At 40.0% G+C, this 114,200-nt stretch overlaps 1 protein-coding gene across 6 annotated transcripts; it reads right to left on the minus strand.

Annotated features, from left to right (window-relative positions):
* Positions 1 to 4,240: 4,240 nt before the first annotated feature.
* ARNT2 (aryl hydrocarbon receptor nuclear translocator 2) lies at positions 4,241 to 111,158 on the minus strand. Of its 6 annotated transcripts, none has more exons than XM_042476909.1 (20): positions 110,895 to 111,158; positions 91,607 to 91,718; positions 84,236 to 84,283; positions 82,777 to 82,818; positions 77,910 to 78,123; positions 75,767 to 75,980; positions 63,070 to 63,172; positions 59,412 to 59,477; positions 57,072 to 57,157; positions 41,890 to 41,966; positions 36,658 to 36,792; positions 33,867 to 33,941; positions 28,342 to 28,493; positions 21,383 to 21,455; positions 20,784 to 20,907; positions 15,530 to 15,629; positions 11,476 to 11,614; positions 10,011 to 10,176; positions 5,009 to 5,145; positions 4,241 to 4,598 (listed from the first exon to the last, which is right to left on the minus strand). In XM_042476909.1, exons 1-20 carry the CDS (start codon positions 110,944 to 110,946, stop codon positions 4,500 to 4,502), a joined length of 2,214 nt encoding a protein of 737 aa, XP_042332843.1. In that variant the 5' UTR covers positions 110,947 to 111,158; the 3' UTR covers positions 4,241 to 4,499. The 6 variants fall into 6 exon arrangements, with proteins under 6 accessions (XP_042332843.1, XP_042332842.1, XP_042332844.1 ...); XM_042476908.1 differs by having other exon boundaries at positions 57,063 to 57,157; XM_042476910.1 differs by lacking the exon at positions 110,895 to 111,158 and adding an exon at positions 104,915 to 104,972 and having other exon boundaries at positions 57,063 to 57,157.
* Positions 111,159 to 114,200: the final 3,042 nt, after the last annotated feature.

The raw sequence follows: 114,200 nt of genomic DNA on the forward strand, positions 1-114,200 counted from the left end.
AACATTCTTCTTAACATTACATTGTACCAGAAATCCAAAATCAGGACTTTTCAAAATGTAGATGCTGCTTTTACAATTCCATATTGTTCTAGTCTTGAGTAAGGAATGACAACTAAAACTAGATACTGACCATGACGACAGAAACAGGAGGTGGGACTACATGTTACACTTAACTGGGCACCCCTGGTGAAACTGGCATCCCTGCATCAGTATTGTCTCTTCTTGCCCATAATGTGTAGGAATAGTTTATCCCTTGACCCACGTTGTTTCTCTACCAATCACAGACTGCTTCTGGCTGGGATAGGCTTTTAGGGTAAGTGAGTATTAGTTAGAGGGGAGTAAGGGGAATTTAACTTGGTTCTGGCACCCCCCCCCCCTTTGGCTGAAGAGCAGGGTATAAATAAATAAATAAATATTATTATGATTAGTCACTGAAACAGACTAGTCTCTAAAATTACACAAGAAGGTTTCTCCTCTTGGAAATTGACATGAGATTGGTCTAAAGCTGGCACCACAAAGTTGTTTGCGTATTTCTTGCTTGGCTTATTTAAAAACAGAGGCTGGAATTCAGTTGGGGACTTACATTTTTGTAAATGGATTTACGTCTGCAGGAGAAACAGAGCAGTTTTACAACAGCCATATTCAGCAAGGAGCTGCTGTGACATTACTATGTAAGGGAGTCAGTGAAGTAACCATTGCTCATTAGGACCACTGAGCATTGGGACTGATGCACATTGGAACAAATGTACAACAGGACTGATGTACAGCTTCTAGGAGACTCGTTTTCATGTTTTAGAGACTAGCCTGTTTCAGTGTCTAGTTAAAAAGGCAGTGTGGCCTGCGGACTGCATGCGACCCCCCCAGGACCATTTGTAAATTAGTAAGTCCCACGATGCCCTCCAGGGGACATGGGGGCATTTTCACCAAACTTTTGCCCCTGGGGCCACTTTATGTCCAAGAGAGGCCTTTCTAAAAAAACCTCAACTCATTTGTTGTTGTTAAGGACTCACTTGGCACTAAAATGGTCTGGGGTGGCCTAAAATACATGACAAATATGCCTCCATGTCCACTAGAGGCCAGGTTATACTTCTTTTTATTTTTGTGCATTTGGGGGGATGCAGTAGGAGACAACGTGATTTATTTATTTATTATTTATTTAATTTCTATCCTGCCTCTTTCCCCAAAGGGACCCAAGGTGGCTCACAAGTAAAAATTCTAAGACTTCAAAGTCTCCTGGGGGACTAATGTGGCCCTGGCCGACTTCCACAGTTACCCATCCCTGTGCTAGAGGGTCTATGTCCAATCTTTATAGAAGGGATAGGTTAAGGTTATATACTCTTACATTCAAACTGGTCCAAAATGACCATTAAAAACTGGCTTTTGAAGCAGGTGAAAACACACACACATTATGTTGGGTGCAGGAAGCAAGGATGGAATTTCAGTAAGGCTAAGGGTACTTCACACAGGAATATATACATGCTCCTTCCAAGGAAGTAAGCATGCCATGTCTCACAGTATACTGGCCAAATAGTGAGCCCTGCTATTAATGTTACATCCCACAAATGATGTCTTTCCCCTTGTGTTCATCATTCTCCCCAATAAGAAGTCTTTTTCAGTGAAGCAAAGAGTCTTGATAAAATTCAGCAAATGACAGCTTAACCAAGTAGAGACTGCAGTGTAGGTTGAGCTTTCCACATATGTTACAGTATGGCCACCTTATCGGTCTTCTGGGCATGTAGTCCACATGCTTGTGTCTTACTGCATGGCAGGGGGTTGCACTGGATGGCCTTTGTGGTCTCTTCCAGCTCTATGATGCTATACCCAGACCTCTCAGGTTGTTGATATATGTCAATCTCAGGCTTTGCACCAGGGCTCTCGCAAAATAAATCACCCTTTTACAGTGGGGTCTCACCACCTGTGGGCTTGCCATCCATGGATCTGAGCATCCATGGAAGGCAAGTCTTGTTGTTCTCAATGGTGGCACTTGCACGCAGCTGCATTAGTAGCCATGCGCATATTGCACCATTATTGGGGACAAAGGGACTTGAGGTCCTGCATTATTTCTTATCTGTGGAGGGGTCCGTGGATACAAAGGGCTGACTGTACTTGTTTTAGGGGGTTGCAGCCCACAGTTCATTACATTATATATATCCTGGCAGCTCTGAGTAATTTGTTTGTGTGGTGGGCCTTATCTATTATTTTAACTGAAGTCAGAAGTGAGGATCATGCAATCTTTCAGTTGTTGTTGGGCTGCATTCCCCAGCATTCCTCACTGTTGGTTTTGCTGTCTAGGTCTGCTGGGAGTTTCAGCTGAACAACATCTGGAGGAGACTCACGTTAAAAACAAGGCTCCTATACTACAAGATCATGTATTTCCCCTCCACAGTTTAATGGCATACACCAGTAGGATTGCAATGCAAGGATGGAACAAGACATAAGATGATTCGGGAAGACTGTCAGTAGTAACACTTCCTGGAAGACTGGCTCAGTGCAATGCTTAGCCAGTCCTCCCAGAAAAGATGCTGTCACATTTTTGGCACCCTCACTTTGCTGTCCTGAGGAGCAAAAAAGGAGGATCTGTGGTGTGTGACACTCATTTAGAAAGGTGGGAAAAATTAGATTAAACCTGCCTCCATGGCCACCTCATATATATAAGGGAAGTGAACAAGATGTAAGAGATTTTTACTAAGCAGCAACACTTCTCACCTGTGCAAAATAGTGAGTATTTCTTAGGGATTCCTTAAAAAAGAATGTCAAGACATTGTTATGCTCATTTTTAACCGGAATGGCACCATGGCGTCATCAGCACCAAAAGTAACTACTTGCAAATAAAAAAATTAACAGTAACTAGTTATGCCTATGATTTTCAAGTTCAGCTTTCAAACTCCCAAGTCATCTCACAATGCATCATATTATATGCTAATTTGGAAAGAATGATCCAGTCAAAAGAGATTACTATCCCAGTGAAAGTCAATCTCTTATTCAACTGGCCCTACAGGGAGACCTGCAAAATTTTAACTGAGCTGTTAAAAACTGTCCATGGCTTCCGCTTATAAAGAAAAGGAAACCCTTTTAAAAGTTGTACGAGAGCTACCCTGCTTATCTTTGCCATTTTTCTGAACAGGAAACTGTGCTGATTTCAAAGCGTAACTGCTTAGTAACTTTGAAGATGTTAGTTCTGGATCCCTATCCAGATGGTCTGTGATCTACTTGGTGTAAATAAGAGGAACGTAAGCAGCAGTCTGAAGAAAAGAGCCTTTATATAGGGAAGACACCCCTTTTTGGAAGGCTCTCCACATGTCGAAAGATTCTTCTCCTTTTATTTAGAGCAGATTACCAAACTAAAGGTAGTACTGATAATTGTGACTTCTAGACAATCATGATAGGATCAGGTCATGTGGCAAAGTCCCATTTTAGACCACTGAGATTTCTGTCTGGAAGACAGAACTTCCTCAAATAAAGAAGGTGGCGATTCCTTGCTTGAGGAGGTAGTCTCTTGTGATCCAGATTGGCCATTTGTGCTAATGTTACTGTTGAATTTATGTTAGGTTTACACAGAAGCAAATCTCCATGATAAGTGAAATGCAAATGAACATTCATTTGAAACATGTTATAATGCAATCTGAGACCTGGTTACTGCACATGACTAAGGGAAGTCATACAACTTCTGCTGTACATGGTCAACATAATTAAATATTGAACTGAGCATGTAAATAGTATGTCTCCAGCCACTGTTTGTGTTATTTTTTTTAAAGCCAGTACTGCCTCACATCAGATTTTCCAGGAATAGCACCATGGCTTCATCAGCACTGAGACACACAACTTTCCCAGCTCTGTTAGCTGGGTTTGTTTCCAGTGGAAATGCCAAAGGAACTGAATGCAAGACTTCATGCATGCAAATCATTAGCTCTAGTCATTGAACTCAGCGCCTTCCCCGGTAAAGCAGACTACAGGAACTGAACTTGATTCCCTTTTAGTCCATTCTAACCAAAAGCACTATGCTCAACCCTCTGAGCTATCCTTGCTCTAAGTTCTGATGAAATCTAAAGAGTGTATTTTCAAGTAGTGTGCAAAAAAACCTGGAGTGCTTGTTATTTCATTATCTATTTACAACAAACAACTTTCTCTAAAAGGGAAAGTAAGAAGTGGTTCACATTCAAATGTTAAGAGCTTAGAGAAAGTTCACAATCAAAGTGCCTTCCCCTCTACCCACCCCACCCCACCCCACCCCAAACCCCAACCTCTACTGTAAATGGGAATGAGATACAAAATGAATCCTTACATGAACCCCAACCAGGTAGTATTAATTATTTCATTAGAACTTGCATGGTCAGCATTTGGAAGGACAGCAGGTTATTCTCTAAAAGATGAGAATGGATACGTCTTGTTTAATACTTCTATGATAAGTTAACACAGAGAAAACAGAGCCAAACCTACACCAGTGTGGGTTCTCCTCATTCCCCAGAACATTCTTTTAGAGGTTATCTAGCTAGATGAATTTATTCAGAAAATGGAGGAAACATGCCCAGATCAGCAAAATCTTCAATGTTGTAATTGCCAGTCCCCTGCGTTGGATCGCCTGGAATAGGTAACATATCCTGGAAGATAAAAACAAAGAGAAGGATATGTAATTTTCCTTGTTTTTCTGTCTTAGGCAAAGCTGCCTTTGCCATTTTCCCTGTAAAACAAAACTATGTTTCTTGCACAGATGTACAGCAACTAACAGCAAAACAGTAGAACAAACTGGAAAAGAAAGCTTACAGTACAAGAAAACAAGAAAACTTACTTCGTACCAAGTATCCTAATAGGTGCCAACACAGGGCAGACAGATGCTTACTAGTATTTGATATATGCCATGGGTCCCTAAAGTTAATTTTTGGATCATGGTTCTCAGAACTCCATGGTGGCTATAGGACTTTTAGGGAGTTCAGGGAATTTTAGATCAAAAAAATAAAATTTTCCTAAAAGATTGGGAAGCATAAATTATTGTAATAGTGCTTGGACTCACCTGGAATACTTCTGTCTGGCTTGTTTGCTGATGTGGGTGCTGCTCACTGTTCTGCTGGTTATGATGCTGGCTTTGCCACTGGGACCACACCTCTGAAGGCCTCCCTTGAAACTGTCCACTGCTTTGGCTACTCTCAGCTGGAGGAATAAAAGCTCCAAAGTTAAAAGAGTATCATTTTTTATTTCTTTTAAACCCCTTCCCTCATTGCATTATTATTCCAAATAAAATATTCATTCCTATCTCTCCTGAGTTGAAAGAGACCTTAAGGGCCATCAAGTCCATGACTGGTTCAAGTCATTTTGTTGGCTGAAGCTGACAAAAGGGCTTCCCCACCACAGTAAATCTGTCTTTGTGGCTGAATCTGCCACACCTGAGGCACCAAATTAGTTGAAAGTTTGTTTAACTCATGGCTGCCTGGAAGGTTGTGTGGCATAGTAGCCGTGGCCTCCAACAAAGAAGAACACTGAACAGCTCCTAAGGAACACCTGGGAGATGGACTTTGCTGCACAGCATCTGCAACCTGAGGCTGTAATCATCTGAATATTACTTTACCGATTTACAAAATATTTGTTAAATATCTTGTCACATCTAATTTATTTGAGCACTGGCTCAAATAACAAGGCTCAGTTTAAAATATTATAAAATCACAACAGAACTGCAATAAAACAATAAAAAGACACATAGATGAACCCTGGGTGATTCACAAGGCTAAGGCATTGTACCTCACTGTGAGGTCATGCCTGGTAAGGGATATGAACACAAGTCTTAGCATGCCTTTTCTGTCACCAGTCATAGCAATGCTTCATACAATGAGGTTTTTTTAACAAAAAATTATATATAAATGATATTTTCTTTGTTTTTTTGGAATTCTTAAATTTAAATGCTGCTTTAAGCACTGAAAAACCACTGAAAGAGAGGACCTAAATGTTATAAACAGCTAAATACAACTGAAATACGATACTCCTGTTAGTCTGAAATTAAAGACAGGGTGTAGACTATATAGATTTTTTTAAACATGGAATAAGTAGGAGCAACCTTAGTCCTACATTTCTGTGTAGAGGCTCAATAGATCATAATCTGTAACCCCGCTTTGATCCACTGGGAGAGGCGGGAAAACTTTAATAATAATAATAATAATAATAATAATAATACAATAACAAGACAGCCTTTAAATGAGAGCCAGCATGGCATAGCGCTTTGAGTGCTGGACTGGGATTCTGGAGACCAGGCTTTGATTCCTTTGCTTGGCCATGAAACCCACTGGGTGACTCTGGGCAAGTCACATGCTCTCAGCCTCAGGCGAAGTCAATGGCAACCTGCTCTGAACAAATCTTACCAAGAAAACACCATGATAGATTCGCTTTAGGGATGTCATAAGTTGGAAACGCCTTGAAGGCACACAACAGCAACCAACTTTACACACAGCATACACACAGGGCAGCTGTTTATGCTCTCCCATGAGCATTTGAAGGCCCCGGGGAGTACAATTTGTCTTGTCCAATCCCAATAGTTTATTACCCTCCCCACACACATTACCCTATTTATACATGTAAACTCCCTCCCCTGCATCCCTGCATCCTACAGTTAAGTTGAATATGAACATCTTCTAGACAATGCACAGGCTTGGTCTTTGGCAAGTCTCCACTGCAAAGGAAAAGAATTCCAAAGCTTAGAGGTATCCATCAAGAAGATGGAACTAGAGTACTGGACTTGGAAAATCCAGGCTCAAGTTCTCAATAAGCCATGAAACGCTTTTGGGTAGTCATAGGCCACTCAATCTCTCTCAGCCTAGCCTACCTCACAGTTTGTTGTGAAGATAAAATAGAAAGGACCACAGCCACATACTATAACCTAAGGTAATTGGAAAAAAGGAGAGATATAAACTTTACTAATAAGCTGCAGTGCATCTCTGTGTACACTTGCAAATCCTGGCGCTGCACACAAACAATAAGCTTAAAAAAGCACTGTTTTTGTTGTCGGTGGTGTGTGTGCTTTCAAGTTATTTCCATTTTATGGCAACTCTAAGACAATCCTGTTATGGGGTTTTCTTGGCATGATTTATTTCGAAGATAATTGCTTCTGCCTTCCTTTGAGACTGAGAGAGTATAATTTGCTCAAGATTGAATGGTTTTTACTTCTACAATGTTTTAAACAAAACTGTTTTTAACTTCTTTTAATATTAGTATATTTATTTATTTTTTTACTTTTGTACTTGATGTTTTAATTTTATCTTTTTAAACTTATTGTAAATTGACTTGAATCCCATTTTTGAGAAAGCTGGGATATAAATCCCATAAATAAAAATCTGGCCCTTTGAAATCTTAGCCCAATTCACAAACCACTGAACCTCACTAATTCTCTAAGAAAGCACTACTGTTTATCATTCTTTTAAGGATCAATTTATCATCATTAATTAGGAGATTGATTGAAAGTGTCGTGAAGTCAAAGAAAAAGTCTTGTCCTCATGGAAATAATCTCAGTTGATACTTGAACTCTTCCTTGTGTAACTAAAAAATAAATAAAATAAAAACTCAAACCTTTCGCTTACTGTGCATTTTGGAATTTAAGTGATCCCTCTTCACCTTTTGTTCCTGGCACTTACATTCAAACTTCTAGAGTTGATTCATGGTCTGTCCTGAATTATCAGTTGGACTTGCTGGGCTCAAGATACTGCTTTTCAAGTTTGTTGACGTGAAAATACATCAATTGAAGTTTCCCCTCCCTCTCAACAGTGTCTCCTCCAACTGCAGACAACAGCAGTTTTTGAACTAATTCCCCCCATTCTGTTGAAATTTTGCACCGCCAGCTATGTGTTCCCCACAGCTCTAGGAAACATCCTTATTTCCTAGAGTTATTTCCTGTGGGACTGCCTGTCTACACATGTGAGCACAGGCAAATCAAGTCAATCTATTTTGGAATTTGGACACGCTGCATTCCTCCCCCAACCCCAACCAAAGTCATTCCAGAACCATCTCATGTACAAGGCCTGATGCTAAAGGTATCTGCTTTCTTCTATCAAAGAACTAACAGTAAATGTCATGAAATATTTTGAGACCACTGGCCTTTGACAATTTGCAGAGCCAAGATACAATGTTAAGCCCCCCAAAAGCTGCAGATGGCTCGACTATCAGCTAGCACCACCTGTATTCATTTTTGCCTCCTTCTCTCTTCAGGATAACCAGGAACAGAACAGAACTTTTTACAGAAGACAGAATTTTGAGAGGGCTAGCTTTCTGCACCCCTGCATGATAATCTACACTTGTCAATTACCCCTTCTTGACAGTTTTATAGACTGGTGCTTTGGATCCAGTCATTCTGTGTTTTATTTCCTTAACTGCTCCCTGCCACCTTTATTGTCTTAAAAAACAGAGATGGCTATATAAAATAGTGGGGTTGCCATTTATGCAGCCAAACTTAGCCAGACTACAGCTACAATTAAGCAAAGTAAAGTGACTGCCTGAAATAGCAGATTTTGGATGCCCTAGAAAGGTATTTAATTTAGCATACTTTTAAAAAAATATTCAGAGAGCTGGGAGATGCACTTATGGCCCTGTGCAGATCGGCCATTAAGGACAGCCTGGCGGTGGAGTCGGAGTGTCGCGTCCACATGATACATGCCCTGACTCTGCCCCCAGGGTGCCATGATGCTGCACGCTGCTCCACACGGCGCTCCTCTGGTGCTGCATCCACACAACACAATGCCAAAGGCATCGCCGTGGCTATCATGCCCTTTCCAGGGCGCAAAAAGGAGCCACTTTTTGCAGCTCCTTTTTGTGCCCTAAAAAGGCTGGATTGGGGCAAAGGCATGCAGTTGCCACGGCTCCAATCCAGTGCACCGTAAGGCGGCTTCAGGCTAGGTAGGTGCTATTTGCTGCTCCATCTCTAGCAGCAAAATTCCTTGAACTGGTCCTGAGCCTTAGGCTCAGATGCACTTGTGGGGCCAGATGTAATAGCTGATCTAGAATTCTTGTAAGCTGCCAGGAACCATGAACTTCAGATTCTGCAATTATAGTTGGGCACTTTAACTCCTAGGCATCCTCTCAGTGTAGCATAAAGATCCACATGCAGACCTTATACTATGTTGATCTATATACCTTCCCCCTGACCTATTTTAAAGACCCTAAGCAATCCTATATAGGCATTCTGTACTTCAAGATGAGCAGGCAGGAACAGAGAAGGTCTGGATACCCATCCTTCCCATTGTTGGATGCACAACAATGGCATGAAATCTGTAAGGGTCCTAAGGGAGGTCTGAGTGCTTCCATAATCACTGTCTGGCTTGGGGAGAGATTGGGCACTGTACAGAGAGGATAGAAATACCAACCCCTGCAGCACCTGAAAAATCACTTCCACAATTGTAAGGGATGAGTATGGAGGTCTTAATGTCAACTCCAGCCCTAGCAGAAGATGGTACTGCAGCTACATGCTGGACTGACCCTTCACTTTGGGCAATCTTTGCATCAGTACAGATCATGTTGCTCTCAGTTGGTCTACATATCCTGGTTGCCAGCTAACTACTTCAGCTCATGGGAAAAGTGTGACCCTCCGCAGGCTGATTTTGTGGACAACAATTCCTCCTGCAGTTCCTCTTCTTGGTGAACTGTTTTTAAACCTTTTCTGTTCCTGGAAGCATGCAGAAATGGTTTTGTTCTAAAATGGAGTGCAAGGCCATATATTTAGCATTTCTGGGCAGGGTGAGACCTACAGTGGGTTTTGGGAAACATAATTGGGCTCACTCTTGTTTTAGGCTTCTGGTTGACTGATCTGCTTGGCTATTTAAAGCTTGTTGTGCTTTTAGTGCCACCAAACCTGAATATTCCAAAGAATAATAATAGTAGAAGAAGAGGAAGATGAAAATGAGAGAATAATAGTAGTATTCTTGTAAACTGTTAGGAACTGAGGATTCTGGCAATTATAGTTGGGGACTTTCACAGTAACAGTAGTAGTAGCAGCAACATTTCCATTTGTACTTCCACGAGTTTATATCAAGTTTCATACCTACCAAATCCCGTGGTTCTGTTAGCTAGGCTGGAATAGGCATTCCCACTTGGAGAAGATGTGGCAGGACTAGACAGGGGGCTGTAGGATGCTGGATCAGCGGGATAAGTATGGCTGGTTCCAATCGCAAAGGGAGAAGACTGAGCCTTGCCAGATTGTGAAGGAATTTGCTGAAGAGGAATGGGGGGGGGGGGGTTTATGGGTAAGCATAAAGACATGATTATTTTTCTGGATTTTTGACACAGGAAGTAAGTGGTGCAATAGAACTGTAGTTTCATCAAAGGCAACACTGTGAAACAAGCAACTTTGTGAGGCAGGTTATTTCCACCTTTAGTTATGTTGTAGCAATGTGTACTCAAGGCCAATTCAGTTCAAGGACCGCAAAGGGATGTGTGCAACTGTTCCCTGAGATGACCCATTAAATCTCTCCTACAAATAGGTTATTCGTGGCCAGATCTAGGTTTGGGCAAAATGCCCTGAGCAGACCTCTTATCCTTGATGCTATCCTCACATTATTCATCTGTTCTCTCCCTCTGAGTCTACAGCCCAGGAGGAAAGAGCAGGAAGTGTGATGACAGCTGACCCATTTACTTGACAATATCATTTTTCATAGGCTTGGAGAAGAAACATTTCAAGTGGAGACAACAAAAAGATGTGGGCCACAAGGTTCGAACCCCTTGCTGGGCTTTAGGTCTCAGAAAGTGCTCAACCTTTTTAAAAAATATACATTTAGGGTGGCTTATGAAACTGAATGTGGTGGCTTTTGTGACAAGGTACTCAGCACAGAATACCAACACTGAAGACTGCTGGTGATTACTTCTTATGATGGCTGTATATTGCTTCTAACAGTGGAGCCAGCATGTCTCTAAATGCAAGTTTTGGGGAACAGGAACAGGAAGATGCTATTATGTCTTATCTTGCACATGGGCTTCCTATATGTTTCTGGTTGGCTACCATGTGAACAGGCCTTTGGTGTGAGTCAACAGAGTTCTTCTTAGTTTTTCCTTCACTCAAACCTCAATTTTCTGGTCATCACCCATACCTCAGCCTCTGGCAATTCAGCTTGTCAGATGTAGCCATTTACTAGCTAGAGGGAGAAATCAGTCTGAGGTGTTTTAGGTGCTGTATTTCCTGGAATTAATTAATTAAGTATCTAATGGAAATTAAACTCTGGGCTAGGTTGAAACATTACAAATGAAATTCAGGGTGCTCTCTTTCTTCCCATTTAATAGACTTTTGTGTTCTAAGGAAATGTTCTTCTGCCTCATCATGTAATGAATGAACTGAAAAGAAATACAGAAGTTCACTGATAGCTTTCATATGCCCTGAAGTGTGAAGCAAAGGCATTCACATGGAAGTTCCTTCCTATTTGCTTTGGTGACTGTATCAGAAAGTGATATATACCATCAAAATATGAAATATTCTCTCTCAACAAGCAGATTAAAAAATGGCCCCTTTAACTTTCATACCTGTCCGGGGAATGGAGGTCGACTCCCTGTCCAGGCCACTTGGCTCTGATTTAGCTGTCGCGATATCTGTGTCAAGTTTTGGCTTGTTGATGATGAAGACTGAATGTCGTTGACTCCAGGCACATGGACCACAGATGAGCTTTTAAGAGGAAGAATAGAAATGGACTTGAAGGCTCGTGGAGGCTCACTATATCTTTGCAGCAAAGGATGTATGGAACATTTTCTATGTAGAGGAAGGTATTTCTCCCTGGCTAGTCTTCCAGGGGCTATATGTTGTTGAGGAATGCAGCCAAAACTTTATTATTATTATTATTATTATTATTATTTCTATCACACCTTTTCCCCAGAGTGGGACTCAAACAGGTTTACAAAGATTAAAAAACTTGTTAAAAATCTACAAGAGACAAAAGCTGAAACACAATCAGAAAAAATTAAAACCAAGTTAAAATATACAGATTAAAACACATGTACACCAGTGCAACAATTATTAATATCCAGCATGTTGTGCAAGATGGGCCTTATATCATCACTCATCAAATGCCTGTTGGAATAGAAAAGTCTCTGCATGTCTGCAAAAGGAAGGTAGGGAGGATGCCAGTCTAGCTTGGCTGAGAAGGGAGAAGTTAGACTGGGGGCAGTCTAGAAGTTAGACTAGGGGCAACCACTGAGATGTACCTGTGGTGGAACAGAGACAATGGCTTCCCCAGATGATCTCAAAGCAAGGGCTGATTCATAAGGGGGGATACCATCCTTCAAATAACTGGGGCCTGAGCCATGTAGGGCTTTAATTCACATAACCAGCACTTTGAATTGTGCCCAGAAATGGACCAGCAACCAATGAAGAATTGCAACAAGGGAATTGTGCTCCACTTCACAACCTGGCTGCAGCTTTTTGGACCAACTGAAGTTTCTAAGCAATTTTGATGACAGCCCCATGTAGAGTGCATCATAGTAATCCAGCTAGCATATGTAACTAAGGCATGTGTCACCATGGCCAGATCTGACATATCAAGAAACAGGTGCAGCTGGCACTCCTAGCCACCACTGAAACCTGTGCTTCCAGACCCAGGAGTACACCCAAGCTGCAAACCTGCATCTTCAGGGGGAGTGTAACTTAATTTAGCACAGGTTGTATCCCTGATATCCTTTTTGACTAACCAAGAGCATTTCCATCTTGTCTGGATTAAGTTTCAATTTGTTTATTCTCATCTAGTCCATTACTGATGACATGCACCAGTTTAAGCCCAAAATAGCTTCCTTGGCTTTTGGTGGAAAGAAGTAACAGAGTTGGGTGTCATCTGCATATTGATGGCACTGAACTCCAAAACTCCAGACAACCTCTCTCAGTGGTTTTGTGTGTGTGTGAAATAGCATGGGGGATATGTCTGAGGATAAGAGTTTGAAAAGTGGTATATCACAGTGAGATACTACGGTCAGTCTCCTCTGCAGTCAGGTAATTTGGGCTTGCTGGGAACTATCATTATTTTATTGATTTATTTAACAATGCATGCTCCTGTACTCTGGCAGGTCATTTCGAGAATGCTAACAGATTCCAAAGGATCCAAAGGAAGGTCTCAAGGCTTGGCAGCACTCAAGGAAGGATGAGATCAAAACAACTCCCCTCCTCTCTGCCCAGCATGAGCCTTGCAGGCATTTTCAAACTCTGCGGTGTCCTGGCCTCTTTTCACATATACAGTGAATAACATTCCTCTCCGTCAGATCCGTGTAATCCCTGTTCCTTCACTTTGCAGAGTTCAGTCCAGATATAACTGACATGATTAATATATTTGGTATGCATCATGTTTTCTCCCTACATTGGTTTCGAAAGGAAGCTATTCATAAGAACTTGCTACACTTAATGCTTGCAAAAATATGTGCTATGTAACCTAAAGGACATACTGTATCTCCTTTCTGCTTCCCCTTTAACGTAGCTTCCATCCTTCCATTACTCTTCTCAGTAACAGTAAACTTGGAATATTTGTTAACAAATCTCACGTATTCAAAGCAGATTGTTTATAGGCATTCTCTCAATTAACTGGGGTGGGGTGAAGTGAGGTGAGGAATAGACTTGCTGGGAGAATGCATGCTTTGCACCCAGAAGGTCCCAGGATCAATGCAAAGTATCTCCAGGCAGGGCTGGGAAAAAGTCCTGTCTGAAAACCTAGAAATCATTGCCAATCACTGTATATCAAGATAAGCAAATATTAGATTGAGATCTATTGTTCGATATTTAGATCAACTGCCATAGATCAGCAAAGGTTTCTCACTTCCAACAGTTTAACAGGAGTGACAATACAAAAGACTTCTTTTTCTCTGCTAAACTAGACTGCTGCAATCAAGAAGAGTTGAATAAAAATATGAGTAGATCTGTATGTGAAATGAGTCATGTGCAAGCACCACGTCTGGCAATCAAAATAAAATCCTGTGTTGAACATGTGTGCAGAGTCACCTTGTTTCTCAGTTTCTCCTTCCTCCTCTGCCACTTTGTGGACCTCAAGATTTTAGTGAATAACATCATAAATCCTGAAAGCTGAAGGCTTGCCTGTCCCTAGTATATACAGTACTGAGCAACATTGATCAGCAGTTTGCCCCAGCATAAAGTGGCTACTATATTACTGTCTAGGGCTGGTCCAAGACATTTTGGTGCCTGAAGCAGAACAACAAATGATTCCCTCCAAATTTCAATATTTTAAATATGTTTTGAGGATAATTTTAAGAGTACTTTGAGGTAACCAAGATTAGGAGCATATTTCCAGCTGACTTTTCATATGAAGCATGGGGAGTCCCGCGGGAAACCTGCATTATCACCAATATGTTTCATACTCTTCTTGCTGATCAGAATTCCTATCTTACTGAGCTACCAAGCTGGGGCTTGTGTGACTTCTAGTAGCTTATAAAAGGGAAGAAAGCCAAAATGTGTACCCCTTTCAATCACAGAAAACAATAATGAGAAACAACAACAAGCACCCAAATCTAATGGTTAGTTCCACCAAATCAAAAGGACCCGAATCAATGAAAATATACACAATCAGTGGAGATTTGAAATCAATGGAAATGTTGTAAGGGATGATGGGAGTTGTGGCTCTTCACCTGGCCTGGAACTCACCACCTGGTTGTGCACCACGCTGACCAGTTTTGGCCAGTTGTTATATCTTTGCAAGAGTTGCAGAGAACAGGCTGAAGACCCCGACAAACTCTCCAAGCCTTCTCACTCTTGCTTCCACAGAAGTCTTCACCCTTCTTCACCAGGGTCCTGCTGGTTCTTGTAGCTTCACCCAAGACACCAGACAACTCAGTAGTCTTATAAAAGATCTACTTTATTCTACTATATACACAGCTCCAAACAATACTCAACTCCTCACTCTACAATCCACTACTACTATCCACTCTACTACCCACAAAATACAATGGAATCCATAGTCATTATTATAGCCAAAGCATGGCACCACCCACTGTGGTCTGTTTCCACCCAGTAGGCATGTACATCATTCCCATTGGTTCTCTTTGTTCATCCTACAATTAATGATTTCATCATCTCAGCCTTGACCACTTTACAATTGTCAGGTGTGTCCAATTATTCACTATGCATTTCTTGTCCTTGGCACTCAGTACTTGTTAATTGTATTACCATTCACACCTGTGTGGTTCTCCATTGGCTTCTGCTGAGTCACTCTGACTCTCACATACATCTTTTATTTCTCTTACTGTATAACCCATGTGGCTTTTTCCTTAACAAATGTATCTAAGTTTTGACTTACCAAATTCCCACTGATTCAAGTCTCCTTCCCTAGATGGGATGAAGAATTGGATTTAGACTAATAACAATAATATAGTATTATCTATATGGATGGCACTTAGGGTTGCCTGGTGAAAAACAGAGCAGAGCCCCTGTACCTTTTAATAATTGTGTAGAAGAGGGAATTTTAGCAGGTGGAGCTTGTGTGATAAGCAATACAAGCACTATTCCTTCTGTTGCTATTACATTGTTAAGAAAAAAGAGACAGGCATTATTTCTCACTCCATTGATCGTTTTCTCTGCAGTGATGTACAATACCTGAAAGATTTTCCAGAATGTCCTGGCTGGAAAGGGCTCCCTTGAGAGTAAATCTGTTGGTTTCCTCCAGTTGATGCTGAAGGCATCATCTTTTTATCTGCTGCAAGAACAACCACAAGAAAATTTCAGGATAACCCTTGATGAAACAATGAATGAATGCACAGTACAGGGATGCTGCTTGGTACCAGAAATTGGTCCCTTCCTAGACAAAAATATGGCCATTCACTAGACAAACAAAAAGGTGAGAGCGCTCCCTTGGATGACGAAGGTAGATGCTAATAGGTTTTCTTCAGGTTTAGTAGGAAAACATGATTATGCCAGTATGATTGCTACTAAATCAGTACTATAATTTAAAGCAGGGTGGGCAACTCAGGGTGCAGAGATCAGTTTTCTTCCCTGTGTCCCCTGGTGAGATACATACACCAGAACATTTTGTCACTGCCAGATGCCAGTTTGGTCAAATTCTGTTCAATTTTCCCCCACTTCCCCTTTGGATTTTTTGGGGGGAGAGATTTGGAAGGTTATGGGGAGCAAACCACTGTATTTTTAGGCAGTTTTAGAAGATTCTGTCTGGTTTGGGGGGGGGGGGAACACTACCACATGAAAACCAAAAAGTTGAATTTGGGAGAAGGCTTCGTAGGTTTCCGGAGGGGGGTCCAAGGACTGCACTTTGCTGGCCCTTGATTTATCTGACCAAGATCCAATAGGACTTTGAGTGGAGCAGAACTTTCTACCCAAGCAGCTACACTGGTGCTCAAAGGTTCAAGGCTTTTTCCTCTATGGCTGCACAAGGCAGCTCCACCCCTGGGCACTGACTGGCTAAGGGGTTGGGTTCAGGCACCATCTTGATGCCATGTTGCACCTGGAAAAGCAGTGGCTTTCCGTTTGGCTAGGAACTGCACTCCAAAAAGTAATTTTTCTCAAGTTGTGGGTAGCAGATGGTGGAAAAAACTGGCAGAGACCCCAGAGAGCTGTTGCCAGTTTCAATATCAAACTAGATGACACGTAGGACAGCTAAATGAATAAGGAAATGGACAAATAATGTGACCAAAGTTCCTCTGATCCTGATTGACCTGGGGTGCTCTTTATCCTTGTCCTAGGAAGTTCAAAATATGTGTTTTCAGGGGAGAACTATGATGCAAGCAAACCAGAGTCTGCAGCGTCTGCTGCTGATTTCACCAGTAGTGTTACATGTGTTAAGTGCTACACTGCCCTGTTTCCTGTGGGAATGAGTCATGGATAGAATCAATTCAGTGAATGGTTGCTGAGCGAGGAAGCATACAATTCAGTTTAGCCTTATTTGTCTTGGTCTTAAGCCATATAATAAATTTCAGGGTTATAAAACACACTAAAAGCAACCACAACATTATACAAAGCTGCAAATTCACAGAAGATATTGCAGAGCTCTTGCAAACCATTTTCTCTGAAACATATCTTCTGAATTCAGCTATCCAATTTGCAGTCAAGCATGTGGGTAGGTAACAAATAAATGGCTGGCAAAGCAAAACTGGCTACATTTTAGAGTCACTGTAATGCAGGCACAAGCAACTTGTATGATGTTGTGGAACTACATCCCCCATTAGGCCTAGCCAGCCTATCCAATGAGGAGGGATGGGCAAAGTTGCAGAGCGACAATGTTTGAGGGGTCATACACTACCCTTCCTTGTGTAGTGCAATTGTTAGAAAGACAGAGTGGGGATGCATCAGATGGGTGAGAACTTTATGCTATGAATCCAAAGCTACTGTGGATCAGTTCCCTCTTTTCTGCCTTAATAGATTTCTGCTGGAGAAAGAAAAAAAATGGATGAAAAATATGGGGGATGTTACAAGTAGAAAATATTGATCGATCACCTTCTAAAATTTTGAGGATCAGCCAGGGCAGTTGCATGATCACATATCATCTGGAAGCACCCTGAGACTAGACTCTTGTCACTGGAGATATCCAGGTTTGAATCCCCACACAGACATGAAGCACATACACTTAGCCCAGGGGCTAAGCTATGCCACAGGGCTAATGTGAATAAAGCAGAATGCAGGAAAGCATGTACACTGGTGCTACTCAAAGCAGTGGCCCCTGGACCAGTGCTGGTTCCCAAGCCATTGGCTGCCAGTCAAGAAAGAAACAGTGGTAGTCAAGGGGCAGAAATACATTGCCAGTCCCTGGCATACTGGAAAAAGATTCACTACCAGTTGTCCAGATCAGCCTGAGAAGAACTGATGTACACTACCTTAAGGCTGCAGGAGAAAAGGTAGGAATAGGACCTGAAATGGAACAAATATATTCAAAACCTACAGTTAGCACATCTGTTTCATTTTTCCTTGTCTAAGACTATTCCAAAGTTTATGTAACCGATCAATAAATGTCATCAGAAATTCTTGGATTCTCTAAAAGTGGAACATATTCTCTAAAATGTGGAAGACTACATATCAGTATTTGGAGGGAGAGAGAAAAGAACCCATAAAATATAAGTAGTTTTTATACTATCTAGAAGTTATTCCCCATCACATTTACCTAAAATTGAATCTGGTAAAGATGGTCCTTAATGCAGACTTTCCAGCAGTGGTAAATAATATATGTCTATATTTAAAGCAGACATTCCACCATGATATGGAAAAGTAAGGATCAGGTAAGACTGAACAAATACATCTGATCCTTGTTTTCAATTCTCTCTTTGCAGTATCAAGTCAGTAACTCATTCTGTACATCAAGGAAAAGCCACCTAGCCAGGTTTCCCTAGCAAATCTTATTTGTTTCCACATGGGCAAAGGACAGAGGATAAGTTCCATATTTTTGAGTCTGGAGAGTTTGTGAGTACAGGAAAACATGCATGCACATGCACGCATAGACACACATCTAATTTCTATCTTTTAAGACCTGCTGCTTATAAACATTTAGCTGTGGCAATAAGAGATATTTTTCCTGCTAAAATACGTGCTTGACGGCTGCAGAGTGAATGTCCCCACCATGATTGGCTTCTCTGTGTGAGTTCCAACTGTTTACACAAACGGAACTAGAGAAACCCAGTCCAAAATCAACATAATAGAGTAATATGAAGCTTTGCCTGTACATCCGGGTTGGGAGACCCCTGGCCCTCTGGATAGCTGTTCAGCCTGGCTGCTGGTGAGGGATTATGGGAGGTATAGTTCCCATAATCCATAATTCCCATCATTCTGTAGTGGGCTTAGCATTGGACTACAGCTCTGGAGACCTGGGTTCGAATCCCTCCTCAGCCATGTGAACCCACTGGGTTGCCTTGGGACAGTCTCTCAGCCTCAGAGGAAGGCAAGGGCAAACCTCCTCTGAACAAATTTTGCCAGGAAAACCCTGTGACAGGTTCCCTTAGGGTTGCCACAAGTCAGAAACAACTTGAAAGCACATAACAACAAAGTTTAGTAATATATGACAGAGCAAAGGTTCTCTGCTCCCACTATATATTTTTTATGGATGTATGAAGGGAAACTAGCACTGTTATCATTTGAAAGGGAAAGTGTCACCAAATTCTTTTCATAAAATCAAAAGATAGACAATCTTTGGGGTTCCAGGGGTCAATTTCAGCCCCTTGGGATCCACTGAAGGCAGCACCACCAGGAAAAACGATAGTGTAAGTTGCTGGAAGTCCACTTCCAGTTACATTAAAGTTCCTATCTGCAGCTGAAACAAGCCAGGCTATCTGAAGGAACTATCCTCTCCTTGACATTAACTTCTAGGTGTCTCCATTTAACTGGGTTCTGTACCAGGAGAAGACAGGATATTAAATAATTAAATGAATAAATAAGTAAATACAATAAGTAATGAGTAGATACTAGTCTTTTTCAGTGATAGTGGAGCTCATACTCCAGTGACGCAATCTTCTTCCTGCCAGATTCTAATGGCCTCTTCCTATACCATTGTGTGCTCATTTTTGCTATGGGAGTGTAGGCAGGAGATACCCAACCTCAGGGAGATCTAGCTGATGAAATAATGTTCTCCCTGTTGGAAACAAGATCACTGTGTACCTAAAAAGGAGCCTCAGCAGGGGAACTATCTCACTGTGTCTTGTGAGTTACAAACAGTTGGATGTTTCTGCCTTAGCTGAGAGCTGCTTGCAAGATGATTAATTCATAATGAATGTAAAAACTTCATCCACAGCTAGGGAGGTTAAGAACAATAAACAGAGAAGAATGTCACGTTAAAAATGATCTTTAAAAATAACTAGAAAAGACAACACTCCTTTTCTTCCCTTTCCTTACAAAAATGAGGGTTGTTTACTGATGAAAGCTTATTTGTACGAGACAAAAGTAGCAACCTTTGGGTAATGTTTGCTAAAAATAGCACAAAATATGTTTTGATGGAAGATTTCCATGGAGGATAAGGATATCAATACACATCAAAGGTACTACAGGATGTTATTCAAGCCTTACTCCCGTGAGGGACCATTCAGTTGTGGACTTCATTGACCAGCTCCATCAGGGCCTACAAAAGGAAGATGTGGGACTAGGTCTTCAGTCTGAGCAACCTGTCCTGGTGTGAAAGGATCCTCCTTTTGGGGTCAGGCCAGGGCTGCATCAGCACTGCAGAAACAATCCAGTTTGATACCACTTTAACTGCCATGTTTCAATACTATGGAATTCTGGGAATTGTAGTTTTGTGAGACACTTAATCTTCTCTGCGAGATAGCTCTGGTGCCATAACAAACTACAGCTCCCAGGATTCCATAACATTGAGTCATGGTAGTTAAAGTGGTGTCAAACTGGATTACTTCTGCTGCATGGATGCACCTAAGCCTACTTCTTTCTCCACAACACTAGCCCCTCCAGAACCTGACCTCCTGCCTGCCTCAAACCATGCGGCTTGACTTTTGGATGCTGCTTATGACCTCAACCTTACAACCTGCCTCTGGTTCTATTGAACTGAGAACTGTTCTCTCAGCTCAAAATAGAAACCTGACTGTTTAAAGTCTGGCACCAAAATTCTGACAGCTTATGCCATCACTTTTCTGGCTTGTGGGTTACAGCAGTCAGCCTGCTTTGGGGGGAAAAGGAGAGGAAATACCAAATACCTGCTTGTTATGTGTGTTTGTTATGCAATGCCACACTTAAATTGATAAGGAGAGTTAAGATTTCAAATGGATAATAGATATCTCCTCTATCATGTGAATTTGCCTTTGGAAGGACGTGTTTGGTTAAGCATCTTTTCACAATGTAATAGACAGTTAACATCAGAATAAAGGAGAATAACAATAACAACAAAACAGAGCAGAGATCTTTTACGTACCAGTAGTTATGCCAGCAAACATCTCAGCAAATCTTGGATCCCTCTCTTGGGTGAAGATGGCATCAGGCTTCTCTACTGGCTTCCCACCCTCATGAACATTTGATTGTATACTTGGAACGGGCACCTATTTGAGAGAGAGTGTGCGTCACATTTCCCTTTATGGCTACATTTCCACCTGCCTATGTAAACAGCATCTGTCTTCCAGGTTTGCTTCTACAATGAACATTTCCCAGTTTGGGACCCTCCTGATATGATGGACTAGAGCTCTCATTATCCAGTACCACCAAAAGGATACAGCAGGGATGGGCAATGTCCAGAGGTCCATCCCACTCAGTGGGGTACCCCTCTAAGTCCTCCATAAGCCTCCCATTTTCTTCCCCCCAAAAAACCAATCATATCCTCTAGGTTCTAGAAACAAAGAGTCAGTCATTTCACCTCATTCCCTTCCACCTGTTCATCTCATAAAGGAAGGGATCAGGGCTTGTAACTTGCTTCTGTACAAAATACACTACTTTTAACAGTCAGCAGTTGTCTTCTTATTTCCTTTCTGATTTTTTTTAAGGATCCAGACAAAAAATAGCCAGTCAGCTATGCCTCACCTGAGATAAGTCATAGGATGACAGTCCATCTCTCTGGTGTACTTCAAGTTCAGCCTGTTGCTGCTGAAGTTGCCTGGAAATACAAATGAGAAACTATGACTGCAGGTTCCTTTGAGACTGCAGAGCTATATTTAAAGGACAGGAAGAGTGTTTAGCTAGACCAGCTACTGCCATATTCCCTCCCTCATCATTGATCATATTCTCCACTGGTTAAAGCAAGAAAATAAATATTAATTTTATTTATTTATAGCATTTGTATCCTCCTCTATAACTGGAAAAGCTCTTGGAGTGGCATGACAGTAAAAAAACAAACAAACAGATTCTGCCTTCTGCTTACAATCTAAAAAGACGCAATATAAAAGGAAAAAGGGATGGGGAAGGAAACAAGGAGGCTAAGACACAAGTTGTTAGTCTTACTGGGTCCAGATGAAAATGCTTTGCTGGATGATAGGTTAAAAAGAAGTAAATTTATTTATTTATCTGACTTATATCCTGCTTCTCAACCAGGACTAGAACTCAACAAGATTAAAACTATATAGAGATTACATCAGGTACACACAAAAAGGCAAAAGGTTAACACAATTAAACAAATAATACTGATGATTCAAATACAAAGGCATTTAGGATAGTCAAGACAAGGCAACGATAGTTTGCCATGGGAACAAACCAAGTCTTGCTAGACCATTATTCATTGGAACCTGGCTCAAATCCTCAGTAATCAAATGGATAGCTAGGCTGCTATAAACTCTAGTCCTAACTAGTATTTTCTCATATCCATTATGTAAGACCTAAATACCTTAAAAGGCACCAGATCCTGTCTGATCTTGGAAGTTAAGCAGGGCCAGCTCTGAATAGTACTTGGAAGAGAGACTGCCAATGAATGTCAGCTGCTATAGCTATGTTTCAGAGGCAGGAACTGGCACAACCACCTCTGGGTATTCCTTGCCTAAGAAAACCCTACAAAATTAATGGAGTCATCATAAGCTGACTGGGGACTTGAAGGCGTATATGTGCAGATTCATTATACTATAGTGCAACTATATACCCATGAACTGTGTCCGGGTAAATCTAAAATAAGAGTGGGGTTTATGTGTTCTGTGCTAAAATGAGTTTAAAAGAAAATTTAAAACACTTGTAAAAATACTGATTAAAAGCCCTTTTCTCAGCAGCCGATTAACTGATTGTCAAAACACTGCTTGTATAAAAAGGTTGTTTGTCTGCTAATAGACAGCCAGTGTGATGTAGTGGTTTTTGTATTGGACTAGGACTCCGGAAACCAGGGTTGGTATTCCCACTCTGTCACGGAAAACCCTCTAGGTGAACAATGACAGGTCGCACTCTCTCAGCCTGAGAGGAAGGCAAAGACAACTGCCCCTCTGAGCAAATCTTGCCCAGAAAATGCTGTGAAAGGTTTGACTTAGGGTGATCATAAGTTGGAAACGACTTGAAGGCATGCAACAACTGCTAATGGAAAGACACCAGGAAGGAAGCTGCTCTAATCTCATTAAATAGGGAGATGGCAGCAACTACGAAAATAGGTTCTCTTGATGGAGAAAGCCAAGTGGAATTGGCTTTTCAAGACGGATAATACTGTAAGGCCTTTCTTTTCCTTTCTTCGTCTACAGGTTGGTAGCAGGGCTGCTCAATGGGTTAAATAATTCTCTGAAGCAAGTGTTTTATTGACGGCTCTGTGAAACTGAGCAAGGGAACTGACTTTCAAGGATCATTTTCATTGGCACTTAACTGCTATCAGTATAAAAGATGATCTTCAAAATAGTTTCAAATGAATTATTACAAATATTGGCAGGATTGCGACACATGTGGAGGTTATGTCCTCTGGTAGATTCATTTTGGGACAAATGCTTCAAAGAAATTAGCAATATGTATGACCAAAGAAAACCTCACCAAGATTTCAGTACTGGCAATTTTGTATTCCCCCCCCCAAAGAATTTACAGATTATACTGCAGAAGATATTATTTTACATTTCTTATGAACCACTGGGAAGGTTCAGTGGATATCTCTGAAAGCTTCATTTCAGAGGTTTTGGAATGATTTATTAATGGGTAAATTCACCTCCGCTAGTGTTGCTCAAAGTGGCGGTCCCTGGACTAGCGCTGGTTCCTAAACCACTGGCCAGTCCCTGGCAAGTTTCCAGGAAAGAAAGATATAATTGTTCCTAAGGGGCAAAAATTTAGTAACGGTCCCTGAAACGCTGTGAAAAAAGTGCTGGTCCCTCACATCCAATAGCCTGAGAAGCACTGACCAACAACATGTGAAGGTTGTAAAAAGTCATGCAAGCCTGGAGACACTTTATGTAACTATCCCATTTTGCAGTATGTCAACCATACATCCCCAAACCCCTCTAGATCATTGTAAGATTTTGCTGGCCTAACAGAAAATTATCTCGGCTCCAAGGTTTTCCACTTTGGTGTACTGAATAATAACTGAAGTTATGTTTTACTGTTTTCTTTTTTTCACCAGGCTATGTTTGGCTCATATTCACTGTATGGAACAAAATAGACATAAAAATAAGTTCCAAAAAAGTAGGAAAGACTGCACAGCAGATGGGTGTGTGTGTGATCAATATGCCAGGAAAGTCCAGAGTGGCGCTACAACCTTGGGAGACAGGTTTTTGTAATCAAAGGGCCAATGGTTCCTATTTTCTCCCCTTCAAAATCATGGCAAGAAATTTCAGCAATAAATTCCCTTTTCAATTTAAAGGGAAGCACATTAGAGAAAAATGCTTCAGCACACTGAAGAAGCAGCTTCTAGGAGATTTCTCAAATCTCATTTGAAGCCCATCAAGAAGGAGAGGAAATACAGCCATTTGAATGCATAGAGGTACCTTCCAGGCAATAGCCTTAATCCAATTATGAGAACTTTGGACATAAATTAAAATATGCAGCAGCAATGGAGCCAACTTCAAAAGAAATATTCACATGCAGTATAGGGGGTGAGGAGATTAAATGAATTGGAATGGAGACAATTCAAAATCACCTATAAATTGTCCCAATTGCAGATATAATCTGCATCTAGTGTCAGGCACTGTTAGGGAAATGTCAGAAAAGAGCTGATTTGAAACCTGTACTGCAGGCTCATATACATTTCTTCCGGACAAGTAACTATTTCCAATCACCATGCAGAGCTTGAAAACCTTAATTTGGATTTGGATCCCAGAATCTACAATCAGAAATGTCACGAACCATGCTGGATAAAAGATTTGGGAAGTTGTAGCACAAAAAGTATCCACATCAGACCCTGGGTTGTTGTTAGGTGTGTCACTGATAAAAGAAATCTCAGTCCATTATTAACTTGCATTTCAATTTACCAAATGAAGCTTAAAAAAACTTTGAAGATGACGTACTTTATTTTTAGATATGTACATGCAATTGCACTAATTTCCCATACAAGCAAAGTCATGCTCAAAATTCTGCAGCAAAGACTCCTACTTTATTGATTTAACCAGTTGATTGACCATACAGTGGACCCTTGGTATTGACTGGGCTTTGGTTCCAGGACACCCCATGGATACCAAAATCCATGGATGTTCAAGTCCCATTAAATACAATGGCATAGTAGAATGGTGTTCCTTATATAAAATGACAAAATCAAGGTTTGCTTTATAAAATTTGTAAGTTTTTAAAAATATTTTCAAGCTGTGGATGCTTGAATCCATGGATAAAGAATCCATGGATACGGAGCACTGACTATATATTGTAATCCCAGTATGCATCCACATGGATATATGTAGGGGATTAGTTATCTGAAGAGCTTGGAGAAGTTTGTTCGGACCAAAGCTTCCGAAACAGCTTCTCGAGGCCATGCTGGCTGGAGAATGTTAGCATTTATAATCCAAAAAATAACTTTTACAAATTATGATTATTCTGAGGTTGGATTATTATGGCATGCTCTATATGAGAATGTCTCTAAAATCTGTATAAGCTCAGAAACTTCAGCAGGTTCAAAATAGGAGGGCAAACGGGTTATATAACATCAGAGTACTTCAAAACAGAGCATACCATGTTAAGCCATTGCACTGGCCATGTTTTCTTCCGTTAAAAGTCACACAAAGTTAATAGAGAAAAGGAGAAGGCTGGGATTGTACATTGAACTTTGCTTTGGAGCAAAAAGTAACACAAAATGCTAAACACTAAATGCTTTGCCTCTCCAGGAAGTTCAGTTTGGATATCTGTGCCCAAGATAAACTACTTTTGCTTTTTCTTTTTTCTTTTTTGCAGGAAAATAAGTGAACATTTGAACTTCACGGTGAGTTGTCTTTCCACACAAAAATCCAATTTGGAAAGCTGATGGCTTGCAAGCAGAAGGAAATATCAAATAAACATAATGGCCTGTCGTAATCAGCAGCGACCCCTACAGCTCTCTGGTTTTGTTTTTCAAAACTATTTTTTTTCCCATTTTGATAGTTTTGGAGAGTTTTTAAACATTTCATTCTATACAGAATAGTACAATAACATTCACAATGCACAAAAGAGTGATACCTTCATTGGACCAATCAAAATGCATAAAATATATGCTGCAAGCTTTTGAAGCTCCACTGACTACTTCATCAGGCAAAGATGTTAAAAATCATACAGGAGGGGGAAATGAGGATGTTAGTCACAGGCCTGCATGTTGTGAAGGTAATACAGATAACTCTTCCTTTTTCTCTACTGCCTTCTGCTTCACCAAGCATAATTGTCTTTTTTTTAGTGAGTCCTGTCTTTTCATTATGTATCCAACAGTACAACAGTCTCAGTTTAGTCATCTTGGCTTCTAGGGATAGTTCAGACTTGGTTTGCTCTAAGACCCACTTGTTTTTGTCTTTTTTAGCAGTCTATGGTAGCTGTAGAAGTTTTCTCTAGCATTGCAAATGAGTTGATTTTCTTCCTTTCTTCATTGTCCAGACTTCACAGGCATACATAGTAATGGGGAATACTAGAGCATGAACCATCCTGACTTTGGTATTCAGTGATATATTTTTACATTTCAGGATCTTGTCTAGTTCCTTCACAACTGCCCTTCTCTGATTTCTTGACTGCAGTTTCCACTCTGATTAACCAAGGTATGGAAAATCTTGAACTACGTCAATGTCATCATCTTCTACTTTAAAATTATGTTTATTGTCTGCGGTCATTATTTTTGTTTTCTTCATTGATAAATCCTTCAATGAACTGCCTTAAACAGTCCACCTTCCCTATAGGGAGATTATGTCAGTATATTCTCAAGAAAGGAGCCCAGGGCAAGCCTCAGCAATGTGCTCTGCTGGGGTGCAAGGAATCAAACCATTCGTCCATGTGGCATCCATTATCACACAGCAATTGAGCCAATGGTAAAATAGCCACCTGTAGGATCAGAACCATTGTATACAAATACCAACCATAATAGCCTTTATGTATTTACAGATAACGCTCTCAAAAAGATGGAACACGATATAGAAATGATCACTATATGGCCATTCTAGCTCCTTCTGATATTTATATTTCTGCAGCTGCACTGCCAGCATCTCTCTAAAAAAGGAGGAATGTCACATCCCCTTTAATTGATTTCTTAGAAGAGAGCATTGACCTGGAGATGTGGCAGCAGCCAACCTCCATATTTGGATAATGTGACTGGATGTTTTGCTAGATAGCCTCATTGAGAGTGAATACAACAAGATCCAAGGAAGGCTATACCCTTTCAGTTCTCTCAGAGAGCACTGCAAGGCCTCTACTCACAGCCTTGAAAGGAAAACACTGGGGGGAACAGAGAGCACTAGCTAATTTAAACACCAGGCATTTGAAGACCTCTGGATAATACAGAAACAGAAGATTATTTGCTTCTACATTTTGCCCATGTGGAACAGATATTTATCTATTGTCAGATTTATAACCCTTCGTTGGAATCTATTCAAACTCTGAAGATGGCTTCCAGACTACCATAACAAAACGTTAAAGCAGCATTAAGAAACACACACAAACATTCACACACACAGGCCTAAAAACAGTGAAACAACAGTGAAAGATTAAAAACACCCCCCCCCCCAAACAACTTAGCAAAAGAAAATTATCCCTTCAGCTTGATAGCTCTATTAAACGTATCTCAACCAGGTTTTTAAAAGTTCAGACAAGGTTTCCTTAGGACAAAGTTCAGTTATGAAGGCACCACCACTGATAAATCCCTGATCATTTTGTATCTTCAGTTTGGCCTCAGCTGACAAGGAGAATGGAAGCAGGGCATTAGAGCGAAACAGAGGAGTTTAACAATAGTATCTGAAAAATTGTTTTTAGCAAAAGTAAATGGTATTTTGTGTCCCTCTTCTGTGTTTGAGCGTGTTCTAAAATATGTATTCTTCTGGCTGCAGTCCATGAAAGTTAATGCATCTAAGTTTAAGCCTTTAAAGTGCTGGAGAACATGTATGTACACCTCTGTATTACAATCATATCCTGGAAAACTTAGTAACTGTTCTCCAATTTCTGATTATAATAATTTAATGTTGCTAACCTTCTACAGCCAAAGAGTATGCACTTTGGCAGATGACTATGTGGCATTTGGCTATTTGTCTTCCTTCCTGATGCAAGGCCTGAGTTAGGGAACCTGGCAGTAGGGTACAGCTATCTTAGTCTTTGTGACTTCTGGAAAGTTTACAAATGGAAAGACTGATTAGCTTGAACTCTGATTGTTCCACAGTTCCCCTCCAACAGGAGCAGGAAGGGATACTGCAGTTAACCAGCCCAGAAGGACTCTAGTCATCCAAGCAGAAAACCAGGAATCATAGGATTTCCTCTCAAGTGTACACTCAGTAATGTGCTGGGATTTAATTTCATGCAACATGGAAAATGGCTTGAAATACATCAACTGATGCCTACTGCAGATAGTGTACGTTTGTTTAAAAAAAAAACAGAATGCAAAAGGAAACAAGGATATATTAAACAGAGATGTCTTATTGAGGAAGGCACTTGGGAAGTTTCAAAACACGTACTTTACATTCGTGTTGGTGCATATGATGTACTCAATCTCATCTGAATAAGGATTCTGAAAAGTGAAGCTGCTCGTCCTGATTAACATCCATTCCCGGTTCTTGATACGGAAACGATACATCACAGACAGCACCTGGCCTTTCAGTTTCACAACCTGTAGAAGCCATTGGAAAAGTCAAGGTGAGAAAACTGCGCGTTCTGATGATGAATTCGGTATATCTCAGCGGTGGATGTTCCACTTATAGGGTATTATCCAAAAGTGGTTACAGGGGGATCTAAAATACAAGCAAGACAACAAACAGTTCTACAGGACCAAAAAAAGGGGGCTAGAGCATTTACTATACAGCAGTCCCTCACTTATTCTACAGACTAGAACAAGAACTGGAAAAAAATGGATATAATTGAAATGCAGAACTCATATTATTGTATATTATATTATTGTATAAGCACAAATATAAGAATGAATACCTGCACAGTACTATATTATAAGCACACAACAACACTATGAACAACTTCTACAGCCTGAGCCAGACTAGCTGGTAATGTGATATGATGGGCATCATCAAAAAAGCATCCACCCCTGCTTTGTTTTAAAAAAGCATTCCAAGTGCATGTTACAGTTTAGGAACTGTAAGAAGGCAAGAATGCAGAAGGTAGGTTGCATTCCTACCTTCTGAGTCTGTGAGAGTGTGACCTGCTCAAAGTCACCTAGTGGGTTTCCATGCCTGAGCGATGATCCCAACCCTGGACCCAAGAGTCATAGTCCAACACTCAAACCACTACGCTACAAAATGAACTATAAAATAGTTATGCAACAAAAAGAACTCAGTGGCCCTCCCTAAGTTATAATAGCAACAATTTAGTTATACCTTGGTTATTGGGAAATGGAATTAATGATTAGTAGCTTTTTTTTGTCTCCCTGCCACCATAATGAGTTGCTTCCAGGCTCTGCAACTAGTGAATTGGAATCTGAAGTGCCACCAGGAGAAGCAAAAGATTTTACAGTTCTAAGAAATCCAGAGTCATGATGAAAAAAGAACCAAGAGGGAATGTTTTATTTGAGATAAAGCCCTGACTTCAGTCAGATGAGACACATCCTTTCAACAACAACTTTCTATTGCCACACCCCAAAAAGGGATCATAAATGAAACAGAACTTGTGTGTAAATGACCAGCTGAAGAGTTTCCTAATGGATATTAGACAGCCAGCCATTCCAACCTTGATATAAAAATCTGTTTGTTGTTCTTGGCCTCCAAGTGTTTTGTCCAAACCTAATTTTTCCCACCCCAATGAACGACTTTATCTCCTCCAGGAAGTGAAAACTTTGTAACAGATGCTGGCAATTGGCCAAACACTGCAAAACCCTTCCCTGGAAGGGTTTGCCTTACAAGGTTAGCAATTCAAAAATGGTCTATCACACACCCATCACTCTCGGAATAATGCATCAATTAGCAGGTTTTTTGATGACAGAATCTCAATTTTATCTTACACGGCTGCTGGAATAATAAATCACAGATATTACAGCCATGACAACAGCCAGGGGAAAAAGCAGTGCTTATGATGAAGAATAGGGAGCCACTGGATCCCTGCCACTTATTTTGGGAAGCAAAAAAGTCAGATTTATTACAGACAAGTATCTCCAGTACAACAAAAGAGTTCAGGAATCTGCAGGATGGGGGATTTTAAAAAGAGTGCAGTGTATAGATTTGCTTTTACTATGTATTTTATTGTATTAATTGTATTTCTGTAACCTGTCTCGATCTGTAGGGAGAGGCAGGATCATCATCATCATCATCATCATCATCATCTCACTGCCCAACACTAGACTGGGGCCCCACTGGCACTGCATAGTTATAGCACTATATTCCACTTTATCTACCATGACAGCATTTCATGGGATCCTAGGATTGGAAGTCTAGGGGAAGGGCTACATAGAATTCTCATCCAGAGGACTCTAGTGCACAACACAACTACAAACTTCAGGATTCCCCAGGATGTTGCTATGATAGTTAAAGTGGAAGACAACACTCTCTGCATGGTTGACACTGACATTCTCACACACCTAGGGCATATATAAGTCTGTCCTTGGCTTACCACTCTACTAGATGCATCTGAGAAAGTAGACTTAAGTCTACAAAAGCTCATGCTGTCAGCTTCTTTCTTTAGATAGTCTCAAAGGTGCTACAAGATCTCTCTCTATACTCTCTGCATGATGTATATAGGCCTCCCAGAAGCAACACAACAGTATGGGCAATACCCAGTACTGAGTAAAAGGGCAAACTGGTCAACAATCTGAAAAAGCCAATAATGATGAGCAATAGGAACAGTAGACGTTTCAATAATCAGACTGAGGACAATAATAGACTTGTTGTCGTCATCATGCACCTTCAAGTCATTTTCAACATATGGCAACCTTAAGATGAAGAAATCTATCATGGAGTTTCCTTGCCAATATTTTTTCAGAATGCCCTTCTCAAAGGCTGAGAGAGTGTGACCTGCCCAAGGCCACCCAGTAAGTTTCAGTGGCTGAGTGGGGATTTGAACCCTGGTCTCCCAAAATTCTAGTCCAACATTCAAACCACTATACCATGCTGACTGTCAAGATATAGGCTTGCACCCTGTGAAAAAGCCAACTGGTCAGCAACATGAACAAGGATGATGATAAGATCCAAAACACAATGCATAAGAAATCCAATTTGAGACTGCTTTAATTGCCTGGCTCAGTGCTAGGGAATCCAAGGAATTGTGGCACCAGAGCTCTCTGACAGAGAAGGCTAAATGTCTCACAAAGCTACAGTTCCCAAGATTCCCTAGCACTGAGCCAGGGCAGTTAAAGTGGTGTCAAACTGGATTATTTCAGCAGTGTGTTTTTGATCTAAGACTAAAGTACTTAGCTTGGATTTAAGTATGAAATAACTGTTTGGAAAATCCCACCTTCACGAAATTTATCATATCTCCTTTTTCCCAATACATATCCTTAATATGCAAGCAAAATATTTAAGGGAACAAACTCAGAAGATTTTTCAGATTTCATATATAACCTTAGCAAATTAGCTATCAGAATTTCTACTAGTAAATTAATCAGGTTTTAATTCCAGTCATGAGCAATATGACTCACTGCTAAATCTGGCAAGAAGGGCGCCTGGAAGGTGTTCTTGGTCACATGCAAAACTACTTGGCCAAACTGGAATTAATTTGTCCTGCAATGACAAGAATTCTGATGGTACTCTGGAAACCCAAAGCTAGAATTGGAATTGCTTCCATATGTTGGTCTGTTTCTGCTGTATGCTCTATGTTATATTTCAGTTATTTGCATCCAGAGCCAAAGCATGCAGGAATAATACATTTATTCTTGGTGATTTTAAGTAAACAATTTGGAAAATATTATTTTTAGTATGGGTGGTATTTTCCAAAGCAATTAACTGATAACATAAATATATATAGCCTGGCAGAAACGGGCAGGAAAAAACACCTTGAATTCATTGATGACAGTTAAGCCAACATTGTGTGTATCTGAAAATCTTGCTTTTGTTTTAACAGTCTGAAGAATAGTAAGTGTCAATATGGAACAAGATCTTCTCCATGGCAGCAAGAAAGTGATGCAACTATCTATAGCAGAAGTGGGAAGTGCACAGTGCTGTGGTAAAAAGTGCCACAGCACTTTTTACCACTGGCCATTCTGTAAGCTGTGCTGGGAGTTGCAATACTTCAACACAAAGAGGGACACAAAATTCCCACTCCTGTTCTAGAGGGACATCTACCTCCCTGTTGCCTCAAACCGCTTTAGCATATTCTGATTGATATCTCTGGCAAACCTTGATTTTTGTTTATTTTACTGTTGCACTCTAAGATTTTTATTTCAACTCTGTACAGCCTTACACTGTTGTTTTGTCTAATGACGGGGAATTTATAAAAGTGTATTTTACATAGAATGATGGGAATGAATGTGCAAGGTCTAGTGCTGTTGTATTTCTTGTGCTGTTCTTGCTGTTAAAGTAAAGAAGTGTGAAGCAACATTAGGATGTTATCTTCCAATGAATATTATTAATGTTAATGTTTGGTATATAATAGCTGACTGCTACATAACAACAAAAATAATCATTAAAATATAAAAGTCTTGGAGGTTGTATCCATATATTTATCAACATGTTATATGAGCGGGTGCTGAAAAGTTCTCGGCCTTACCAAGAAGGGAATGACCTGCAGTCATGAAACTTACATGCTATTCCATACACTCACTCCAAAGTTCGATACACTTGGCACATCCTTTCTCAAGTTTCTTTAACCCTCCCAAATAAAACTAAATAAATAAATTCTGATGTCTGGTCACTGCTCTGAATATCACATCAAATTATTTGAACATTTCCTTCTTTTTAAATTCTGTTTTAAGTGTGGAAACAAGAATTAGTCAAATGGAGCAAGATCTGGTGATTAGGTAGATGGTCTATGCATTCAAACCTCAAATTCTTCAGAACATCTACCACCTTGCAGCTCTGAGAGCAGGTGCATTGTCTTGCAAAACATCTTTCTGTTGCTTCCCTCACAATTTTTCCTTCAATGCTTCCTTTAGTCGGCACAGCAAGTTAGAGTAATATTCTGCATTAACTGTTTCGCCCTTCCAAAGATAGTCATCAAAATATCCTTATCCCCAAAACTGTGGCCATGACGTTTCTTGCTGACATCTGAGTCTTGAATTTCTGCAACAATGAAGAACCCAAGTGCCACCACTTAAAGGACCATTTTTTTGGTCTCCCAATCATAGTGATGGAACCATGTTTTATCAACAATAGTGACTTCCCCCCCCCCCCCCCCCAAAAAAAAATCACCAGATTACTCAAAAGGCTGCAAAATCACATTGGAAGTATCCACTCAATTTCGTTTCTGGCCAACATTCAATCATTTCAGCACCCACTTGGCTGACAGCTTCTCAAAGCCAACTGCTCATGAATTATATTCCTGGGATATCTCTAGTGTCTCAGCAATTATTTTAGTTGATATTCATCGATCTGTCCAAATCAAATAGTGAACATGTTCAAGAATTTCAGGAGTTGACTCTGTTGATGGCTTCCCAGACCCTACTACATTTTCATTCTCAAAATCTCTGTGCTGAAAGTTGACAAACTATTTCTTCAACGTTGCTTATGGTGGGCACTTGTTACTCAATGTTTGCATCATACTCATGGATTTTCTTTGGAGTTTTCTTCTGCAGGAACATGAACTTCATGACAGCCTGGAGTTCAGCAATTGAAAATTCCATACTTTTTGTTGGCATGGTTCTATCAATGAACTGAAAAAATTCAGAAATTAGAGCAACGATCCTGCAAATTGGCAGTTTACAATACAAAAGAACAAACTACAGTGACAAAATTATGCTCAGATTTTGAGAAGTGGGTTAGGCTAAAAACTTTTCAGCATCCCCTCATAGTTCAACTGCATAATTCAACAGCCATTACATTAAAATACATAAGAAGGGGCTGAAGGCAGAAGGGTGAATGCAATAAACCTGAATAAATAAGCAGAGCATTACCTGTTGGAAGCTCTCCCTCAAATGGCTTTGATCTTCTGGATGGCAGAATTCTAAAATGTCTTTCCCCAAAAGATCCTAATAAGTCATCCACAAAAAGAGAAGAAAGGTGGTGAAGAAGTACACAAAACACAACAAAACAAACCTAAAATAAAACACTTGCCAAATGCTGCAAGGCATCAGAGAACCAGTTTTGGTAAACTTCAATATGCGTACAACACTTTCGACAATATGGCGCTTTCTATAGAGATTGGAGACTATAATAATGGTTTATTTATATTTCCCGCCTCTCCTGAATGGATTGAGGTGGGATTTCAACCATCAGAATAAAATACATTTAAAATACATTTTAAGAATGCATCAATAAAATAGTACAGTTAATATAAAGCTAAGTCCATCGAGTGGTAATGCAACAATTTATCCAGTGATATAGTGATGATATTACAACAGGTCGGGTGGATAAGCTCGCCGGAAGAGATCTCTCTTAAGTGCCCTCTTAAAAGAGTCTAAGGAGGTAATAAGACAGATCTCTTCCAGGAGGTTATTCCATAGTTTTGGAGCAGACAATGTAAAAGCTCTTTGAGAAGTTGATATGAGCTTAGCTGGAACATGTTCTAATACAGTGCACATGCGCCATACACAGGCGCGCCATACGCGGCTTGAGCATACGCGCTCAAGCCGCACGGGGCGGAAGGGGTGGCGCATCCCATTCATTTGAATGGGCGCGTGAGCCCGTTGCGCCCTGCGCGCCGCCATGCACAAGCCCCATTGTTTCCAATGGGGCTCGAGCATAGGCAGAATTCGCCTCACACGGCGGGATCCAGAACGGATCCCCCGCGTAAGGCGAGGACCAACTGTACATTCTTTCCTGTTATTCTAAGAATGTGGGGCGGATTGTGTAGGGAGAGGCGTTCCCACAAGTAACCCGGGCCCAAGCCACGTAGGGCTTTAAAGGTAAAAACCAACACCTTGTACTACTTCATTATCAGCCATTAGCCATGTTGGTTGGGGCTGATGGGAGCTGTGGTCTTGGACATATGAAGGATAGCAGGTTGGGGAAGATTAGTGTACCATCTTACAATGTAGATACAGTTCCTGGGCCCACCAGAGGTTTATGTGTGGATAAAACACTGCACAGGGGCTGCATGGATCTAGTCCAATGATGCAGACCGAAACCAAATGTCCATTAACCATTGTAGACAATAACATTATGGTTCACAGCTGGAACAGCAGCTCTTTAGAGCAACCAGATTTATTTGATGTGAAAGAGTAGTAAAGGCTTACCTGGTAGTATAAAACAGTACAATCTATATTTCATATCTGAGCAACTCATTTGCCAGAGCAAAAGTAAAGGCAGCCTTGCTCCATGCTTCTGTCCCTTTGATTCTCAACTGCCCAAACTGGTCCCTACCAATGCTTTTTCAACAGGTCCTCTCTCTTATTTTCCTTAACAAACCTAATTATCACAGTTTCCAAATTGCTCTTGAAACTGGTATGGCCATTTTAAAAAATGACATATACAACACACACTCAGGCCAGGGTTTGTGTTTCTGTAGCTACTTCCAACCTCAAAAATACGATAGAGAATAACATCACAGAAGCAAATAAGCTGCACCGAAATCTGTTTCTCAGTAACCTGAATTAGGATCAGGACCTTAAACCTGGAAGCTAATATAGGCTTTCATCTTGTTAGTGCAGAGTTGCCAGAATGAAAGCCTGACAGGGCACCTGTACCTTTAGCAATTGCAAAGAAGAAGGAAGTTTGGCAGGTGATTGCTGATGATCCACATCTGCTGAAATGCCCTTTTTTACACAGCAACTAAAGGTACAGGAGCTTTCTCCAATTTTTACTCTGGCAACCCTATGATAGTGACTTACATGCCTGCAAATGTAAGTGGTTCACACATTCGTGAGCTGCCTTTTGGATGGAAAGCAGAAACCTATTACCTTACCCTTGGGCTCTGTCCAAAAAACTCCCAGCACAGCAGCTGTCAAACTGTGGAAAGGCCTCCTGCTGCTGTTGCTTACAGGCGGGGATGGTTATTCCAACCATGAAGATGTGGCTGCTCTGGGCTCCCAAGGGAAGGAAAAGGCAAGTGAGGTCAATCTGAGAGCACACTTTAATTTCTCCCTTCCCAGCCTGACTTAAGGCCCGAACAGACAGGCCAAAATAAAGCTGCTTTGGGTCACTTTGGAGGTATGCTGTTTAAATGATGTGTGTGTCCACAGAGGCCAGAAATCGCACCAAAGCCACGCTCCAGTTCTAAGGACTGGAGCACAGCTTTGACGCAGCTTCTGGCCTCTTCAGATGTGTGTGTCTTTTAAACAGCATACCTCCAAAGTGACCCGAAGCACCTTTATTTTGGCCTGCCTATTTGGGCCCTTAGCTAAGCCCAACTTCTCCATGGTCTGAATTGCCTCTGCCCTCCCTCCCATCTTTCCCCATTGGTAAAGGCCAGCAGAAGAGGTCTATCTTTGGGCATGACATCTGCAGGGCTGTGAGAGGATATAAAATTGTTATGTATGATTTCAGCCATTGCTTTAAACCTCTGGAGGTGCCCAAGTGGCCATAAGTATACACATATACTTGGAATCAGATGCCGTTTATCTTCACAGAAATTATTTCTGAGTAGATATGTAGCATAATTTAGTGGTAGAATTGTGTCCCCACCTCTCATTTTCCACTATGTATCTCTGGAATAATATTTTCTTGTTTCTGACCATGATCCTTCCTTAAAGAAAGAGATGGGAGATGAACTCCCAAACATTCCACCTTCTGTAAAAAAGAACAAACCTGAGGTTGGTAGCCAATAACACTGATGCATCTTGGGTCAACAAAGGTGATGATTCCATCTGAGTTGTGCCTAGATAAGAATTCTGTGGGGACCGACATGCCATTCATGTCCATGCACACTGGAGAACTGGTCACCTGAAAAAAAGAATTAGGGATGCTCAGCAATAAGAAATGGGGTGGAAAATCAACACATCAACACTGTCTTTATAATAGCAAAATCTATTGGGAAGTCTTCCACTTTCTAAAGAAAGAGTGGGCAATTGTACTGCTCCAGTTGGTTTTGCCCTGCACTATCATTCACCCAAGCAGCATGTAGAAGGATCTGTTTTAAACAAATATAAAACTATATCAATATGAATCAGCTTGGAATGCTAGGTTTGAAAATTAATGCATTAATGTGAAACATTAGAGATTGGGAGACTAATCTATTGCCATAAATGGAATCACTTGGTTATTGTAGTAGTAGTAGTAGTAGTAGTAGTAGTAGTAATTATCCTGCTCTTTTCCCAAAACTGACCCTAGAGCAGATCAAAATATTTTTAAAAATACAATTAAAAGAACAGTACTGTACAATATAAAATACTAAAAGAACAGTATAATTAAAAACAGATAAAAGCGATACATAGAATTTAAAATAGGATTAAATTATTAAAATATTAAAATAGATTGCTCATTAAAAGAATAAATTACAGTTTAAAAAGATAAAAGAATGGGCAGGGGTGTTGTATTGTTTTAAGGTTTAAAACACCTTAAAACAATACAACACCCCTGCCCATTCTTTTCAAACTTTCTGTTTTAAAAGCCTGCCTGCATAAGAACATTTTAACCTGCCAGCGGAACAAGCCATAGGATTCACAGAGAATGGCTGGGAGGTTGTCATTTTTAACCCCTAGGGACTCATGTTGTTATTGGATCCATCAAAAGTGCTCTTTTTGCCATTTTAAAGTTATTTCTCCCAAGGTAGCTACTTTTTTTCCATATGGCCTCAAACCTCAAAATACAAATTATCTTGGGATGGTGGGAGTCCATCATATCTAGAAACTATAAATTTGGGAAAGGCATGGGATCTCAATTGAGTTTTGTCACAGATTTGCATTGCTTTTCTCTTCTTTCCACCTCCCCCATTCACTTAACTCATCAAAACCCTTGTTTGTTAAAGGAGTGATGTTTCAGATTGCCATCCAAGGATTTAAGCATCGGCAGATGACAAACCTCCATTGTCCCCAATGGTGGCATGTACGCATGGCTGAGCCATTAGAAACAGTCCAGTGGCATGCGTGTTCCCAGTGGTGGCAAGTAATATGTAGCCGCACTGCTACTAAGGACAACAGGACGTCATCTGAAGTCCCATTGTCCCTAATGGCAGTGTAGGGACAATGGGACTTGAGGTCCTGCAGATTTTGGAATCCATGGGGCAGAGGGTCTGGAATGGATCCCCACAAATATCAAGGTCCCACTATAAGAAACAATTTGTTCGTTTCAGGTATTTAGCAAGCCTGCTATTTTGTACAAATCTTTACTATTAATTAATTAATTAATTTGTGTAATTTTGCATTGTAATATTAATGAAATAAAGTTATTCTTGCACTCATTCATTTTATCTTACATGTGTTTTACACATCAGAAATGGAAGTAGCAATCCTATAACTAGTGAGTTAAATTTCACAGAGTTCAGTGAAACTTACTTCTGAGAAGAAATGAGGGAGGGCATGGATTTAGCTACTTGAAACTTTTAGCTCCAAGCTAATAGCTCCAACCTTACCAAACCTTTCCACCTATGTGAGCTACTGAAGCAGGGGTGTGGTGGGGGTGGGAAGCAGAATGAGAAAGGGGGAGAAGAAGAAGCCAAGAGAGGAGGAAATGGTGGTGATGGTGAAGTAAACATTTAACTTAATTACTCAAGCGTCCAGCTCTACATTAACAATAAATGTATTAAAAGAGTACAAATGGGTTCATTGCATTTACTATATACCAATAAGTATATAAGAACAAGAAAATATAATTTGTACAAATTAAAGGAAAACTGAAGAAGTCACTACTCCTTACTCTACAAGACTCCAATGACTTCTACACATGCTAATAAAGGGATGGGGAAAGCCTCCTGCTTTAAATGGCCTGACATAATGAAAAGGCTATAATTACCTAAGGGATTCCTGCTGAGCACAGAATTCACCCCCAGCCACATTTCATCCATCCATCCTCTCACTATTTTTTTCTCTTCTGTGTTCTCATGCTTTAAAAATGCTAAGACAGCAGGCATCTTAGAACAACAAAACAGCACAAAGCTAAGTGATGCATTTCCTTCAGTTTTAATCCTTCGGCTGATGACTTCTGTCTTATTCTTTCTGGGAGTGAGAGAGCCACCCATCTTCTAAAAGAATTCCAAAAACCTAAAATAATTGTTTTGTTAAAGTGAAGGATTAACTTCTGTGTTAATCAGTCAATCTGTGAAGCTACTGGTTTTTTTTGGGGGGGGGATGGTGGGGAATCTGCGCAATAATTATTTTCCTAAACTATAGCATGACACTAGTATCAATACACCCGACTGACATTTCGGAGGCGATAAAAGTGAGCTCTATGGGCCCAAGCCCCATTTCCATGGATCCCATAGCCTTCTGCCAGTCTTCAGCTCCCCAAATTTATAATTGTTTTGCATGGACTTCCGGTGATTTTGCTAAAAACCTTGCTAAAACACCCCCAAATGGCTGCAAATTGCAACACCTTCATATTCAGAAATATATTGGAAGGTACCCTGTGTCACCCTTGAACATTATTTTGGGTGATATATGTACACATTGGGATGGAACAAGTAGGTGCAGCTTGTAATGGCATATGTGGGGGAAAAACCCCTTGCCCCAGTTGTCCATTCCTGTGCTATATGAATGAGCCAGGATGAGCTCTTATGTTCGATTCCCCCTTTGCACTCTTTTAAACATGCAAGAAGAATACTGAATACAGTATATCTGACAATAAGTCAACCTCATGTATAAATTGAGAGCAGGGTTTGGGGCCAAAATTATGGATTTTGATATGATCAGTGGATAATTCAAGGGTCATGTAACCATGGATGGAAAAGACAAAGCAAAGGAAAACGATGCCAAAGAAAAGACAAAATTCTCTTTTACCTGCAGTCAGCATAAGCTAGCCAGGATAAAATCATGGTTTCAGACAAGGTACAATGTCGAGTTTTGACATTGCTGAGAATCGTATTTCATTTAAAACTGCAGATGGATAGATGAATTTATCTCTTTCTGTGGCATCTCCAAAAGAAGAGGGAAAGAAAAAAATTTGCAGATTGTAAATGAAACAGAAAACTTCGGGGCTTTGTATACTTTACAGAAAATGAACAATGATTTTTGAGCAAAGTACTTAAACGATGCTGTATATTCTAATACTTTAAGACAGAACTCTGAAAAGTTTTTTTTTTTGGGGGGGGATATGACTCCCAGAATCCCCAGCCAGCATGCCCAGGGTTAACTTTCTGAGCTCTGATTTAAGATCAATGCACCTAACTCTTGGCTGCAGTGAGATGGATCCTGGCAAATGGAGGGAATAATGACAACAGTGGAGACTTTATGAGAAAATCTGTGAATTCTTGTCCAGGCTGCAAGCAAGATCTCTTTTCTATGACCTCTCCTCCACACCCCACAGTGCCAGATCAGTTTCTCAGGCACAAACAGCACGTATGATGTTTCTTTCTTTTCGTTAACATTGTCCCCTGAACAGCAAGAGTGTCAGGATGCCAATCTGAGGAGTAAGAAGGTCACTGGCTTCCAGCTGGATGATTTACTTCCTAGAAGGAAAAATAGCCCATAATATATGCTCTCCCCATCCCCTGGCAACTTCTTTATGATTAAATCGACCCATCTCCCAGTGTATGCTATGACCTCTTCAGTCACTCACAGCATTCCTTATGTAAGACATGTTTGATTGCTCCATATGCAACAAGACCTATTTCTAGATAATAGTTTATTTTGGCAGCTGTTGTCATCTGCAAAAGAAACTTCTTGGTCCACATCTCCACTCTCCTTGGGACTTTTTAAGCTTTGAATTTAATCAGGATTATGACTGCAATGCAAAGATGAACAAGGAAGTTGGCCTCCCCAAAATCATGGGGACTAAAACCTGAACCACACACTGTAGGTTTTAACATGTACATGTATTGTAAACATACACTTAAAACATTGAAAAGGGAACAGAGTCCCACACCACATTTAAGGATAGGAGATTAGCTGAGGGGGCAGCAGGACATGTTCAATGGAACACAGACAACATCTGAATCTGATAAAACCACAGCCATGATGGTGTAGTGGTTTTGAGTGTTGAACTAGGATGCTGGGAGACCAAGGTCTCACAGGTTTCATCCCTGTTCAGCCATGAAAACCTACTGGGTGAACTTGGGTAGATAATTCTCTCATCCTCAGAGGAAAGCAATGAAAAACAAATCTTGCAGTGAAAAAACTGATAGGTTCACTTTAATCAGAAACAACTTGAAGGCACACATCAACAAGAATATCCAGTAAATGTGTAGAAAGCTGCCCCCCCCAACCCCAAGAGCCACAACTGGCTGAAATTCCAAATTCCCCACAAACATTGGTAAACTTATGTTTGCTTTAATCAGAAACAACTTGAAGGCATATATCAACAACAACATCCAGTAAATGTGTAGAAAGCTGCCTCACACGACCCAAAGAGCCACTACTGGCCAAAATCCCCAATTTTCCACAATCATTGGTAAACTTATGTTGCTGCTATGCAATGTGTATCCCTCTCCCAAAAAATTTACCAACAAGATATTAGCCAGTTTGTACTGGGCATTGTTTGCTTTCTATAACAATCTTTATTTGTTTAGTGTATGTATAACCCCTTCTTCAGCCAGAAAACCTCCCAGCGTAGATTAGAAATTGCCTCAAGAATGCAATCTAAATTAAACATGACACAAAAGGAAAAGTGGATGGCAGTGGAGGAGAAGATTTAAGTCCAGCAGATACTGCTAGTTCTTCTCTCCCTCTGAAGCCAAAGCAGTGGCAGTTGGAGGTGAAAGAAGGACCTTTCATCAACTGCTGGGCCTTGGCATGATGGAGCAGCTGGGCCCATCTCTTCTTTCACTTGGGATGAAGGGATGGCATTTCATTAGCTTCTGATGCCTAATCATAATTGGGAATTTAAATGAAATTCAACAATTCACAGCATTAATTTACTGAAGCTTCAAAAATACAGTATTATCTTTACCTGGAGTCTTCCTATCGCCACCAGACAATATTTGCTGCCCTGTCCCACCTCAGCATCTTCTTCCGGTATAGTCATTCCTAAAAACACAAAAATGAAAAAGGAAGAGCTTTATATAAAAAATGTCATAGTTCCCTTGTATTCCTTTTAAGGAGCAATTTACACATTTATCTATGGGTTCCCACTGCTATTTTCTCTCACAACCACACTACTCTCATGTCCCCAGTAAATGGGATGAGGTGGCTTAATGGTTAAGACACCAATACTGATGATCGGAAGATCAGAGGGTTGGCAGTTTAGGCCTGAGTCCCAGCTTCTGCTAACCAAGCATTTCAAAAGCATGCATATGCAAGTGGGTTAACAAGTACCACTTCAGTGGGAAGGTAACAGTGTCCAGTGTAGTCATGCTGGCCACACGAACATCACAGTAGTCCTTGGACAATGTTGGCTCTTCAGCATGATAACGGAGATGAGCACTGCTCCCTACAGTCAGTTGTGATTAGACATTCATGTCAAGGGACTACCTTTACCTTTTACCCCCAGTAAACTTATACCTGAGAGGATATTTGAACTTAGATTCAGTGATGCTATCTGTTCAGGATTAGGAGGCAGGAGTCTAGGCAAGAGCAGTGTGGAAGACACAGGCAATTGGGCTGGCTTATTACATTTACAGATGAATGGAGTAATATATATTATTGCATAAAGAAGAGGACCACCTCTATGTCCACGGCCTAATTATTCAACTACACAAATATTTAATTTTCTTCATTCCAAGTTCACATCTGGACAGCCACTAGGAGTATGTCACATGTTTTTGTCCTGCAGCCCATTGCCAGGATCTCACAGACGTTCAGCCAGCATAACCAATGGTTAAGAGAGTTGCAGTATTTTATTTATTTGATTTGTATCCCACTTTTCTCCCAAATGGGACTCAAAGCAGAGAGCATCTCAAAACACCTAGTGGGTCAATAGTTCCTCAGCCTTGCTCTAAACATCAGGGTTTTGTCCCTGGTATCTCCAGGAAGGTGGACCCAAGACCTGAGAGAATTGCCATCAGTCAGACTAGACAATGCTGGGCTAAACAGAAAGCACTCTGGCAATTACAGGGTAGGAACTCCTGTTCTTACAAGCATAGGAAGTTGTGGTTGCAATACACTCACACAATATTTGAAAGACTACCTCCTCCAATATGAGACCATTCAAATGGATTATGAATGAGCTATAACCAATTCAAGAGAATAACACAACCCTTGAACAACTACACAGTAGCAACAGGATGCATAACATGGATACAGTACATACAATGACAAAACCCTGCCACAAACCCAGATGCCAACTTTGTCCCCATATCTTCTCTGGGAGAAATATTACTGGGGTCAATAATATCACCCACAATATCAGAGGTGCATTTAATTGCTTTTCCTCCAATGTGATATATCCAATCTTATGCCAGAAATGCCTCTCTACGCCCTACATTGGACAAAAAGGACAGCCTCTATACAAGAGGATTTATGGACACAAATCTGACATTAGAAATGGCAATACTCCAAAACCAGTTGCAGAACATTTCAACTTTCCTGAACAGAACCGCAGTCCTTGAACAAGTAAATTACAAAGGAAGACTAGGAAGAAAAAAACCCTCAACTGAAATATATTCACAAATTCCAATCCATTAGCAGATCTATGAACAAAGATAATGGCTTCATGGCAAGCTATTATATTAATGCAGGAATCCTCGCTACTGCATATATAACAAAAGGAATCTTCTGAAAGAGGGTTTTGAACCCTAGGAAGCTGACTTTCGGTAGTAGGGTTTTGTTTTTTTGCCCCCAAATGCCCCTAAGAAGTATCGGGGAAACTTTGGAGCACATTCTCCCCTTCACCCTGGTCCATTTTAGGCTCAGAAATGGCTGTTTTCTAACAGGAAAAGACTGAAAGTTAGCTTACCTGTCAATCTGGCAAAACTGCCAAAAATATAATGAAATTGTTCCCCATGCCCAATAGGGTGTTAGGGTGCATTTAACTTTTAAAAAGGCTTTTCCAGCCCCTTAATCCGTGACAGGTGCCCACCTCTTTCAGTGGGTATGGGGAGAGAGTAATTTTGCCATGTTCTCTTAGGAAATTGTTCACAGTGGCCTTGCTTCATTGCTTTCAACTGTAACATAAGTACTCTACATTTTCTCTTTAGAAAAAACACACAAACAAATCAGCAACATATTTTGTCATACTGGAAGGAAATAGCAGAGTGAAAAAACATGTGGGTGTTTCATTATGCTTTATATTTTTCAACGTTTTAGTGGGATTTAATGTCATAAACATGAAAAGATTACAGACATGTCAGAATACTATTTTTGGTGCCTTGGGGTTGCACAAACATCAGTTGTTTGGTACATCTGTCTATTGCTCTTCTAAGTGTTTTAAGTAATCAGATTTCCCAAACTGAATTTTGGAGCCATAAACTTCCTATAAACGCCTGAATGATTTTAAGCTTTTTAAAACTCTGTTTCCCCAGAGTATCTGGGATTGATGTCACACTACAGTGATGCATCACTGAAAAACACATTTTGGCAGATTAGTCAGTTTAAAAAGAAAGTAAACTAGTGCTCCCCCCCCCAACTGCTATTTAATTTAAAAGATGTTAACTTCTTCTATGTAGATAGGGATCTCTCTCTCTGTAGTCAGAAAACAGATCCCATGCATACTCAGGAGTTATCAACATTGAAGTCAATTAGATATTAATAAGACAGACAAGCAATTCTAGGAAAGTTCCAGCAAGGACCTGGAACTCTATTCCCAGTTTGCAGATTTGGGCCAAAATTTCCTGGGAACGTTTTGGGGTTGTATGAAGACCCAAAATGACTTTTGCCCCACTCTTGTGATAAAATATTGCATAGGGCAAAACTGCTAGTGACTACAGTTTTCAACAATTAATCATTATTTATAAAGCACCTAAGGTTTGCCAAAAGCACAGTCCCTACCTAGACTTCTAATCTAAAGGCAAGTCTACACTAGGGACAAAAGTCCACATGGACTCCTTGACCTGGTAGTTGGTTAGTTATCTACACATGTCAGGAGAGATGTTTCCCTTGTTGGTGCTGCTGCGGCTCATGCACAGTTGCTTGCTCAGACTTCAGAAACAAGGCAGCCGATCACAGCAGCTCCAAGGAGGGAAAATTCTTTCTGTAACCGGGATCTGATCTGGACTCTGGGGTAAATGGCAGTGGTTGCCAGGCAGTGAGCTGTCCTGCCTCCCCATCTCCACCTTGAATCCAGGGCAGATCCATTGCTCACACTACAGCGACATTGGAGTATCCTGCTAGTTCTGAGCCAGAGAAGACAGGCACAAAAGAGCGGCCTGAGTCCACTCTGGCTGGAAGCGGGTCAGGACCCCTCTGTCCACATATGCATTGGATTATCCTGGCTCCTTTCTGATCTAGTCCAAAGGACCAAAGCACAGCTTCCAGTCCAAAGGACAAGAGCACAGCTCTTAGCCCAAAGGACCAGAGCATAACTTCCGGCATGCATGATCGGCACGCCTCTAAAGCCACTTCAATTGGCCCATCTGTTTCACCAATCTTGAAAACTGAGGTTTTAAAACTCAGATTAAGGTGGTATAACCTGAGTTTGGTGCAGATAGGGCCACACATTGTATGGCCTTATCACACCAGATCCGGGGATAAGTCTGCACATCCTGTGGCTTTACAGCACCAGCTTCGTGGGGGCAGGCAGGTGGGTTTTCTCCCTTGTATAGACAAGCCCTAATTTTGGGGATAGGCAGACTTCAAGGTTATAAGATATACTGCACTTTTGAAAACTGAGAACCACTAACCAGAATGGGCTGTAAAAGACAAAGATGATGATCTGTACCCTGCTTTCTCCCCAAAATTGGGATTCAAAGTGGCTAAAAGATCTAGAATTAACCGAATTCAGAGTCCAGGGTGATGACGATTGTTTAAAAATGAATAAAGCTCAGAGTCTTCCCACGCAAAGCTACTTTGTCTAGCCCAGGCTTTCTTCATTTCAGCACTACAATTCAGGGCAAATTACTTTTCTGGGGGAGGCGGGGTTGTTATTATTAATATTTTTTTAAAATCTACAGCAATCATGGTTTTGAAAAGAAAGGACAACATAGCAAGAAAAAGTACTCATGACCAGGCTTGCATTTTTCATAGTCACATAAATGTTTCATGACAAAACGCAAAATCCACTGAGAGAGAGGCTTCTGGCAGCAGAAGCAGTATGTAGTGGTAAGTGGTGGTCCATTGGCCAGTATTGATCCATAAGCCACTGGCTGCTGGCCCACAGTGATTTTGTGGCATAGGATGAAACAGTTGTAACCAAAGGGCAGAAATATAGTTGGGGGGAAAGGGAGTGGGGATAACATGGCCTGTATGTCTTTTGAGTGACTTTGGGATACAGGCAATTAGGATCAGGCCCATATTGGGAGGTACTGGATGTTGTTCCAGATGGTGGGGAATCACACAGTGGTTCATCCCCAGAAGATTCCATGGCTCTTATTCCAAGTTGATCTCTGGTAGGCAGACCAATGGCGCTGTTGGGCAAAACCAAAACATCAGATTGCTATCCCTTCCTGGAAGACACAGAGCTGGGAGAAATCGTGTAATTCTGCCAGAAAGCTAAAACAAACACAAAGACACACACTGAGATAAAAGGAACCCCACCCTCCCAAGACACTGCACAGTAAGTAAGTCGGAAGCACAGACCATTTTTATTGCAGACAGGCATTTTTATAGCCAGGAAAAAGCTGACAGTAACTATTTTACCCATGCATGGCCTAAACTACACAATCACAATAAGGCTTTCAGCTTGGTTAAGCTTGCTACATTTTCAACACTTTTATTTTTGTCTACTGTCTTTTCAGTTAGCTTAGGAGCAGTATAACAATCGAATTTGAATGCAACATCAAGAAGTTCTTGGTTCTCATAGGCACCTGGCTACAATTTCCCTTCAGCCTGATTAGGGAATTTTCTCCTTTCACAGTTTAATGATTTCAGCAGTTAGCACATTCCAGGAGCTTGTGAATTAGCAGCATAGTTTCCTAAATGCAAATGTGGCTTGGCTTGGCTTTGGCTATGCTGCTGAATACAGATTTAAGGCTTAACACAGTCGATGCCATCAGGTGACTGGTTGATTATCCAACCACTAGATCCAGGCCTCATGCCTGGCCAAAGGTATACTGCTCTTGTGAATAAGGTTGTGGCCTTTTGATCTCCAAATAGATCATGATGTCTTGTCTTGGCTCCCTCCACTTTTACCAGCCACCAACCGCTCAACCTGCAAACAGGCAGCCTTGTTAAAAAGCCAGATCCATGTAAATCCAAAGCAATGTGAACCAGTATCCAGAATTAAATTTAGCTAAGAAATGAGATTCACGATAGGCTGAGTATTATGGCAAGAAAAAAGTGTAGGTCTGCTTTTCTTAAAAGAAACTGGTAACATTAAAACTATAACACTACACAATAGAAAATTTATTAGCTGTGTTATTCCATCAAATACATGAGTCATAAGAAACTGGCTCAGAATTAATCAACTCATGACTTAATAGACTTACTAATATGCCAAAATATGCTAAAATAGTCTCCTGTCACAGCTCAGGTGCTATTATTGGTAGGAATCCACTGTCTGTTTCTGGCCTGTATACAAAGGATTTTTTTCTTTATCTTGCCAACACTCACTAAGAATCGTTTTGTCTATTAACAAGTATTTTATGAGAATTATCACTTTTGTGATGTTACACATGCATGGATATATGGGCACAGTGGGAATAGTGAAACTGGTTGTAATTTTATGTGAACAAGAGTGAACCCAATGGGCTCCTGAATTTCACAGCCTCACATCATGATAGGAAAGTCTTTGCGGAGGGATGAGACTTATTATTAGCAATCTTTGTGCAAATTTGTGCTATCAGGGTTCAATTTCTTTGTCCAAAAGACTGCAGGCATCTTTTTTCTCTGGTGCTCCCCAGATGTGTAAGACAACAAGTTCCATCATCTTCATCATGCATGGTCATTGCTTATGTTGGCCAGGATGATGTCGAGTTGTTAACCAACTCATGTGAAAGGTACCAGCTTGGGAAGGCTGATCAAGACTGAGGGACAGAGCAGATAGGCCAAACCTATGCTTTTCTGGCCCCGGTGCTCAGCTAGTTTGGTTCCTGGGTCAGTGCAGGGACAGGTACCTGTTCAAACACCCATATACATGCTGACTCAGGGACCCGGGACTGGAGTGCCGCTCCATACCTGAATGGCCAACGATCTGTCAGACATGGAAACAGGGTGCCTGGCTGTACCCACATGGCCAGGCACCCTGTTTCCATGTCTAATGCAGTGACTGGGGGGGGGGAGGTCTTTTCAAATGGATTGCCAGCCATTAAGATAAGGAACACTGATAGAGGTGTAAAAAGCTCAGTTTGCAGTGGAGTTTCAAGGAAGCTCTGTGCAAAACCAGGTCTTTTTTTTATCCAAAGTAAAAAAAAAGCTATTTATCCTGGGATCAGGCTGGTTCCTCTACATTCATGTCGAAATAGGCAGGACTGGATGTGATCCTACCCCAATAATTAGCCCTGCATCATCTAAACTAGACAATGTGAGGCTGTATGGACAACCCCTGAGTGTTCCATTATGGGAATGGGTTAGGGGAATATTGGCCAGTAGAAAAACTAGCAGCTGAGCTGGCAAGTTGTTAAGCAACTGATGTTGCTAAGAGGGATCACCTCTTATAAGAGCTGTCTCTAGTACGACCTTAGTGACCCTTCCCATACGAAATTATGAGGATTTCCTGACCTACCCTTCAAGGTTGTTGTAAGGGTTGCAAAAATGTATACGACTAGTGTACAATGCAACCATATATATGTCTATTCAGAAGTTAAGCCCTTCTGAGTTCAAAGTACAAGAGGAAAACTTAGTTATTCCTGGGGGACAAATTTTTACCCCCAAGATGCACAGTGTGCAGGACTGAATCTGCCCCCCCCATCCTTTCCACCATGTTATTTTGATCTTTCAGGCGTGGGGGGGGGGGGTTAATACTGTGCTTGCCTACAAAAATCTCCATACAAAAAACACCATGCCTAGGGGTCTATGGTACCATGGGAAGTCATTCCTCTGTTGGTTTTTCCAGCGTAGGGAATATTTGGGATGGAGTGGGGTCATAGAACTCCCAAAATGGTCTTGGGGTCTGATGTGGTCCAGGGGCTGTACTTTTCTTTCTCCGGAGTCAAAAGAGTTTCTTCCAGATACATGTGTATAGGTTTGCAGTCTGTAACTGGAAATAAATATTTTCCCCCAGAGTGCTGGAAGAAGTTGAGTAGACTAATGAAAACCCTGCTGTGCTAGTTTTCCCTGAGAGGCATGTAGAATAGGGCTTGTAAGCATTAAAAACAGTAATAGGAAATGACCATTTTTCACTCACAGCCATATCCAACGAGTTCCTTCATTAGTTGAAGCTGGTAGGAATTGCAATCTAAACATGTGGAGGGCACAATATTATCTACATACAGTATGTAGTCCACTAGACTACAATTCCCAGTGGCAGTTTGGACTTCAAATTACATCAGCCAATGCTAGAGACAGATAATTATCATCAACTGGGTGACTAGAGTTTAAGAAAGTGAATTTTTCGAGTATAATCCATTCTAGTTTAGGAATTTTGGGAGTTGTGCTCTTAAAAAGACAACGTTTTCAACCTGTCTACAATGTGTAATCTAAAGAAAACCAACTTTTCTAACTTGCGTTACCTACAATCTACGCTTCAGCAGTTACAATAAGCAGAGTCTGGACAGCTAGAAATAAAACAAAAATGAAAGGGGAAATGAACACTAAGAATACAGTATGGATTTTTATTGTTACTCGTGTTTACTGAAGATCTTTCTAAGACGTGCACTAGGTTAGTTCTCTAGACCAGAAAACTTGTCATGTCTTCGATTCAACGGTTATAAAAATTCTTTAACACACACACTCTCTCTCTCCTCTCTCCATCCAAATATTTTCCATCAATTGTTATGTGATGAACCAAACTGATTAGGGGGGGAAATCATATGGACTGAATAAAAAACAATTTCCTTCACAGAAATATGAGATCATTTAATTGAAAGAGAGAAGTCAAGGGATACAAATATTTCTTTAAATTCAATTTAGAACTAAAATACTAAGGAGTGGGAAGAGTGCATTTTATTTGCCTACTTCGTGTGTTATGTTAATGCAAGTAACACTTTATATGCTATAAGACACACAGAGAGGCAGCAGACAACACAAGCGTGTTATCAAAGGTTTGGAGGCTTTTAAACAGAGGCTGGATGTCCATCTGTTGGGGGTGCTTTGACTATGTATTCCTGCATGGCAGAGGGTTGAACTGGATGGTCCTTGTGGTTTCTTCCAACTTTAGATCTATGATTTTAAGACCTGTTACAAACAGGGTGTCTCTTCTTCCTAATGTTATGGTATTGGCTCACTTAATTTATCATAATGTACATTATCTATATGAGAGCCAGCATGGTGTAGTGGTTTGAGTATTGGATTAGGAAACTGGGAAACCAGAGTTTGAATTCCTTCTTTGCCATAGAAACCTACTGGGTGACCTTAGACTCTCAGCCTCAGAGGAAGACAATAGCAAGCCCCCTCTGAACAAATTCTGCCAAGAAAACCCTAGCAAAGGTTTGCCGGGGGGGGGGGGGGGTGTCACCATAAATCAGAGATAGGCACAGAACAATAACATTATTACATCCTAATAATCTGGAAAAATGAATTTTCATAAAACAAGTTCCTGATTAACTTTTAGGGAACCCCAGGAGTTGGCTGGAAAACTGTTTTAGTAACCAGTGCCACAGTGCAATGAACCTTTGTTGTGTTTATATTGGGTTTAGTCTGGTACTAGCACTATGTGAACATGGTACTTACAGGGGCCAAGTATTAAATTTTGAAGGGCAGGAAAAGATATTCTACCTAAATATTCAGAAAAGTATCCTGACATAATACAATAAAATCCGAAATCCATAAAACAATGATACCGTTTTTGGATAAACTAAAGAGCACAAATAAAAGGTTTTTCAAAAAATCATACAGGAGAAGAAGAGCAATGATGTTAAGAGTCACAGGCCTACATCTTGTATCAGGTGTTGTTTATGTTGTATTTGTTCTGGAGGGATCACAGAGATAAAAGGCAGTACAATTTTAAAATGCCATTTCACAGATCCTTATGCCTCTCTCCAGCCTTGCAAATGCACTATGCTACTTAGATTAAAAAATCCAAAATGATCCAAAATCAAAGCCTCATAAAGCTTTAAATTGTGGAGCATTTCAAATTTTGGACAAGGGATAATCAACCTGTAATATTATATATTACTTCTTTGATTTGTTTGAGGTGGTTCAATTGTTTATTATGGTCTTGCTTGGTATGAATGGCCTACAATTAAGCTGTATGTGTCCACAACTTGATCTCCAAGTACTTTAAGACAGACTTTAAACATCTGCAACCTTTCTTAAAACTAAAAAAAATAGGAGGGCTGAAGTAATTGTGAGGCAGTTATGGAAAGAGTTGTCACTTTATAACTCCTTCCACTCATGGAGGAGGACTTCAAGACTGCCAACCTTTTCTCAAGAAGGATAGACTAAAAGGAAAAAAAAATCCTTCTTTGGAGGTAATGACCTCCAAACAAAGAGTGGTAAAAGACTGTGAAATGAGGTCATCTGTTTGCTCACTAGAACAAGCATCCTTGTGACTCTGACCTCAGGATGAAGGCAACAGTGGAAAAACTTTAAAAAAAAAGCCAAAACCAAATCATACTATAATCTTCCTGCAAAGTGTTATTTGCAGGAAGGAGAGCGTTCTCTTTTTTGATCCCACAAATTCTTATGAGCCGCTGTGGCATTGTTGAGCAGCTGAGTATGTAGCTGGATGAATTTAAGGCTACGAGGTCTGGTTTCATTTAGTTCAGAGACATCTGTTTGGTACTATATAAATAAATAGCATAGGATCTTGAGGAATGCTTGGCAGGCAAAAATGAAAAAAGCATAAAGAGGTAGAAGGGTAAGATTCTGAGAGGTCAACATAATGTTGGGTGGATCTGGACACCAATGAGCACCACAGTCATGAAAGGGTACTAGCAGTTCCACATTTGAGGAGTTCCTCAGCAACTCTGGTGGGCTTCCTTTCTATCAATGGTCCCTCCTCCATGAGTCCTAGCAGCTTACCTGGCAATAGGTGGAACAACAGCACACTGATAAACAACAACTTGTATGAGACTGCCAATGAATACCAAGTGCTGTAGGCTATATTTTAGACAAAGGAACTGGACAAAACCACATCTTAGTATTTCTTGCCTAAGAAAACCCTATGAAATGCATGAGGTTGCCACAAGTTGACAGGCGACTTGAAGGCACATGCATGCGTATTATATTTTAACAATATAATATATTATATTTTGTAATGTTAAATTGTTTTTATTATGATTGTTCTTTTAATTTTTTTTAAATTGCATTATCCATTGTTTTAACTGTATTTTAATTTACACTGTCAGCCACCCTGAGTGCCACATTAGGAGACACTGGGATAGAAATTAAACCAATAAATAAATCAACCAACAGTTGGCCCTGTCCGGGTACTAAAGGACCAACAGCTACCTGAGAATGCCAGGTGTCACAGCAGTGCTGAAACATATAGCAACTGAAGCAGAAAACAGTTGAAGTAGCAAAACTATATAATGCTTCAGACTGTAGACAGACATATCCATATTTCACCTACCTTAAACATGCAGCTGTCTAAAACAGAAAACTATCAGAATTGGCAAACAGATGGGATAGAAACATGTTTTCCTGTGGTGATAGCTGGCTGGTTGCAAGAAGGTTTTGTTTTTGTATGTAGCAGCATTCAAAAGTAGAATGCCACTTGCATTCTGCAGTGAAGCCTTCCTCCCCAATACATTTTCCACCATATACAACACCAAGTTTTGTATATGATAGAAAAATGTACTGGAGCAGGAAGTGAGTACAGGCAAAGCAAGAAAAGATGGGGAGAGGTTAGGAAAGCAGGACTCAGCAGGGAAAGGCAGTGGGTTGGCAGGAAGCACTTAAGACGTGTGGATTCACAAGCAGCAAAGTTAGCTAGATCCTTCTACCTAAAAGAGTCAGAAGCCTCTCTAGTACAAGTCTGAGAGGATACATGTCTGAGAGAGATTACTGTGGTCTCTCAGGATTTTTATGTATTGATCTGGAGGGACAAGGCTCTTAACCTTGGAGACATCTATACTGGACACAATATTCATTCCTGCAAAAGAAGATCTAAACATTATGTTCTACATAGTATTTTTGCTGAATAAGACATTTCCTAAATAAGAGAGAGTATTCTTAGATCCTTCCACCTGATCCATATATATATATAGCGCAAAGCATATGGGAAGAAAATGTTTTAACTTTATGACTTGCATTGAATACATTGAGATAATACTATATACAGCTTTTGCTTGCAATAACAGTAGCAGTTACAAGAAAGCTATTCAGATATGAGAGGTTTTATTTTGAATTCCTCAAAGTTCTGGTGCAAGTCCAAGAAAAGCATTGCTACGAAGCCTAGTTTCAAGATATTGGCCTCTGCACTCAAAACAGGTTGTCCTAAACTGTTCTTAAGGCTCACGCAAAGCAAGCAAAAGACAGAAGACTGCTTTTCCCCATACCTGATCTTAATAGGCATAATTTTATTATAGGGCAGAGGAATGTTAACAAATTCAATTTCCTTTGCACTCAACATTATATTTCATATACTTTTACTATTCACAGATGACACCATTGGCATATGCCCTGACTCTGGCTCAAAGCTACATAGCCAAAAGAATAAACCAAGTTTCCCACTCCTCTTGTGCAGTTTAAGGTAACGTCAAGGAGCTGTGTGACACTCTCTAGAACACAAATAAGGCAAAGCATGGTTAAACATGCAAAGTGTGGCTTAATAATCAAGAAATTACATGGTGTAACATAATGTTAGGGACAAAACTTTCTTCTTATACTAAGGTTGCCTAAGGCTAGCTACTGAAGATGCCAATCAGGCCTTCTCAGTCATTCATTTTGCAGCCTTTTGAGCAATCTAGTGATACTTTTTTGGAACAAGTCATCACTTTTTATGAAACAAGGCTCTATCACTATGATCCAGACAAACAACAGTCCTTGCAGTGGTGGCATCAGGTTCTCCACAGCTGAAGAAAGCCAAAATTCAAAGGTCAGCAGGAAAGATCATGGCCACAGTTTTTGGGATAAGGAAGGTATTTTGATGACTATCTTTGGAAGGTTCAAACAGTTCATACAGAATGCTACTCTGATGTACTGATTAAAGGAGGCACTGAAGGAAAAAGAGTGAGGGGGAAAGGCATCCTCCTTTTGCAAGACAATACACTTGCTCACAGGACTGGCAAGAAAATGGATGTTTTGACCATCCAACATGTTCACCAGATCTTGCTCCATGTGATCATTTGCCATTTCCAAACCTTATGAAGAGTTTGAAAGGAAGGAAATTTTGAATCCTTCAGAGGTGATAGCAGCAGAGCAGTATTTCAGTGACCATCAGAAAACTTTTTTGGAAGTGGCAAAGAAACTTGAGAAACAGTGTGCCAAGTACGATGAACTCTAGGGTGAATGTGTGGAATACCACTTACGTTCCATGGCTCCGGATCATTCCTTTCTTGGCCAGGGGGAGAACTTTTCAGCACTTACTCATAAAGGTCTACATGTTCCCCAAACCCAGATTTATTAGCTCTTGCTTCATTTTAGTAGAAGGCAGTAGGAAAAGAGGAAGACAGCATTTACAAGGAAACCATGGCCCTGAATTTGGCAGCAGGGCTGTTGATGAGTGACTTGGAAGTCCCTCATTAATAGGGTTGCTGTATGTCCAAGTCAACATTGTGACAGTTAACAAGAACAACTTTTCAGCTTTCTGGTAGATGCTATTCATGTGACAATTGCTGAAATGCTCTCTTCTCTGGGACTATTCACCTGAGAACTATAACAGCAAATAACAAACCCAAAACCAAAATTCTGATAAAAGTAGTATAGCCAGCCTGATAAATTTAAGGAAATGTCAGCACTCAGCTCCCAGCTTTGCTCTCCTACACCCAGGCTGGGAGGTTCCTTCTGATAAGGAAGCAGAGCTGCACCCTATCTGGATAGTTTCCAACTTCCCAGTAGCTCAGTTTAAGGAAACGGGATGAGGCCGTTGACAGAATGGTCAACACTTGTAGCTGATTGCTTACTAGCTAAGCATTATACTGTATCCCTTGATTTCTATTCCAATATTTCCTTGTGAGTAAAAGTAGGTGAGCTTGTTGCAGCCTGACAGCTGAATTCAATTTCAGAGAAATCCTCAGGGCCTCATTGCAGTGGTGGGCCAAAGGCAAAAATTAAAGAATACTGGCATATTAAAGTTGAAAGCTCTTGCTGACAGTAACAAAGCTTTAAATAAGGTATTTCTGCCTTTCAGAATGGGAAAAAGTACAGTGGGCTCTTGATATCCACTGGACCCCCCATAGATACCAAAATGCATGGATGCTCAAGTCTCTTTATATAGCTGGACGACACTCTATGCTGTTCCTGACTTCTATAGATCCTTGAACTTGCAAAACGCTTCAGCTAAGTGCAGTCGCTAACAGTGTTCTCTCTCTATTGATAAACGATACTCTCGATGCTGTTTAGCAAAAATGTATGTAACTTTTCAAATAAGGGATACTTAATTTGTAATTCATATTGGATTATGCTGATATCATGTCTTTCCTCCAAAGAGATCACAAAATCATATGGAGTCTCCCCCACTCCTTTATTTATTTATTTACGTTATTTATACCCCGCCCTTCAGCCCTAATGGCTCTCAAACTCTTAGAAGTACATTATATCCTCAAACTCTTAGAAATTGGGTCAGAATAATAGAAAGTGACAATCACCCAGCAAGTCCTATGGCCCAAGAGAAACTGGACATATTTTGCATTCTAGTTCAGCACTTTCATTATTATCTCACACTAGTTTTCAAAATGCCCATGTTTAGGTCCTGGCATCTCAAGTCAAGAGACTCAGCAAATGATTTAAACAAACAATCAAACAAACAGGGAGCCAGCGTGGCATAGTGGTTTAAGTGTTGGACTGTGACTCTGGAGACTAGGAGGCACACAACAAACAAAAACAACCAGGGATAATACCAGATCAGACAGACAAAGACTTATGCTAAGGATAGCTGCCTCCATTCCAATATTTTTCTGTTGATTCTTTCTTGAAAAATGAAAATGAAATGTTTTTGTTATTTACAGTAACTGAAATGCCTTGCTAGTGCCAACTGGATGTGCAATAGAAGAATTTTGGGCTAACTCCACCACCGCTCCCACATTTTCTCTTGCTTCCATGTGATATGAATTAGGCTAATTTTGTTTGCTTCCGAAGTGCCAGAAAAATACACATCATGTCCACATACGCACGCAAAACAAATGCATATATACCACAGAACTGTCAGCAAGACAGACAAGAGTATGCCATTGATCAGAAATATGTAGAGCCATGAACTAAATTCAGCTTAAAGAGGCATATGATTTTAGTATGATTGGATTCCTGGCACTGACAGCCCATGGGGGAGGAAAGAAAAAATACCACCATCATTTATTAATGTTTGTGGTTATGTTGCACTCAGACAACAAAAGGAGCAAGACAACTCATGTTCTGATTCATATCAGCAGGAGATGTCAGGGGCAAGAGAAGTTTTTCAGTCCATTAAATGGTTAGGTCAGCCAAACCATCCCTTAACAACCTTGGACAGGATCTTCTCTTCGTCTCCTGTTGTTTTCCACATTTTCCCAGATGTAAATATCCCCATCTGCAATATTGAGTTACTGGGGTGTTTTTAGAAGAGTGCAATTAGACCAAGAAATGAAAATGTCACTCCCAGCAGCCTTTGTTCAAAACAGGAAAAGCTTACTCAGGAGATGGAATATACAATGGATGTGATCCAACAACTTGAGTGTATGATGCAGGATTGCCTTTGAACAACAGTTACCACCATTACCCTGCCCCATTCTATTATTACAAACTGTTTTAAAAACTCCCTTCAGCTTCAACATTGGTTTACTGTTCAGGATAATGGCTGCTATCATAAAACAACAACAACAATAAAGATATGAAAGATTAAAAATTATGCCTTGCCTATTTTACCTGCCGGAGGCCAGGCCTTGATGTAACCAGTACAGTGGACTACTGCATACTGGGCTTCCCCTTCTTTCACTGGGCCAAGGCCATTCCTAAGAAGAAATAAGACAATTCATATATTAAATCAGCAAGGCTGTCAAACTCATTAACTATGGTGCTTTTAAAAATGTCCTGAGAATTAAATTGCTCTATGCTTGCATCCTTTGAATTACAATGGGCTCTTGCTGTCTGCTGAGGTTTGGTTCCAAGACCGCCCCCCCCCATACCAAAATCCATGGATGCAACAATCCTATCCAATACAATGGCATAGTAAAATGATGCCCCTTATATAAAATGGCCAAATCAAGGTTTGCTTTTTGGATTTAAAAAAAACAACATGTTTTCAAACTGTGGACAGTTGAATCCACTGATAAAGAATCTGTGGATAAGGAGAGCCAACTATATAACGACACAAATGATATTTAATCATATCAGTTGTATATTTTAATATAAATGAACATTATTATATAAAATGTTGTATTTTTTAATTCAAAGTGCCCTATACAGTATAAAAATATTTATTCCTATGCTTCAAAATTACACTTAAAATGCAATCCCACACATGTCATCTCAGAAGAAATTCCCACTGCATTCAATGGAATGGACTTCCAGGAAACTGGGCAGCTCTAAAAGAGGGTTATACAAATTCAAAAATACAAGTCTACTAATGGCCAGTAGTCACAATGGCCAGTATACCTATACAGGGGATAACTATGTTTCTGTATATCAGCTGCTCAATACTATAAGCAGGAGGTTTTATTGAATAAATGTCTTAGCCTTGCACATCTATCTGGCTGCTGTGCAATTATGCAACTAACTGGCTGCTGTGGGAACAAAATGCTGGACTAGACCAGACCCTGGAAAGCTATTTGTTAAATGTAGTTACTTACTGTTCCAAGCCACCCCCCAAATCACTGGTCATAAACAATTATAAAGTAACTCTTGCTCCTCAAATGTAAGTCCAATACTAATATTTATTATGTAAAAATACTTTAAATGCTTTGCAGACAAACAGGACTTCCAAACAAAGTAATATGTTTTAATTACTGTAAAAAAAGACCAGGGAAATCTACACACTGCTGGCTTATGGTACAAAACTCACTTAAACAGTGAAGCCACATACACTTGATCACTATGAAAGTAACTAAAAATGATCACTACAAAAGGAGAAAGTCATTCTTCATAACACTGCAATTAGATATAACTTATCGATGTTTATGTTTCTAGACAAATAATTTACTTACAAGTTAATAGTTTGTAATTAAATATTTCCAAGCTTTGGATTCAAACTTTGGTCTGATTAGTGGTAGCCAGTGGCTTCCACTGGGATGGTCAATCCACTTTGGGTTTGAGTTCAACCTTTATTAGGAGGTTCAGTACTTTGGATAGTTCCTTTAAAGTTTGGACTAAACCCAGAGTAGATTTACCACCTCACTGACTATAGAGCCAGCAGCCACCATTGGGGCTGATCCAGCAGTGAGCTCTTCTTTCTTCTTGTGCATATAACACTACAGGCTATTATGACAACTCAAATTTAAACCTGCATCCATGGACAAGAAGTAAGTCAAAATACACAAGAACAGAAAACAGATGAGACCATTTTAAACACACTTATAATCCTGTAATACACAAAAAACAAAAACACTCAGCCAACACTAAGGACAAATTGTGGTTTACTAAGTAAAAACATGAGTGGCTTTCGTTCTTCGCCATAATTCCATTCTTCTGCCAATTTCTTAATTCAAATGCTCTGTTAAAATTCAGCCTGCACCTTGGCACAGCTATAGCATTCTTTCACCTCTATACATCAAGTATTAATCCCAGCTTGGAAAAGTGGCTATTCTGTCTATGGGCTACTGTGAATTGTTGTCCAAAGAAGTGACCTTTTGACTCTCCAAGTCATTTCTGACTTATAGCAACCCTAAGGTTGCTATCACAAGGTTTTCTTGGCAAGATCTGTCCAGAGAGGGTTTTCCACTTCTTTCTTTTGAGGCTGAAAAAGTGTGACTTACCCAAGGATACCTATTGGATTTCCATAACCAAGTAGAGACTCTGTTCCAGAGTCTTAGTCCAACCCTCAGATCACTACACTCTGTTGGCTCTCTTTCTTTCTAGTGCTAACACCCTTCCCATTAGCATGTAAAGCTCATTTGTGGGCAGCCAAAATATGGAGATTCACTGGTCTACCAGTTCTAAGATTGTCTAGTCTGTAAAAGCACCTAAAAGGATTGCTTAATGTCTCTTGGGTCTCAGACCTAATGAGATGAATACTAAAAAGACCCATGTCAAAGTAGGAAAGACGCCTACCTGTATCTTTTTCGCATGGTAGTTATTCTGTTCAGAGGTAAGTGATCTAGTGGGGCATTTCCACACCTGGAATGGAAGCAGCACATCAACAAATTCAGTAACACCACCAGACTTCATATGAAGAAGAGGGGAAATAAGAACAGCAGGTGCAGCCAAGAAAAAATTCATAGATGGTTTTAAGTCATTGTAGTTAAGCTGAGAACAATATGTTTTTTTTAAATAAAAAACCCCACTCTCTTTCTATCTATTACATTTTTCTTGATCTCTTTTTTCATTACATTCCAGATATTCTTACTCCAATTCAGAAGGGTGAAGAAAAATGTGACAAGGATATGGCTTTTAAACTCAGGTCAAAGCCACAAATAGCCTTTTGCTTACATGCCATGTTCATGACTCATGGGAGGGGGCGGTATATATTATCATATGTAATAAATACATGTTATCTATTTTATAGTGCATTTGCAGAGCAAACTTACAAATGAACATCTTTGAAATTAACACATACTGGGAATAGAATGCTCCATCCATTCCTGCTACATAGGCAGAGTCCCTCTGGCTAACAGCCTGTTCTGTACGTAAAGTTCAGTACATCAACACTGAATATACTTTTAGAGGAAGAATGAACATAAGGGTTGAAGAATTCCAAGTATTTTTTTTTTAGGTCAAAGAAGAATTAAACCACAGCCCACAGGCCCTAAATAATCTTAGTTATTCCCATGTGATATGACTGAGAAAAAAAGTATTTTTAAAGACAGTCTCCACAAAAGTTTGAAAATTGCAAAAATGAAGATGTTCCTTCCCAAAATTTGCTCATGTGACTAAAGTTAATCAGTGATTAATTCTTTTCCTTTCAACATGCTTTTTAAAACAAAGAATATTGTTTTGTTGAGAAGCAAAAATAACCACAATTCCGTTTCATTGCGAAATGTTTGATTCCAGAAGTACTGTTTTAAATAATCACAAATTAAGATGACACAAAGGAGCACATTCCAGTGGTTAATGTGATGTAGGATTTTTCTGAGCAAGGACAGGGGAAAATTAAGCTCTGATAAACACAGTTGTGGAAAGGCTATGAGATGGTGATTTCTTCATTCATTGAAGGGGGGAAATCCAAATTTAAATTTAATGGCATGTTAATGAAAACAAGCACAACAGTTTTCTTTCTTTCTTTTTAAAGAACAAAGCTACTTTGGGGTTGGCAATCATCCATCTCTATAAATATTGTACATTTGTAGCACATCTTGGGATAAAAACAAGGATGAAGTATGTTTTCCATTATCTGCTGAAAAGCTTGGGTAGTGATATAAAAAGTGATGCTTGAACAAAGAAACCTGCCTTATAGTTAGTAAGCCCATTTAGAGTTAAGTTCAATACTGTAGTTGACCTACAGTGACAGCAGTCCTCTGGAATCAGCTAGCTTAACCATGGATTCATCAGACATCCTGTATCTTAAAACATGGTTAGGGCAACTATTGGTTAGGCACACGGAGGCAATAGTCAGAAATCTTTCTAGGAGCAACTGGTTTGATCACAGAAGATTGTACTGAAAAAATTACTGCCTACTGAGGTATGGAAAAAGGGAAAATTTAATTTTTCTGCACTCCAGATGTACATTTGTCTTAACAAATGAACACACACACACACACACACACACACACACACACACAATGTAGTCCTCCAAGACAATGATATATCTGCAGGACCAAATTCTAGTCATTCATGGACTACATTCCAAAAACAAACAAAAAAAACCCTAGGGCCACAAATATCCTTTCTTGTAAAGACCGGGTACATTTTAGATGCAGGCAATATAAAACATGTAACAACCAATGTGCCATTCCTCTTCTTTTTGGCCAAAATAAGATGTAATAATGGGAACCTTCCATGGAAATGACCACACCCCTCTTGGGATTCATTATAACGAAGAAAGGGAAAGTAGAGGGCAATCATATATGCATTCTGGTGTTTTAAGAAAGCTGGACTCAATAAGCTTAAGGATACACTGAGTGAGATTCCATGGTCAGAAATAGTAAAAGCAAAGGGAGTTTGTGATGGATGGGAGTTTCTTAAAGTTGAAGGCAATTCATAAACAATTATAGCAAGGAACAAAATTGGGAGGCATCCAAAGCACAACGGTTGCATAACGAGCTTTTGAATGAGTTGAGATTTAGCGAGACACATGTAGAAAATGGAAGCAAATCCTCAAGAGGAGTACCCAATATTTGGAAGGAGACGGTTAGGTCAGCTAAAGCTAAGAATCCGAGCTTGCAAGAGAGGTTAAAATAATTCAAAAGAGGGCTTGAGGCTATGTTTGGAGGAAGAGGAAGAACAAGGAATCATTGGATCTGATGCATGGAGAAGACAGAAAAAAATCCACTGGGCAAAAAGAGAAAATGGGTAACTACTCAACTCCTACTTTGCCTCCATCCTCTCCTGACAGACAGAAAAAAAGGTTTTTACTGTAAGAACTGTCCAACAATGGAATAGATTGCCTCAAAGGCTGGTGAACTGCTCATCTTTGGAGGTCTTCAAATAGCAGTGTAATGGCCACCTTTCAAGAGTGCTTTCATAGGATATACCTGCATGGCAGGAGGCTGGAGTATTTGGCCCTTGTGACCCCTTACAACTCTATGAATCTTGTCTCAGCCTTCAAAAAGGGAGGAAAAGGAGCAACATCTAATTGGTTGACTTGAAAGTGATAACCAGGAAAAGTTCTAGACCACAGCATTAAAGAATTGGACTGTCAGCACTTGGAAATGAATGTTATGATTACTGAGAGATAGTATTGGTTTCTCAATACCACATCATATAGAATAATTTTATCTCTTTTTCTGACAAAGTTAAAAGCTTGGCAGGCCAGAGAGTATTGTGATGGAGTGTCTCTGGATTTCAGCAAAGCTTCTGAAAAGTTCAGACTTCAACTTTACGATTATCATGAATAAAGTGAAAAGTGGGTTGCCATGTGTTATTCAGCATGTTTGTAAGTGACTTAGATCCAGGATAGGTTGCTCATTAAATCTGCAGATGCCATCAACTAGGGTGAGGTAGTTAATACTTCAGAAGACAATCAGGAATCAAGATGGCTTTAACAGACTATTGAACTAGCCAAATCAGCCAGAATGAATTTCAACAGATACATGTAAAACTTTACAATTTAAGTGACCAAGAAAGTAAAGAGTATGGAAACTAAGCCCTAAATTGAGTGGTTAATGGAACTATGTATATTTAACCTGCAGAAACTGAAGGCGTTACAGTCTTCAAATATGAAAGAGTGTTACATGGAAGATGGTGCAAACTTGTTTTCTACTGCTCCAGAAGATAAGATATACACTATCCTAGTGTATTCAAACTGCAAGAAAGGAGATTCTGACTAAACATGACAAAGAACCTTGAGACAAGTAAGAGCTGGTCAATGTTGAACAGAGTACTTTGGACTCCGTTTCACTTAAGGTTTTTAAACAGAAATTGGATGGTCATCTCTCAAGAATGCCTTAACTATAGATCACTGGAGTGACAGGGTTCAAACTGACCCCTTCCAATTGAACAGTTCTACAGATTGTGCAGATAGCATGAATAGCTTGTGCCATATTCTGGTTTGTAGATTACAGTAGTAACAAGAAATAAATAGTGCATCAAATGATTGCTTGAAACCATATACCTCATTCTACAGATGAATGAACGCCTTGATCCCATACACATTCTCATTGAGGACTGCTGGCCTTCTTTTTTTACTGTCCCCGTCTTCAAATCCAGAATCCTCCCTAAAAATATTCAGTGGGAGAGAAGAGAGAAAACAATGAAGAATGAATGAGTGAGCCTCAAATGCACGAATTTCACTCATTATGCCCATCATTTAAAAACAGGTGACTTTCTAATGGTAGCCATGTAAAATTCTATCTGCATGTGATAAAAGAGTGCAGACATATTTCGCAAAGCAAATGCCGCAGATTTGAATTGTATTTTTCTCCAGTGCAAAATACTGCACTTCATGTTCTTGCAGATTGTGACAAAAGAAAAGCACCACTTTAAAGGAAGGAAAGGAGCCAGTGAATGAGAAACACACAGAGGTCAAATGAAAAATAAGAAAGAAAGAAAGTGCAGAAAGGTAATCTTAGAGATTTAGATTTCACGTGCAATCCCTACTAGAAACCTGCAGTGGCCATATTTGTGCAAAATGAATGGAAATCCTGAAATTCCCATCCTCAGACAAGACATCACAAATCATTTTGCATGACTTCCTTTTTACTTTTGCACAGCATAATTGTATACATGCACAGACAAGTACAATGTTGCAACAATGAAAGTTTAAAACCTCATTTTAACTAAGGGTGCTTACTAAACACTGGATGTTGGAGTCTAAAGGATAGTTGGGAACTTTTCCATGTGATTCCTTGGCAAAGACCTCTCTGAAATACCATATATACTTGACTATATCAAGGGCAGTTTCTGGGGCCAAAATTATGGATTTTGATAAGACCCATGGATAAGTCAAGAGTAAAACTTAGAGGCATGCGAGGAAGGATGAAGCAAAGGAAAACCATGCTTAAGAACTTACAAATTTCTGGCAAACAAATGTTTTGCTCACCCTAAAGGCTGGATAGATGAGGGTCAGTGCTTCTTTTAGGTGCTCCTGGAATGGACTAAGCTCTCGCCTTTCACCTCAGTGAAAGGGTAGTTCCTTTTGGGGGGGGGGGGTAAGAATTAAAGTAACCTACTTAAATTGACCCATGGAGAAGTCAACCCAAGATTTTGGGATCAATTTTTTGACTAAAATTTCTAGACTTATACATGAATATATACAGTAAACCCCAATGTGCAATTGTCACTGGATTAGAAACTGGCCTCACGTCTGAACAAAAACAGTTCAGATCTCTGGAATGGTATGGATTCCTTGTCAATAAAATAATGCTACATGAGTTATTTATGTTAGTAGACTGCTGTTGAGAGTTCTTTGGAGAAACATACTGATATGTTTGCAGTGAGTAAGAAAATAAGCTGATAGCCATTCACACTAAGTAAAACAAAGATTCTCTAATTTTATTTAACAGAAAAATGTTCTAGCCCATTTTTCAAATTAGTGGCACAATGGTTTATAACATTTATTTAGAGCAATAGAGTGATCTGAAACAAACAGCTATTTCCTTGCATATGGAACTAAATGAAATGAACCAGTACAGATCAGCAATGGATACCTGCACAGTCATACTTATTCACATAAACAGAAGAAACAGAACCAAATCAAAACAAGTGTGTTTTGTACAGTCGTATGAAACCATGCATATTAGAAAAACAATTCCCAGTAATGAAAAAATGCCTTTCACACAAGCAAAAAAATATGCTTAATGCTATGATCAAATCACATTCTGGAAAATGTACATGGCTCCCTCCTGCTTTGCTCCCACTGCTAGACAGTTATGAAAGACATAATTGTCTCCATGTGACAGATATTTTGGCAGGCAACACCTTAATGCAGCATGCTACCCACTGCCATATTTTTGACCATTACATCTTCACTTTGGAATGTCTTTAGAAGACGTCTCAAAAGTATTAGTGCATGAGATAGGTCTTGCCCCCAAATTATACTCTATGTACCCCAGTGACCTACTTGAGGTGTGACTCAGAAGACTATTTATGGCCAGGGAAAGGATGACAGGGATCTCAAACAATTCTTAGTTGTTAATGTTTGTTGAAACACGAGACACAGAGGGCTGATTCTCATTATACTCAATGAAGACAGTAATAATCAAGCCATCATACCACAGAAGTCCCCAGAGTATAACAGTTAAGTAAAACAAGCTCAGGAGGATATGAAATCTACCATGACTCCTGCTCATAATCTTGCAGTCATCTTCCAAGCTTCATCTGCCTATGAATGCAGCTTGGTTCAAATGGAGAATATGCAGAGTGTACAATTCTACAGTACTTTAAACTTTGACAATATACTGCTTTCTTACTTTAGATCTTATCATTTCCTTAGTAGAGAAATCTGGCCAGATGGGTGCATCTTTTGTTATCTAATCAAGCAAGAAAGGATGTTGGGGAAAGAATGGAGTGGGAGACAGAATGGCAGAACAATTTTTCTGGCATATATGCCTCATTGGGTAATGCCTGTGGGTTGTAACCTAGCAATTCAATGGCTATTTCAAGCACTAATTCAGAACTGGATCTCTCTCTGTGTGTTCTCAGAAACTCTATTTTGTTGTCTCTATTTGACTGTGGCCTCTGAGAGGATTTCTTCTATCATCTTTCCAAGTCCAGGGGCCAGCCTATACCTCTGTTTGTTTTGTAGCATTGGCATTGGGAGGATAGGGAAGTAAGGAAGGAGAAAAACAGACTTTCAGTGTTGGGTTACACAGCTGTGTGTCTGCAGTAAAGAAAACAATAAAGCTTGACCTGGGGAAGAATGGGATTCTGCTCTAGGTGATCCTATTGTAGTTGTGTGTGCTTACATACAACAGGTAAGGTAAACTTCTACCTCCAGGCAGCTCCAGAATTACTGAGTATGTGTGTAGAGCAAAAAAGAAAGAAAAAGGAAAAGCAGATTAACCGGCCTCACCAGTTGCCCTAGTATGCTGTAAAAAAGCATAGATCCATAAGTTGCACCACCAAAATGGAAATCACAAGAAAATGATAGGCTATTGAAAGAAAGAAAAAATCATCCTGGCATGCATTTTGGAAGAAGCTTACAAGTGGTCTCTAGAAAATTAAATATGTTTTTGTTTACCATTTTCATATATTTTGCATACTGTTACTGTAGTTTTGCTCTTCTTTTTGTGAGTGTAGGAACCTATCCCTATTCTTCCCCAAAGTTAGCCAGTGGCTTCATGGCTCAGTGGGGATTCAAACCCTGGTCTCCAGAGTCATAGGTCAATGCTCAAACCAATGGATATTAATATGGGCCTAGTGCAAGGACAGCAGAATAATAGGTAACCTGATTTGTGATATTGCATTTCTATTTAAATTTATAAGCATTATTTTCAGATTTCAATCTATAGCTATAAATCAACACATACTAGAGGTATGGGTCTTCTATTTTGCTGATAGTCTTTCTTTTTCATTCTCCTTTTTTGTCTCTGTATAACTAGCTACCATACAATTTACTATATTATCAGATTTGATTCTCTTTCTTTCTTCCAGTGTTAGTCATGTATTTAGCGTAATATCTTTGGCCCAAATGATAGGTCTTTACATCAAGGTACCTAGTATGTTCATGCTGGAGTTGGGTCTGAATGCAGGCTCTCCTGGATTACAACTCACTTAGCCACAACTCCAAGCTTTATGGCTAAAACCAGCCAAATGACATTTAGGCAAGGACATCCAATTCATTCCAGTTAGTGTTCTATTGCTTTGCACTACTTGAAAAATAGAACCAGGTATGCTCAGTTTAGACCACTTTTGCTGGATTCTCTTTGCAGTAGTCAGGAATTTTTCTCAGTTTTTAACCTCTGGCTCATCTTGATACAATGGAAGGACATCTTAAAACAGCATGTTGAAGTTTATAGGTTGATAATCAAATACAGTCCAGGTTTTATTGGCTGTTTTCCCATTCTCTTTGACAATTCCCATTGGGCAACTAAAACTAGCTCCTAATTCAAAGCCAGGCTTCTCTCTTTACTTGTTTAGATTCCTAAATTCTATAGTGACTCTTCCAAGAGCCAATTTCCCCCCCAAAAAACACTGGAGAGAGAAAAATACAGAATATGCTTACTCTATGCCAATTTTCACTGGATTCTCAAAAATAGTACACAGTTAATTCCCTTATTACTTATATCCTTGTTCCTGAAAAAAAACATCTCACAATTTCAAGATGGCCTGTAGCTCCAGTGGTAGAATGAATGCTTTGCATGCAAAAGGTCCCATGCTGATTCCCTGGCATTTCCCGATACAGCTAAGACAGACCTCTCTGACGGCAATCTTGGAGAGCTGGTGCCTGTCCAGGTAGGCAGTACTGTAATGAGCTGGATGGACCAATGATCTGATTTAGATTAACTCACAATCCAGTTTAGAGCAAAAGGTACTGCAAAAATACTGTATATACCTTCCACTGAAGAGAGTGTGTGTGTGTGTGTGTGTGAGAGAGAGAGAGAGAGAGAGAGAGCGAGCATGCAAGTGCATGTAGGTAGAACACTCCTGATTCTACAATGGAAGCACATTGTATACATTGAGAAAATGAACATGATAATTTTTATGAAAAGAAACCTTGCACCTTTGAAACTAGCTGAACAATCTAAGTTGGTGGCATAAGCTGTCGTAGACTTGAGCCTACTTCTTCATGTCTACAAAACCTTCCTGAGGAAGTCGGCTCAAGTCTACAAAAGCTCACACTACCAACATCTATCTTTCAATTAGTCTCAGAGGTTCTACAAGATTCCTTTGCATACTGGTTTTTCAGACTAACATGGTAATTTCTGAGATCTCCGGTAATTTCTGAGTTGAACTTTGGAGAACTGGACCAGCACAGTTCCAAAGCTTTAAAAGAAGATGAAGACTATAGAAATATTCCTGTATAGTAAGGGGGAAAATGAAGTTACACATACAGAGCTCCGAAAGAACTTTTCTTACTGGAACAAGGACAACTGGCCAGCGTGGATGGAAACTGTTGGGGTTTTTTTCACAGCTTTTAAATTATGAAACACGCCAGAAAAGTTCACAGGGGCTCATAGCTCTGCTCAAAAATAGGTATCATGTGCTGATGTGGTAGTGTCAAAAAGAAAACCAAATCCCCATGTATCTCATGGCTATAAATGGGCCATGGCAGGCCACTTTTCTAGCCAAGAGACAAAGGGGGTGGGGGGAACAGAACAAAAAGAAGGAGAGAGAGGAACAGAAAACTGAATCCTTAAGCAGTGATAGGCAACTACCAAGGGTCATCTAGTTCTACCTGTGGACATCAGGGGGCCACACAATCCATCATGCTTTTAATTTTATAAACTATTGTTCTGGTTGTTCGAAATGCCTTATGGCTGCACTTTGGTTTTCTGTGTACCTTCAAGTCATCTCTGACTTAAGGCAACCCTAAGGTGACCCTGTCATTGGGTTTTCTGGGAAAGATTTATTCAGAGGGGGTTTGCCACTGAACCCTTCTGAGGATGAGAGACTGTGACTTGTCCAAGGTCACTCAATGGGTTTCCATGGCCAATTAGAAATTCAAATTTTGGTCTCCCAGATTCCTAGTCCAACACTGAAACCACTACGCTATGATGGCTGCATCAAGAACATCAATCTTAAAACAAAAAAGGCCCAACTGCTTGTGAGATCCAGTATTAACAACGCCCCAGTCATAGTTGCAAGCAAAGCAATTAAAACACACCATGATGTTGGTGCAAGGAAGAGAGCAAAGATAACTTGCCAGAAATCACAAGCAGGGTATTTCCAAATCCCAGAAGAGAGATGAGATTAAAGGGGTAAGGATTGGCACTACACCAATAATCCACAGGGAACACTGAGACCAGGGAATAAAATATATGATAAGAAATGGAAGAAGGGAAGAGACTCCTCCTTGCTAACATGGTGTGTGTGGAGGGGGGGGGGGTTGCAGTTGAGAAAGCTAAGAAGAATAGCAGGGATAGGAATATGAGGAGAAAACCTAAGCTTTTACTGCTATGCATTTTAGAAGCTTCTTTTTACAAGGACCTTTTATACCCAGCCAGTCCTCTTTCCTCCCTATCCTCTGTCTACCTGGATTATTTTTTTAGTCGCATTTGCATTGGGGATGATGATGAAGGATTGGAAAACACACTTGTGGGCTTGGGTTGCAGCAGTGTTTCTGCAGTAAACAATGCAAGAAATAAAGCCTAACCTGGGAAAACAGGTTTCAACTCTCACTGTAGCTGTGGGTGTTTGCCTACAACAGACAAATTAAACAGCAGCTGCCTCCAGAATCACTTGCTGAGCATGTGTGGATGGCAAAAAAGAGAAATAGCGAGACAGGAGACAAGGCTTCCTCATCAGCTACCTCCACCATACTATAAGAAAACAGATCTGTATGTTTGAACACCAAAATAAAATGATAATAAATACAGAGTTTGTTAAAGAAAAAGTCATCCCTGGATAGATTTTGCATCAAGTGTTTCCTAGAAAGTTCAGTATGTTTATGTTTACTGTTGCAAGGCTTCTCTGACCTGTTTGATCCAATTCACATGTGCCTATTTGTTTTGATAAAAAGTTGCTGAAACATGAACTTCTTCTGTGGTGTAGGAAACTATCCCCATTTTTTTTCTATCTTGTTTCTTCCTCTGGTACCAAATTTTCTGTTAAAAGTCTAAAGCCTCCAAACCCATCTTTTTTGTTAACAAAGGTACATCTAGACTCTGTAAGAGGGTCTGGCTGGCAGGCAGAATGAATAGGATACTGAAACATATTGTTACAACTTTCACATGTATTCCCTACTATTAAACTAACCATACATCTTTACTACAGAATATGAAGACCCTATTTTTGCTTGTCAACAAAACAGGGTTTTTAAAAAGTAACCTTCTAAGGAAGGCGTTTGAATGATTATTTTAAACACACACACACACACACACACATAACAATTCAGAGAAGCAAAAGTGTCAGGGTGGGAGAACAGGATGTCCATATTGGGAATGAGATTAAATGCTGTCACTGCCCATCAGGTCATTACACCGATACTTCACCAGCATGGAAAAGATACACAGTGACAAATGCTACATCTTATGATTTTTGCCAGTTGTCTTCTGCCTTCAATGGCAGTGTATTTATCAAAACGAAACACACACTTGCTATTCTGGAGGCACTTCCCGCTATGATTATGACACTTTGAAGCAGAACGAAATCCAGGAAAGATGCCAGATAATGCCCAACTCTGGAATAAATCCCAACTGTAGCAACAATGGTCCAAAGAGAGGATGCTTTTGATATATGCGAGGCCTTGTACTTCAAGCCACAAATGGTCATATGATAAAAGCAGTTTGTTGATATGGAAGACTGATCTTCTTGGAAGGGCGGGATAGAAATAAAGATTTTATTTATTTATTTATTTAGATCAAACCAGACCTTGGGTTGCCTATAGTTCCCGACAACAAGTCATAGTAGGGTGGAGCAGGGCAACACGGCTGTAACTAGCATCCGCACTGCAGAAATAATCCAGGTTGACACCACTTTAAGTGCCATGGTTCAGTGTTATGAAATTCTGGGATTGTAGTTTTGTGACACTGTAAAAAGGCCAATGTAATTTTAGGCTGCATGAATAGAAGTACAGTGTCTAGATAAAGAGAAGTAATAGTGCCACTCTATTCTGTTTTGGTCAGGCCTCACTTGGAATCCTGTGTTCAGTTCTGGGCACCACAATTCAAAAAGGATGTTGACAACTTGGAGCGTATCCAGAGGAGGGTGAGTAAAATGGTAACAGATCTGGAAAACATGCCCTATGAGGAGACTTAAGGAGATGAGTATGTTTAGCCTGGAGAAGAAAAGGTTAAGAGATGACATGACAGCCCTGTTTAAATATCTGAAGGGATGTCATATTGAGGCTGGAGCAAACTTGTTTTTTGTTGCTCCAGAGAATAGGACCTGGAGCAATGGATGCAAGCTACAGGAAAAGAAATTCCACTTGAACATTAGGACAGGTTTACTGACAGTAAGTGCTGTTAAACAGTGAAACACACTGTCTCAGAGTATGGTGGAATCTCCTTCTCTGGGGTTTTTTAAATAGAGGCTGGATGGCCATCTGTTCGGAATTCCTTGATTGTATGTTCCTGCATGGCAGGAGGTTGGACTTGAGAGCCATTGAGGTCTCTTCCATCCCTATGATTCTCAATATTTCTGGCTTATTGTTACATCCAAAGATAGTAAGTGTATGAAGTGGCAATTGGGAATAGGAATCTGGGCTACTATTTGCAGAGCACTAAACATTTAAGAGCAAAAAAAGAACAAAGAGAATGAAAGAGAGAGACCTTAAGGGACCTTATATGATCTTTCTAAAAAAGGAAATCAGTGCTATTTCTAAATTTTCAACTCTTCTGGTATTTATTAAGCAATGGCCAAAGATATTTCTGTGCCGCCTCTCCCACTGCATCTTCTTTCTGGCCTGATATCACACATTACTCCAAAGTGGTTTAACAGATTAATTAATCTTCCGTCGCACTCAGCCAGTCTGTTTCCAACAACAGCATCTGGATTCTCTCTGGGTGTGCAAATTTTGCTTGCTACCAGCATTCCTTGCAACTGGACATCAAACTGAACCCCTGCACAGCTGCTGAAGACATCAACATCTGCAGATCTTATGGCTTCCGAACGGCAGGTTCCCCCTCTTATCCTGATCCCTGAAATCCCCGTGGTTTTACAAGGCTCATATGCCAATATTACAGTAGACTGATTTTTCTGCAGTGTCACTGCAGAACTTATACTCTTTAATTCAATAAAAAGTCACCTAACCAAAACAATCCAGTCTTCTCTCTATCACTGTTTCCATCATCATCATCATCGTTGTTGTTGTTGTCGTTGTCATTTTAAAAACACATTATTTTCTGGTATGGCTCCTCACAAAATAATTGTGTAAATGGAGGAGGCAATCATGCTGATGCCAAGTGAAATAAAATCAGTTACATCTGCTTAGTCATGCTTTTCAGTTGCACAAGACAAAAAAGGGCATGGATAGTTTCTGCCTTTGATCATCTGTTTTTATGAAATGTAGACGTATCAAGATGTCTCAGAAGAGACAATACTTTCCCTAAATTGATTAGGGAAAAGTTCACCAAAAATACCATGTTGTTTTGCTCCAAAATGAACCCAGATGGCATAAATCATAGTCACATATACCAATTAGAATGAATGTTCTTTCCCAGTTCTTGAAAACCAGGAAATGGCATTAGCAAATTGTAAAGGAAGAATGAAAATTGTAAGCTCCTTTCCATCCTTCAGAATTACGCACGCAACAGGTGAAATCCAGCAGATGTGCAGCCAAGCAAGTTCAGAGTTATCACAACAGCAACAGTTATTAATGAGAATGAACATACAAGCAAGGACAAGATGCAGCAGTTTGCTTTGCCCAAATCTACTGAGCAAGACAAGATTCTACCTCTTTCGCTCAGTTAAACTGAGTGCAAACTATTTTTGCTCTACAAACTCAGTGAAGTGAGCTGAGGACAAAGGAAGAAAGTGGGAGGAAGAGGAGAGAGAAACTAGGACATGTTAAAAGCAGCTAAAAAAGTGGAATGACACGGGATTAATCTTCCCTCCCTTCCTTCCAGATTGGGGCACTTAGAGGGTATATGGCTATTCTCTTCTTTGCTGAGGATTGTTTTTAAATTGTATTTTTAAAATATTGTAAGCCATCTTATGAACACTTCTCAAATGACAGGCCATCTGTAAATGCAGTAGTTAGTAGTGGTAGTAATACTTCTAACCTCTGTCAGCACTTAAGGGTGTAATGGATAAAGTACAGTCTTCCAGATGCTGCTGAATTAGAGGAATGTTTTAGTACTCTCCACTGGCTGCGTTGGCTAAGGATGATGGGAGTCACTGGTCAACAACATTCAGAACGTTGCACTTTTTCACGCCTGAATTGGGGCATGTCATCCAGACATCCATGCCAAAGCTAGGGTGCAGGTCAAATGAACAACTTTTGCCATCCAAAGTCCCTTTCATTCCTTAAATGGTCCTGATATTGAGCAGCATTGTTAAGCACATTCAAATATCCAGCTAGCCGTGGAGAACTAGCCTTTTTTTAAAGGGGGAAAAAGCCCCAAACAAAGCAAAACAGCTGGCTACACCACAGCATGCTCCTCTTTCAATGCTTCCGCTGACCTTTCTTTTCCCTGCAAAAACTTGTTTCTCTGGAAAAGGTCTTGGGGCTGACCAAATGGCTTGCCAAGTTATGAGTTCTTCCCTCCCTCTACCAGCCCCGAAATAATTTTATTCAATACTGTAAACAGAGCCTGCTTCTCTTCACTAGTTTGCCAAGCCATGAAAGGAAGAATGTAAAACAGTATCATAAAAAACCAGAATGCTATCTATTAAAATGTTTTGGCAGTTTACTAGGACCAGAAAGCCCCAAATTGATGCTTCTAGCTCACAGAAGGCCTGCTGGAATAAAGAAGATATTTCTAAGCAGGTTTCATATATGAAAGAATTACAAAACTATGAGCCATAATCTAGAAAGCTGTTGCCCCAAATTTATTTCCTGAGATAAATAAATGTAATTTGTTGCAGCTCTGGTGCTGCAACAAATAACAATTCCTAGAATTCCATAGCACTGTGCTATGGCAGTTCATGTGGTGTCAAACCGGATTATTTCTGCAGTCTGGATGAAACCTAAATTATTCATTCTCCCTTCCAGGTATGAATAACTTAACATAGTATATTCCTTTCTTGTGGGCTTCCCAGAACACCTGGCTGTTCACTGTGGAAAGCAATAATCACATTTTGATTAATCTTTGGCATGATCCAGCATGATTCTTTTTATAGTATCCTGAACCCAAGAAATGTAAGGCAATTTTACCATGTCTCTTAATTCACCATTTTGCAGTCTAAAAATATCACATTCCATCAATATGGAAGATATCACTGAATGTGGTGTTCCATATGGCTCTGTGATCATTTTTAATGGGAAAAACAGGCAAATTCAGGGTCACTATCATGAGGCAAAGGAAGTTAAACCCAGAAACAGAATATGGAATCATTAGAGAAAAAACACACACAGAGAGAGGTCCAGAAAGGCAGCAGAAATACACAGGCAAAAACAACTTAAATGGAAATTGAGCAGCACAGCCAAGTTGAACAGTAAGCAGCAGCCAAAACAAAGTTGAGACAGTGGCTAAGACAAAAAAACACAATGATAAACTACCTAGATCAGCATTATACTACCAACAACCAAATGTCTTTTTCTTCAAAATAATAGTCAGTCTTTGAACTCTTTGTATTTGCCATCAAAGGCCAAAAAACATTATGAGTAGCGTGGACCTCAGACTGTCGTTTTAAGCATATGTTGTTCATGTTGTGTGGCTTCAATTAATTCCCTATTTACAGTAACACTAATGCAAACATATCACAATGTTTTCTTTGCAAGATTTGTTCAGAGGGGATTTGTCTGAGGCTGAAGATAGGAGGAAGGAATATCAACAATCTAAGATATGCTGACGACACCATACTTCTTGCAGAAAACATTGCAGACTTGGAACAATCACTAAAGAAAGTCAAAGAAAAAAGTGCAAAGGCAAGCCTAATGTTAAACTTACAGAAAACAAAAAATAATTTGTCGTGAGTTGAAATGACCACAGAGGATTTATATAAATTATATAAATTCAACCTAGATAACAAGTAAATCGAAATAGCTAAAAATCTCCCATACCTTGGAACAAACATTGATCAGTACAGACAGCAGTCAAGAAATCAGAAGAAAATTAGGAAATAGAAAGGCAGCTATAAAAGAACTGGACAGAATTCTAAATTGTAAAGATATACAGCTGAACACTAAAATTAGAATCATTCATGCTATGGAATCCTGGGGTTTATAGTTTGGTGAGGCACTCTCTGGCAGCATGGATCTGTGCATGTGCACCTTCAAGCTGATTGCTAATCTATGGTGTCATTTTCACTGGGTTTTCTTAGGCAAGGAATACTCAGAGGTTGTTTGTCATTACCTTCCTCTGAACCTGGCCTACAACACCTGATATTCCTTGGTGGTCTCCTGACTGTGCTTAGCTTCCAAGATCAAAGAGGACTGGGCACCTTCAAGGTATTTAGCCACTTACTCCTCTCTAAATTGCAAATTCCAAGGTTCCATAGGAAAGAACCATAGCAGTTAAAGTGGTATCAAAATGAGTAGTGTGAAAGGGCCCCTGGGTGAAATGAAGCAGGATTGCTTCTCCCAGCTATACCAAGGAAAGATTGGAAGGCTATGCTGATGAATCAAATATCCAACTTTACTGAAAGAAAAGCATTTCTGTCCTACATTTAGAAAGACCAGAGTCTGAACAGAACATGAGCCCTGAGCTCATATCTCATACACCCTAATACAGTATTCTAAAAGTTGCCAAGTCACTCATACATTGCACATGTGCTGAGGTAACTTTCTATCCAACTAACATTCATAATAAATGTTTTAGTTTCCTTTAAAAACGCCACTTTACGGCATTGCTACTCAAGAGTGGTGGTCTGCAGTACCGGTCCCTGAGCCATCTGCTGCAAGTCCCTGAAAAGCTTCCAAGAAAGAAACAATACTAACCAATGAGTATAAGGATGATCCTGGTGTCTGGCACACTGGAGTGGGGGGACTGCTGGTTGTTCACATCAAATAGCTTGAAAACATTGCATTAGGGCATTTTCATAATAGACATCAACACTATTACAGCCTTGTAATAACAAGGAGATTCACACCTACAAAAAACGCTGACCTGTCATTGAATTCTCAGAGGTGCAGAGCTGCTCCCTCAACTTCTCCACATCATCGGGATGAACCTGCTCATAGAGGGTGCTGCCAAACCACTCAGACTGTGGCTGGTTCAGAACAGGAGTAACAGAATCAGACACATAGATCACTCGGCCTGTTTCAGAAGCTACAACAAAGAGAAAACCATCTGCAGCTTCGAGGATGAGGTGTTTCAGCTCCTAGCCAAGAAAACAAGAAGGAAGTATTAGAGCCAGTCAAACGTGAAACAATTTTAACAGGGCTGTGAAACTTTTGCTGTTGTCACTATATAACTCAATGCATTTTATTAGTGAGACCAGATTTCACTTCCTAATATGTTAAAATATATATTTTTTAAAAGAAAAAAATATTTTACATTTCCAGTGGCACTTCTGGTTTTTAATTTCTCTTTCTTTCACTACTCTGCAGCTATTATTTTTTAAATGCATGGAGCACATATGTGCTGTCGTTACGGATAGCTGCCATTATCTCATTCTTCTGCAGAACACAACACCCTGGTTATTCTGGGAAAGTGAAATGAACACTGCCAAGAAAGGCTGCACAAATTAGCAGTCCTGCCCCCGCCCCAAAGGTAAAGTCCCCATTTGTTTCTCTGAGCATTTTAGAATGACCAAAAATTTACCCAAAAGATCCCATTCGGTTCCTTAATTCATTCATTCCATGAGTTGCTAGGGCTTTCAAAAAGAACCTTCTGTACCAGGCTTGACTTTTACTCATACAACTCACCCTTTGCTGTATTTGCCAGGCTCTTACACTGCCTACCTACTTACTAAGTTTCCTTCAGTCTTCATTCTCAGGGATCTATACTTCCTGTTTCACATGCATTTAACTCTGCAAGGATGAATATGGTAGGGAACGATAGGAGACATGACTTTCCCCTCCATCTGAGGTTTGCCAGCTGCCACTATTGTTTTCCTTTTGGCCCCAGCTAGAAAGCCTTCCCCCCCTCAGAACATTTAGGTCTTTCTAGTAGGATCAAGACAGGAATTTACTATGCTGCATAGCTGCATGCTATTTTATTGCAATTAGATTTTTATATTACAGTTTGACTGATCTTGTATGCTGCTTTGAAGCCTGAAAGTGAAGAATGGCTAATAAGCACTTGAAACAGTGCAGCCCTATACATGCTAGGAAGGAAGTGTGGAAATTCCATGGTCACACAAACAATCCTTTATGACATGCAGTGTTTTTAGGGTGTTGTAAGATGTTACTGTGCATTCCGCTTCCCCACCCCATAAATAAAGTATAACACTGGGGGCTACATATTGCTCAAAACACACAGGCAAAAAGACAAACATATCAAAGTCTCCCCTTTCTTTGATAATATTTAATGCAAGCAGCACCAGCCTGTGGCAGAGCAAAAAATTCTATCCCCATCCTCTGGTGAGGGGCATAATAGTTAAAGCCTGCCATTGGCACATGTGACCAAAGATATTACAAATACCTTTCCCTTTCCCTGGCATTAAAAACATAGTAGTGAAAAAGTTAACAATTTGCTTGCCTTTTCACAAGATCCAAATTTGCTGTCTGAGACTGTTACCACAGTCTTCCTAATGGCACTACTGGCCCTGAATACAAATGCGCCACACATTTTGACATCACAATGATGCGGACTTTATACATCATGCCCCACAACAGATTAAGTAGATGAAGTTGATGGCATGGGAATTTGACACACAAAGTAGGTTGCAGTGAATAATACAAAGAAGTAGGATGGAGGGAAAATGCAACATTCAGATGCTGTGTTTGGTTACAGAAGTCACACGTTTTGGTCAGAAGCCTTTAATAGGACTGTGGTATGTTTTAATTGTTTTTTATATTGTTTTAGTTTTGTGTTTTTAACTAAACTGTGGTTTAATTGTGTTTTAAACTTTTGTATAAATACTTTTTAGCTGTACCATGTTTTTAATTGCTTTGAACCTATCTTGAATCCTATATAAGGAGAAAGAGAGGATATAAATAAAATAAAATGCAGCTCCAAACAAGATAAAATTCAGCCTTGCTATAATACAACAAAGTTTACATTTTCACTACAGATTCTCAAATACAATGGGCAATGCAATGTGTGAAACTGCCTTCAGTACTTCCATACCCATGAAGCCACCCACCTGCTCAGTTAGGAAAGAAGGCTTATATGCTCCATCGGTAGATTTGTTCCCAGTGCCCCTCATAGACTTCATGTGTGACACTGCCATGCGGAGAATGGTCAGCTTGTCAGGTTTGCGCGCCAAAGCGCTGCAGGTGGGCACCATGTCAGAGAGCTCGGTGATGTACTGGGTCATCTTGTTCCTCCTGCGTCTCTCGATCTCACTATGGTTCTCCCTAAACACACATGAGAAGGAGCAAACCGAGAGAGAAAGCGAGATGCTGTCGGTAAAAGATGTGGTGCTTGGAAATCATTACAATTGTTCAGAGCGTAGTAAAAAGGGTTGCATCACATGCTACCATGGCCAAGAAATGGAACCCAGAGGACAAGCCTATGCAGAGAGGAGAAGGATCAATTCCCAGCAGCTCCCATTGTGTTATATGGGATTGCTACAATCTTAGCTATGACTAAGTGTTTTTTACTTTGGATGGACACATCGAGAATTGTACTGTAAGTCTACTGCAGCATAATGAATTGCTAGGTTAGTTAGGCAATTTTAGACACCTATCCCAAACAGAATGCGGGCATGTTTCTGTCTTGGACTGGAATTCCCAGAATCCCACAGCCAAACCATGTTCACTGGGGAAGTTTGAGCACTGTAGTATAAAACTGTTACTTTTCAATGGCCCTAAATTTCACATCCTCCGCATTTCACAGATGAAAACCAGAACATGAGTGACCAATCTGTGGTCAAAATGACAAAAGTTACAAATGAGGAAGAACAAACAAGCCAGGAGAGGCTGCAGCATTTTGGTTTTGGCTGAGCCAACAGAGAAGGGCAAGAGTCTGCCCCTTTTTATCTCCTACCTCCCTGCTGAATTAATGGAGTGCAACCTACTTTTGCATTTTGAGCAGTCTGCAGCAACTGAAGTCTATAGAAGACCAAGGGGAAAAGTGAGAGGAAGAGAAAGAAACTGGGGTGTTTTAAAAGCAGCTGAAAAAGTGGAACAGCAGAGTTAATCAGGATTGTTTCTGCCAAATCAGAACATTTAGAGGGTATGACATTGATGCCATTAGAGAGAGTAGGGAACCTCTGGCTGTACTGTTGGATTACAAGTCCCATCTTCCTCAATTATTTACCATGCTTATTTGGGTCTGATAGGATTTGAAGTCCAACAAACATAGAACTCCATCTGTACGTTATCCTTTCTCCTCAAGAAAAGAAGCGATAACCATGGAACAATGCTGCATTCACGGGAGGTAAGAGCTGCCCCAAATTTCCAAAAGTGGGTAATCAGATTATTATTATTATTATTATTATTATTATTATTATTATTAACCTTTATTTATAAAGCGCTGTAAATTTACACTATTGAGGGATCCTCCAGGATGGAGTGGATGATGTACAATTCATTACAATTCCTCTTCTCCCCCAACCAGGTTCGTGTCACAGGTTTCCCCCAATGCACAGCCTCTTCCTCGGCTTGTCACAGCCATGCCATTATGCTAGTGAATCCTTTGGGATTAGCCTGGCATTTCTAATGCACATTAAGGAATCAAACATTACTGCCTTCCATTTGTCAGCTTGGAAATCTATGGCAAGCAACCCCAATCCCAGTGATTTCTTACAGGCACAGAGCACACCTGGAGCTCCCCTGCCCACAAAGCCTTAAATTGCAATGGAGGAAATAGATCTGCTTTCACATTCCCTGGCACAGATCTTCCTCCTCCACTGAAATTAACAGGGTGGGTCTTTACAGGCCAGGGAGCTCCATGTATGCATTGGAGTACACAGGAGCTCTGCACGGAGGCAACAGATTGTTGAACACTTCTGTTATTTCCCACTTCCAAGTCCAATCTCATTCTTGACAGCAGGCAGGGGATGAGCAAAAGCATTTCAAAGAAAGCACTGCAGGATCCCAAAGCTGGGAAACAAAGCCTTAAGAAAGTCAACTGTCCCATCCATCACACAGCAAGTCTGGTTAATGTACTATAAGTGAAGTTATTCCCACAACTGAACCAATCTGCTCAGTCAATCTTACTTCAGAATCATACCTTACCTTATATACCCTACATTACCATATAGGATGAGTCTCCCTTATCCAGAGTTCCGAAATCTGAAATATTCTAAAATCCAAAACTTTTTTCATGGATGGCTGAAATATGGTTAATAGTTTTGATTTCTGATGGGTCAATGTTCACTAACTTTGTTTCATGCACCAAAGTGTTAAAAATATCGTACACAGTTACCTTTATGCTATGTGTATAAGGAGTATAGGAAACATAAATTCTGTGTTTAGACTTGGGTCACATCTCCAAGATATCTCATTATGTGCGTATATGCAAAGAACAGGTATTCCAAAACAAAAAACAATCCAAACTCCAAAACACCTCTGGTTCCAAGCATTTTGGATAAGGGAGGATCAACCTGATCTAAGCATACTAGCTAAGTCTGCTATTTTTAACAAATTAGTTTAAACCCAGGCAACACAAATTCTGCAATGAGAAAAGCTAGATTCTCAACATGCCTTATGGTAGTCATAAGGCATAAACAACTTAGAGGCACACAACAACAACAACAATGAACATAGCCTAAGACATGAGCCAATGAATTCAAATTAAAGAAAGGAGATTCTACCTCACCATTCTGATGGTACTTCCTAACAATAAGAACTATTCAACATTGGAATAGAGTGCCTTGGAGGTGATGGGTCATCCTTCTTTAAAGGTCTTTAAAAAGTTGCTGAACGCTCTTCTCTTGGGAGTGTTTTAGTTGTATGTTCCTGCATGGTGTGGGTAGGACTACATAGCCCTTGTAGTTCATTCAGACTAACTGGCATAGGGCCACTGCAGAAATAATCCAGTGTGAGAGTGCTTTAACTGTCCTGGCTCAGTGCTAGGGAATTCTGGGAATGGTACTTGCAGCACCAATGTTCTTTGTCCGAGAAAGCTAAATGTCCCACAAAACTAGTGCCCTTAATTCCCTAGTATAGAGCCGGGCCTGTTAAAGCAGTCTCAAACTGGATTATTTCTGCACTATGTTTTGAGCCTTAGAACTCTTTTTGACTAGAGTTCTCAACTGTGCTGGGAGCTACTGTATGTCGGACCTTTCCCACTCACATGGAAGATGAAAAGGATAGGTGATGGAGGTAAGAAGAGGCTCAGGGCCTGCAAGTGAACCCCATTCCCTCACTGAGATGAGAAGGGTAAATCCCTGTGTGGTGGTAGAGGTCAATACAAAATCATTAATTAATAGTTTTAACATGTTTCTAATGTGGGTGAGAGAGAGAGTAAAAGTGATTGCACCTCTCAGTAATGCTGAATATGTGAACATTCAGTGTACATGGTCTGGCCCATCTTTCTCACACACCCACCACCTGCAATTCATTTGCAGGAAAGTAAAGCTTGCAGTGATACCTTAAGGCTAAAAAGGTCTGCCAAAGCCCACTGCAAGCAAAGATGAGCTCAGCTGCTGCAGTGATTTCTCTGCTGCAAATATTAAAACACATCAGCCAGTTTGGTATGCTGTTTGTTACATTTTTTTGTCTCTGAAACACAGGAAATTGTGTGCTTCCAAGAAAATATTGAACCAAATTTAGACAGTGATTGCAGTGTAATTTAGAGGGTGTGACAATCCACCTGACCCCAGTTCATAGCTCCAGTGGCAATGAACAAGTACAGGTGACACAGCATGTGCATCAATAAAGACCTTTATCAGCAACCCAACTCCAGCTTTTGAGAGTTAGGTGGTTGACTATTGGTGACAATTCCAGTAATGGTGGTAGTTTAGCTTGATTGTACAGATTCATCTCTTAGCAAATTTGCAGAGTGCTGACCAGAGCTTGCAAAAATTATATTTTTGCACTATAAATACCAGAATCACCCACTGGTCATGCAAACTGAGTAATTCTGGGAGCTCTAATCCAAAAAGGTAACTGTTCCTATTTCTGGTGCAGACATTGCTATCTTTCAGAATTCTAGCCAAAGGCTTCCCCTGTTTAGCCCTGACCTTTTAACAGGAATTAATAATTTACCTGACATCCTATTTTTATTGAATATCTTCTCTTTAGCTGATCTTGGCCACTCAATTAGCTTTCAACTTGTGTTTATTTTAAACTTTTTTACTTGGAACTTAAGATACTGCCTTCTATCTAGCTATACCATTTCTACACCAAGCCCAGAATTATCTGTTCTAATTGGTCGGACCTTTCCAATATCTTGAGCAGAAGAATCTTTCCAATTTTTTTTTTGGGGGGGGTCTGTTTTAATCTGTTGGGTCCCATATTTGGAGAAAGGTTAAGACATATATTAAATAAATAAAAATAAATCAGTCCCTGAACCTTACAGAAGAGACAGAGATGCCACTGATTGTATCTGAGACCTTCTAAGTGCAGAGCTTGGGCTCTACTACTGACCTACAGCCTCCTCCCTTGAAAGTATAAGTCACCTTGAAGGTTTTTGTAGCAGAAGGAGAGGATGGAGATGTGTGCATGTTCAACCATGAGTTTGGATTGCAAACAACTGTTACCTCGCTCAAAACTGAGGTGTTCTAACATCCTGTGATGCACATGTTATTCACTTTCCAAGGAATCCTCCTAAAAGTCAGGGAGCTGAAACCATTGTTCACACTCTTCTCTGTAAACGCACCAAAACTGACTCTATTACAAACATGCTCTGTTTTCATTTTACAGAATAGATCCTTCCAAGTGTGTACCTTCCTGATATGATTCTTTTCTCCCATCTGGCCATTCTTTTTTGGATCATCCATCCTTTTGACCACTCAAACTGCAAACAAGAGGAACTAAATTTCTAAGCTAAAGAGCTAAAGCCTGAAACGTTCAGCTTCTCTTTTAGGTAGCATTATCCCTCACTGTTCTCTCAGCGCCTACCTTGCATATTTTTCCTTATCACCAGAGATTTGATCATCATACCTATAAGACAAAAGCAAGAGCACAGTAAATAGATGAGAAAACAGTATGGTCAGTACTCATGCTGGCTGGAAATTCTGGAAAATGTGGTTCAAAAATGTAACTTTGGGCCTGAACAGACAGGCCAAAATAGAGCTGCTTTGGGCCACTTTGGAAGTGTGCTGTTTAAATGACACATTCATCCTAAGAGGCCGGAAGCCACACCAAAGCCATGCTCCAGTCCTAAGGACTGAAGCACAACTTTGGTGCAGCATCTGGCCTCTGAAGATGCATGTGTCATTTAAACAGCATACCTCCAAACTGACCCGAAGCAGTTTTATTTTGGCCTGTCTTTTCAGACACTTACCTAAGCTCTGGCTTAAAGCAGAGGTGAGCCACAACATAGGGAGCAGGGACCATTTTCCTACTATGCACCAACAGCTCAGTCCAAAATTGGTATCTGGAGAAACAAAGGCCAACCCCTTCCCCCCGTAAAATGTTTGGGAGACATCACCTATCAAAGGACTTTGCCATAGTGCTGCAGTTAGAGTCAAGAAATAAACAGTGGCAAAAACTGAGCAGAAAACCAGCATATGAGAGGCTGTTTTCATGAAGTCTACTTTTAGGACTGCAGATATGTCAAACTGACACATATAGGTGACTGATAGAAGAGGACCAAGGAAGCTGTTCACATAAATACTGCTTTGCCATTAAATTCATTTCAAGAGAAAGTGCTGATCCAGGTTGTGGGAGGACTATGCAATAAAACCCGAGTGATAAATGCTTTCAGAGTTTGACATATTATAAGAGGCACCCTGGTTATTCTGTCTTACTCCCTAGAACAGCCCAATATACTGCAACACCATGCTTTGCCAACACAAGAGAAAAATTATTCTAGTGTACAATCAATCAACTGCCTTGACTTGTTCTATCTTGGTACTGGGAAGGAAGGGCATAAATTTCCTAGTAAAATCAACACTTCAAATAGGGCTGCAATGTTGGATTTTCATTTACTATTATAATAATAATAAACCATTTTGATGAACAAAAAGAGTTTCATTCATTCAGGAAGAAATTAATTCTGTAAAAAATATATAAAAATAAAAGCATTTATAAAAACTAGAAATGACAATACCATCTTAGAAGGAATGCCCTTAAGAAGATTTCTGCTATGAGACATGCATCCAGCATCAACAATTCTTTCACTTGTAAGCCTGGAGGCAGGACTCTTCCTTATTTTTACATTTTGTACAGTACCAAACAATATTATGTATAAGACTAATACTAGCAAATTATGTAAATACATGTCATTAAGACCAATTTGCATTTCATATGATTCATTGGCTAAGGTGCCTTAATCAGATGACAACCTTGCTATTAACTATAAGATGCTTCAGCACCATCTTGACAGTCAAATATAAATATCTGACCTTGATCTTACCTTGAAAATTTGCTGGGTCCTTCACCATCTTCATCATCAAAGTCCATTCTGAAAAACGTTAAGTGTTCTGAATGAGTCAATCTTACTTAAAGAAACAACATACTTTATTTCTGCTGAGTAGCTTTCCCTTCCTATTTTCTATACTGCTTCTACTTTCAATTGCTTTTTTGACTAACTGGATAAGATTTTATAAGTAGCTTTGTTCTTAATGAACTAAGAAGTGCCATATGATCGTATAAAGCAGTAGGTGCCATAAGATTGTATAACGCAGTAGTGTGGAACCATGGTTTTCCAGAAGTGGTAACCTAACCTCCCCAACTTATAGAATTCCCTTCTACATAAGGTTTAGTCATCAACTGTCTACTTTCCTATGGCTGGTAGGCAGAAACATTTTTATATAGGTAGGTCTTTGGTTTTTAAGTTAAGAGTGGCAAAACAATCTTTTTAATGAGGAGATTATGTTTTTATATATTTTTAAAAGTTTTAATGTAATAACACTGTCATAATTTAGGGATTTTTAAAATGCAACTATTTAGCCCTTTTGGAAATTTTGTCTCAATTAGGTTTTTAGTGTACAGTCGGCGCTCCAAATTTGTGGCTTTGACTTTTGCGCATTTGATTATTCACTGATTTGATTAATATGTTGTCTCTAGGAATCTCTTGTTCCTCCAATATGACTTTAGGGTCAACATCAGCCAGACGTCATGCTGGAAGGCTTAGAGATTCCTAGAGAGAACACTTCTCTACACATGTGTAGGCCCTGCAGCTCAATTCTATGGTCAACTTCTAGCAGATGCTGAACACAGAGTTGTGCTGGAGGACCTAGAGATTCCTAGGGGGGGGGGTTCTCTCAGGCTAAAAAAATAGTGCTTTTGTTATTTGCGTTTTTTCCACTTTAAGATATAAATCTTATAACCACTACCCAGTCTTTGCTACTTCCTTTGTGTTCTAAATAATGAAATAATATTCACATGCATTTGGCCAGATTCATCAGGACAAGGGCTACATATACACCTGTTGTTGTTGTTGCTATTAGCTGCCCTCAAGTCGGTTCAGACTCATGGCAACCATGTGGATGAGACATCGCCAAGAATCCCTACCCTCCATTGCCCTGCTCAGATCCTACAAGCCCTTGCTCACAACCCCCGATTGAGTCGATCCACCTGGTTTGTGGTCTTCCTCTCTTTCTTCTACCTTCTACCTTTCCTAGCATTATTGTTTTCTTTACTAGTGATCTGTGCCTTCTCATTATGTGGCCAAAGTATGATAGTCTCAACTTGATCATCTTTCCTTCCAAAAAGCTCTGGACTGATCTGTTCAAGAACCCATTTGTTTGTTTTCTTGGCTGTCCAGCATCACATTTCAAATGAGTTGATTTTCTTTCTGTCTGCTTCCTTCACTATCCAGCTCTCACAGCTGTACATGGTAACTGGGAAAACAATGGCCTGAACGATTCTGACTTTAGTGCTCAGTTGTATGACTTTGCTCTTCAGTATCTTTTCCAGTTCTTCATAACTTTCCTTCCCATTTCTAGTCTTCTTATTTCTTGACTGCACTCTCCATTCTGGTCAATGCTTGATCCTAGATATGGAAATTCTTTAACTATTTCAATTTCCTCATTGTCTAGATTGAATTTGTGTATTTCTTCTGCGGTCATAATTTTTGTTTTCTTTATGTTCAGCATCAGACCTTCCTTTGCACTTTCAACTTTGTGCTTCCTTATTAACTGTTCCAATTCCTGAATATCTTCCGCTAATATTATGGTGTCATCCATATATCTTAGGTTGTTAATGCTGCTTTCTCTTATCTTCACTCCTCCTTTTTCTGATTCTAATTCTGCTTTTCTTATGATGTTTTCAGTATATAAGTTAAACAAGTAAGGTGATAGGGTGCAGCCTTGCCTGACCCCTTTGCCTATTGGGAACCACTCTGTTTCCCCAAGTTCTGTTCTGACAGTAGCCCCTTGTCCTTGGTACAGATTCCTCATCAGGACTATCAGATGGAGTGGTACACTCTTAGAACTTGGGGTTCATCTTCATATGTCTCCTCATTCCAAATATCATTCATTCCCTCATCTCTTTTATACAACCTATACAGGCATCAAAATTCCTGACCCACTGCCACCAAGGCAAGACTTCTAATAGCGGACACACTTTAGCCAGAGTTGTAGCTCTCCAAATATTGTCAGACTGCAACTCCCATCAGCCCTAGCCACCATAGCCAGTGATGAAGGCTTGTGAGAACTGCAGCCCAACAAAAACAGGAGTGCTGCACATGGTCCTTTCTGTCTTGAGCAGTACTCTACATTCATTTAAAACATTGCCTTCACACTTCAGCTGAACTTTGCCAACTTACAGCCATTATTTCTTGAATGGAGAATGTCACATTATCCATCAAATTCAGAGTTATCTTCCCTTCATTTGTGTTGCTTCTTCTTATCATACATTGATGGAGAAACAGTGACCTCCAGTGGCTATTTTGGCTAGCTATAAAGTGAGCTCAGTTCACTCTTAATTTCTCTGCAGAACAGGATATTATTCAAAGGCTATTCTATCGACCCAAAGATTTCTGAAGTCAAACAAAGTCCTCTTCTTATAAACCTTCAATCACTGTCACACTGTGTCTACCAGGAAAAAAATAGATTGTTTTTCTGTAAGTACTTTCTTCAAAACAAGCCCTCTTTTACACAAATTAGTTTTCGCTGTCTCGCTTGTATGAAATGTACATCTATTTATATATTGATACATGTTTTCTCCAACAATTATTCTCATAGAAAAACATAAAAGAACAAAATTGTTATGTTAATATATTTTCTGATAGGTTAGGATATCTGTTTCTTCCTTCATATAAAGTAGCCCATGTGGATTCAGACACAGAGAGGTAGAAACCAGAGACCACCTTGGTTTAAAACAGTGATTCCCAAACTTTGGACCTCCAGATGTTTTGGACTTTAGCTCCCAGAATTCCTGACTGCTGGCCAAACTGGCTGGGGCTTCTGAGAGCTGAAGTCAAAACACCTGGAGGACCAAAGTTTGGAAACCACTGGTTTAAAGGCTATTATTTCAAGGCAACAGTTCAGACTGTTGGAACATTCAGGCACTGGTTCACACAAATCAAAAGTAGGAAGCAGGAGCTGAAAAAAACTATGACATAAACAATGTGTAAGACAATTGCCCCCACAAGCTGGGTACTCATTTTACTGACCTACAAAAGGATGGAAGGCTGAGTGGACTGTGGAGCCATCATCTAAGATCGAACTTATGATTTAATAACTAATTATTTGCTTTTAAAGTTGGCTCTCTGTATCTACAGATAATTTGTCCATGGATTCAACCATCCGCAGTTTAAAAATATTTTTAAAAATCTAAAAAATAAACCTTGATTTTGCCATTTTATATAAGGGACACCACTCTCCTGTGCCATTGTATAAAATGGGACTGAACATACACTGATTTTGGTATCAGTGGGGGTGGGGGGCCTTTCTGGACCCAAATCCCAGCAGATACCACATGCCTACTGTAATTCAGGACACTGATAAATGACTGTCTGAAGCAGCCACTTCATTCTGCCTAATCACAGGGTCAGCACAGTCCAGCAAGGCTCTTCTTATGCAGCATTTCTTCTGTATATGCACAGTTTGCACCTGCGTAGACCTGAAAGGAACCACTGCTGACTCATTGCCCACTCCAGGGATGCTTGCTGCTTTCAAGACCTGCTGGCTGAAAGGGCTTCCAACATACAGACTATTATTTATGCAGAGTATTTATATCCTTCCTTTTCAGTTCATAAATCAAACCATTCAAGGGAGTTAAATAAACCAAGGTTAAGAAAGCATAATCCTTGGGCGGGGGGCGGAGAACCATATTACTACATATAAGAAGCAGCAACCAGCATCCTTTTTTGAAAAGGACAAAATAAAGACATTAAAAGGAGCCATCAATGTCATCCAGTGTTCAGGTCCAAGATCTGCCTGGTAAGAAAAACACTTTCAAGGGGCAATGAAATGTCTTCAGGGACTTGGTTTATATGGATCTCCTAGTTCAGGGAGTTCAAAGGACCAAAACCAATGTTGTTTTACATGTTCTCATGAACCAGCCTCAGATAAGGCTGCATACACAATCTCTCATAACAATCTTAGTCACTCAGAGAGATACTAGAGGAGAAGGCTTAACTATCCTACTCTGCTTTTTATTGTCTCTGTGTACACCAGACTCCATCTTGTAGGATCAGGACAGTCCCATGTTTAATAATAATGAATGCTGTTATTCATTTTGTCTGCTGAAACTGGTCTTCCAGTAGCTTCACTCATTTGCCTAGAAATGAATAATGGCTGAGATATGACATCAGAGCATAGTTTCCTTTTCTGCCAGCAGAAGTCGTCTTGGGAAGAGATACTGGCCTGTTACAGACAGCCAAAATAAAGCTGCTTCGAGTCACTTTGGAGGTATGCTGTTTAAATGATACATGCGTCCTAAGAGTCCAGAAGCCGAACCAAAGCCACGCTCCAGTCCTAAGGACTGGAGTGCAGCTTTGGTGCAGCTTCCAGACTCTTAGGACGCATGCATCATTGAAACAGCATACCTCCAAAGTGACTCGAAGCAGCTTTATTTTGGCTGTCTGTATAGGGCCACTGCTTCTTAGTGAGGAGGGGAGGAAGGGCAGAAGCAATTCAGATCATGAAGTAGCAACTAGACTCAGCTGGGGTGGTGCGGGGGATAAATGGTTCAGCGGTACTACATGAGAAAAGGACTTTAGGGTTACTGTTGATCGTAAGTTGAACATGAAGCCAGCACTGCAAATGCTATATTAGCCTGCATTAATGGAACCACAGTTTCCAAGTCAAGGTAAGTAACAGTCCCACTATATTCTGTGCTGGGCATACCTCATCTGGAGTACTGTGTTCAGTTGAGGGTGTCTCATTTTAATAAAGATATGACCAAGTTGGAGCAGAGTCAGAGAAGGGCAAAAAGGATGATAAACGATATGGAGAACAGAACATATGAGGAAAGATTGAAGGAGCTGAGTGTGTTCAGTCTGGTGAAGAGAAGACAGAGGAGAGACATGAGTGCATTCTTTTAAAGACCTGACGGGTTGTCCAGAGGGTAGAGCCAGGTCTAATGGTTTGGAGTTAGAGAAAGGTAGATTATGTTTGAACATTAGAAGGAATATCTTCATAGTAAGAATGGTTTGGCAATGGAGCCAAATGCCTAGAGAAATGGTACTGTCTCCTTTTCTGAATATCTGTAAAGGGAGTCTGGATAGCTACCTACAGGGGAAGCTCCAGCAGAAGATTCTGCATTGAGCAGGAGGTTGGACACCATGGTCCGTGAGACCCCTTCCAACTCTATGAATCGATTGCTGTATGACTCTAGGTCACTTCCTTTTGGAAAAAGAATATGGCAAAATTGCCTCCACACCCTCTAGACAGGTGTGGGGGCAACAACATCTATATAAAAATAATATATTGTTGATGAAACAAAAGAAAATTAGGAAAAATCATATTGGAGCCTGGTAAAAAAAAGCACTATGTTGCCAGTATATTATGAGTTCAGAAGGGAAAGCTGAGCAAGGGGACATCTGGAAATTATTGCAGAGGGAGGAAAATGCAGGATTTTTATTTGGAGCTCAAAAACAGGTGATTCGGACCAATAACATCAATAACATTTTCAGAAATTAGCTACAGATAGTAAAAACCATCTATGTAAAGAAAAAGATGAAACTGCTGGTGTGTTCACGAAGCAAGACTGCATAGACTCAGATCTAATAAATACTGTGATAAATCACCAGCTGTGGTACTTTGGAATCTATGCACAATTTACCATCTGCAAATACGTGATGTGATCACGCATCTGAAAAGGGTTGCTAAAAACGAAGTAGGAATTTTACAGGATTTTAACATTCAAACTGATATACAATTACAGCATCTTCTGCTAGATATAACTGTGACTGCGAAAAAGCAAATTTCCCTGGGGATAGCAGAATCAAAGACCAAATGATGAGCATGCTTATGAAATATTGAAACCCACCAATTGTGATTCTGCACCTATGTGAAAAGAAACCAACCAGTGACTCTGGAACTGTTTTCGGGGAGGGAGCTCAACACTGGCAGACAGTTACTAATTTTGCTTACTTCCATGGGGAGGGCAAATTATTTTCCCTATTCGTTGGCATTAAAATATCCTCCAATATGAAGACTCTTGCAAGCCCACTGTATATTTAGAGGTCCCTTTCATGTTTATTCCCAGGTTTGTGTGCACAGGATAGAGCACAGGCAGCCTTTATTTTTCCTGGAAGGACTCAATGAGAATGGCTGTCCTTAATATTTCCTAGTGCCTGATCATTTAGTACACTTCTGACTGATAATTCCTGAGAAGGCTTAGCTACATAAGAGTCTTGGTCATTCAGTTCTGCCAAATCACTTCAGGGGACGGGGCTCAGTTCTTGTAGGCTAGCACTGGGGGCCTCAGGTCACCCTCACACCCATTCCAGGTCCATGAAGCCACCTCTGGTTTTTGCAGTGATAAGATTGCAATTCTACTGAGGGTAAGTCTAGACAGACTGACAAAACATCCAAAAGATATTGCTATATATAGGATCACAATAACACTGTCAAAAAAAAGCAAAGCGTTATTATCTGATGTCCAACATTCCAGTAACTAGGTGCTGTGGGCTATATTTCAGAGGAAAAAACTAGCAAAACCACCTTGGAGTATTCCTTGCCTAAGAAAATCCTATGAAATTAATGGGGTTGACAGGTGACTTGAAGGCACATATATAAATCCAACATCTAGTAGACTGTGAAGCCAAGTACAGTAATGACTACAGTGCTGCTGCTGCTAATCATTACAAAAGCAGTAACTGCAATAATAATATTATTGACTATAACAACATTAATAATTATTAGGTATAATGATCATAACAACAGTAAAAACAAAGGAACAGCAGCAGTATTACTACTTTTGTAGTATTGAGAGCACGCCTCATAAACTGTCTTGTAAAGTAGGGTGAGGAATCTTTGGTCCCTAAGATGTTTTGGAGTGTAACTCATACAGTCTGCTACCATTGGCTGTGGTGAAAAGGCCTGACTGGTGTTTTGCAAATCAAAATATGTGAGAGCCAAATTCCCTCCCTGCATGATAAGAATTACATTAACAGTTCTGTAAAATTAGCATTACTATTACCAACAATAATTGGTGAGGTTAAGACTAAAGCTGAGAATAATTAATCTATTACAAAGAATTTGTTATTTGTAATTAATTGCTTCCAAGCTCTGCAACTGCCTAAGGCAACTTTAGGTGTTACCCCTTGCCTTAAGGGTATGCACATAGAATAAACTTTCAACTTTACTTTGAATCCATGAAGTTGACTTACCCCGAGCGTCTCTTTCCTCCTCGAGCAGGCATGGATCCTGCCATTCTTACTTGCCCCGCAGCCATTGGAGCCACTGGCAATGTCACTGATCCAGGTATGTCTGATGCCATTTCTATAATAGAGATGGAAAACAGAGGACCATTTAGCATAATGAACTCATGCCAGAATGGTATAGTGTCAGGTTATTGGACTGGGATCTAGGAGAACCAGTTTCTTGCCTCCACCTTAGATCAATCTACCTCTTTAACGTATCTCACAGTGCTATTCTTATGAGAATAAACTGAGGAAGAGGAAGGCTATGTATACCACATTAAGCTAATTGAAGGAATGGAAAATGTCATAAAAATTAAGTAATCAAATAAATAATTTGGGATGTTTGTATGGCTGGTATCCTGTTGAGAATATACATCACAAACCAGTCAACAACTGTACTTTTGAATTGTGGGGTTATGCAATGTCTGTATTCCCAAGAGGGAAGCATTACCAGAGCTGCACCACTGGAACCAATGCACAAGCAGTGAGTAGTGTGGTCACTGCACAATAGTCACAATGAACAACAGTACAACACTTTATGCGACAGGTTGTCCTTGCACAATGACAAAGAGAGGAGGAGCCCAACAAAGCCACATGGCATAGGTAACCCAGAACAGAGAGCAGTGAAATGTCATGCACCCAGCTGGAAAAATGGCCTCAAGATTTCATGATGTCCCATTGTTGTTGCGGGTGCTCCCACTGTGCAGTGGACACCTTGCATAGTGCCCCATTGTGCCCTATTGCAATTCTCTAACATGGTTGTGTCTCATGTTGACAATATAGCCCCATCATTGGAAGGTTACACATTGCAGCCCATATAACACAATCTAGATCTGTGTACCTTACAGCTGGCCAGGGTACTTACCATATTGTTTTAATGATTAAATTACCAATTTCAATGGGACAAGAGGGAACATTTTTGTCCTGAGGCTCATTTCTAAAAATAATTCTCACCATTTAACACCAGTATTGTCTGAACTGAACCAAAGAAATGGGAAGATTCCATCATTTACTTCCACTGTGCCAGGAGACCTTCTTAAGTCAAGCTGTTATGTACCTGGCCACAATTCACCAATAGGCATATTATGTATTGTCATTGCTGCTGATCATTACTTTGAGGAAATTTGACTGGTACATTAGGTTTTATTAGGGGAACTAGTTGCCAGCCAAAAAAGCGACAGAGCAGAAAGAATAAAACAATGTATTTTAAGAAGTAATCTAGGGAGAAAGATTTCTATTTATGCCCAGCCACGATATCTACCTGCAGCCAATCCAGAAATGGAAGCAGAACATCTAGCACAGTGATGGTGAACCTTTTAGAGACCGAGTGCCCAACCTGCAAACCAAAACCCACTTATTTATTGCAAAGTGCCATGTCCCTCTGGCTTTCTAGTAACAAACTCTGTGCTGGGGCGATGACACATGTACCCACATAGAGGGCTCTGAGTGCCACCTCTGGCACACGTGCCATAGGTTCACCATCACTGATCTAGCAGGTTAGTTATTTACAATGTATGTCATACCTGCAACCCAGATCTACTGGTGGGTATTTTCCATGACTGTAGTCTTCTACAGAAAATTTTGCACCTTTAGAAAGTTGTTATTTCATTAAAAAAAATTGGCAACATAAGAGAAAATATATTTAAATCAAAACAGGCAAATGAAATGGGTATCAGTGAAAGCTAAAAATAAAACTCTAACCACTTTCATGTGACAGTCCCACAGAAGCAAGCATGACTATTTAGCCTGAAAACGAGAATACAGGTAGCTCTTTTGGTGTCTAAAAATCAGTGCACATCAACCGTTTCCTACACTGTCATTCAAAAACTGGCAAGGGAAGTTTGTGATTTTCTGTGGCTTCCAATATTTACAAGCATACCAATTCAAGAAATCATTACTGAAGCAACCCCCTGCCATGCAGGAAATCACAACCAAAGCACTCCCAACAGATGGTCATCCAGCCTCTGTTTAAAGACATCCAAAGAAGGAGCCTCCACCACTCTCTGAAGGAATCTGTTCCATTGCCAGACAGCTCTTACTGTGAGGATGCTCCTCCTAATGTTGAGGTGGAATCTCTTTTCCTGTAGCTTGCATCCATTCTTCCGGGTCCTATTCTCTGGAGCAGCAGAAAAGAAGCTTGCTCCTTCCTCAATATGACATCCCTCCAAATATTTAAACAGGGCTATCATATCACCTCTTAACCTTCTCTTCTCCAGGCTAAACATCCCCAGCTCCCTAAGTCACTCCTCATAAGGCATGGTTTCAAGACCTTTCACCATTTTGGTTGCCCTCCTCTGGATATGTTACAGTTAATCTCTTAGGTCTTTTATTAAACATAGTTTTCCAAATCAAGTGAACTGGGAAATGATGGCTACCATTTCCAGAGCAATCATGGCCATTGTGGAACACCAAGAAAAGAGGGGTGGCAAAAGAATAGGTAAACCATTTTAATTTCACAGGGGCCATCTGATAAACTCTTGAAATTCTGCAGGACAACTGACGACATTTTACCACAGTAGAAGCCACTATGGATTTCCTCCTAAGGTTTTCTTTATTTTTTGTAAATTATAAATATGTAATAGAGTTTATAGATTTCCGGTACCTAGGATCAACATTGATCAGAATGGAGGCTGGAGCCAAGAAATCAGAAGACTAAGAATAGGAAGGGCAGCGATGAAAGAACTGGACAAGATCCTAAAACATAAAGATATACAACAAGCATCAAAGTGAGAACTGTATTCCCATCACCAAGTATAGGTGCAGTGAAGAAAATGGACAAAAAGAAAACCAGCTCATTTGAGATGTGGTGCTGAGAATGGACAGCCAAAAAGATCCCCCCCCCAAAAAAAGAATCCTTGAATAGATCAAGCCTGAAGTCTCCCTGAAATCCAAAATGATCAAAGTAAGGGTGTTCTACGTTGCTCAAATCATGAGAAGGTATCATTAATTAGAAAAGACAATAATGCTAGCAAGGTTGTAGAAAGAGAGGAGGACTGCATGCCAGATGGCTGAACTTAATCATAGAAATCACAGGCCAAAATCTCTAGGACCTGTGCAGCAGTGGAGGATGGTTAGGGGGGCTTGGAGGTGCCTCATCCACTGGGTCGCCATGAGTCCGAGTCGACTCAAGAGCAGTTAACAACAACCAAGTAGAGTTCAAATCCCTGCAAGGCTATGGGAACACACATTACTATACCAAGCAATTTTGAAGGGAGGGGCGAGCTAGAGAACAATGTTAGAATTCAAGCATATCATATGTCATGCAAACTTAATCATGAATTTTTGCTCCAAAACAGGCTGAATTTACTTAATAATGGGGGTGGGAGACTACTCTGCACATGCTCAAAGTGCCACCACATTGTCTCAAAAATGCTAAGACCTAGTTTTTTGGAACGAAAGAGTTTAGAGCAGAATGTCAGGACCTCAGACAGGCAATAAGCTTTGTAAATAACTCTGTAACAGTTCATGTTTAAGTTGTATGGCCGCCAACAGTTTTTAGAAGCTCAACATTCCACATACGATTACTAGTAATCTGTAAGTTGTGTCATCCTTAAAGACCGAGAAACTAACACTCTTCCCCCATTTATGTTCTGGGCTGGTGCCCTCAAAGAAATATCAAGTTATCAGAGGTGAATAAGGAACAATTAGCCCCAATGGCAAATATGCCACTGTGTTGGGGGATAACATGGAGTATATAAATGGACTACCTACCTATGGCATATATTGTAACCCCCCTTTGAATCCCACCCACTGTGAGAGAAAGGTGGGATATAAATCCTGGAAATAAATAAAATAATAAATAAAATGTTCATCAGAGGCACTGTGGGAATGAGAAATGAATGAATGAATCCAGTAGGATCTTATGGGTACAGAACTGTATTAAGTCAGAAATACCATGTTATCAGCCCAGTCCTATTTATACTTACTCAGAGATGAGTCCCACATATAGGACTGCAACATATGAGTAAGCCCAAGGAGCATCTTTTAAAAAAATGTCAGTTTTCTGCATTTCTGCACTCTGAACTGATAATTCATTTTACATTAATGCTAAGAAGAAATATGGATAGTGTTTCTAAGGTGAAACTACAATGCACCATTAAAAAACCCACCCATTCTTCAAAGATATTGCTATTTGAGCCACACATTTCTGCACAACCAAGTGATTAGCAAAGAGTTTTATCATCTAATACGAAATAATTTGTAAATGGGCAGCAGCAGGGGAGAATCTAGCAGAAAAGCCCTCACTAAAATGAAGCAGTATCTACTGTACAGTATAAGACAATTGTAAATTTAGTCACCTCCTGCTGACAGAAAAATGATCAAAATAAAGTAAAAATGAACTCTGCAACAGAACAATGAATGAAATTCTTTTATAATATGGTTATTTTAGTGTAGAAACTTTGGAATAAAAGAAAATAATCTTTAAACAATGGTCAAGTCACACAGATTTTAGCAAATTCTCCCTTTCAGCATCTCTCTCTCTGTCTCACACTCACATACACAACCACACACCCCAGACACACCCCAGCTATCCAAATCCCACATAATATCGCCCACCTGTATAGAAGGATGACCTCAATGATATCTTTTTATCCTTGAGAATGAATCCTCCTTTAAAAGAAATTCCTAAGAAATGCTGGAAACCTCTGGGAAGAAATACAATCACATTGGTATTCTGCTCAGAAAGTGTCATCACAGATCTGTTTACCTTAACTGTGGACCATGATTCATCTGGTGACAAATGTCTTGCATACTGATCAATTTATCGTGGGGTGGGGAATTATCACCATTTTCTATATTAACCACTTGAATTCTGGAGGTAGAAAGACATTTGGGAATGCATTTAGATGTTAGCTAGTTATGTAACAAAATTCAGTTATCTGCACGTCGATTTGCCAGCTCTCCAGGGGAATCTAATTATTTGGCAAGCAAGATGCCCAATATTGCAGATACCTAACCCAGAATTATCATTTACACTGCTATTTGAAGAAGGTACCAAAAACATACCCTTCCAACTGGCCTGATTTGACAGGGACTCCTCTGTTGTTCCACTTTTTTCAGCCGCTTTTAAAATGTCCCAGTTTTTCTGTCCTCCTCCCATTTCCCTCCTTAGTCCTCAAGCTTATTTCAGTTGCAAACTGAGTTCAAAGTGCAAAACTAGTTTGTACTCATTTGATTGAAAAGGAAGGAGGAAAGGGAATCTTGCACTTCCCAGTAGGCTCAGGCAAAACCAAAGTGCTATGGCCTCTCTCTCTTAAATCAAAAACACACTGCAGAAATAATCCAGTTTGAGACCGCTTTAACTGTCCTGGCTCAATGCTAGGGGATTCTGGGAACTGCAGTTTTGTCAGACATTTGGTCACCTCTGTCAGAGAGCTCTGGTGCCACAATAAACTCCAGTTCCCAGGATTCCCTAGCACTGAGCCTGGACAGTGAAAGCCGTCTCAAACTGGATTATTTCTGGTGTGTGTTTTGGATCATAGTTTACTTGTTCTTCCTCATTTATAACTTTTTTCATGTTGACCACACTCTGATGTTGCTTGGCCATGTGTGCCTTGGTTTTCATCTGTGAAACGCTGGAGGATATGAAATGGAAGGAGTACCTTCTGAGTGGCAGGAGAGGTGTCTGCTGTTTCTCACTTTCACCACAGCCCCCTCTACAAATAAGAGACAGTGCCATCCTCTCTTCCATGTCCTGCCAGAGAACTTCACAGATGAGGGGGGTAGTTGGGGACCATTAAATAATTTGACTAGCCAACCTCCTTGCAATCCTGATAATAAAGCAAGTCTTTCTTCTCAAACAGCCTGAGATTAGTACTGTATTTTCTGGCGTATAAGACTACTTTTTAACCCAGGAAAATCTTCTCAAAAGTCGGGGGTCGTCTTATACACTGGGTATCATCTTATAGGGCAGGTGCTGAAACTTCCGAGCCACCGCATATGGTGGGGGGAGCTCAAAAACAGCCGTGGCCACATCCCCACCATATGCAACAATCGTATGAAAGCAGCTACCGCTCTGATAGTCTTGGAGACAGGGAGGGCTGGGCAGGCAGGGAGAGCTGACCAATCCAACAGGCTTTGTATATAACAAGGTTTCCTGCTAAATACCTACATGTCATAAGTATCTGAATTAAAATTACCATATTGAAATCAAATCTGATTTTTTAAAATTTTTATTTGGTGTGCGTTGGAAGAGGGGTAGTCTTATATGGTGAGTATATTCCAAACTCTATATTTTAACTGGAAAAGTTGGGGGTCGCCTTATACGCCCAGTCGTCTTATATGTCGGAAAATACGGTATTTAGAATTTCCCAGGGAGATGGGAACCTAGCCTATTTGGTGGTAGTATGCTTACAGTTTAGAGTGGTTGCTAGAAGTGCTCCAAGGCAGTGGTCCCCAAATTTTGATCCTCTACGAGTTTTGGACTTCAGTTCCCAGAAGCGCCAACCGGCTTGGCCAACAGACAGAAATTCTGGAAGCTTAAGTCCAAACATCTGGAAGACCAAAGTTTGGGAACTACTGCTACAAGGAGTAGCAACTTATTCACTTAATACAGGTGCCATAACTATGCACTCAAGATTCAAACGCAGTGGGTGATATCACGTTGTTATTTTATATTGAAGCAGAAGGGGAAGATAACTGGGACTGTACTGAATATTTTACAAAAAAGTCTAGCTGAGTAAGCAAGCTGGATGTATTTTGCGTAACACCAGAATAAATGAATTAGCTTTTCATCTGCTTCTGAAGCCCTATTCAACATAAACAAGCGGAATCAAACTTCAGAAGTACAACCTTGGACAGAAAAATACATACCCTATTTTTACAATTTGCAAACCAAGATATTGTAGTTCACGAGATCAGTGAACTAGAGAGAAGGCCTCTGGAGGAAGCTGGCCACGGCATCTTCAATTCACACATACATTGGTTATTCCATTTGAAAGAATGGGGGACAAAAAATGGAGTTGCACATGCACTCCATCAGAATTTTCATTCCAGAAGAAAACTTAGTAAATGCAGCTCCTTTAGTAATGAAAAAGAAAAAGTGACTTTGTAAATGGTCCAACTCAGCACACTACAAAAGCATCTAAACCAACGGCTCCCAAACTTTGGTCCTGCAAGTATTTGGGGCTACTGCTCCCAGAAGTCTCTGCCAGCTTGTCAATAGTCAGGGATTATGGGTCTGAAGTACAAAATATGTGGAGGACCAAAGTTTGGGGATCAGTAATCTAAACAGTAAGAAGATTAGTATCTTTTCTCATATGGCAAGTTATATAGATTTAATTGACCAATTAAAAGTATAATTATTGATCTGACAAGACTTATTTAATTGGGTGACAGTCCTATTATTCACATTTATGACAAACTCCTAGGTGCATAATAAAGATTAAAATGGCACTGGGAGAGTCTCTGGTAACATAATGAACAATAAATGTCTTTTATTAGCTGGCCTTTTTGTGCATTTCTGGACATCTATATTTCCCTCAAGTCATTCTCAGAAGATTGTTCCCTTTGAGCAACCAAAAAAGTTTCTAAAGTGTAATACCTTCTGAAAAAAAGCTGTTCTCTGTTTCCCCCACAATAAAATGCAAGCCAGGATGCAGAAAATGGGGAAGGATGAGCTTCTTTAATGGCACAAGGACATTTACTGGATGCAGAGTCCAAGCCACAACAATGCTATTGTACCTTCAAATGTCACTGGACTGCAAATCCCATAAAATCTCATCATTGCCTATGCTAGTCAGGATGGGAGCTGCAGTCCAATAACATCTAGAGGGCCATATATTTGCCCAGTTCTACATTAAAAGGTGCATAATTTTCAAAAACAAAAGGAAAAAATGCACAGTTAATTATCTAACTGAAGTTATTAAAGTAAGTATGTTGACACAAATGTGTACAATGGAGCCTATCTAATCTGTCTTTAGAATACTTTGTTGGATTGCCAGGTTTTACTTTGCTTTTTAAAAAAAAAACCTGGATGCAATCCAAAGTGCTGGCACTGAGTTAAGCATAATGGGTCCAGGATATTTGAAAGGCCACTTCTCCCCCTGCCTTGCCTGATGTAGATCACAAGCTTCACTGAGAAGGTTTAAAATACATAATGGAAATCCTAAGAAAAGCAGAGATTGTTGGTGGGGGGATTCATCCCAGTATCCATTTTGAAGATGCTTTCAAATGATCTCTAGAAGGTTCAAAATGTTTCTCTTTACTCACATAAGGCTTCCCTGACCTGGTTGTTTGAGTTCATATGGATATGTTTCTATTTCTGGGTTAAAATGTTTATAGAAGCATGTTGAATTGCCCTTCCTTTTGGGGAGACATAGGAACCTATTCCTATGAGAGCCAGTGTGGCAGACAGTTGGCCCTTCACATTTGCGGCTTTGATTATTTGTGCTTTTGATTAATATGTTATCTCTAGGAATCTCTAGGTCCCCCAGAGGAACTCTGCCAGACATTGATGATAGAGTTGTGTTGGAGAATCTAGGGGTTCCTAAAGAAAACACTTCTCTAAGCATCTGTAGGTCCTTCAGCACCATTCTATGATCCACTTCTGGCAGATGCTGATCACAGAGTTGTATTGGAGGACCTGGAGATTCATAGAGAAGTGTTCTCTTAGGTAAGAAGAATAGTGATTTTTTAAATTTGTGTTTTTTCCACATCCACGGGTGTCTCTGAACAATTCTTTAAACAAATTTTGCCAAGCAAGTCCTGTGAGAGGTCTGCCTTAGGGTTGCCATAAGTCAGAAATGACTTGAAGGCATGTAATAACAACAACAACAACAACAACAAGCCTATCCCTACTATTTTAATGTTATTTCTGCCTCTAGTTTCAAATTTCCTGTTAAAAGAAATGCTTAGGAACACACCCATTTAGTTATGTGAGGTGTATCTTTATAGGATTACAACCATAAATTACAGATTTTTCACCCTTGTCTAGTGAGATCCTTCTTTTAATAATAATAATAATATGTTTTGTTTATATACCGCTATTCCAAAGATCATAGCGGTGAACAGCAAGTAAGCTAATTAGCAAGTAAGCTAATTAGCAAGTAAGCTAATTTGCCCCCAACAGTCTGGGTACTCATTTTAGCAACCTCGGAAGGATGCAAGCCTGAGTCGAGCTTGGGCCCCTTTGCTGGTCTTGAACTCGCAACCTTGTGGTTTCGAGTGAATGGCTGCAGTACAGGCATTTAACCACTGCGCCACCAGGGCTCTTCCCACCTTTCTTTCTTAGTGTTGGTTGATACATTTTTAAAATACCCAACTTGACTAATGCAACCTTACCTTAGGGTTTTCTCAGCAAGATTCGTTCACAGGGAATTTACCATTGACTCTTCAGCAGATATGAAGCTGAGAGAGTGTGACTTGCCCAAGGTCACCTAGTGCATTTCCATGGCTAAGTGGAGATTGAAACCCTGGTCTCAAGGAATCCCAAGTCCAATATACACCCTATTACACTATGCTGGCTCTCTCTGATCCTTTTAAGTGTGTGAGACTTTCTGCATGCAAAGTGTGAGCTCTGAGATACAGCTCATTCCCATTCTGGAAATACTTCTCTGCCTGAAATTTCTGGAAATGATCCTAGTTTATATTTACAAGGCTTCTTTTTTTCCAAAGAAGCATATAGAGAACACTTTTACAGATGGCATAAGCATCTGAGTGTAAATAAAATGCTATACGAGATCTAAATTCAGTGCTATAAACCAACAAAAGATGCCTCCCCTCCTTCCCATATCTGCTGAAGAGTGTAAAAAGTGCAGCCTTTTCAAATTCAAAGGAAGAACATAAAAATATAAAAACGATGAAGGTTGTCAGATTTGGCAACTGCTTTCTTCTAACTCATATTCAACAAAGGAATCCAAGATAATAACACAGAAAAGAACTTGCTCTTGTCAAGCTTTTACAAAAAGAAATTGTGTGCAAAACTATTGAGTGCTAGCTCTAAGGAGGGAGAAAGGATTCAGAACAGAGAGAAAGGAATCGCTGAACATGATGTGTTTTAAAACCCTCTGAAGCTTACAGTGGTATTTCTGAAATACCAAGAAACCTCCATTTCTGAAATGCTCACTAAAACCCCTCAATCCAGATCCATAAGCAATGGGGCAATGGCATGAAATTCCTTATGGATATTGTACTGTCACCTCTGAGATGGTTCACACAACTGGGAGCATTCTGCACATGTATGATTTAGGTTAATCTGAGTAGGAATACAAACCAAAGATAGAACTCCTATGGAGGATAGGCAGAAATAGAAGTACACTTTGGTCCAAAACACACTGCAGAAGGAATCCAGTTTGAGACCACTTTAACTGCCCTGGCTCACTGCTAGGACGTCCTGGGAATTGTAGTTTATTGTGGCACCAGAGCTCTCTCACAAAGATGAAATGTCTCACAAAACTAGAGTTCCCAGAATTCCCTAGCATTAAGCCAGGGCAGTTAAAGTGGTCTCAAACTGGATTATTTATGCAGTGTGTTTTGGAACTTTGTAAAAGTCACTCACAGAATCAAGAGGATATTTTAAAAAATAATTTGATAAAATCTTAGTAAATAGAAGCTAATGCTACTACTGTATATGCATGTAGTGAGTCTATGTAATCAGAATCTGATTTAGACAGACGAACAGATTTGCCTACCTGTGTGGAAACCCACTGGGTGACACTGTCTCAGCCTCAGAGGAAGGCAAAGGCAAAACCCTCTCTGACCAAATTACTTGAAGGCACACAACAACAAAAACAATAATTTAAGTTCTGGTCATCCTGTATTGAACTGCATCTCCACTCACCATCCTTAGGAGGGCTCCTAATATTTTGAATGAGTTTAAGGCTTCAATACACTAAAGGCACCAGGTCCCTTCTAATCTTAGAAGCTAAGGAGGGTCAGACCTGGTTAGTACTTGGAGGGCAGACCACCAAAAAACACCAAGTGCTGTAGGCTTTATTTCAGAGGAAGGAATTGGCAAAACCACCTCTGAGTATTACTTGCCTAAGGGAGAGGCAGGATATAAATCAATATATTATCGTTGTTGTTGTTGTTGTTAAACATAATGAAACTCAAGGGTTTCCATAAGTTGATAGGTGACTTGGAAGTGCATGCACACACATACACACAGGTGTATGTTTTATAAATAGTTTCGTCTTTGCCTTATCTGACTTCTCTATTAATGGTGACTTATCTTACATCTCCATGACACAGAAAAGTATTTTTTCCTTTCCTTTTTCTCTTTTTTGCAAAGTGGAACAAGGTATTTCTAGTCAGGAACACTTCAAAGGTCAGCCCGCTCTCTGGGAATCAAGCACAGTTCTCACATTAGCATCCCCAATAATGGTTCTGAACTTCTAAAGGAGGTTGTTGATGGGGCAGGCAGCAGAATTAAGCCTGGCTCTCCATGCCTGGCTCTGCTGCACCACTGCACCAAGACCCATAAAACGTGCTTTTTACACCAAACACCACTGAAATGTGACTCAGAGGACAAAAAGGGGCCATTAGTCTGCAGCAGGTAGATGCTATTTTTATGGCACATTTTAAGACCTCTTGAACTATTTCCCAGTGGGCCAGCTAGCATGCCAAGGGGTCTTGCCATGTGGAAAGGCTCCTAACTCGGTACTACACCCCATGCTTTACAACAACAAATGTAATATTTTATTTGAGGCTCTGAACTCCAGAATGCACTCATTTTCTCCGACGGACTGTCATTCTGACCCTATCAACATGCCTTCTGGAAAGTGGGTTTTTTTCTGACTAGCCAAGTCCTCTCATGAGGGCATTTTTTGAGAGAACCCATAACACATCTCCAAAGCTTTTGCTCTATGGTTTCAGAAAGATGGAAACCCATTGATATTAGTTTTGCTTGTTGCATATTTATTTATTTTTAAATGTTCCAATACTTTATGACATGTTATGAATTAACTTGTTGCAGCTTTACATTGGAAGGGTGTATAAAACTCCTGTTAGATATATATGTTGGTAGGAGCAGGCAGGGTGAACCTGTTAAATGTGGTCTTGAAGTGGCATAGTTTTTCCTATCTGTACAGATTTGGCCATAAGAAGTTGGGAAATTGAAATATTTTATAGCTCCTGTGTGGTAACAGTCTGATCTGAATTTTAGTATACGCTGTGTAATAAAGGCCAGAAATCCATTTAATAGTGTCCTTGGGGTTCAAATGGTATGCTGTAACAAGAAATATGAGCTGTAATATATCTCAGTTTTGAATGAGAGAAAGGATTTTTTTTTTGACAAACATTTCTGGTGGAAGAAGCTGTGGACAAAAAATGTTTTCTTCCTAGGAATTTTATAACTGTTCCTTCTGTTAATCCAGTTATGCTTCTTCCACCTCCCCTCCCTCCTTCTCCCTGTGTGTATGTGTGTTTGGTTGTGCATTGAGGGGTACTCATGCGTTACTTCAAGCCATCCAGTGATATAGCTTTTAATTTTAAAACTGTCAGCAAAACTATAACTTGTGCTAAAGGGCAGCTATTTCTCTTGACGTTTTTTTGATTTGCAGGGTAGATGAAAGAGTGGAGTGTGGGGTTTACAGATTTTTCATCATTATTATTTATAATAAGGGGAACATGGGTTCCAAAACATTCCCTTGTTTCCAAAACTTTGTGAATGCAAATTTTAAAGCTGCATAGCCCTTGAGAATTATGCCGAACTCTGGACAAAGTACCATAAAGAGATTCATTGATCACACTTCTCCTGTCCCCTACAAGCCTTTCCTCTACTCATCTTAACCATGGGTTATAGTTTGTATCTATACAGGCACTGATCACAAAAGCAAATGGGTTCTCCAGGCTAAACATACCCAGCTCCTTAAATCTCTTCTCATAAGCCATGGTTTCCAGACTTTTCACCATTTTGCTTGCCCTCCTCAGGACACACTCCAGCTTCTCCACATCCTTCTTGAATTGTGGGGCCCAGAACTGGACACAGTATTACTCATGAGACCTAACCTAAGCAGAATAGAGTGGCATTATTACTTCCCTTGATCTAGAGACTATATTTTTTATTGATGCAGCCTAGAATTGCATTGGTTTTTTTAGCTGCCGTATCACACAGTTGTTGATTCACAAAACATGTCTGTCTAAACAAGATGGCAAAAGATGGTGAAGTACCATCAAAGAGGTGCCGATAAAAGCTGTCTGCACCAAAAAAATTAAAAATTAAATTAAATTAAAATTTTAAAATTCATGGTTTAAGTGTCATCACTGAGAAGCCCTTTCTCTCAGTCTATCATACAAATAAGTAAACAAAAATATTTTGAACCTCCTAGAGACCACCTGAATGCTTCTTCCAAAATGCAATTAGGTTTTTGTTTTTCATCAGCAACTTATGATTTCCATTTATATGGCAGACTTCTAGATCTGTGCTTTTTCATCATGCTAGAGGTAGCTGGTGAGACAGGCAAATCTGCTTTCCCTTTTCTCTCTGTGTTGCTGTTCATGCATCCTCAGTAAGAGATCCTAGAGGCTGCTCTTTACTTTGTCTGCTGTAGGCAGGCACACACAGCTATAGGACTGGTCTAGGATAAAATCCCATTCTGTCCCAGTTCAAGGTTTATTGCAGTATTTATTGCAGAGATACTACTATGACTTGGCACTGAAGGTCTGTTTTTCTCTTTCACCATCCTCCCATTGCCAATGCTGCTAAAATACAGCTAGACAAAGGACAAGAAGGAAAACCAGAGGGTTGGACAGGCATTAAAAAAACTATTATAAAAAGGGACTTCTTTGTTAGAGGCTTTGTGTTAACTGAGGTCTGCTAGTACAGTATAGTAGTTTTTCATAGGAAAAGTAAAGATCTTTGAATTTAAAAAAAACACTTAAGGATCTTGCAGACTTCATTGTGTCCTAATGAAACACAGAGGCCTCCTGGTGTTTCTTTCACTATTCTTCAATCCGTTGCCTAGGTTTGCCTTCATAACTTGCTTGTTCTGTGTTCTCATTTCCTTTTCCGTTTCCTTTAATCCTTCTTGTATGAGTATGTACTTTGAACTCAACAGTCAACTTACACGATCGCTTGAATTTCATAGGGTTTTCTTAGGTAAAGAATCCTCAGAGGTGGTTTTGCCAGTTCCTTCCTCTGAAATATAGCCTTGACCATTTGCTAAAATCTCTTGTTTCCTCCTTCCCCCGTTCTTTTTTCCTTGCTTTTTATTCCTCACTCACTCCCTCTCTCTTCCTTCCTTGAGCAAAACCATCCTTTTTGATTTCATTCATTCATTTTGTAGATACTGTATGTAGATCCAGAATTTCTTAAAGGACTTGCAGAGCACTAAAACAGCAGTGTTCTCACTGGTTGGGTACCATTGTTTAAATATAAATGAATACATTGTTCTACAGCTTCTTTGGAGTGGCTAAACAGCACTTTTAAAAGTCCCAATTCTGTTCAGCTGGGAGAGCCTGCCAGCAAACTTGTTCCCTAAGGAGAGGAGAGCCTTGTGCTTTAACACTAACAGCACACACACCACTTCAGGTTGCAATATACTACACTACGTACAGTTTTATTTGACTGTTGACTGAAGATCAGTCCAGAACAGATCTTAAAATTGCTCTGTATTCCTTGGATAAGTGTTTACGTGCAGCTCTTATAGAGTATCATTAGCTCATGGGGAATCCGTCATTATCCTTGCCTTCTCATTCTTTCTGTTGCCTTTCTCTATGCACTTAATTTAAGCAGTGACCAGATTCAGGCAGGAAAATGTAATTCAACAGTCAATATAATTAAAAGCAATTTAAAAACATAACCATTAAGAAGAAAACAACAACCAATATATTGAGAACGGCATGTCATTAAAGGCTCTTTGCCCATGAGCAGTCACTCCTTAAAGGTCTGCTGAAAAGACAAAAACAAAAAAAATTCTTCACCTATTTAGGAAGGAGAACCAGGAGAGTGTTAGTTTAATCTCTCTAGGAAGGGAGTTGCAGAACCTGGGAACAGCCACCAAGAAGACTGTCTCCTGCACTCTACCAAATGTACATGTGAGTATGGTAGAAAGACCTCCCTGGAAGATTTTAAGACACGGGCAGATCCATATGTGGAGGCAAGCATACTGTTGGTTAGTCTCCACTAGAGTAGATCCATTCAGTCAGTTGCTGAATGGTGTGTCAACATGTAAATCTAATGGGCTGCCATACCATTCCATATCCTTTATTTGCATAAGCCACAAGCGATTACAAAAGAAAATGGTATTCTATCTATTAAAAATAACACCATTACAATTTTCATTAAGCATTATAGTTGAATGAAATCCATATAATATACAATATAAACATTGTGAAAGCTTTAACAATCACTTGTTTTAATGGTTGCATTCATTATTTATATACATTTTAACAACGTGGAACAACCTGCTGGAGGAGATCCGTCAGATTACCACTTTGGAAACCTTTAAGAAGGCTATTAAGATGGATCTCTTCCTGCAGGACTTTCCAGACTAGGTCCACCTCTATTTACCTGCCTCCCCTCCCTACTTTTCTCCTCTTTTCTCCATCCCCTTTCCAGCCTATCTGGACCCTGCTATAAATTTCTTACAAATCCTCTATTGATTTTAACCGTTATTGTATGCTATTGTTTTAATGTCTTTCTGGTTTAATCTCTTTTTAATATTACTATGGTCTGTTACAGACTGCCAAAATAAAGCTGCTTTGGGTCTCTTTGGAGGTATGCTATTTAAATGATGCATGGGTCCTAAGAGTCTGGAGGTCGCGCCAAAGCCACACTCTATTTCTAAGCACTGGAGGGCAGCTTTGGTGCTGCTTCCGGATTCTTAGGATGCATGCATCATTTAAACAGCATACCTCCAAAGAGACCTGAAGCAGCTTTATTTTGGCAGTCTGTAACAGGCCAATGTTTTTATACCGGGGAGGAGGGATAGCAGTTTTTAGAATTTTAACTGTATCTCGTTTTATTGTTGTAATCCACTTGGATTCCAAGTGATTAAGTGGAATATAAATAATAATAATAATAATTATTATTATTATTATTATTATTAAAAAGGAGTCATGAAAGATTGCATTAACTACAGGACCATTGCATTTATTTCCCATGCAAGCAAAGTCATGTTCAAAATTCTGCAGCAAAGTCTCCTACTGTACATGGAATAAGAAATTCCAGAGGTGCAATCTGGGTTCAGGAAAGCGGGACGAGGGATCACATTGCAAACATATCATGGATGATGGAGGGCACAGGGGAATTCCAGAAGAAAATCAGCATGTTCTTTATCAACTACAGCAAAACATTTGACTGCACAGATCATATAAATTCATGGATTAATCTTAAAGAAATGTGTGTACCATTATATTTGATTGTCCCGATGCATACTACTCAGGATAGGAGGCTACTTACTGTTAGAACAGAATATGGAGAGACAGAATGGTTCCCAATTGGAAAAGTTCTCTGTACACATTTAACACTCCTTCCAGACATGGTTGCACCCTTGGGGTAGCATTTTACAAAAGATTTAGCTCATCTAAATGGCTTTACCCAGAAGAAAACCTCACTCAGTCAAATGGGATCTCTTCCCCAGTTAAAGTGAAAACTGGAGAGGACATCTGTACCTTTAATGGTCAGATAGGAGAGGGAATTTCAGCAAGTATTGCTTGTCATCCAACAAAATAAGCAACACCTAATGAAATTCCCACTTCTTACAAATATAACTTCCTTCAAGATGCTTGTCAGCTTATGGTGACCCCATGAATTTAATAGGGTTTTCTTAGGTAAGGTATACTCAGAAGTGGTTTTGCCACTTCTTTCCTCTGAAATATAGCCTACAACACTACAGAAAGTCAAAGAGGAAAGTGATAAGACAGGCTTACTGTTGAACATGAAGGAAATAATAATAATCACCATGAAAGATTTACATTCAAGACAGGTGATGGGGAAATTAAAATAAAGACTTCCCATACTGTGCATCAATCAGAACAGAGAGTACAGTCAAGAAATCAGAAGAAGAACAGGAAGGGCAGCTATGAAAGAATGAGAAAAAGTCCTAAAGGGCAAAGATAGTGGGTGCTTGGTATCAACTGGGTTTGGTTGCAGGAACTTCTGTGGATACCAAAATCCATGGATTCTCAAGTCCCATTAAATACAGTGGCACAGTAAAATGGTGTCCCTTGTATAAAATGGCAAAATCAGAATTTGCTTTTTGGAATTTATACTACATTTGAATGCTGCCTTTCATTCAGAAAAGGACCCAAAGTGTCTCACATATACAGTCAGCCCTTCTTATACACTGATTTTTTATACATGGATTCAAGCATCCACGGTTTGAAAATGTTCCATAAAAGTATAAATTTCAAATATCAAACCTTGATTTTCCATCTTTTATAAGGGACACCATTTTGCTATGTCATTATATTTAATGGGACTTGAGCATCCATGGATTTTGTTATACACGGGGGATCTTGGAACCAAACCCCAGCATGTAACAAGGGTCCACTGTAAATATATATATATATATATATACACACACACACACACACACACACACACACAATAACATTTAAAACTGCCAAGACCATTTAAACACAGTACTGTATAAAATTATACTTTAAAATACACCCAAGTGAAAAGGCATGACCAAATCATATACAGTACATATACATTCCTGGCATGATTATAATGATTGCTATTGCTCCTGCTAGCTTTGTATGCCGCCTTTCCCCCAGAAAGGGACCCAAGATGGCTCAACACACACACACACACACACACACACACACACATATATATATATAATAAAATTTAAACCTGCCAAGACCTTTTAAACACAGTATAAAATTCTCATTATGCTATATAATGACATAAGTATAAAATTATCATTATGGTATATAAAATATACCAAAGCAAAAAGGTATGACTGAATCATATTATGGTCTACGGTTGTGATTGTTGCTATTGCTACTGTTGCATCTGTACACCGCCTTTCTCCCAGAAAGAGACACAAGGCGGCAGCTCACAACACACACACACACACACATATATATATATGACTGAATCATCTATAGTCATGTCCATATACACTCCTGGCATGACTATGGTCCATGGTTATGATTATTGCTATTGCTCCTGCTACCTTTGTATGCCACCTTTCTCCCAGGAAGGGACCCAAGGTGGCTCACAATATATAGACATATGTTCATATACACTCTTGGCATGATTATATGTTGGATAAATAAAACAAATAACACAGTCTTCACTTGCCAACAACAACCTTTAAAAACCACTCTTGGCATAATTATGGTCCATGATTATGATTATTGCTACTGCTACATTTGTATTCCACCTGTCTCCCAGAAAGGAACCCAAGGCGGCTCACAATATGTGTGTGTGTGTGTGTGTGTGTGTAAACTACCAAGACCATTTACACACAGTATAAATTTACTTATTAAAATATACCAAAGTGAAAAGGCATGACTCAATCATATACATATACATTCCTGGTATGATTATGGTCCATGGTTATGATTATTGCTACCTTTGTATGCTGCCTTTCTCTCAGAAAGGCACCCAAGGTGGCTCACTATGTGTACGTGTGTGTGTGTATATATGTGTGTGTGTGTGTATGTGTGTATATGTGTGTGTGTATATATATGTGTGTGTATATATATATATATGTGTGTGTGTATATGTGTGTGTGTGTGACTGATTCATCTACAGTCATATTCATATCAATTCCTGGCATGACTATGGTCCATGGTTATTATTGCCACCTTTTGTATGCTGCCTCTCCCAGAAAGGGACCCATGGCGGCTCACAACACACACACATATATGTGTATTGAATCACCTCCATTCATGTTCATATCCATTCCTGGCATGATTATACACTGGATAAATAAGACAAATAGCACAGTCTTGGCTGGTCATGATTGCTATTGCTCCTGCTACCTTTGTATGCCACCTTTCTCTCAGAAAGGTACCCAAGGCGGCTCACAACACACACACACACACACATATATATGCGTGTGTATTGAATCATCTCCATTCATGTTCATATCCATTCCTGGCATGATTATACATTGGATAAATAAAACAAATAGCAGTCTTGGCTGGTTATGATAACTGCTATTGTTCCTGCTGTCTCTGTATGCCGCCTTTCTCCCAGAAAGGGACCCAAGGCGACTCACAATGACTGAACCACCTCCATTCATGCCCATATCCATTCCTGGCATGATTATATCAATAAGACAACTAGCACAGTCTAGGCTTGCCAACAGCAGCATCAGCATCAGCATCCCTGGCCTCCTGAGATGCTGCTCACCTGGAGGATTGACCACCGCTGCAGCCGCCGCCGCCGCCACCGGCGTTGCCATCTTGGTCTCAGGCGGAGCTGAAAGGGGGTCTGCAAAGGGAGGGACCCCAGCGGAAGGGGACGGAGAGAGGACCCTCCGCTACACAAAAGGGGCGGCCCAGGAGCAGGGCTCCCCCGCTGGCCTCATGCCGGCCGGAGGGGCGTGCTGCCTCGGAGGGGAGCCGGCTCGCAGCGCCCACAAAATGTCCGGTCTAAGGAGACTGCCCTCTCCACTTTTGGCTTCACACCCGCTTCTGCGCATGCCCAGAAGCCCCTTCCCCTGGCAAGCGGAGTGCGCATGCGCGACAAGCCCTTCGCGCATGAGGGGTTTGGAGGAGTGAAGCCGCCTGCCCTCACTCGCTTCGCCCTCACTTGAGGCACCTGGCTTCTCTCTCGTTGAATCAGGATGCAAGCCATAGTCATCATGATAATAATTTGCATAATAGGCATATTAAATAGACCCCTCTCTGAGTTGGTGGGGACAATTAGAGTAGAGGAATAAATGCAAGGATTAAGGGGTTTGCATAATCAGGATGCAAATTAGTAATAGGCATAATGAGAATGATTTGCATGATAGGCATATTAGATGGCCAGGTATGAGGCACTGGAATATGGCAACCCAATGTGCAATGGTTCAATGGTTGAGGTGTTGCATTTGCATAATCAGGATGCAAATTAGTGATAAGCATGATTTTAATGATTTGCAATAATAGGGATATGAGATGGTCAGTTATGAGGGACTGGAATATGGCAACTCCAATGCAATGACTGAGGAGCTGACTTTGCATAATCAGGATGAAAATTAGTAATATGCATAGTTATAATAATTAGCATAATATTAGATGGCCAGGAATGAGGCACTAGAATATGGCAACCCCAGTCATATTTGCTGGGGACCATTAAGTTAGGAAAAGTGCAATGGTTAAGGTGTTGAGTTTGCATAATAAGAATGCAAATTAGTAACATGCATAATTATAATAATTTGCATAATAGGCATATTAGCTAGACCCCACTTACAGTAACCCTTGGATAAGCCGAGGGTTAAATGTTTTTGGCAGCTTTTTAGCTGGTTGTGTCCTCCATTTTTATTGAATGTCCTACATTTGGGGGGGCAGCTGCTATTATTTGTCGTTAAAACTTTTTAAAACAGATGCAGTAGATGACTATACAGTCGGCCCTTCTTCTACACGGATTGTTTATACACGGATTCAAGCATCCATGGTTTGAAAATGTTAAAAAAATATAAATTTCAAATATCAAACCTTGATTTTCCATCTTTTATAAGGGACACCATTTTGCTATGTCATTATACTTAATGGGACTTGAGCATACGTGGATTTTGTTATCCACGGGGGATCTTGGAACCAAACCCCAGAGTATAACAAGGGTCCACTGTATAACGAATGCCCTCTACAGCCATAAATGTTGATCTAAAATGATTTTCTGTATAGAAATCGATTGATCCGTGTAGATCCATATGAATAAATGATTTGCCAAACCCAGAAGGGCAATTATCATACAATCTCCTCGCCGTTATTTTGATAGTAGATAATCAATTCTTTTTCTTAAAGCCATATATTTAGTGTATTCCTAAATCCTTCCAGAAACACGGCTCCAAGTTTTATCCTTAACATTTATATGATATGCATTTATATGATATGCTGGAATATATATGTTTCTAACTGGATGTAAGGTAATTTTTGTAAACGTTTTATTATGTTTACAATATTATGCCGGCTGTATGCCGTAATAAATTAATTGATTCATTCAGTTCTTATCTTGGCCATGAAACCCACTGAGTAACCTTGGTCACACACTCTCAGCCTCAGAGGAAGGCAATGGAAAAAAACTCCTCTGGAGAAATCTTGCCAAGAAAACCCCTTGGTAAGTTCTATGTAGGGTTGCCATAACTTGGAAATGACTTGAAGGCACATAACAGCAATTGCCATCGCCATCCTCTGCGGCTGAGAGAGTGTAACTTGCCTAAGGTCACCCAATGGGTTTTTATGCTCAAGCAGGAGATCAAACCTTGACCCCAAAGAGTCATTGTCCACTCAAACCATTATGCCACACTTATTTATTTATTCTCTCCCACTTTCCCCTTTTGTCCTCAGCTAACTTGAATTGCTGCAAACTGAGTTCAAAGTAAAAAAGTACTCTACATTTAATTCACTCAGCATGCGGAGAGGAGAGAGTTGGAATTCATGCTTTCCCAGGTGAGTAGGGCAAAAGCAAACTGCTGCAGCCTCTCCTAACTTGTCTTTTCTTCCTATTTAATAAGCTAGTAGTGGCACCATATTCCAAACATGCCAATATGAAGGCACCAGCTTTTTAAAACAGCAAATTGGTGGCCCCTTCCTTTCTGTGGAAAGCACCATTTGCTGCCAAGTAATGCTGCAGTGTAACTAAGGCAGGCAGCTGAGTGTGTGATTTTGCTGAATGAGAAAGACCTACTCAAATGGGTAAGGAATGCAATTTAGGACTTTCATTTGTTGGATGGATAATCTAAATGTGGCTAATTAAGATGCAAATTGGTATGGAAAGCTGCATTTCCTCACGCATACTAGGCCAGGTTTGTCAGAACAATAATGCACTGTTCCATTCAGAGAACACACTTAAACTCTTGTGTCTTGATGGTTGATTTTCAGAAATGCTATTCTGAGAAAGTCCTTAATTAAAAGCACTTGAATATTGTATAGCACATTTTTATGTGGTGCTCCTCTCAGGAGGTCAATGTAAATTCCTTGACTTGCTTCTTTTGAAAATTAACACAGACACAGAGGGTTTCTTCAAAATGAAACGTGGCTCTGATTCAGATCTCTCCATTTGTCTGGAACCACAGCCCTGGTAGAGTTTGGTGCAAAGGTCCTAGTCCATTTTACCAGTCAAGATGGAAAGCATCTGATCCATGCCATTTCTGGATATTTTCCCCAAAAGACATGCCAACTACATAGTACAAAGCAGAGGTGGAAAACCTTTGCACCTCCAGATGTTGTGGACTACAACTCCAATAACCCCTCCCTATTATTTATTTTAATAATCTTTATTCAAAATAAAACAATTTCAATAATAAAAATACATACTAATATTAACAATATAACAACACTAACAACATCCTAAAGACTGTCTTATGACTATCTCTTCTGAGCATGTATTCTCACAGTCATCTTCTACAACCTCTCTTCAACTTGCCTACACTTTTTACCTTCTTTTCCCTTCTACATTCACAAACCTCGCCATCCAATCATACAATTTGTCACTATCATCCATCAGTCT

Source organism: Sceloporus undulatus, chromosome 6 (genome assembly GCF_019175285.1).
Source record: "Sceloporus undulatus isolate JIND9_A2432 ecotype Alabama chromosome 6, SceUnd_v1.1, whole genome shotgun sequence".
Lineage (NCBI taxonomy): Eukaryota > Metazoa > Chordata > Lepidosauria > Squamata > Phrynosomatidae > Sceloporus > Sceloporus undulatus.

Bases quoted from the DNA above. Each gene is read 5' to 3' on its own strand.
- ARNT2 (XM_042476908.1), bottom strand. From the start codon at position 110,946: ATGGCAACGCCGGTGGCGGCGGCGGCGGCTGCAGCGGTGGTCAATCCT. The intron at 91,719-110,894 runs GTGAGCAGCATC...TCTCTATTATAG, and splicing joins AGCGGTGGTCAATCCTCCAG to AAATGGCATCAGACATACCT. The intron at 84,284-91,606 runs GTAAGTCAACTT...AACGTTTTTCAG, and splicing joins GGAGGAAAGAGACGCTCGGG to AATGGACTTTGATGATGAAG.